This window comes from Ornithorhynchus anatinus, chromosome 2, assembly GCF_004115215.2.
Source record: "Ornithorhynchus anatinus isolate Pmale09 chromosome 2, mOrnAna1.pri.v4, whole genome shotgun sequence".
NCBI lineage: Eukaryota > Metazoa > Chordata > Mammalia > Monotremata > Ornithorhynchidae > Ornithorhynchus > Ornithorhynchus anatinus.
Genome location: NC_041729.1, coordinates 171,195,736 through 171,337,732, shown reverse-complemented (window position 1 = coordinate 171,337,732; position 141,997 = coordinate 171,195,736). Strand labels below are relative to the sequence as shown.

The window sequence follows — 141,997 nt, the reverse complement described above, 5'->3', positions numbered from 1 at the left end:
CCATTTGTCTGTTGTGTGACAATGGATAAGTCACTTAGTCAGTTATTTTTATTGAGCACTTACTGTGTGCAGAGTACTGTACTAAGTGCTTGGGAGAGTACAACATAACAATAAACAGACACATTAACTGCCCACAACAAGCTTACATTCTAGAGGATACAACAGGGGAGTTGAGAGCTATGGTGCAGGTGGAGTCTGGGATATTTCTGGGGTTGGGGAGAATGGCAGGGAGAGGGAGAAGGATAAGACCATGCCATCTCTGGTCTATGTGGTTCCTGGCAAACGTTTCTGGAACTTGTAGCTACCTAATGCTACTGTTTCAGAGCCCCAGAAACCAGGATCATTGGTTATGGGACAGAGAGGGCCACCTGCTTCAATGACACAATGGCAGGCAGGTGAACGAATAGTAGTAATAGTACACAGCACTGTATTAAGTGGCCCTAAAGAATACACAGGTGGAAATTGGAAATGGTCCCTGGCCCTCGGGGAGCTCACAATCTAAAAATGTAAGGTTGGGGGTAAAGAGACTGGAGATGGATACACAAGGAGAGAGAATGTCATCAGGGACTACTGCCCCAGAGATCAAGTTTTAGGCTTTGCTACCAGTTTCCTGGGAGTGAAAGGTCACTCTGGAAATTAAAAAGACACCAGATAACTTTGCAGAAAGAACCAACTGTCCCACGGTGGCAGTCAGGCCAGCCAAACTCCCTTAGTGGTGATCAGTAGTGGCCTGCCATGCGTTCTCCCTGCTACCAGCTGTGTCTTATCTGTCTCTCAGTTTCTTCAACTGTAAAAAGTGGATTCAATACTTGTTCTCTCTCCTCTGTAGACAGTGAGCCTCCTGTGGGACAGGAATTGGGTCCAACCTGATTTACCTGTATCTACCCCAGTGCACAAAACAGGATTTGGCACACAGTAAGCACTTAAATACCACGACTACTATTACTATATCCTTATACTGGTTGGCATCCCTTACCTGTAATTTTCAGTCTCCCCACTAGACTGTAAACTCATTTAGAGCAACCATCATATCTACCAATGCACTGTTCTCTTGCAAGCACTTAGTACAATCCTCTGATAATAATACTTATGGCATTTGTTAAGCACTTACTATGCAACAGGCACTGTATTAAGCACTGGGGTGGATACTAGCAAATGGGGTTGGGCACAGTCCCTGTCCCATGAGGGGCTCACTATCTCAATTGGGAAGCAGCATGGCTCAGTGGACAGAGCACAGGCTTGAGAGTCAGAGGTCATGGGTTCAAATCCCAGCTCTGCCACTTGTCAGCTGTGTGACTGTGGGCAAGTCACTTAACTGCTCGATGCCTCAGTGACCTCATCTGTAAAATGGGGATTAAGACTGTGAGCCTCACATGGGACAACCTGATTACCTTGTATCTACCCCAGTGCTTAGAACAATGCTCTGCACATAGTAAGCGCTTAACAAATACCAACATTATTATTATTATTATTATCATTTTCCAGATGAGGTAACCGAGGCACAGAGAAGGAAAGTGCCCAAGGTCACTCAGCTGACAAGGGGTTGAGCAGGGATTACAACCCATGACTTTCTGACTCCCAGGTCTGTGGTCTAATCACTATGTAATAGGTGCTCAATAAATACCACTGATTGAGTAATCAATTGAAGTACAAAATAATTTATAGGAGAGGGAAACAAGGAGGATTGGATAGAGTAGGGTTTGTTAGGTTTGGCAATAAGGAAGTCATCTGTGACTCTGGGGAGAGCTGTCTCAGAGGAGTGAAGGAAGCCCAAGCCAGATTGTAGAAGGCCGAGGAGGGGGTGGGAGGAGAGGTAGTGGAGGCAGCCGGTGTAATCATCATCATGTTGGTATTTGTTAAGCACTTACTATGTACCAAGCGCTGCTCTAAGCGCTGGGGTAGATGCAGCGTAATCAGGATGTCCCACATGAGGCTCACAGTCTTCATCCTCATTTTACAGATGAGGTAACTGAGGCACCGAGAAGTTAAGTGACTTGCCCAAAGTCACAGAGCCGACAGGTGGTGGAGGCGGAATTAGAACCCATGACCTCTGACTCCTAAGCCCATGCTCTTTTCACTGAGCCATGCTACTTTTCCACCCAGTTGAGAAGTTTGGACTGGAATGGCAGGAGGGAGGTGGGGCGATAGCTTGATGATGCCATGGAATCAAGGGAGGGCTTTTTAGGATAGGGAGAGAGGGGAGAAATTGTCTTATGGCAGAGGGAATGGGCAGTAAGAGAGAGAGAGAGAGAAGTTGAAGATAGTGGACAGTGAGGGAAGAAAGGAGGGGCAAGTGTTTTTAGCAGGTGTGAAGGGATGGTGGGGTCGGAGGCGCAAGGGGGTGTCGAATTCATTCCAAGGCCCCATGGGACACTTTCTCTGGGGGCTGATCCAGAGGCCCTGCTGTTCAGAATGCAGGGTTCAGTGGGTCTGACTTCCTTATGCCGATACACGGTAGATTGTAAGCTCCTTGTGGCCAGGAAACATGTCTACCAACTCTGTTGTACCATACTCTCCCAAGCCCTCGGTACTGTGTTCTGCACACAGTAAGAAGCGGTGTGGCTCAGTGGAAAGAGCACGGGCTTAGGAGTCAGAGGTCAGGGGTTCGAATTCCAGCTCTGCCACCTGTCTGCTGTGTGACTGTGGGCAAGTCACAACTTCTCTGGGCCTCAGTTACCTTGTCTCTAAAATGAGGATGAAGAACTGTGAGCCTCATGTGGGACAATCTGATTACCTTGTATCTACCCAGCGCTTAGAACAGTGGTCTGCACATAGTAAGTGCTTAACAAATACCAACATTTAAGAACTCGGTAACACCGATCGCTACACACTCTCTCAAACCAGTTTCCGGGAGGCTCCGTTGGGTTCGGCCACTCCCTCGGTGTGGAAAGTTTCGCCCCAGGACTTGAGAGCTGATTGTCACTCTGGGGAGGGACTAAAGAGAGGGGCATTAAGAGGAGCACAACCCCCTCCCCCTGCAAAGAAGCCTGAGGCCTGGACCCACGGAGGCTCCCTCAACGGAGCGGAGAAAGAACCGCATGGACAACACTCCCTCTACTGGGTTACCGAGCACTGCAACATTACACCAAATGGCAAAAACGTTTTAGTCATTCGATCAAAATCAGCGGTATTTATTGAGCGCTTATTTTGTGCGGAGCACTGTACTAAGCGCTTGGGGTAATACAATATAACAGACTTGACAGAAGCCTCAGGAGCAATTCTTTAAGAATTTACTATCCATCAATCAATCCTATTTACTGGAGCATACTGTGTGCAGGGCACTGTGCTAAATGCTTCGAATGCTTGCCTGACTACTTGTTTTGTTTTGCTGTCTGTCTCCCCCTTTTAGACTGTGAGCCCTTTTGGGGGCAGGGATTGTCTCTGTTGCCGAATTGTACATTCCTAGCGCTTGGTACAGTGCTCTGCACAGAGTAAGTGCTCAATAAATACAATTGAATAAATGAATGAGTGAATGAATGAATGAAAGAGCACGACACAGCAGTATAAAGACACATTCCCTGCTCACAACGAGTTTGCAGTCTAGGTGCAAAGGGACTAAAACCCTTAGATTACACATCTCTCCCTGTCTCTCTCTCCCTCTCCATCTTTCTCTCTGTCCTTCACTCCTTAACCACCTTAAACCCTAAAGTGACTTTGGCACCTTCCTCCCTATCCCAAGCATACAGAACTCCAGCAATGGTGTTCTCTGGACAGTGGCAGTTATCACCTGCCTTCCCCACCCGCTCCAGATCGCCCTCTCCTTTCCCACCCCTTGTCCTGTCAGATGGAAAGTCTCAGCTGCTCACATCCTTTTTCTATATTCACCCCACCATAGGCTCCACAGTATTAATGTCCATATCTGTAACTCATTTTAATGTCCATCTCCTAATAATAATAACAATGACATTTATTAAGCACTTACTGTGTGCCACGGACTGTATTAAGTGCTGGGGTAGATTCAAGATAATCAGATTGGACAAGTGCCTCACAGTCTAAGCAGGAGGGAGTAGGATTTAATTCCATTATACAGACAAGGAAACTGAGGTACAGAAAAGATAAGTGACTTGCCCAAGGTCACTCAGCAGACAAGTGGAAGAGCCAGGATTAGAATCTAGGTCCTTGACCCCCCAGGCCTATGCTCTTTCCACCAGAACTCTGCTTCCCTCTTTAAAATATAAGTTCCTTGAGAGCAGGGATCACATCTACCAGAACTGAGTCTTGAGTGACACCCACACTTAGGGTGGGAAACAGAGGAGTATCCCATGAAAGAGACTGAGAATGAACAGCCAAAGAGATAGGAGGAGAACCAGGAGAGGACAGTGTCAGTGCAGCCGAGGCTGGCCAACGGTTCCAGGAGAAGGGGGTGAACAGTGTTGAAGGCAGCTAGAGGTCAAGGAGGATTAGGATGGAGGGGAGGTCTTTGGATTTGGCAAGATGGAGATCACTGGAAACCTGTGAGGGGGGAGTTTCGGTGGTGCGAAGGGACTGTAAGCCATATTGGAGGGGATCAAGGAGAGAATTGGCGGGGAGGAAGTAGAGGAAGTGGAGACGGGGTGATTGTAACTCGTTCAAGGAGTTTGGAGAGGAACGGTAGGAGGGAGATAGGGTGATAACTTGAGATAGCAGTGGGGTCAAGGGAGGGGTTTTTTTTTAAGGTAGAAAGACATGAACATATTTGGAAGCACTGTGGAAGAAGCCACTGGAAAGCTAGTAGTTGAAGATGGTGTTGAGGGAGAAAAGAATGGAGGGGACAAATAGTTTGATGATAAGATTAATGGGATGGGTCAAAGTGGCAGGTGAATGGGTGGATTTTGAGAGGAGGAGGAAGATCTCCTCTTGAGATACTACTTGGAAAGATGGGAGCCTCAAAGAAGGGGAAGAAAGAGGGGCCAACTGGAGATGTTGGGGAGGTTTTGTAGCATGGAGAGGAGGATACACTAGGGGTGGCTGCTTCCCAAATTAAGATGGAGCATAATTGACCCGGTAACCATGAGCACACCATGTGGCTTTTATGATGATTGTCACCTCACCTCAATACTCTAGCCCAGCCTGTACACTTCGCTCCTCTGGTGCTAACCTTCACTCTTAGCCCAAGTCCTGCCACTGGCCTGGAATGCCTTCCCTCCTCAAATCTGACAGACAATTACTCTCCCACCCTTCAAAGCCTTATTGAAGCCACATCTCTTCCAAGAGGCCTTCCCAGACTAAGCCCCTCCTTTCCTTTTCGACCACTCCTTTCCTTGTTGCCCTGACTTGCTCCCTTTGTTCTTCTCCTCTCCCAGCCCCACAGCTGTCATTTATGTATTTGTATTAATGCCTGGCTCCCCCCTCCTCTAGACTGTAAGCTCATTGTGGCAGGGAATGTGTCTGTTTATAGTTGTATTGTACCCTCCCAAGCGCTTAGTACAGTGCTTTGCACACAATAAGAGCTCAATAAATATGAATGAATGAATGAATTGTCCACAGTGGGAGCCTAGTATGGTCGGTATGTGGAGTGGCCCTTCCTGGTGGAGGCTAAAAGGGCAAAAAACTGGGCAGTTGGAGCCCTTGCTGTGGCTCTCTGAAGGATTATGGGGTCAAAATGGAATCGAGGTCAGTGTTATGGCACTAGGGCAGAAATGGACATATGCTGACCTTTGACTTGGACACAGGAAGCTATGAAGCCCACAGCTGCTATTTCAATGCAACCTGTGCCCCATCGAGTTGGCCTTCTGACTCTACTTGGGGCCGAGCAGGTGGCCGGGGTGGTGGATGATCCCATGCTTGGATGTAATCAGACAAAGTGTCTGGCTCATGCCTCCTGGCAGAAGTGCATTGTGAACTTGGGCAGGGATGGCCCGAAGCTACAGCTGAGATCCCAGCACACCACACGACCATTTGGGTCTTAAAGGAATCGGCCTGGGGCACAGCTGGCAAAGCAGCACTGTGAGCCAGACCCAGAGTGATGGGTTCCATGAGGGCCCCTAAAAGTACCAGACTTTTCCTGTGCCATTGGACAGGGGGTGGCCAGATGGGAATGGTTGCTTCTGCTCTCACCAAACCTAAAGTGGAGGAACTTGCTGCGGCCTTGACCTGCCCTTCTCAGAACAAACACTTGCTCCAGAAAATCAGGAAGTGCGGAGAACAGACACCCGACGAAACACAAGGCGATCCTTGCCAGCAGCACCATGCCAGTTTTGACTTTAAACAATGTGTAAGGTAAGGTATTCAGGACCTGTTAGAGGGGAGTTTCCGAGTTCACCTGCTTTGAGAGGGCTCCCACCTGGTGATGTGCTGGGCTGCCCGGCCCAGGAATCAGTGAGTGCCAGGGAGCTGAGGGGAAAACCTGCCTTGCAAGTTTATCACAATTTAAAGGGGAACCATGAGAGGAAATTAAACTGACCATACATGCCCAACTATTTATCAGAATAAAAGGTGAAAGTTAGTAATAATAATAATAATAATAATAATAATGGTATTTGTTAAGCGCTATGTGCAAAGCACTGTTCTAAGCGCTGGAGGGATAACAAGGTGATCAGGTTATCCCACATGGGGCTCACAGTTTTAATCCCCACTTTACAGATGAGGGCACTGAGGCACAGAGAAGTGAAGTGATTTGCCCAAAGTCACACAGTTGGCAAGTGGTGGAGCTGGGATTAGAACCCATGACCTCTGACTCCCAAGACCAGGCTCTTTCCACTGAGCCATGCTGCCTGGGTAACCCCCTTGTCCAATATTGAGGGGGGTGGGGGCCACCTACCTGAGCCATGCTGGGCAGAGCCCACAGTCCCAACTGGGACCATGCCTGCGGTCTGAGCGGGGTGTTTTGGCATTCCTGGGATGTGGATGAGCGGGGTCAGTGAATAGCATGGGACTGTCTCTATCTGTTGCCTAATTGTACTTCCCAAGTGCTTAGTACAGTGCTCAGCACACAGTAAGTGCTCAATAAAGATTGAATGAATGAATGAATGACTGGAGTGCAGACTGGAGCGGGGTTAGGGAGGTGGTCCTGGGGCACAGGCAGGAGAGAGTTGGGGAGGTGACCCTGGTGCGCGGGTAGGAACTGGGTGGGGGAGGTGACCATGGGGAGGTGACCTTGAGACTTGTGTGTGGGCAGGAGAAAGGACAAGTGCAGGCACTGTGCTGAGCACTCAAGCTGCTGTGGGTATCTTCCCCCTGCAATCTGGAGTCCGGGGGAGTTCGACCCTTCCTGGAGCCTCCTTCCCCTCCCATACCTCAGTGCTCCAACTCCACAACGGGGGACCCAGGCTCTGTCCCCTGAAATCTGGAATCCGGTGGGGGTCTGACCTTCCCCAGTGCCTCCTTCCCCTCCTGTTCCCCAGCACTCCCACTGTTGGGGGACCTGGGCTCTAGACTGTAAGCTCACTGTGGACAGGGAATGTGTCTGTTATATTGTACTCTCCCAAGCACTTAGTACAGTAAGTGCACTCAGTAAGACTCAAGAAGTATGGTTGACTGTCTGACTACCCCATCCTCTAGAGTACAGCAGGGTCCTACCCTCTATGGAGCCTCTTTCCTTTCCCACCCTCCAGCCCTCAGTCCCCAAACAGGGCGACCTGGGTTCTGTCCCCTACAGTCTGGAATCTGACAGGAGTCCGAACTTTGTTGGCACCTCCATCCCCTCCTGCTCCCCAGCATTATGCCCTGTGGCGGAGGGACCCAGGCACCGCCCCATGCTCTAGAATTGGGCAGGGGTCCAAACCCAGTGCCCCCTCTATGCCCAGAGCTCAAGTCCCAGACCCCTACCATATATTAGCAGAGAAACCAGGCTGGCAGGTCCCAGCCTGCCCTACCAGGAGGAGTGAATGAACACTGATGCGATCATCATTGATTGGCATAGTCCAGCAACCAATGGAAGAACAGGAGGATTTGGGGCAGCGTGACTGGCTGGGGGAAGGATTGGGTAAATGGAGAAAAGCCATTAAATAACAGGTTTGTAGCAACATGTGGTAAGCGCCTGGAACCGCGAACACATACTCGGACCTCCTGGGAGAGGTGGAAGTTAAGGTGCTTGGACTGGAATGAGCTGCTGTTCAGGTGTTTTCTATGCTATGCTTCTCTGGGAAGTAGGAGTAGCAATGAGTAAAAAAGTATTCTTTAAGTGCTTACTATATGCCAGGCACTGTACTAAGTGCTGAGGTGGATACAAGTAAATCGGGTTGGATGCAGTCCCTGTCCCACTTGAAACTGAGGAACAGAGAAGTTAAGTGACTTGCCTAGGGTCACACAGCAGACAAGTGGCAGAGCCAGGATTAGAACCCTTGACGTTCTGACGCTCAGGCTTATGCTCTATCCACTACACCATACTGTAGTAGTAGCAGTAATAGTATTTATTGAGCACCCACTGGGTGAAATGCACTGTGGTAAAAACTTGGAAGAGTACACCAGAAGCACAGAGGCACATTCCCTGCCCACGATGAAGACATAGAGATACTTACAAGTAGTGGCATGGGACTTAATAATGGAGCATCCCGCTGATGATGCCTATGTACACCGGGGGTAGAAGCAGGGCTAAAGTCAACAGTCCACAAGTGCTGACGCTGGCTGCTTGGTTGGTGCAGGGACCTGGAGGAGGTATCTCTCAGTCTCAGAGGTTGAGGTCGGATGGATTTCAGGGACATGGTTGCTGCTCTCACACTCCAGTCTTCCTTTCTTCCCTCCTTCAAGCCTCAAAACAGCCCTGGAGCTGGAGGTTCAACCCTGCCAGGACCCCAGCCTGGACCCCAGCCCTCCCCCCTCAGCCTGGACCCCAGCCCATAACACAGCCTGGACATGACTCACTTGGACCTCAGCCCGGGCCCTGAGTCAGGGTCACTGGGAAGTCCTGACACAGATCCAGCGTGTGGTGGATGTGCAGTCCAACGCCACAATCTTCCCATCCTTCAGGCTGCCACAGTCTAGCCCTTGAGGATCGTCATCTCCATCCATCTCTGGGAGGCTGGGAGGGAGGGAGACAATGAGGGAGGGGGACAGAGAGGAAAGGAGAGAGACAAGGAAGGAGGGAGGCAGACAAGGAGGACCCCTCCCCCACCATCTCACACCTACACCTGAGCTGGCCAACTCCTTTCCCCATCTCTGCTGGGGGCAGGTCTGAGGAAGGCCACCATCTGGGGGATGCTACTGTGGGCAGGGCAAAGGACAGACAGGGGGATGGCTGGACAGGGGGAGGCTGACTAGGGCTCTGGGGTGGTGACGGCACCCATGGCAATTAAAGGTCACAAGTGAAGACCCACCCACCATCACAGTATTTTCCCAAGCACTTAGTTGGTGCTGTCTTCTAATATGAAGAGCATATATATCATTATATGTACCTCACTCTTCACACAACGGGCTCTTGGCACAGAACTCTGCACACAGCAGGTGCCTAGTACATCACTTTCCACACAACAGGCGCCCAGCTCCCTCCCCCCAAGGACTAAGGTGAGGCAGAGCAGGAACAATCGGTTTACTCACAGGTCAGGAGGCAGCGGGGAACCATCCACCCATCGCCACCGCCGCGGGGGCTGCGTCTGAGCCCCACCCAATAGGGCCCCCCAAAGGCCTGGGTCTGCCCGAGAATTCCTGAGAGAGGAAATGCACACTCTGCAGCATCCCGGGGCTGAGGAGTCAGTGTCTCTGCCCCATGCAGGAAAGGTGAACGGCAAGAGGAGGGGGCAGAGAAGAAAGACCAAGGCCCCTCTGCTCCTAGCACTTCCTCCCCAGTGACACAGGGAGAATATGGAGGGCCAGGGACCAGGCAGGCCAAGGAGGGGAAGCTGTCCACACAGTGCCCTTCTACCCCAGAGTACCCCATTCCGTGACCAGCCAGGTCAGGGAAGGGAAGCTGGCAGCACAAAGAGACCCCAGCCCAGAATCAGCCAAGATATGGAGGGAAAACTGGCCACACAGGACCCCCCTTCTGTCACCAGGTCACCCTCGAGACCCTTTTGTGGAAGCCAACTCAAAGTAGTTGGGAATTTGGGTGGAAAATTCTCAGTCTTCTTTGCAGGCTCCTCCTTTTCCTCCCACCCCCTGTGGGGGTCCCTCAAGATTCAGGTCTGGGTCCCCTCCTATTCCTCATCTACATCAAACTCCCTTGAAGAACCCATTCGTTACCATGGCTTCAACTACCATCCCCATGCAGATGATACCCTAATCTACATCTCCAGCCCTGATCTATCTCCCTCACTCCAGTCTCGCATTTCCTCCTGCCTTGGAGACATCTCTACTTGGATGTCCTCCTGTTATCTCCAACTTAACAGGTCCAAAACAGAACTCCTTATCTTCCCACCCAAACCCTGTCCTCCCCCTGACTTTATCATCGCTGTAGACCATACCACCATCCTTCCTGTCTCATAAGTTCATAACCTTGGCATTATCCTTGACTCCTCTCTCTCATTCAACCCACATACTCACTCTGTCACTCAATCCTGTCGGTCCCACCTTCACAACATAGCTAAAGTCCGCCTTTACCTCTGTATCCAAGCTACCACAATACAATCAGCCACTTGTCAGCTGTGTGACTTTGGGCAAGTCACTTAACTTCTCGGTGCCTCAGTTACCTCATCTGTAAAATGGGGATTAAGACTGTGAGCCCCATGTGGGACAACCTGATTCCCCTGTGTCTACCCCAGCGCTTAGAACAGTGCTCGGCACATAGTAAGCACTTAACAAATACCAACATTATTATTATTAATCACCCATCCTACCCTGCCTGGATTACTTTATCAGCCTCCTTGCTGACCTCCCAGCCACCTGTCTCTCCCAGTCCACACTTCACTCTGTTGCCCAGATCATTTTACTACAAAATCATTCAGAACATATCACCCTGCTCCTCAAAAACCTCCAAGTGTTGCCATCCACCTCCACATCAAACACAAAATCTCCATCACTGGTTTTAAAACAGTCCATCACCTTGCCGCTTCCTACCTCCCCTTGCTGCTCTCCTTCTACAACCCAGCTTGCACACTTTGCTCCTCTAGTGCTAACCTTCTCACAGTACTTGAGTCTCATCACCTAGCTCACATCCTGCCTCTGGCCTGGAATGCCCTTACTTCTCAAATCTGACATTTACTCTCCCCTCCCACACCCACCCAAAGCCTTACTGAAGGCACAACTCCTCCAAGAGGCCTTCCCAGGCTAAGGCCCCCCTTTCCTCTTCTCCCACTCCCTTCTGTATCACCCTGACTTGCTCCTTTTTCTCTTAACCCCTCCCAGCCCCACAGCACTTATATTCATATCTAATTTATTTGTATTGATGGCTATCTCCCCCACTCTAGACAGTAAGCTCGTTGTGGGCAGGGAATGTGTCTGTTTATTGCTGTATTGTACTCTCCCAAGCGCTTAGTACAGTGCTCTGCTCACAGTAAGTGCTCAATAAATAGGATTGAATGAAAGGATGAATGAAATCCTTGGCCCTGCCCTCCCCCACCTGCCGCTTTCCCCTCCAGCAGGGTCAGGATGGGGTTGGGGCTACAGACTTGAGACTGCACGTGGATCTGCGTCCTTTAAGCATTTGGTGCTGACCCCACCCTTAGCCCCATAGCACTCATGTGCACATCCGTAAATTGTTTCATGTAATAATAATAATAATAATGTTGGTATTTGTTAAGCGCTTACTATGTGCAGAGCACTGTTCTAAGCGCTGGGGTAAACAGAGGGGAATGAGGTTGTCCCACGTGGGGCTCACAATCTTAATCCCCATTTTACAGATGAGGGAACTGAGGCACAGAGAAGTTAAGTGACTTGCCCACAGTCACACAGCTGACAAGTGGCAGAGCTGGGATTCGAACTCATGAGCCCTGACTCCAAAGCCCGTGCTCTTTCCACTGCGCCAGGCTGCTTCTCTAGAAGCAGTGTCTGTCTCCCTCTCTAGACCGCAAATTAGTCATTGGCAGGGAACACATCAGTATGGCTTAGTGGAAAGAGCATGGACTTGGGAATCAGAGGTCCGGGGTTCTAATCCCAGCTCCGCCACTTGTCAACTGTGTGACTTTGAGCAAGTCACTTAGCTTCTCTGTGCCTCAGCTACCTCATCTGTAAAATGGAGATTAAGACTGTGAGCCCCAGGTGAGACAACCTGCTAATCCCGTATCTACGCCAGCACCTAGAACAGTGCTTGGCTCATAGTAAGCACTTAAATACCATGATTATTATTAACTCTGTTGTATTGTTCTCTCCCCTTCACTAATTATGGTGCTCTGCAAACAATAGATACTATTGATTAATTGACTAGGCCCATTCCCTCCACCCCCATCCAGACATACCACACATCCTGCTACTCAATCAATCAATTGTACTTACTGCGTACTTACTGTGTGCAGGACTCTGTACTAAGCATTTGGGGACAGTACAACACAATAACAGACACATTCCTTGCCCATAACATGCTTACAGTCTAGAGGGGGAGACAAATATTAATATGAATAAATTACAGGTATGTCATAAGTGCTGTGGAGCTTGGGATAGTTGTGCATAAAGGGAGCGAGTCAGGATAACACAGAAGGGAGTAGAAGAAGAAGTGGAAATGAAGGGCTTACTCAGAGAAGGCTTCTTGAAGGAGATGTGCCATCAATAAGGCTTTGAAGATGGGGAGAATAATTGTCCATCAGATACGGGCCCAGGAGTCAGAAGGACCCGAGTTCTACATTCCAATCCCAGCTTTGCCACTTGTCTGCTGTGTGACCTTGGCAAATTCATTCAATAATATTTATTGAGTGCTTACTATGTGCAGAGCACTGTACTAAGCGCTTGGAATGTACAAATTGGTAACAGATAGAGACAGTCCCTGCCCTTTGACAGGCTTACAGTCTAATCGGGGGAGACAGACAAGAACAATAGCAATAAATAGAATCAAGGTGATATACATCTCATTAACAAAATAAATAGGGCAATGAAAATATATACAGTTGAGCGGATGAGTACAGTGCTGAGGGGATGGGAAGGGAGAGGGGGAGGAGCAGAGGGAAAGGGGGGAAAAAGAGGGCTTAGCTGAAAAGAGGTGAAGGGGGAGCAGAGGGAAAAGGGGAGTTCAGTCTGGGAAGGCCTCTTGGAGGAGGTGAGCTTTAAATAGGGTTTTGAAGAGGGGAAGAGAATTAGTTTGGCAGAGGTGAGGGGGGAGGGCATTCCAGGACCGCGGGAGGACGTGGCCCAGGGGTCGATGGCGGGATAGGGGAGAACAGGGGACGGTGAGGAGGTAGGCGGCAGAGGAGCGGAGCGTGCGGGGTGGGCAGTGGAAAGAGAGAAGAGAGGAGAGGTAGGAGGGGGCAAGGTGATGGAGAGCCTTGAAGCCTAGAGTGAGAAGTTTTTGTTTTGTGTGGAGGTTGATAGGCAACCACTGGAGGTTGATAGGCAACCACTGAAGTGGCAAATCACTTCACTGTGGCTCAGTTACCTCATCTGTAAAATGGGGTTTAAGACTGCGAGCCTCCTGTGTCCAACCTAATTAGCTTGTATCCACCCCAGCGCTTAGTAAGTTGGTATTTGTTAAGCGCTTACTATGTGCAGAGCACTGTTCTAAGTGCTGGGGTAGACATAGGGGAATCAGGTTGTCCCACATGGGGCTCACAGTCTTAATTCCCATTTTACAGATGAGGTAACTGAGGCCCAGAGTAGTTAAGTGACTTGCCCACAGTCACACAGCTGACAAGTGGCAGAGCTGGGATTCAAACTCATGACCTCTGTCTCCAAAGCCCGTGCTCTTTCCACTGAGCCACGCTGCTTCTCTAAGTAAGTGCCCAGCACATAGAGAATGTTCAATACCATAAAAAAAAAGGACGTGCTTGAGAGTGAAAGGACCTGGATGTTAATCCCCCCACCACTTGTGTGCTGTGACCTTGGGCAAGTTACTTAATTTATCCGGGTCTCAGTTTAAAATGGGGATTCGATACCGGATCAGGGCCTGTATCCAATATGATTATTATTTTGTTCCTACTACAGCGTTTGGCACAGAGTAAATGCTTAAATACTACAATTATTATTATTATTAACTGGGGATGTTTCTCCCCCACCCACCCCACCCTCACTCCTCCCTTCCCCCTAACCAGCCACTTCCATCTTCTTCAGGGGGCAGCTGGATCTGATCTCTCTATGCTTCTCAACATGAGGTAGATTGTGTGTCCTGTCCCTGCCTCTCAGGTGTGAAGGCAAACTGGATCTGGAAGGGAAAGGGCTCAAGAGACCGGACACCAAGGCACAGCCGGCAGCTCTGTCTGGGTCCTGAGTCTCTTGGGAAAAGAAGCTGTTGGTTCGGTGACTCACCTCTCCTTCCGTCCCCAGGCCTCCCTTACCAGTTCTACCTTCTGGACCAACTGCAGGTACAGCCTACTTGCCAGCCGTCAACTCGCCTGGTCCCCAGCCTCCGGCCCCACCCATGGCAGTGTCGGTCAGTCATCCCCTTCTTCTCCAGTGGCCCTGGGCCTGGCTGGCACTGAGCACCCCTGCTCAGGTCTGCCTGGGAGTCCCACTGCCCATTCTGTCTCATCCATCTGCCCACGGCACCCTGCACGCCGCATGTCACCTGATGGCCTGAACTCTCCAGGTAATGGGGAGAGAGGACTGGTGCAGTAGCAGCCAAGTGCTGCACGTGTATGTGTGCTAGACATGAGGGGGAAAAGAGTGAATATAGGGAGAGACCCTCCCCCACCCCTGTCACCTGACCTCCTCGCCGCTGCATCTGAACTAGTTCATCCAACTGTTTGTCCGTCCGAGCACCCGATGTGGTTTTCCGAGCCTCCCGCTTCCCCTGGGGCTGAGAACTGGGCGCCGGTGCTGCCAGCTGTGGCCCCAGGGAACCCGGTTCCAGGCTCTTTTCTTCCTTCTCTGCTCAAACCCACAGTCCCCATTCATGACCTCATTCTGTGGCTCTGGGAAGCTCCCACTCCCACGGCAGCAAGAACAGGAGATTAGGTTGGGGTTGTCACAGGGGGCTGGGATTGTAGGGTGAAGGGGGCCAGGGCCGGGTGAGGGGTCTAGCTGGGGCATATATAAAAGTGGATGGTAGGTTTGGATGCTGGACCCCAGCTGGCAGCAGTGAACACCTCTCCCCCTGCCCCAAGCCCCCTGATAGTCTAGGTAGGCAGTCTGCGGCGACTGGTCAACCCACCCCCAGGGCTCAGGGAGAGCAGAGGGCCAAGTGGGGATCCAGCAGTGAGACCACATGCCCCTCTGCACCCCTGGCAGCCTGGGGGACTGGTCACCCCGGCTCCGGGGCAAGCAGAGGGCTGGATGATGACCCAGCAGAGGGGCCCAAAACCCTCTCTACACCCCTGGAAGTCTGGGGGGCATCTTGGGGGGACTGGTCGCCCCAGACCTGGGGAGAAGGGAGAGCAGAGGGCTGGGTAGGGACCCAGCAGTGGAACCCACGCCCTCTGCACCCCTGGCAGTTTGGGCAGGGCAGCCTGGGTCTACTGGTTGCCCCAACTCTGGGGCCCAGAGAGAGCACAGAGGGCTGGGCGAGGACCCAGCGGTGAAGGGAGCAGGTGTAGGCAGGGAAAGCCCCACCCCGTGCTGCCCGCTCACCTTCGGCCGGGTCAGAACCACCAGGGCTGAGCCGTGGGCAGAGCAAAATTCATGGCTGGCTGCCCAGTCCCGGGCATCGCTGGAGTAGAAGTAGCACCGGTCCTCCGCCCACAGCCAGCCGTCCGAGCATGACCTGCAACCCTTCCCTGCAGGGCACAGAGACACAGAGACCACGGTCACCCGTCAGCTCAGTTCAGGTGCCACCCAGAGGAAACTCCAAGGGTGTGGGAGGGTGTTGCGGGGGGGCGGAGAGCTGGGGAAGGGAGAAGAAGAGGGATGGGGAAGGGGACGAGGTGGAAGAGAGGGAGGAATGGGGCATCTACCTGATTGGGGGCCTCGGGAGGCCAGGGCGGTGATGGTGATCACAGCCACAGCAAAGAGCAGAGCCATGAGGGCCAGAGCCCAGCGGAGGGACTTCATGTACATGGGCAGCCCTAATGGGAGAGGCCAGAATGAGGTGGTGGAGAGTGGAGCCTTCACGGGAGGGGCAGGGCAGGGTGAGCCCCCCTCCAGAGCCTCAGCCCATCCCAACCTGCCCCACGATGGCTGAACCCAAACGTTTGGGGAATCACATCACTGGAAGTGATGCCCCCGGATCACACCCCCATCCCACCCCACAGCTCCAAGAGGCCTGGAAACTTTGTTCTTCAAACCCTGGGACCCTCCCCCGAGGAGTCCCAGATGGCACTGGGAGAGGTGGATGGCCACGAGCCCCCGACAAATACCATAATTAATATTATTATAACTTCCAGCCGATCTGACCTTCGCTATCCAGACCCCCGATCCCAATGCCATACTGGCTCAGAGGAGCAAGAGGGGTAGACTGAGGCCCCGACAAGCCTCGGAGGACACTCCTCCCAGGGTGGCTTCCTGTGGATGGGGGAGTCCCATGGAAAGAACCAAACTCAGAGAATCCTAAACCGATCTTGAGAGATCATGTAGTCCCTGCTGGCCTCCAGACAGGGCTAGGGGCAGCTGCGGGCCAGCCCTGAAGTTCGGGATGTGAGAAGGTTTCACATCAGAAGTGCCCATGGGGGAAGGGCAGGCCTCCCCCTCCCAGCCCATCACGCTTCCCCTTTGGAAGCAGCATAGTTTAGTGGAAAGAACACGGAATTGGGAGGAGTTGAGTTCTCATCCTGACTCTTCTACTTAATAATGATGATGATGGCATTTGTTAAGCACTTACTATGTGTAAAGCACCGTTCTAAGCACTAGGGAGGATACATGGTGATCAGGTTATCCCACGTGGGGCTCACAGTCTTAATCCCCATCTTACAGATGAGGTAACTGAGACCCAGAGTAGTTAAGTGACTTGCCCAAAGTCACACAGCTGACAAACGACGGAGCTGGGATTAGAACCCATGACCTCTGACTCCCAAGCCCGTGCTCTTTCCACTGAGCCATGCTGTTTCTCTGTCTGCTACTTGTCTGCTATTTGACCTTGGACAAGACATGCCACTTCACCATGCCTCTGTTTCCTCATCCGTAAAATGGGGATTGAAGGCCTTTGCTCCTTCCAAGATGCCGTGCTTACTACAGCGCGTGGCGTGGAATAAGAGTTTAACAGATACCATGATTACTACTGTACTCATCATTATGATAATAATGTTGGTATTTGTTAAGCACTTCCCATGTGCACAGCACTGTTCTAAGCATTGGGGTAGATACAGGGTAATCAGGTTGTCCCACGTCGGGCTCACAGTTTTAATCCCCATTTTACAGATGAGGGAACCGAGGCCCAGAAAAGTGAAGTGACTTGCCCACCGTCACCCAGCTGACAAACGGCGCAGCCGGGATTCAAACCCATGAAACTCTGACTCCCCAGCCCGTGCTCTTTCCACTGAGCCACGCTGCTTCTCTGTCTGCTACATGACCTCAGGCAAGACACGTCATTTCGCCGGGCCGGGCCTCCCTTTACTCATCCGTAAAATGGGGATCGAAGGCCTTTGCTCCTTCCAAGATGCCGTGCTTCCTACAGAGCGTGGCGTGGAATAACGGTTCAACTGACACGACGATTACTACCGTCCCATCATCTTCCCCGTCACCGGCCGTGCCCCTGGGCCGTGCCCCTGGGCCTTACCTATGAGCGCAATGGCTTTGCTCAGTTTCTCCTCGTTGGCCCAGGCGGGCGGTAGGGCCTTCGCCCTCTCCTTGTCCTCCAGCCCCAGCCCCAGCTCCCGGCACCGGCATCGGCACCCTCCCGGGCCCGCCCGGTCGCCCCCCGGCCCCTCGGCCCCGGCCAGGGGGTGCGGGCCGCGGCTCCACGTGCTGCCCGGGGAAGGCGTGGGCGTCCAGGCGGCCCGGGAGAACGACGGGTGTCGGGAGAAGGAGGGCGAGTCCGGGCCCGGGACGGGCCCCGGCACCGGCACCGAGAAGAAGCGGGTGGTGGGGGACGGGGGCGGCCCGGGGCCGGACCCGCCCGCCGGCCTGACCCGCACGTCGACCCGCAGCTCCAGCGGCCCGCCGGCCCCGGGCCCGGGCTCGGACAGCTCCCGCAGGAGTCCGGGGGACAGGGGCAGGACCAGCTCCCCGCCCGGGGCCTCCCTGTCCCTGCGGGCCCGCTCGGCCGCGGGGGCCGCGTCCCCGTCGCGCTCGGCGCGGGGCTGCAGCGGGTCCGGGCTGGGGGAGCGGCGGCAGCGGAACGAGCCGTAGCCCAGGCCGGCCTGGGGCACCCGCAGCAGGGGGAGGCGAGGCGGGACCGGCTTCGTCGTCGTCGTCGCCGCCGCCGCCGCCGCAGGGACCGGTCCCGGCCCCGGCCCCGGCCCCGGCCCCGGCCCCGGCTCCGGGGGCTGGGGCGGAGAGGGGGGCTCCGGCTGCCCCTGCCCCTCTGCCAGCCCCGGCCCCTCTGCCAGTCCCTGCCTCTCTCCCTGCCCCTGCCCCTCTGCCAGTCCCTGCCTCTCTCCCTGCCCGTCTGCCAGTCCCTGCCCCTCTGCCAGCCGCTGCCTGTCTACCGGTCCCTGTCCCTGTCCCTGTCCCTCTGCCAGCCGCTGCCTGTCTACCGGTCCCTGTCCCTTTCCCTGCCCCTCTGCCGGTCCCTGTCCCTTTCCCTGCCCCTCTGCCAGCCCCTGCCCCTGGACCGCCTCCGGGGACTGCGGAGCCTGCAGAGCCCCCTCCGGCCGCTCCATCTGGGCCTGGGCCTCCTCCTCCTCCTCCTCCCGCTGGCCCTCTGGCCTGCCGGCCCGCTTCCACCCGATGGTCCCGTCGAGCTCCGCGTGGGCCGAGCGAGCCCCAGCCGCCAACCCCCGGCCCTGGGCCCTGGGTCCTGGGCCCTGGGTCCTGGGTCCTGAGCCCTGGGTCCTGGGTCCTGGGTCCTGAGCCCTGGGTCCTGGGTCCTGGGTCCTGGGTCCTGGGTCCTGGGCCCTGGGCCCTGGGTCCTGGGTCCTGGGCCCTGGGTCCCGGGCCCTCCTCCCTCCGTCCCCTGGGCCCGGGGCCCCGCCCCGCCTGCCGCGCTCTGATTGGATGGCTCCCTCGGCCCGGCGCCCTTCTCCACTCCTGATTGGCTGGGACCACACCCCCCTGGTTGGCCCACTGCGCCGGGGCAGGGAGCGGGGGCGGCGGGGGAGGAGGAGAGGACGGCGCGCCTCCTCCAAGAGGCCTTCCCGGACCAAGCCTCGCTTAAGCAGGGTGCCTCAGTGGAAAGAGCACGGGCTTGGAAGTCAGAGGTCATGGGTTCAAATCCCAGCTCCACCACGTCAGCTGTGTGACTTGGGGCAAGTCACTTCATAATAATAATAATGTTGGTATTTGTTAAGCGCTTACTATGTGCAGAGCACCCTTCTAAGCGCTGGGGGAGATACAGGGTCATCAGGTTGTTCCACGTGAGGCTTACAGCCTTAATCCCCATTTCACAGATGAGGTAACTGAGGCACAGAGAAGTTAAGTGACTTGCCCACAGTCAAACGGCTGACAAGCGGTAGAGCTGGGATTCGAACCCATGACCTCTGACTCCCAAGCCCAGGCTCTTTCCACTGAGCTCGCTGCTTCCCCTCTCTGGGCCTCAGTTCCCTCATCTGGAAAATGGGGATGAAGACTGTGAGCCCCACGTGGGACAACCTGATCACCTTGTAATCCTTCCTATCGCTTAGAACAGTGCTCTGCACATAGTAAGTGCTTAACAAATGCCATCATTATTATTATTTTCCTCAGCTTCCCCTTTCATTCATTCAATCGATCATATTTATTGAGCGCTTACTGTGTGCAGGGCACTGTACTAAGCGCTTGGAATGTACAATTCGGCAACAGATAGAGACAATCCCTGCCCAATAGCGGGCTCACAGTCTACACGGGGGAGACAGACAGCAGAACAAAACAGTACGAAACAAAGCAAGAAGTCCAGCCTAAATATCATCAAGATTAAGAGAATCATAGATATATACACATCATTAACAAAATTAATAGAGTAATAAATATATACAAATATGCACAGTGCTGTGGGGAGGGGAAGAGCAGAGGGCAGGAGAAGGGGGAATGGGGAGAGAAGGAGAGCAGAGGGAAAAGGGGAGCTCAGTCTGGGAAGGCCTCCTGGAGGAGGTGAGCTCTGCATCATCACAATTCACTCCCTGTGCTCTCCCCTGCCTCCCCTCCACACAGCACTTATGTGTAAGTGGTAAGTAAGCACTTATGGGGAAGCAGCATGGCTCAGTGGAAAGAGCACGGGCTTGGGAGTTAGAGGTCATGGGTTCGAGTTCCAGCTCCACCACTTGTCAGCTGTATGACTGTGGGCAAGTCACTTCACTTCTCTAGGCCTCAGTTACCTCATCTGTAAAATGGGGATGAAAACTGTGAGCCCCACATGGGACAACCTGATTACCCTGTATCTACCCCAGTGCTTAGAACAGTGCTCTACATATAGTAAGTGCTTAACAAATGCCAACATTATTATTATTATTATTATTATTATGTGTATATGTACATATCTGTAACTCTATTTACATTGATGCCTGTTTGTGTGAACCAGCGTGGCTTAGTGGAAAGAGCACAGGTTTGGGAGTCAGAGGACGTGGGTTCTCGTCCTGGCTCCACCACTTGTCTTCTGTGTGACCTTGGGCAAGCCACTTAAATTCTTGGGCCTCAGTGACCTCATTTGTAAAATGGGGATTAAATAAATAAATAAATAAATAAATTGTGGTATTTGTTAAGTGCTTACTATGTGCAAAGCACTGTTCTAAGCGCTGGGGGATACCAGATGATCAGGTTGTCCCACGTTGGGCTCACAGTTTTAATCCCCATTTGACAGATGACGTAACTGAGGCACAGAGAAGTTAAGTGACTTGCCCAAGATCACACAGCTGACTAGCGGTGGACCGGGATTAGAACCCGTGACCTCTGACTCCCAAGCCCGCGCTCTATCCACTGAGCCATGCTGCTTAAGGCTGTGAGCCCCACGTGGGACAACCTGATTATCTGGTATCTACCTCACTGCTTAGAACAGTGTGTGGTACATGGTAAGCGCATAACAAATGCCATAATTATTATTATTATATGTCTGTCTCCCCTCCTCTACACTTTGAGCCCACTGTGGGCAGGGATTGTTTCTCTTTATTGCTATATTCTACTTTCCAAGAGCTTATTGCAAGTGCTGTGCACACAGTAAGCACTCAATAAATACGATCGAATGAACGAATGAGTGAATGACGGGATTCCGAAGAGGGACACGCAGTCCCCGGACTCCGTCGGCCCCCTCCACAGGAGGGGAACCATCTGTGCTGGGTCGGGGGGAAGGGAGGAGAGGAGGAAGAAGGAGGAAGGAGAGAGGGAAGGGCCCGCAGACAATGGGCCCCGGAAGCACCATGACCTTTTGCAGAAAGCAGAGCATGACCTAGAGGCCTTCCCCAAATAGGCCCTCATTTCCTCTGCTCTCACTTCCTTCTGCGTCCTACTTCCTTCGGTATCGCCCTTGCAATTGGATTCACCACTGTCTCAGCCCCACAACACTTATGTCTATATTCATAATTTATTCATATTAATGTCTGTCTCCCCCTCTAGACTGTTAGCTTTCTGTGGGCAAGGAACGTGTTTACCAACACTGTTGCACTGTACTCTCCCAAGAGTTTAGTACAATGCTCTGCACACAGTAAGCACTTGATAAATACACTCGATTGATTGATGACAGTAAGTAAGCACACACCGTGGCTCAGGTCTTCGACGAAACCGGGTGGCAGGGTAAAGGAACTGGAATATGCCCTGCCCCTCCTTTCTAGTACTTATCCTATCCTGCCTTAGTTACTGTATCAGCCTCTTTGCCCTCTCCTACCTCACTGCACACTAGATCTTGTTGGTTCGACTGCCACAACATCGCTAAAATCCACCCTTTCCTCTCCATCCAAACTGCAACTATGTTAATCCAATTATTTATCCTATCCCACCTTGATTGCTGCATCAACCTTCTTGCTGAACTCCCTGCCTCTGGTCTCATCCCACTCCAATCCATACTTCACTCTGCTGCCTGGATCATTTTTCTACCAAAACAATCAGACTATGTTTCCCTACTCCTCAAGAATCTCCAGTGGTTGCCCATTCACATCAGCATCAAACAGAAACTCCTTACCATCTGTTTCACAGCGCTAAATCACCTTCTCCTCTTCTACCTCACCTGGCTACTCTCCTACCACAACTCAGCCCACACACTTCGCTCACTGTTACTTCTCACTGTACCTCGATCTTGTCTAATTCACGGCCGACCTCTCGCCCACGTCCTGCTTCTGGCCTGGAATGCCCTCCCTCTTCATATCTGACAAACAATTGCTCTCACCACCTTCAAAGCCTTATTGAAGGCATATCTCTTCCAAGAGGCCTTTCCTGGCCAAGCCCTCCTTTCCTTCTCTCCCACTCCCTTCTGAGTTACCCTGACTTGCTTCCTTTATTTACCCACCTTCCCTAGCTTCACAGCACTTATGTCCATATCTGTAATTTATTTATGTATATTAATGTCTTTCCCTCTAGACTGTGAGCTCATTGTGGGCAGGGAATGTGTCTGTTGTTATACTGTACTCTCCCGAGTGCTTAGTACAGTGCTTTGCACTCAGTAAGCGCTCGATAAATACGATTGATTGAATGAATTAATTATTTACATATCTGTGATTTATTTATGTATATTAATATCTGACTCCCTCTCTAGACCGTAAGTTTGTTGCAAGCAGGGACTGTGTTATATTGTACTTTCCCAAGCACTTAGTATTTTGATGTTATTGATGCCTGTCTACTTGTTTTGTTTTGTTGTCTGTCTCCCCCTTCTAGACTGTGAGCCCGTTGTTGGGTAGGGATTGTCTCGATCTGTTGCCGAATTGTACTTTCCAAATACTTAGTACAGTGCTCTGCACACAGTAAGTGCTCAATAAACACGATTGAATGAATGAATGCTTAATATTGTGCTCTGTGTACAGTAAGTGCTCAATAAATGCAATTAATAACAATAATAATAATAATTATGGTATTTAAGTGCTTACTATGTGCCAAGCACTGTTCTAAGCACTGGGGTAGATACAAGGTAAACAGGTTGTCCCAAATGGGGCTCACAGTCTTAATCCCCATTTTACAGATGAGACAGCTGAGGCACAGAGAAGTGACTTGCCCAGAGTCACACAGCAAAGAAGTGGCAGAGCCGGGATTAGAAACCGCAACGTCTGACTCCCAAGCCCAGACTCTTTCCACTATGCCACGCTGCTTTGTGGCTTAGTATATTTCTCTGCACAGAGTAAGTGCTCAATAAATACAATTGATTGATTGATACTTTCGAATGTCTGGTTGGGCGGTTCAGGACCCACCCGTGCAGGCAGAGTGTGCGGAGGCTGGCAGGGCAGGCCCCGGGGCGGGGAGCTGGGCCAGGTAGCCCTGTCGCCTAATGGTTTTGGGAGCGCTCTGCAATGACGCCATTTGGGGTAAGCAAGCATTTAGGGATTAGGGTGAAGATGTGGGCAGCACCGCCTTAGCCCTGGGTGCCAACTTCCTTCCCCCTCCCCTCAAGACCCAGGGCCCTCAGACTCCTTCCCCTCCAACCCATCCCACTCTCCAAGCCCCGGGCCCAGGGTCATTCCAGGTCTGGGTCCAGGGCCAGTCCAGGTCAGGGCCGAGGGACAGTCCAGGTCCTGGCCCAGGGCCAGGCAGAGGCCGCAGCTAATCCGGTGGGGGGCGGTGAGGCCACCGTCTGGGCCGGGTCCGGCCGGGCTGGGCCGAGCCGGTGCTCTCCCGGAGTGTGCATGACAGACAGCTATTAAGGAATGTTTAGTCACAGAAGATCCGGAAAGTTCCCGGTGAATAAAGACCTGAGACTGCGGCTGCCAGGCCTGGGGGTGGGGAGGGACGGGGAGGGCTTGGGCTGCACGCAGGGCCTGCCCGTGCTCGCCCGCCTGCCCCCTGCCAAGAATCACTCTACCCTCGGCTCCCCTCCCTGCACCCGGTTGGCCCCCGGGGATAGACTCCATGTGCCTTTCTCCATCAATCAAAGGAACTTATTGAGTGTTTACTGTGTTCAGAGCACTGTAGTAACCATCCTTCCTACCGACTAGACAGCAGAGAAACAGCATGTCCTAATGGCAAGATCACAGGTTTGGAGTCAGAGGCCATGGGTTCTAATATGAGCTCCGCACTTGCCTCTTGTGTGACCTTGGGCAAATCACTTAACTTCTTCGTTCCTCAGCTGCCTCATCTGTAAAATGGGGATTAAAATTGTGAGTGCCATGTGGGACAGGGACTGTGTGGGACTGTGTCCAATCAGATTACTCCAGGGTTTAGAACAGTGTTTGGCACAGAGTAAGCGCTTAGCAAATACATCATTATTAGTAGGAGGAGGAGAGGCCAGGCTGTCCCAGGAAGATGGGGGCCGGAGCGATTGACTGCTTCCTTATCCGTCAATCATTACTTTTTATGGGGCACTTACTCTGTGCAGAGCACTGTACTAAGTGACTGGGAAAGTACAAAAGAGTTTGTAGTCACAACCCGTGGCCTCAAGGAGCTTACTGTCTAGCCAGGGAGACAAGCTGAAAATTAAATTACAGGTAGGAGAAAGAACTGAGAATAAGCTTCTGTATCTAAGTGCTATGGGGATGAGTATCAAAGTGCTTAGGGTACCTAAGCGAGACTGAAGAAATGAGAGGTTAGAAAGGGAAGGCTTCTTGGAGTAGGTGTGATTTTAATAGGGCTTTGAAAGTGAGGAGAGTGGTAGTCTGTTGGATATGAAGCGGGGAGGGGGTGGGAGGATGTGGGCAAGGGGACAGCATGGCTGGGAGAAGCAGTGTGGCTGGGAGAAGCAGCGTGGCGCAGTGGAAAGAGCACGGGCTTTGGAGTCAGGGCTCATGAGTTCGAATCCCAGCTCTGCCACTTGTCGGCTGTGTGACTGTGGGCAAGTCACTTAACTTCTCTGTGCCTCAGTTCCCTCATCTGTAAAATGGGGATGAAGACTGTGAGCCCCACGTGGGACAACCTGATTCCCCTATGTCTACCCCAGCGCTTAGAACAGTGCTCGGCACATAGTAAGCGCTTAACAAATACCAACATTATTATTATTATTATTACAACAACAAGGAGAAGAGATTAAGGCGCAATGAGTAGGTGTACATTAGAAGAGTCAAGTGGCAGGCTGGATTGTAGTGGGGGAAGAGTGAGAATAAGTGGGAGAGAGAGAGCTGATTGAGCACTTTAAAATCAATGAGTGAGGAGTTTCTGTTTGCAGAGATGGTTGGGCAACATTGGAGGCTTTTGGGAAGTAGCGTGGCCTAGTGTAGAACAGAGGACCATGATTCTACTCCTGGCTCTGCCACTTACCTGCTGAGTGATCTTGGGCTCTTAACTTCTCTGTCCCTTAGTTACCTCATCTCTAATATAGGGAGTAAGACTAAGACTGTGAGTCCAATCTAGGACATGGACTGCCTCCAATGGGGTTACCTTGTATCTACTCTAGCATTTAGTACAGAGCCTGGCCCATAGAAAGCACTTAACAAATGCCATAAAAAAAGAGTTGTTAGACATGTTTTCTGTCTACAACAGGTTTACAGTCTAGAAGGGGAGACATACGTTAATATAAATTATGGATATGTTCATAGGTGCTGTGGGACTGAGGGAGGGATGAATAAAGGATACTAATCCAAGTGCAAGGTTGAAGCAGAAAGGAGTGGGAGAGGAGGAAATGAGGGTCTAGTCAGGGAAGGCTTTCTGGAGGAGATGTACTTTCAATAAGGCTCCAGGCAGCAGAACGGAGTGTGGCCTTGAGTGGGGAGAAACAGGAGGCGGGGAGGTCAGCAAGGAGGCTGATGCAGTAATCAAGGCGGGATAGGATAAGTGCTTGGATTAGCATGGTAGCAGTTTGAATGGAGAGGAAAGGGTGGATTTCAGGGATGTTGTGAAAGTTGAACTGAGAGGATGTGGTGACAGACTGAATATGTGGGTTGAATGAGAGAGATGAGTTGAGTATAACCCCAAGATTAAGGGTTTGTGAGACAGAAATGATAGTTTTGCCATCTACAGTGACAGGAAAGTCTTGGGGAGGACAGGGCTTGGATGGGAACATGAGGAGTTCCATTTTGAACATGTTAAGTTTGAGGTATCAGCGGGACATCCACCAAGTAGAGATATCCTGAAGGCAGGAGGAAATGCAAGACTACAGAGAAGGAGAGAGATCAGGACTGGAGAGATAGATTTGAGAATCATGAGCATAGACATGGTAGTTGAAGCCAAAGAATCGAATGAGTTCTCCAAGGGAATGGTGTAGATGGACCCAGAACTAAACTTGAGGGATTCCCCCAGTTAGAGGGTGGGAGGCAGAGGAGCCCTCGAAAGAGACTGAGAAGGAGCAGCCAGATAGGTAACCTCGAGAGGACAATATCAGTGAAGTTTAAGTTGGAAAACGTTTCCAGAAGAAGGTGGTGGTTGACAGTGTCAAAGGCAGCTAAGAGGTTGAGAGAGATTAGGATGGAGTAGAGGTCAATGGATTTGGCAAGAAGGAAATCTGTGACCTTTGAGGGGGAAATTTCTGTGGGGTAAAGGGGGCAAAAATCAGAGTGGAGGTCAAAGTCAAGGAGAGAACTAGAGGAGAGAAACTGGAGATCTTGAGAAGTGATGTGGCCTAGTGAGTAGAGCAAGGGCCTGGGGACCAGAAGGACTTGCGTTCTAATCCCAGCTCTACCACTTGTCTGCTGTGTGACCTTGGGAATGTCACCTCACTTCTCTGTGCCTCAGTTATCTCATCTGTAAAATGGGGATTAAGACTGTGAGGCTTGTGCGGGACATGGACTGTGTCCAAACTGATTAGCTTGTATATACCCAAGCACTTAGTACAATGCCTGACACATAGTAGATGCTAAACATATATCATTTTAAAAAACAAAACAAAAACCAACTGAAGACAAAAGATGTAGATAACTTGCTCAAGGAGTTTGGAGACAATTGGTAGGAGGGAGATGAGGCAATAACTGGTGGGAGCCAACAGGTCAAGAGAAGATTTTTTGAAGGATGAGGGAGATAAGATCAAGTTTGAAAAAAGCCATTGGAGAGCAAACAGTTGAAGATGGTGGTCAGGGAGGGAAAAAGGGAGGGGACAAGTGCTTTGATAAGGGATGTAGTCAGAGGTTCAGTGGAGGTGGCAGAATTTGAGAGAAGGTAAGAGTTGGCTTCTTGAGATACTGTTGGGGAAAATGGGAGAGTTGAAGAAGGGGCAGGAGGAGGGATAATAATAATAACAGTAATGGTATTTGTTAAGCACTTACTATGAGTCAGGCACTGTTCTAAGCACTGGGGTAGATGCAAGATAATTGGGTTGGACATAGTCCCTGTCTCACATAGGGCTCACAGTCTTAATTCCCTATTTACAGAAGAGGGAACTAAGGCACAAAGCAGTTAAGTAACTTGCTCAAGTTCACACAGCCGACAAGTGGTGGAGCTGAGATTAGAATTCAGGTCCTTTTGACTCCCAGGCCCATGTTCTATCCACTAGACCACCCTGAGGAATGCACTGGAGAGGAGCAGGGGAGATTTTAGGGAAATCACACCTGATGGTTTCAATTTTCCCAATTAAGTATGTGGCCAGGTCAATAGGGGCAAAAGATGGGGAACCCCAGGAGGGGATTTTCAGGAGATTAGTCAATCTTATTTATTGAGTGCTTACTGTGCGCAGAGCACTGTACTAAGTGCTTGGGAAAATACAAGATGACCAAGTCGGTAGACATGTTCCCTGCCCAAAAAGAGCTTACAATCTAGAGGAGACAAAGGCAGTGGCCCAGCCATTTGGCCCCTTGCCTGGTCTATGTAACCCCAACAGGGCTGTCCCTGCCCCCAGGGGCACCTTTCCCCCTACCAGAAGTAGACCCCTCCTACCTAGGGGCTCCTCATCAATATGTCCTACCCACCTCCCCCTGGGGTATCACCATTTCTCAGGGATCATGGGGTCAGTACCCTAATGAATCAATGGGAGAAGCAGTGTGGGCTAGGGGAGAGAGCACAGGACTGGGAGTCAGGAGACCTGAATCTGCCATTTGACTGCTCTGTGACCTTTGGCAAGTCACTTCATATCCTTCTGCCTCAGTTTCCTCATCTTTAAATGAGGATTAAATACCTGTTGTCCCTCCCCATTAAACTGTGAACCCCACGTGAGACAGGGAATGTGTCCGTTCTGATTATCTTGTTCCTGCGCCAGCACTTAGCACAATGTCTGGCATCCAGTAAGCCTTTAACCAATACCACAATTCTAATTTTATCAACACAACAGGAAGCGCCCTAGGGAACTGGTCCCTTTGGCCTCTGACTCTGCCTGTGGCTGCTCCGGGTTCCGCCAGCTCCTACCTGGGAATGCCAGAGGCTCCAAGCAGCTCCAAGCAGCTCCGTCACTGAGCCCTGCTGAGCCTGGGGTGGGCTTGAGCCACTGGGCACTGCTCACTGGCCAGGCAGATGAGGCCGTCGGTGGGGCCCCGGGGAGCTTTCTGAGATGGGCTTGTCTTCACTTGCCCCAGGAGCACCGGCCTCCACTCTGCGGGGTCTGCTGGGGATCGGGGCTCAATTCACCCAGAGTGGATCTGGTCATGGGAAAATACGGCCTCATGCACACCCGCCTGGGACTCAGACACCCCCTTCTGTCCCCTGGGAGCAGCCGGCCTGTCCATGTGGCCTGGTCAGTATCCGGGGCCTCAGTGTGGGGAACACAGGCAGGACCCATTCTGGGGCTCGGGTTGGGTTTGGGTCCCCCTAAGGAGGGACTCCTGACATTTCAGCATTTCGATTAGACTGTACGCCCGTCAATGGGTGGGGACTGTCTCTATCTGTTGCCGATTTGTACATTCCAAATGCTTAGTACAGTGCTCTGCACATAGTAAGCGCTCATTAAATACTATTGAATAAATTTCAGCACCCCCCACAGGATCATCCTGGCCATGGAGAGAGGCCCACCCCTGTAGCTGCCTGGGGTCGAGTCTGAATCAGGAGAGTCTGGCTGGGATGATCCTTCCCACCAAGTAGACCCTGCACTTTGCACCTGGTCCTGGATCCCCTGCTGCCTGGAGCATCCTGTCACCTCCCACCACCAGGCAACTGGTATGCCCTTGGGAAGGGGAAGGCCAGGACAACTTGTGGTAGGATCAGGTCTCGGGGGCTGGGTTGAGGCTGCTCCTGGGGCCAGCACTGGGGGTGCAGTTCCTGTCTGCTTGTCCCATTTAGAGCTCACAACCCAAGAAGGAGAGGAGGCACTTTATTCCCATTTTACAGATGAGGAAATGGAGGCTCAGAGAGGTTATGGGGATTCCCCAAGGTCACAGAGCAGGCCGGAAGCAGAGCTGGGATTAGGATATAGTCCCTTGACTCCAAGTCCCGTGTCCACTAAGCCACACTGTCACCCAAGTATTTTCCTGTTCTGGGTCACCTATACTGTGGCTCTTATGTTTTTCAATATAATAATTTTGGTATTTGTATTTGTTAAGCGCTTACTATGTGCCGAGCACTGTTCTAAGCACTGGGGTAGACACAGGGGAATCAGGTTGTCCCACGTGGGGGTCACAGTCTTAATCCCCATTTTACAGATGAGGTAACTGAGGCACCGAGAAATTAAGTGACTCGCCCAAAGTCACACAGCTGACAAGTGGCCGAGCAGGGATTCGAACCCATAATCTCTGACTCCAAAGCCCGTGCTCATTCCACTGAGCCACGCTGCTTCTTTAGCCACGCTGCTTCTTTATGATTTGATTCTTTATGATATGATTTTGCTGCCCCTTCTCTTTATACTTCTTCAGCATTCCTGGCAGGGAAGTGGGGAGGAGGGGGAGAGGGGGGCGAGGAGGGGCTGCTGGGAGGAATCATTGGCCCCATTTTCCAGACAGGAAAATCGAGGCCCTGAGTCTAGATGTGGCTTACCCATAGTTGCCATGAGAAGCAGTGAGGATCCAAATGTCTCCCTCAGAGCACAGGCCTGGCCCTCTCCCCTTGACTTCCCCACATACCACCTCTGCCCTGGTTTCCTTTGGTGGAGATGAGCCAGTGGATATGAGCCAGTCCTGCTTCCCAGCCCCATGCCCTTTCCACTAGGCTCCACTGGAAGTGAGAGGGAAGACCCAAGGCTGCCCATGGCAGCTGAGGAGAAAGGCTGTATCTGAGAGCAAGCCAGCGTTCTCCAAGTGTTTCGCCAAAATCACCCAACCCTATGACCTACTTAGACCTCGTGGAGCTCAGGAGGAAGAAGTAAGGTCTACGTCAACTCTGTCTCGACTCCATCAGCGTTTCTGGGGACACCAGATGGATGGGCCAATCTCCCAAATGGCCCTGCCCTGGAGGTCAGCAGTGGGTGGGATCAGACAGGCCAGAGACTGTGTATGGCTCAGTGCAGACCATCACCACTCCTTCAGGACGACTCTGCCCATGTCTCGAGGCAGGAGGCAGACCTTTCCCCTCTTTACCGCTGCTGCCTGAACACGGCTTCCCCGAATAACAACGGATCTGAAAAGGTGCCCAGCTGTATCTCTGGGGGCAGGGAAGGCGGGGAGGGTTGCAAGGGGTCATCTGTCAGAGATACTCACATCACAGGTGCAGTCTCACCAGTGGCAGCACCATCTCCAAGCTGAAGGAGAACATTCAGACCCTTTGGGGAAATCCACAGAATCCGGAACCCAACCCAGAGGTGGCCCTGACCCCCGGCTCGCTCTGGGGCTGTGGTCATGCTCCAGGGTTATCATCACACTCCAGGGCTGACACATTCCACAGGCATCACACTCCTGGGCTGACACGCAAGCACCGCTTCTGAACCTCCAGGCTAGGACAGGGACTGGGCTTTGGTCATCAGAGTACCACATAGACGGGTATTTGTCCAGGACCTTATCCGGACTGGCCGAGAGACAGAATGACCAATACCAGGCTGAGTCTGGGGCCTTCTTTGGACTGGCTGAGGGGCATGAGAGCAGACCAGTGGTCTCTCTGGATGTGGAGAGGGGAAATGAAGTTTGGGGCCCAGGAACCCACGAGGTTCAGCCCTGAACAAGGCAGGTGGGGCGGGTGGGGGCCGGTGGAGCTGGGGAGCAAAGAGGGGGGTTGAGAGTGTGGGAGGTAATGGGAGGAAATGAAAGGGAAGGGGAAATGGGGAGAAGTAGAGGGGAACAGGCAACAGGGGAATGGGGAAAAATGGGGGAAATAAAGAAAAGTGGGCATGGAGGGAGGTGGGGAAATGGGATGGCGGGAAGGGAGCTGTGAGGATGGTTGGGGAAAGCCAGAAGGGGAGGGGGGAATGCCTCTCTTCCAGGAGCTGAGGAATTTTCTCCCTCTGATGGCCCCTCTTTCCCCTCCCCTCCTAATTACCAGCAGTGTGGGCTGTGACCGGTGCCCGGCAGAGGTGGGTGGGGTGGGCGGGGCTAGAGGGCCCCGATAATGGCCCCTTTGTCAACTGTGCGGTGGCTGTGACTCAGGCCCAGGCCTGCTCCCCACCAGCCTTTTGCCGCGTGCCCTGTGCAGTTGGCTAGCTTGGTTAGCCGAATCTGTGCTCCAGGGCCTGCTACATCCAGATGGGAAAGGCAATTTTAAATCTCAGGAGAAAAGGCTAATTAGATGACTTGGATTCACTGGGCTCCAAACCTGACCAATTCCAGAGTCAACAATCAGTCACATTTACTAAGCGCTTACGCTGTGCAAAGCAGCGAACGTGGAGATGAATGCCTGGTCATTACCGCAGGCCCATTCAGAAGAGTCTCTGCACCCCACCAAGGGTACAGCTTAAATTGGGTGCTTGGAGAACATCAAGGCAGGGGAGAACCCCAGTCCCTCTTTTCCAGGACCTGGCAGTCCTGCTTGTATCCACCCCAGTGCTTAGTACAGTGTCTGGCACATAGTGCTTAACAAATTCCACATTATCATTATTATTACTATAGCCAGGATAAGCCCATAGATGTACATGGACACACAGACATACATGGCAAATAAAGAAGTTTAGAGCATGAAAGACCCACAAGTAGACCCCTGCCCCCTCAGAACCATAAAGGCCCCCCTCCCTGCTGAGCAGCAGTGTGGCCTAATGGAAAGAGCCCAGGCCTGGAGGTCAGAGGATCTGGGTTCTAATCCCACTCCACTACTTGCCTGCTGTGTGAGCAACTCACATCTTTGCTGGGCCTCAGTTTTCACATCTATTAAATGGGCATTATTACCCATTCTCCTACTGAGAATGGGAGCATCTTGTGGGAAAGGGACTGTATCTGATACGATTATCTTGTATCTCCCCAAGCAATTAGTACAGTGCTTGGCACATAGTAATTGCTTAACAAATACTGCTATTGTGATTATGATTGCTGGGGGTCAGGCCAGAGTCCAGTGAGGTGGGCACACAGCCCCGTGGCCACAGAGTGGACAGAGGTGTCCACTATGTGGAGGCCCACTTGGCCAATGGCCGGAGCCAATGAGCCAAGCATACGGCAGGGGGAAGGGCCCTGGCAGAGGTGTGCGGGCCGAGGCTGTGACGCGCCATATCCCGGGAGGAAAATCATTAAATTAAACAGAGTTAAATGGAAAGTTCATTCAGCATGGGGTAATGGGCCAGCTGACAGCTCACAGCTCAGTGGGCGGGTCAGAGGGAGTGTCCGCTCCGTCACCAGGGATGATATCCGGGGCCCGGAGACACTCGCCGGACAGGAGCGTACCGCGCCACAGGAGAGCGAGGAGTCAGAGGGACCGGACGACTGCTGCCAGTGTCCAGCCGCAAACCCCAGCCTCACAGCAGACCCCACAGGAACCTCCCCAACACTTCACAGGACTGCAAGCGGCCAGGAAGCCTGAAATCGGCTGCCGGCCATGGCGGCATGGACAGACATGGCGTTGCTGGTTGTGATCGTGGCGGTGGCCGCTGGGAGACCCTTAGAACCGTAAGAGAGTTTCCCTGGGAAACCCAGAGAGGCCTTCTGGACCTACCCACCCTGGCCAAGGCGGGGGCTACTGGCAGCCAGGAGGGCTAAGATGGCCAGTGTGGCATCAGCTGCGGAGGAGGAGCGGGAGGAGGAAGAGGAGGAAGAGGGCAGATAAGTCAGTCAGTCATTCAATCCTATTTATTGAGCGCTTACCATGTGTAGAGCACTCTACTAAGAGCTTGGGAGAATGCAACATAATAACAGGCACATTCACTGCTTGCAGTGAGCTTACAGTCTGGAGGGAGAGACAGACATTCATATAAATAAATAAATTATGGATATGTATATAAGTGCTGAGGGGCTGTAAGAGGGGAATTAATAAAGACAGCAAGTTAGGGTGACGTAGAAGGGAGTTGAAGAAAAGGAAAAGAGGGCTTAGTCGGGGAAGGCCTCTTGGAGGAGATGTGCCCTCAATAAGGCTTTGAAGTAGGGGAGAGTAATTGTCTGTTGGCTATGAGGAGGGAGGGCATTCCAGGCCAGAGGCAGGATGTGGGCGAGAGGTGGGTGGTGAGATAGACAAGATCAAGGTAGAGTGAGTAGGTTGGCATTAGAGGATTGAGGTGTGCTGGCTGGGATGCAGTAAGAGAGTATCAAGGTGAGGTAAGAGGGGTAAGATGATTGAGTGATTTAAAGCCAATAGTGAGGAGTTTCTGTTTGATGCAGAGATGGATGGGCAGCCACTGGAGATTCTTGAGGAGTGGGGAAACATGTCCTGAACATTAAAGACTGGGAGATAAGGACTGGGAGATAGAGGCGGGGAGACTAGGAGGTGGTGATGGTGACAGTAATGAGGGCTGTGAGATGAGATGTGACAGTGTGCCAAGCACTGTGCTGACTGCTGGATGGGTGCCGGACAAAGCCCCTGCCCCTCAGAATGGGGGCCAGGGGGCATGGGGCAGCAGATGGGATTGAGGCAGCTAGAGAGGTGTGAGGGGACCTTGGGAAAGGGAAATAAGGGGGACCAGAGGGGAGGTGGAAGTGAGAGACGGAGGTTCCACTGGGGGTCCACAGGCAGGGGTTTGGTCCCTGCTCTGCAAATGTCCTGCCAGGTCTCCTGGGCCTAGCCACCTCTCTCCCTGGGCCTCAGTGTCCTAACCTGAAAATGGAGATAAAATAGCTATTCTCCCCTCCTCCTAAACTGTGTGGTAACTGGATCTGGGTCCAATCTGTCTATCTTGTACTTGCCCCTGCGCTTAGTTTCGTGCTCGATACACTGATGATATAATTAATGTCATTATCATTATTAGTATTATTATGGGGGAGGTAGGGAGCCTGAGGGTGGTAAAGGTCAGAGATGTGGAGTCAGAGGGTTGAAGATGTGCGGGGCTGGGGATGTTTGAGGTGTCAGGAAGGGGGCGGGGAGCCCAAGGAGTGGTTGGCAGTGAGGGGAGCAAGGAGTGAGACCTTCACAGATCTTTCCTCTCATGTCTCCCTCCCCAGTACTATCCTCAGAGGTGGGTCAGAGGGAGTGTCCGCTCCGTCACCAGGGATGATATCCGGGGCCCGGAGACACTCGCCGGACAGGAGCGTACCATGCCACAGGAGAGCCAGGAGTCAGGCTTGGGGGGGGGGGGGTGGTCGGGAGGGCCCCTTGGGTCACAGACTCAGGCTCCCTGCTGGAGGAAGAGAAAGCTCAGGTCCGCTGGGGTCTTGCTGCGACAGCTCATCAGCTGAAGGTGGCGGGTCGGTCATCCCTTCCAACTCCCCTGCCCCGCAATCTTCTGCTGACACCCCCAGCCTCTTCCTGGGCTTCCGCCCTCAGAGCCTCCCACGCCCCCTTCAGCTCCCCACTCGGTCCGCAGACACTTCATGGTGCTGATGCCGGCCCAGCTGTCGTACCCCTCGGCCGAGACCTTCTGCGTGCAGGCTCGCGGGCTGGACCAGCCCTGGCAGCTGAGCATCACCCTGCAGGCCCGCAACGGGAGCCTCAGGCTCTGGGAGAAAGCCTTCTCCGGTTCGTACAGCTTCTTCCACTGCCAGGCTTTCTGGGTGAGTGAGTCACGGGAAGCGGGGTGAAGGGGTGCAGGTGCCCCAGCCCTCCCTCCCTCCAGCTGCCGATCCATTCCCTGCACCCTCCAGCCCTCCATCATTCACCCCGCTCCAGAGCTCCCTCCCCGGCTCTGCTGTGTCAGCACTTGCAGTCAGCAGGCCTGGGGAATCCTCACCTTGATCCTTTCAGCCCAGAACTCCTGTCCAGCCCTGCTCCTCTCCAAGCACCCCAAAGTTCCAGCCACACCACCCCATCCCCCCACTCCATCTCTCTAACCTTCCCACCCCTCTGATCCATCCACCACAACCCCCTGACCCCCCAACTCTTCCCCCACTCTACCACTCAAGCTTCCAGTCCTAATCCCCAGCCCTTCATGCCTCCAACCCTCTGATCACCACATCTCTGACCCTCTGACCCCCAGCCCCTCACACCTCTGACCCTCAGGCCCCCAGTCCCTCACCCCTTTGACCCTCTGACCCCCAGCCCCTCACATCTTCAACCCTCTGACTCTTCACCTCTGACCCTGCAGCCTTACACATCTTCCAACCTCTGACCCACAGCCCCTCACACCTCTGACCCTCTGACCTTCGTGCCTCTGACCTTTTGCCCCCAGCCCTGCACCTTTCTGAACCTCCCACCCCCAACCATCACACACTGTAATCCTCTGCTCCCCAACCCACAATCTTCTGATTCCCTGACTTCCACCCCTTTGACCCAAACATTCCATATCTCTGACTGTGATCCCCCCATCCCTCTGACTCCCCCTACTCTTCTGACCCTCCATTCCCCCTCATCCCTTCAACTCTCACCTCTCCACCCCTCAAAGGCCCTTCCCCCAACTCCTCATCCAAACAAGACTGTAAGTCCTTTGTGGGCAGGGATTGTCTCTATTGCTGAATTGTACTTTCCAAGTGCTTAGTACAGTGTTCTGCACACAGTAAGGCTCAATAAATACGATTTAATTGAATAAATGAAAAGAATCAAGGAAGGCTTCCTGGAAGAGATGGGATAGAAGGGCTTTGAAGAAGGGGAGAGCAGTGATCTGTAGGATAGGAAGTGGGAGGGATTTCTGGGCAGGGTTAGGGTGTGAGGGAGGAGTCAGAGGAAGGATAGCAGAGAGCAAGGCCCAGAGAGAAAGGGGCATGGGAGGAGGTGTATTCGGTGAGGTGGATTTTCTATACCAGACATAGAGACATGGAGACACAGGTCCCAGAGATACAGAGACCCAGAGAGAGTCAGACCTCCCGAGGCATAGAAACACAGACCCCCAGAAATACAGAGAAAGAGAGTCAGATCCCCAGAGACCCAAACCACCCTGAGAGAAGCAGACATCTCTCTGGAAACAGAGATTCAGATCCCCAGATACCCAGAGAGAGGCAGACCTCCAGAGACAAGGAGACACAGACCCAAGAAACACAGAGACACTGAGAGAGGCACGCTTCGAGAGACCCAGACACTCAGATCCCCAGAAACACAGAAATCCAGATAGAGATGCTTGCTCACACTCAGAAATGGGCATATGTAGACAAGCAGAATCAAGGGTGAAGAAACATGTTTTCTCTCCCTGCCCGTGACCACTGCTTATTCACAAGGTCCCTCAGACACCCCATCTTCCTCCCTTCTTCTCTCTTCCAGCCTCTCCCATGGACCACTTGTTCTCCACCCCCTCTGCCCCTTCCTTTGCTTCCCCCCAAGACTTTCAGGGTCCAGAATGGGGCTCTCTGAAAAGACCTTGGGTTCTCTGGGAAGACTTTCCCTGAGGGTTGAAGGGTCTTTTCCTCACAGCTTGTCCCCCGAGGCACTGGTCAGCTGTGGTGCACAGCCTGTGGTCAGCTGTGGAAGCTGATTCAGAGACCTTCTGGGTGCTTCCCAGTGTCCCACTGCTTCTCCCCCTACTCCCCAGCCCTCTGGTCTCCCACCCCATTCTCCTTGGCCCCCTGCTCCCTGGCCCCCTGCTCCCCTGTCCCCCTCTTCCCAGACCCCCCACTCCCTGGTCTCACTCTCCCTTGCCTCCCACTCCCAGACCCAACTCTCACCAGTCTTCTACTCCCCAGGCCCCAACTCAGATGTCTCAGTGGAAGCTCTCGTGGACAGGGGCACATGTTGGGTTCTAACTCATTTGGTGTGATTGCCTGAATGGGAGTGGGTGCAGGGTCCAGACCACCCCCCTTTTTTTGCCCCAGAACCTATCCAAGGTCATGCAGTAGGAGAGGACCAGGATTTCACAGATTCCCTGGGAATAGTTGTGGCAAGACAGACTCACTTCTGTTCCTCTATCAGAGACACTGACCTGACGGGTCACCCCATTTCCTGTTACCGAGGGCCAAATCCGAATCTTTTACCCATGCTCTTACCCACTGCCTGGAAGGGGTTTCAACACCTCATCCTCTTGAAGGTGCTTATTCCCAGGGCAGGACGTCATTCCCAGTTCCCGGTTGTCGTTCCCAGCCCTGTAGTCATTCCTAGTCCCGTTTGTTGTTCCCAGTTCCCAGTGGTCATTCCCAAGCCTAGTTTCCTTCCTGGGCCTGGTTGTAATTCCCAACTTTAGATTGTCATTTCCAGTTCCCATTTTTTATTCCCATTTCTCAGTTGTCATTCCTGACTCCTGTTTTGTTTTGGTTTTTTTTAATGGCATTTGTTTAGTGCTTACTATGTGCCAAGCACTGTACTAAATGCTGGGGTATATACAAGCTAATCAAGTTGGATACAGCCCATGTCCTACATGGAGCTCACAGATGTAATCCTCATTTTACAGGAGAGGTAACAGGCATAGAGAAGTTAAATGGGTCACCCAAAATCATGCAGTAGAGAAGTGGTGGAGCTGGGATTAGAACCCAGGTCCTTCTTACTCCCAGGCCTGGGCTCTTTCCAATAAGCTATACTGCTTCTTGTTGTCACTGTCAGTGTTGTTGTCATTCCGCAGAGCTCAGTTGTCGTTCCCAGTTTCTGGTTGTCATTCCTGGTCCCATCCCAGTTGTCATTCCCAGGTCCGGTTGATGTTTCAGACCCAATAGTAGTTCCCAGTTGCCAATTGTCGTTCCCAGGTCTGATTGTGGTTCCTGGGCTCAGTTGTGATTCTTGGGTCTGACGGGATTTTCTCTTCTTATTCCTGGAATAACCTCGGTTTTGTTGAGGAGGTTAACTCCTTCCTTTCCAGAAGGAATCACAGACTGGGTGACCCTAGCACCAAGCCTGGGGTCCTCTATCTCCATCCCTCTTTACCTGTCCCATCCCACTCTCAACGTGCCCTGCCTTACTCTTGGCCTGTTCCTGGCCTAGTTCTGCTCTGTCCCAACCTGCCCCCCCAACTTCTGCTCTGTCCCAGATTGCACCCAACCTGCCCCAGCCTGCCCCCCAGCTTGTCACAGTCCTGATAAGAGACTGATTAGTTGGGCAGGGGCCTGGACCAATGGGGAAGGGAGCATACTTGATGTGTCCACTGCTGCTCTCATCTAGGGGAATCCTGGCCAGGGACAGTGCACTGAGTAATTCTGAGGCTCTCCTGGCACCCGGGGTTCAGACAGCAGACAGACTACCACGTGGGCAACCCCAAGACTTGAACTCCTCACCCATGGATCATCAGGCAGCAACTGCTGATTGCGAGCATCCCACTGGCAATTATCCCTGCTTAGAAGGGTTAAATATGAGTGGTTAATTAGTGCCACAGATTACCCAAAATCATTATTTTAGGCCATTGTTTCACCCTCCTCTTCCAGGATCCTGAGCAGAGCCACTAAGGAAGACGACTGTCTGCCCAAGTCTCCTTTTTATTCCTTTCTCAGACTGGAGGGCTGGTAAGCTGGGCCTTGGCAGAGTAGTGTTCCTGGGCACAGAGGAGCAGCCCAGAGACATCTCCTCTCTCAGGCCAGAGGGCCAGTGAGCTGGGACATACCAGGATGCACAGGCACAGAGGAGGAAGCAGTGTGAAGCAGCATGATCTGGTGGAAGGAGCACAGGCCTGGGTTCTAATCCCAGCTCCACCACTGGTGTCTACTGTGTGACTTTGGGCAAGTCACTTAACTTCTCTGTGCCTCAGTTATCTCATCTGTAAAATGGGAATTAAATCCTACTTCCTCCAATTTAGACTGTGAGTCCTGTGTGAAACGGGGACTGTGTCCAACCTGATTACTTTGTATCTACCCCAGTACTTATGACAGTGCGTGGCACATAGCAAGTGCTTTAATAAGTACCGTCATTATGATTATTATAATAGGAGCCCAACCCATGATCAGGCCTGGGGAGGCCAGAGCTGCTGGCACATCCCTCTGGACTCTGAGATGATCCTGCAGACCTGCCCTCTCCCCATCCTTCCCCTCCCCCGGCACCTCGGGGGTCACATCAGCATCTGACTCTTCCCAGGTCCCAGCTCCGTCCAGTGGCCAGGAGGAAGTCGCCCACGTTTGGGTCAAGCGTCTGGGTGCCACATACTCCCACGAGGAAAGCCAGCAGGTGCTGATCCGACGGGCTCAGACAGGAACCTTCATCGAGCTGGAAAAGCCGGTGTATAAGCCCGGTCAGACAGGTAAGAGTTGGGTGTGGTGCTCCTAGCTGGACGGACACACACACACACTTTACAACAAACAGGACAGCAAGCAGACAGATAAGCAAACAAGTAGTCAGACAGACAGACAGGCTGGTCTGTTCTCAGCAACTAACTCTCTGTTTTCATTTGGGGACGTACCGTTGTTTGACATTTTGTTTTCCCGGGTCCTTCCTCTGCTATCCTGGTTTTCGGTTTCCCAATCTCAGCTCTCCAAGCAGCTGCTGTTTGGGTCTCTGGCTGTTGCCCATTCTCCTCACCTGTCCCACCCAGGAGAGCTGTTTTAACATGAACAGAGCTTCCGATGCTAGGAGACTGACAATTTAACAGCACTTCATTGTTCATGATCTTGTTTTGCTGTTTGACATTGAATCTGGCCGGTCAGGGATGCCCATGGAAATGGTGGATAAGGCTTCAGTGTGGGGTCTAGGTCACCCAGACAGAGAGAAGGTCAGATAGCACTACAACTCTGGAGACCTTAGTGTGGTCTGGAGCCTGATACGACTGCTGCCACACTCTGTTTGACCATTTCTGCAAGGATATGCTGGCCTTTTTGATTCTGTTGTCTGTTTCCTTGCCTATCACTGCATCATTGGCCATTGAGCTGCCTCAGTAACAGAATTCCATCACTGTTTTTCACTCTATATTGCCAATATGAATTTTTGGTTGTGCATGTGGCTTTATCGGTGCAGGCTGATCCATCACCTAGGTTTTCTGTAGACACACCAGGCCTTACTGACTGCCTGGCTGTTTTAGTCAAGCTTGTCCAATCATTTGCCTGTCTTCTGGGTGTACACGCCTTTAGGGCACAGTCCCTGCAAACAGTAACTCTTGGTTGACTCTATTACTCAGGATGATGCTCCAAGTCTGTTGATTTGGAAGAGTTTCCCTGAGGCCCAGAAAGGTATTCTAAAGCCTGTGTACATGTTTCCTCTACATTTGCACTCACACATGTGTACACAAATGTATGCATACACACATTCACACACATAAACACCACATATACAGCCAACACACATGCATACAAAAACAATGATACCCACACACTCCTAAGCAGAACCTCATGGAAGAGGGGGGGTGCTGACTGTGGCTACACATAGGCCCACACCCAAACCTGCACACACACCTATGCACATACACACAGGTTTTCCACAGCTTATGGAAAGAAGTGGGCATGTCCAGAGTATGGGAAGGGTCACATTTATTCATACAGTTGCATGCTAACACATGAGCCTAGCTGCACAGCCTCACACACACTCATGTTCCTGTATTGATGTGCCCAGACACAGACAATCAATCAATCAGGGGCATATATTGAGTGCTTACTGCATACAGAGCACTGAACTAAGAGTTTGGAAGAGGATGATAGGAAACGTACAATAGAATACTGCAAACAAAAACCCTGTTTCCTGAAGAGATCTGATTCTGCCCAGGCTTGGGGGCATGAGTCTTCTCCTGTCAGAGGTGGCCACAGAACCAAACAAGAACACACACAAATGAGGACACACAACTCAGCATCCCCAGCAATGCTACTCCATGGCCGTTGGATTCCGGGGACTCCCAGGCCAGAATGTGTTCCCTCTCAGGGAAGTGCCAGGGAGCCTCCCAAGCCCCTTCCCTAGCTGCTCGGGTCATTTTTGGATCTGGGAAGTGGTGTGTGTGTGTTGGGGGGTGGTGCTGTTTGATTGAGTGCCGTGAGTACCCCCTTTAGACTGTGAGCTTGTTTTGTTGGGCAGGGATTGCCTCTATCTTTTGCTGAACTATACATTCCAAGCACCTAGTACACTGCTCTGCACATAGTAAGCACTCAATAAATACAATTGAATGAATGATTGAATGAACCCCCTGTTTCCACAGCTGCTCTGATGGCCTGGTGTGATAGGGTCCTTATCTACCTAGTTACTGCGGTTTTGTCATGACTCTCTTAGGGAAGCAGCATGGCGTAGTGGATAGAGCATGGGCCTGGGAGTCAGAAGTTCAGGGCTTCTAATCCCGGCTCTGCCACTTGTCTGCTGTGTGACCTTGGGCAAGTCACTTCATTTCTCTGGGCGTCAGTTACCTCATCCATAAAATGGGGATTAAGACTGTGAGCCCCACGTGGGACAACCTGACTACCATGTATCTACTCCAGCGCTTAGAACAGTGCCTGGCACATAGTAAGTGCTTAACAAATACCATAATTATTATTAGTATTGTATTGTACTCTGCCAAACACTTAGCAGAGTGCTCTGTACACAGTAATGCAAGGATTGATTGATTAACTGATTGTTGGCCAGTCACCACATGACTTCCCAGAGCCCAGTCCCGAGCCAGTCCAGGTGGCCCAGCTCTCAGCCAATCAATCATCGAAGACTTTCACTGTTTGTGGGTGACAGTCCCTGGTAGGAGTCACCCAACAAGACAGGCAAAAGTAGACAGGTCCTCTGCCCCTGAGGGAAGATGGGTGGCAGAACCCTCAAAGGACAGGACAAAGGACAGAGCCCAGTGGTCAGCAGGGGGGCTCCGAGACTCAGAGGGCAGGAAGAGAAGCAGGGTGGCCTAGTGGATAGAGCTTGGGAGTCAGAAGAACGTGGGTTCTAATCCTGACCACCATTTGTCTGCTTGGTGACCTTGGGCAAGTCGTTTAATTTCTCTGTGCCTCAGTTATCTTGTCTGTAAAATGGGGTCATTGATCACATTAGTTTGTATCTAACCCAGTGCTGAGTACAGTGCTTGACACATAATCAGTGCATAACAAATATCATTTTAAAAAAAGATAGTGAGCTGAGATAAGCTCCAGAGAGCAGGGGGTTAGCAAGCTGAGTCCCAGAGAGCCAGTGGACTGATCCAATCAATTAATCAGTGGCATTTAATGAGTGCTCAGTGTGTGCAGAGCACTGGACTAAGCACTTGGGAGAATACACTACAATAGAGTAGGTAGATTGCACGTAATTGGAGCTAACAGTTGGTATTTGTTAAAATGCTTACTATCTGCAGAGCACTGTTCTAAGCGCTGGGTAGATACAGGGTAATCAGGTTGTCCCTCGTGAGGCTCACAGTCTTCAACCCCATTTTACAGATGAGGGAACTGAGGCACAGAGAAGTTAAGTGACTTGCCCACAGTCACAGAGCTGACAAGTGGCAGAGTCAGGATTCACACCCATGACCTCTGACTCCCAAGCCCTGGCTCTTTCCACTGAGCCACACTGGAGGAAGCAGTCTAGATTGGAAGACAGACATGAAGATAAATTATTGATAGGGAAAATGAGAGACTATAAGGATATGGACATAAATGCTGTGAGGCTGGGGGTGGGCTGAGCATCAAGTGCTTAAGGGGTGTAGCTCCATCTGCATAGGTGACGCAGGGGCGGCAGGGGTGGGCAGCGTGGGCAGGGGACACGAGGTCCTGGTCAGGGGCTTAGTCAGAGTTGAGTCTGCAGAGAAAGGCCTGTGGCTGGGGCTCTATCGAGTCGCTTCTTGTTCTGACTTAGACGCCGAGTCTTCTATCGCCAGTTTCCATTTCTCTACCAAAGACAAGTTATCTCGAGCTCAACAACACCAGCCCCCCATCCTCCCACCCTCCTCCCGGGACAGAAGGGGTTGCCAGGCTGGACTGGGCGGAGGCGGAGTGGGAGGGTGGCAGGGTTGGCTCTCGGGGGGTGAGCCGTGGTCAGGTTCGGGGCCTGGTGCAATCAGTCAGGGAGTCCAGTCTCAGTGGGTCTTGGGCTCCTCCAACCTGGATGTCTTCAATCACAGACCTTCTTCTTTCCTCCACAGTCAGGTTCCGGGTCCTAACCCTGGCCAGGAACTTCAGCGCCCACAGCCAGCCGGTAAATGGCGGGAGAGACGTTTCCCATTGGGGGTCCAGATGGGAGGGACACTTCCGGGAACCCCTGATTTTTACTTCTCCATCTCAGAATCTCCGGGGCTCCTGGAGCTGGCCCATCAGGGGGAGCCTGGGAAGGGGCTGGGACTCAGGCAGGGGCTGACTAGCCCTGCTCTCTCTCTCTCTCTCTCTCTCTCTCTCTCTCTCTCTCTCTCTCTCTCTCTCTCTCCTCTAGATCTTAAGGCTTGTTGTGGGCAGGGGATGTGTTTACCAACTCTGTTGTACTGTAACCTCCCAACTGCTTACTACAGTGCTCTACATACAGTAAGCCCTCAATAAATACCATTGATTGATTGATCCTGGACCCCCAGCTGAGCCTGGACAAGCAGAATGTCAAACTTCAAACAAGCAGCTCTACTCTCCATTTGTTGGATGGTGCAGCTCTGTTTAATGGATGTTTTGAGAGGAAAACCCTCCCTAAAATAGACTTGTCAACAGGCATGTCCAGTTATGGCCCTCCTCATCCCGGGTGTTTCAGGAATTTGGGAAGATTGGGGAGCTCATGGAGGGAAATGATCTTGACATTCTAAATAAAATGAATTTTCTATGTTTCTCTACAGTACCAGCTGGTGGAAGTCCAGGTGAGGAGTTTATTCATGTACGGGGTGGTCTCTGTCACTGCACAGTTAGTGTCACTGTCTGGTCCCTGTCATTGTACAATCATTGCCACTGCATGGCCACTCCCACTACACTTTCGCTATCACTCTGCTGTCACTATCACTGCTACTTAATAATGGTGGTATTTGTTAAGCCCTTACTATGCGCAAAGCACTGTTCTAAGCACTGGGGGGATACAAGGTGAACAGGTTGTCCCACGTGAGGCTCACAGTTTTAATCCCCATTTTACAGATGAGGGAACTGAGGTACAGAGAAGTTAAGTGACTGGCCCAAAGTCATACAGCTGGCAAGCGGCAGAGGAGGGATTCTAACCCACGATCTCTGACTCCCAAGCCCAGGCTCTTTCCACTGAGCCATGCTACTTCACAATCATTGCCACTGCAGAGACTCTGTCACTATGCTGCCAGTTCCACTATGCTCTCCCTATCACCACCACTGCAGTCACTGTCACCATGCTGACACTGCACAGTCGCCGGCCCTACACAATCAGTGGCATTGCGCAGCCCCTGAAACTGCACTGTCTCTATTATTATTCCATCACTGCCACTTCACACAGTCATTGCCATTGCATCATCACTCTCACTATACTTTCATTGTCAGTATGCTGTCCCTGCTACTACACAGTTACTGCCACTTTGTCATCACTTCCACTGGATGATCGCGCTACGGTCAGCATCACCAGGCTGGCACTGTCACTGCCACAACCCAGTCACTGTTACTGCAAGGTTGCTGTCACTTCGTGGTCAGTGTCACTATGCTGTCACAGTCACTGCTGTCCATACCACTACTCCTATGCTACTATGCCATTACTGTCGCTGCTCAGCCACTGTCGTTATACAGAGAAGCAGTGTGGCAGAGGGGTCCTGGGAAACAGAAGGTCATGGGTTCTAATCCCAGCTCTGTCACTTGTCTGTTATGTGACCTTAGGCGAGTCGCTTCACTTCTCTGTGCCTCAGTTACCTCATCTGTAAAATGGGGATTAAGACTGTGAGCCTCACCTGTGACAACCTGACCACTTTGTAACCCCCCCAGTGCTTAGAACAGTGCTTTGCACATAGTAAGCGCTTAACAAATACCATCATTATTATTTATTATTCTCTGGCCTTTAGTTACCTCAGCTGGAAAATGGGGATTGAAGCTGGGAGCCCCATGTGGGACTGTTTCCAACCTGATAAGCTCTATCTCCCCCAGCACATAGAACAGTGCCCGGCACATAGTAAGTGCTTAACAAATACCATCATTATTATTATTACAGTCAGTAGCACTATGCAGTTACTTGCACAGCACAGTCACAGCCACTGCCCCATCACTGTCAGTATGTAGTCTCTGTGACAGCGAGTAGGATTTTCTGCTTTCTAACTCTTCCAACCTCAACCCCTTTCTCTCACAGCACTTAGTGCAATGTTCTGTACTCAGTAAGCCCTTAATAAACACTATAATACTACTACTAATATTGCTATTATTATCTACTATTAGTATTAATAAACTCCATTATTACTTCTACTATTATTACTACTATGACAACTACTACTTTATTGCCCTCTGGTTTGAGTACTGGGATCGCTGCCCAGAAATTGGAGGCCCAGAGAGACTTAAACAAGTCACAGAGCAAGTCAAATTGGGAACTCCAACAAGAACCCATCACTCCCACATCCCGGACTTGGGAAAATCATTTCCTTACCTAAGTAGAATCCTGGCTCCTAGGTCCAGGGCATGTTGGGATTGTGGATATCTCGGCCCCATTCTTGGGGGACAACCACAACTCTGTCCCTGGGTCTGCCTCATCTACCAGGATTCCTTAGGGAACAAAGTTTCTTCGATGAGGAATGTGGCTCCCCAGCACGGCATAGCTGATTTGTCAGTCCCATTGGCTGCCAACGCCTCACAGGGGACCTACACCATCAGCATCCCGAGTCTCAGTGCCAAGAAGTACTTCCAGGTGGACAGCTCAGGTAAGTCCGGCTACCAGGGTCCTCGGGCTGATGGCAGCTGGGTGGGATGGGGCAGGACAAGGCCCCACAGTGAAGTGAATCAATCATATTTATTGATAATAATAATAATGATGGTATTTGTTAAGCGCTTACTGTGTGCAGAGCACTGTTCTAAGCGATGGGGTTGATACAGGGTAATCAGGTCCATTCCTTCAATAGTATTTATTGAGCGCTTACTATGTGCAGAACACTGTACTAAGTGCTTGGAATGGACAAATCGGCAACAGATAGAGACAGTCCCTGCCCTTTGACGGGCTTACAGTCTAATCGGGGTAGACAGACCGACAAGAACAATGGCAATAAATAGAGTCGAGGGGAAGAACATCTCATTAAAACAATAGCAAATAAATAGAATCAGGATGATGTACATCTCATTAAACAAAATAAATAGGGTGATGAAGATATATACAGCTGAGTGGACGAGTACAGTGCTGAGGGGATGGGACGGGAGAGGGGGAGGAGCAGAGGGAAAGGGGGGAGAAGAGGGTTTAGCTGCGGAGAGGTGAAGGGGGGTAGAGGGAGCAGAGGGAAAAGGGGAGCTCAGTCTGGGAAGGCCTCTTGGAGGAGGTGAGATTTAAGTAGGGTTTTGAAGAGGGGAAGAGAATTAGTTTGTCAGAGGTGAGGAGGAAGGGCATTCCAGGACTGCGGGAGGACGTGGCCCAGGGGTCGATGGCAGGATAGGCGAGACCGAGGAACGGTGAGGAGGTGGGCGGCAGAGGAGCGGAGTGTGCGGGGTGGGCAGTAGAAAGAGAGAAGGGAGGAGAGGTAGGAAGGAGTAAGGTGATGGAGAGCCTTGAAGCCTAGAGTGAGAGGTTGTCCCACGTGAGGCTCACAGTCTTAATCCCCATTTTTCAAATAAGATAACTGAGGCACAGAGAAGTTAAGTGACTTGCCCACAGTCACACAGCTGACAAGTGGCAGAGCTGGGATTTGAACCCATGACATCTGACTCCCAAGCCCATGCTCTTTCCACTGAGCCACGCTGCTTCTCTGGTCACTTTGATCATTAGGTGCTTGGGAAAGTACAATACAACTGAGTTGGTAGACACGTTCCCTGTCCATAACAAGCGTTCAGTCTACAGGGAGAGACGGGCATTAATATAAATAAATACATTACAGATATGTATGGAAGTGCTATGGGGCCGAGGGAGGAGTGAATACAGAGTACAAATCCAAGTGCCGGGGGATGCAGAAGGGAGTGGGAGAAGAGGAAATGAGGGCTTAGGCAGGGAAGGATTCTTGGAGGAGATGTGCCTTCAATTAGGCTTTGAAGGTGGGGAGAGTGATCGTAGGTCAAATCTGAAGAGGGAAGGGTGTTCCAGACTAGAGGAAGGATGTGGGCGAGAGATTTGTGGCGAGATAGTTGAGATCGAGTTACAGTGAGTAGGTTAGCATTAGAGGAGCAAAGTGTGTGGGCTGGGACATCTCCAAGGGACTATGGGGCATAGGGATATCGGGCTGTGGCAGCAACGGCAGCCCCTCATCCTGGATGGGTCAGGGCACCCCTGTTGCACCATGATGCCCCTGACCACCAAGAGGCAAGTTTGGGTTGAGCAGATGGAGAAGGGAAGAGAGACCCCCTAGGGCGGTAGTGGGGGAAATAGAGTCACATCCTGTGCTCTAGATCTCATCTGTCTTGCCGCTGACCCTTCACCCACATCCTGCCTCTGGGCTGTAATGCCCTCCCTCCTCAGTTCTATCAGAATATTACTCTCCCTAGTTTCAGAGCCTTACTGAAGGCACATCTCCAAGAGGCCTTCCCTGACTAAGCCCTCCTTTTCTCTTCTCCCATTCCCTTCTGCATCACTCTGACTTGCTCCTTTTATTCATTCCCCTGCCCAGCCCCACAGCACTTAAAAACATATCCGTAAATTTTTAATTTATATTAATGTCTATATCCCCCTCTAGACGGTCATTATGGGCAGGGAATGTTTCTGTTTATTGTTGTTTTGTACTCTCCCAAGAACTTAGTACAGTACTCTGCACACACTAAGTGCTCAATAAATGCGATTGAATGAAGGAATTAATGCCTTCCCTGTCCTGTTCCTTAGAGTTCCAGAGATTCAGGGCTCACATCCAGGTACCTTCCACCATCTCCCCGCAGGCGAAGAACTTGGTTTTCACCACATGTGGCAGGTAGGACTTGGGAGGGAATGGTCTTGGGGGTCTCTGTGGACTGGGGGCTGGAGAAAATGACAAGGAGTAGATCCTAACCACCGTGGTCTGGGATTCAACTTAGGAAACTGGATCTCCATAGCTTGAGCTTCCTGGTATTTTTTTAAGTGATATTTGTTAAGTGCTTACTATGTACCAGGCACTGTACTAAGCACAGGGGCAGATATAAGGTAATCAGGTTGGGCACAGTCCATGTCCCATATGGTGATCACGGTCTTTTACAAATGAGGTAACTGAGGCCCAGAGAAGTTAAGTGACTTGATTTGCCCAAGTGAAGTGAAGTGATTTGCCTAAATTCACAGAGAAGACAAGTGGCAGAGCCAGGATTAGAACCCAGGTCTACCCTGGTTTCCCAGTGTGCCTCATATACCTGACATGCCCAGCAAACCTAAGGGACCCCAGTGACCCAGTTTACCTAACCATACTTGATGTACCTGGTTCTACTCAGCAAAACTTGACAATTACTTGACATGCTACTTTTTCTACTCAGCAAAACCCAATTACTTGACATGCCCAATTTCCAGACAGAAACTTGGACTCTGAACCCCATGTGGGACAGAACCTCTGTCTGCCCAATCTGATTGTCTTCAGTCTACCCAGTACTTAGTTTTGTGCTAAGCATTTAACAGTTACCACAGTTCTTCTTCTAATTGTTGCTATTAACCTGGCAAACCCAGTGTGGCTCAATGGAAAGAGCACGGGCTTGGGAGTCAGAGGTCATGGGTTCTAACCCCAACTCTGCACTTGTCTGCTGTGTGACTTTGGGCAAATCACTTAACTTCTCTATGCTTCAATTCCCTCACCTGTAAAGTGGGGATTAAGATTATGAGCCCCACTTTGGACAACCTGATGACCTTGTATCTCCCCCAGTGTTTAGAACAGTGCTTGGCACATAGTAAGTGCTGGCCACATCTAGCATACCAGGCCAAAACTGGCTTACCTGCTCATATCTGGAGACTTGGCTCTACCCAGCTTTCCCAAAGTGCCAGGGTTTTCCAGGGTACTTAGTGCATCTGGCTGTTCCTGGAGGACCTGGCTGTACCTGGCCAAACCTGCCATGCCCAGCATCCACAGCGTATCTCGTATTCCCAGCAGACCTGGAAGGAGGGGAGACCTTTCTCTGGCCTCCCCTATGGGTGTGCTGCTGATGAGGTCCAGCTGGGGCCAAAGGGCAGAATCCCCTCTGGTCATCCACCATGTTCACACTTCAGTTTCAGACTGATTCTCCAGACTCTCTTCAGCACAAAGACTGCTCTGCCCTGTCTTCTGCTGCTGAGTCGACCCTGCTTGGGGGAAAGGGAGGACTCCAGCGGGAATGCAGGGAGACACACACACACACACACACACACACACACAGGGACTCAGGGCACTTGTTTCCCCACCAGCCAGTTTCTTGCAGAGAAAGAAACCTTCTATTCCACAGTGACCAACCCCTGCTCCCACCCCCTGGCCCCAACTCCTTGTTCCTAGACATTCCTGAAGCACTATAGTGGTTAATCAATAATAATGGTGGTATTTATTAAGGGCTTACTATTTGACAGGCACTGTATTAAGCACTGGGATCAATACAAGCAAATCATGTTCGACACAGTCTCTGTCCCACATGGGTCTCATAGTCTAAATCCCCATATGACAGGTAACTGAGACACAGAGAAGTGAAATGATTTGCCCAAAGTCACACACAACAGACAAGTGGCAGAGCTGGGATTAGAACCCACATCCTTCTGCCTCCCAGGCCTATGATCTATCCATCAGGCCACGCTGCTTCTCCATCAATCAATTAATCACATTTATTGAGCACTACCTGTGTGCAGAACTCTATACTAAGTGCTTGGGCAAGTACAATATAACAGAGTTGTAGACATGTTTCCTGCCAGCATTGAGAGGCTAGACCCGTGGAAGGACACAGAGGAATAATTGTGCAACCTTCCCCTCGACACCCAGATCTCCCTTGTTAACTAGAACCACCCCTTCCAAAGTCCCCCAGTGCTGCTTGGTTATCTCCAGAGGCTCTGACCCTGAGCCCCCTCACCTGGCACAGCCAGGGCAGCCCCACTCCCACAGTCTCTCTCCTCTGTCTCTCTCCCACAGGCACCTGAATGGGAATCCAGTCCAGGGAAAGGTTATGGCCACCGTGTGTCAGCAAGCACCAGCAGGACTGGACATGTGCAAACACTTCTCTGGCAAGGTATCAGAACCCAGGGTGGGAAAAGAGTCCAGCATTGACAGAACAGTCTGGGGACAAATGAGAGGGAGACCCTGGAGAGGAACTGAAAGGGGAAGGGAGGGAGTTGTGAGGGGTAAAATAGAGATCTGAGGGTGGGAGGGCAGTGCAGGGAGGAACTCAGACTATTTTGGCAGTCCAAAGGCAAGGGCATAATGTCCTGAGGCTCAAATCATTTTGGCAGTCCAGAGGCAGGGGGATACCACCTTGGAGCTCAGACGATTTTGGTAGTCCAGAGGTGCTGAGACCTGGGCACAGAAGGTTTTGAGCTCAGTTCCTCTGATTCGAGAGGAGGTGGTAAGAGGAGAAAGGGGACAGTGACCTGCCAACCCTGTTCCCCATAGCAACTTGTCTTACCACACAGTGACAACAAACAATAGTTTATAGAATTGGGGAGCCTTGGTAAGGAAGGGTCAGGCAAGGTGAGGGTAAATTTATAGGCTAAAGGTTAAAAGGGTAAGGTTAAAGGTCAAGGTGGTCAGGTTAAAAGATTAAAGGGTTAAATTGAAGGTTAAAACTAAGAGAATCTTTAGCTGGGAGAAGCATGGGATTAGGGGAAGGAGGAGGAGGAGTGGGGAAGTGGCAAGTTTAAGAAGTTCCTACGAGAGCCTCATCCCATCATCCCTTACCTCCCTGGCTATGGCTGAAGCCCAGACAGTTCGGGGTCCATTGTCATTGTGAGCACCAGGCTGGACCAGCCCTGAGGGACACCTGGGACACCAGTCCAGATCTTGCCATCTCTGCCATGCAGGGCTTTGGGCTCTCCGGCCCTGGCCTTATCCCTGGCTCATCACTCTCATTCTACCCACATATTCAGTCTGTTACCAAATCCTACCGGTTCAACCTCCACATCTCTAAAATCTGTCCTTTCCTCTCCATCCAAACTGCTAGCATGTTAATCCAAGCACTTATTCTATCCCACCTTGATTACTGCATTGGTCTCCTTGCTGGCCTCCTTGGGTCCGGTCTCTCCCAACTTCAGTTTATATTTTGCTCTACTGCCTGAATCATTTTTCTACAAAAGCATTCAGTTCATGTTTACCCAGTGCTCATGAGCCTCTAGTGGTTGCCCATCCACACCACATCAAACCATTGGCTTTAAAGCACTCAATCACCTAGCCCCCTACTTAACCTCATTGATCTTCCCTTTTACAAACTCCTGTTCACATTGTGTTCTTCCCTTCCTCAAATTTCTGTTCTGGCCTTAGTCTTCCCAATCATTCAACAAATGGATGGTATTTATTGCATGCTTGCTGTATGTAGACCACTGTACTAAGCACTTGGGAATGTACAATACAGTTGGTAGACATGATCCCTATGCACAAAGAGCTTACAATCTTATCTCCAAATTTAGGTTGAGGCTCTGTTCTTCCTCTCTCCAAATTCCCATTCAGGCTATCCCTTGCCCTCTCCAAGTCCCCATTCAGGCCATTTCCCCACATCCCTTCCCACCCTGCAGTCTACAAGGCCCCAGGTCTTGCTTGAGAAGCCCTGTGAGTTCTGTGGTTGGCAAACTCTAACAACAGTCTCCCACTCCCCATGTTCAGACAGGTGAGAATGGATGCTTCACAGCCCAGGTGAATACCTCAGCTTTTGTGCTGGCACCATCTAGCCAGTTCAGCCCATACCTCCAAGTGCGAGCCATTGTGACTGAAAACAACACAGGTACCATCCCCCAGCCTGGGTCTCACTCACCCTATGGGTCCCCACATGGCTCTGGCCAACCCCACCCTGCCCTCTGGGCAGCCACTTCTCCCAGGCCAGAGCCACCCCTGCCCTGATGGCCTCCTGATGACCATGCCAGCCCCAGGCCAAATTGTCTGGGGTGGGGTCGGGACCCCCAACGTGGCCCAAGGTGCTTTCTGAGTGTGGGCTGGCTGGACTGCAGGGGGGTGGGAGGGGGTCTGACCCTCTCTGGGTTCCTGCTCAACTCTTTTTGGGAACAAACTGGAGACTGTAACATTGGAGGATGCAGCTCTGAGCTGACATCAGCTTTAACTCCTCTATTTCCCAGAGTCAATGGGTGCCATCAATTACCCTAGCAACCACACTGGACTCTGTGTGAACTGGGGTCATGGGGCCCCCACAGACTTTAGGTACTGCATGTCAGCCCTCCTACCCCATACACATAGTCCCTGGGAGGTTTGGAAAGTTCTTCCTGGTTGTGACTGTTCAATTCTCTACCTGTGTTGTAGCAAGATATGCTAAAGTGTCCCAAAACTGCTGGATAGCTGAGGACCTCATCACTGTGCGATTCCCCAATGCCAAGAGATACTACCACCCCGGAGCCCCCTACTCTGGAAAAGTGAGTTTGGGAGAACCAGGGTGCTGGGTTGGAGGTGTTGGAGCTGTCCATGATCCTGCCTGAACCTGCTGGGGTCTCTCTAGACCCCAGGAGTGGCTGCCTTTAGTTTCCACTGCAGAGGAAGTGAATTGTGATCTACACACTGAAAAGGGGGCAAGCTGGGGTTGAATGCTAGGCAGTTAATAATGGGGAACTGGCTTTGGGGTAAGGAAGGGTGGTTCATACAGGAAGAGCACGGAATCTAGTGGAGGGTGTGGGGTCCAGAGAATGGGTGTGGAGGCCCAGAAGAAGAGCATGGGGTACAGAGGCGGGTCATGGGGAGAAGAGGAGTTGGTCTCCAGTGTGCAGAGGAGTGGTGTGAGGTCCATAGGAGGTCTTTCCTAGCCCTGAGGCTTTAGGGAAAAGCTAGAGCCTGAATCAATCTATTAATGGGATTTATTGAGCACATACTGCATACAGCCCAACGGACTAAGTGCTTGGAAAGCTCAATAAAGTTGGTAGACATGATCTCTGCCCTTGAGGAGCTTATGGTCTAGTAGTGGTAGTAGAAGTTGTAGTGATAATATTTATTAACTGCTCACTATGTACAAAGCAGCAAGCACCAGGAAAGAATACGCAGTTGGGAATAAATCAGGACCCTGTCCCTCATGGAGGGCTCACAATCAGACAGTGAAAAAGCAGGGAGGAAACAGCTGAAAAACAGTAGGGGAGGTAGACATTAAACTAAAGGACAGGTAGAGAGGAAGCAGCAGAATATAAGGATCTGTCTGTCCCCAAGTTCCTTCATCCAAGTTCCACATCCCAGTGTGGGCCAATCCCTGCACTCTGTGGCTTGACTCAGCTGGGCATCAGAGTCGCCCTTGAGTCTGTGAGGTCCATTCTTATGGAGCAGAGAGGAGGCCTGAGGGAGGCGTGGAGCTGCTGGCCGGTTTTCCCAGAATCCTGGGTTCTAGGCCTGGTTTGCTTGGAAGGTTGGGCTGGAGCCTGATGTGGGATGCTGGGAGGGACAGGGAAGAGCTGGTGGCCAGAGCCTCTGTTTTAGAGCCAAGGGCTTCATTCTCAGTTGCCTACTCCAGCCCTATGGCTTTCCCCTGGACCTCTGCTAGCCCTCTGCTGGCCTTCCTCTGACTCTCCACTAGCTCTTTTTGTGCTCCACTAGCTCTCTGCTGTCCCCATGTGGCTGCTGTTCCCTAGCGCTAATTGTGACGAGGGCTTACTGCGTGAATTAGGTACGGTCCCTGGCCCCCAAGGGCTCTCAGTTTTAGAACAGGCGACAGAGTGAAAGATGAGATGACAAAACATAAAAACTGCATATATTAAAAACTAAGTGCCAAGCACTGTTCTAAGCACTTGGAGAAAAAACAAGGTCATCATGTTGTCCCTCGTGGGGCTCACTCTTAATTCCAATTTTACAGGTGAGGGAACTGAGGCACAAAGAAGTTAAGTCAGAGAAGCAGCGTGGCTCAGTGGAAAGAGCCCGGGCTTGGGAGTCAGAGGTCATGGGTTCGAATCCCGGCTCTGCCACTTGTCAGCTGTGTGACTATGGGCAAGTCACCTAACTTCTCTGTGTCTCAGTTACCTCATCTGTAAAATGGGGATTCACTGTGAGCCTCACATGGGACAACCTGATTACCCTGTATCTACCCCAGCACTTAGAACAGTGCTCTGCACATAGTAAGCACTTAACAAATACCAACATTATTATTATTATTATTGACTTGCCCAAGGTTACACAACAGACAAGTGGCAAACTCACATCCTCTGACTCCCAAGCCCATGCTCTTTCTATGAAACCATGCTGCCTCTCTGTATAGGACAGTTGGTCCTGAAGGACTTCCTATACTGTCTTTCTCTTGGGGAAGGAGAGTTCAGTAGAGGTGGGGCAAGCCGAGGCTATCACCTTGAGTCTCCAACCCCAAGGCAAGGCAAGCCCTGCCCCCAACCCTTAGAGCAGGGGTCAAGAGGGCAAACTTCAACTGAGGAAGGGAAAGGTCTCCCTCCATAACCACCTTTTGTCTTTGCTGTGTCAGATGAAATTTCAAAGCGTCATGGGGAAGGTCCAGGGCGATGAGCCTGTCTACCTGGTTATCCAGTACCAGGGGAAAAGGGAGGTGAAGACCTACCGCACGGATGACAAGGGAGAGGTCGCCTTCACCCTGGACACATCCGCCTGGGGGAAGACTGGCCCTGTCACTCTGCAGGTGAGGAAGAGGGGTTTGGCCCTTTGGGTGGGATCACCAGGCAAGTTGGGGATTGTTGCAACCCCAGCCCCTTCCTGCCCTGTGCAGAGGACGGGTCTCTGCCCTCACTCTCTAGGGTTGGGCTGACTTTCCTCAGGACTTTATTCATTTAGTCAGAGGAAGGGAGAGGGTGAGGTGTGGAGGGAGGTAGAGAGGAGTCATGGCAAGGTGGTAGTGCCTGCTCTGGGTCCCGGGGGCTGTATTGAGTGGCCCAGGGACTTAGGCCTGGCCCCGGGCCCAAAAGAAAGAGAGGTGGTGATGGCTACAGAAGTTGAAGTAGGTGGGGTTGTGCAGTTGTAGGGGAGGAGGAGGAGGAAGAGGAGGAGAGTCTCAGCTTCCCCTCCCTGATACCGTGATGGGCTCTGGCCTCCTGCCCAGAGGAAAGAGAACCCCAAGTCTCACAGGAGTGGACCCATCCAGCTGCAGGTGCTGATGGTGGTCCTGTCCCATGCCTGAGCCTGACACCTGCTTCATCCCCTAGTGGAGGTGCCCATGGGGCAGAACCGCAACTGGCTAGGGGGCTCCAGTCCAGGGGGCCAGGAGTGCAGGGGCAAGGGGGGGCCTGTGATCTGGTCTGGAAACATCCATTTTAGATGGGCCCCCAGTGACCAGTAATTCTTGGGCTTCCCGAACCTGTCATTAAGGGGACGAACAAGAAAGAAACCTCTGAGGATTCTCCAGGGAACACACCTCCATGTCATAGTGGCAGCTACACCCTGAAGCTGGATGCCTTGGATGCCTCCAGCGGCAGCCTGGTGGTGATCAGACCAGAGCAGGGGGTCCACCCCTGCGGGAAAGACCTCCGGATCCAAGTGGGCTACGTCATCAGACCCGAGGAGTTGGAGTTCAAGGCTACCCATCTGAATGTCTACTATCTGGTGAGAGACAGTGGGAGGGAAGCACAGTTGGGGCCACTGCCCAGAGACCACCCCACCTTGTTTATAATTAATAATAATTATGGTCTTTGGAAGTTCAAATGACCCAACTTAGATTAACATATTTTGGACACATAATCAGGAGGATTAATTTTCTATAGAAGACACTCATGCTAGGAGAAGTCCAGAGAAAACATGGAAGAGGCAGACCAGCAGCTAGGTGGATATAGACCCTAACAACAATAATGAAAAAACCATTAGAAAACTTATGGATTATGGCAGAGGTCAGGACGTTCTGGAGAAAGTATATCCATGGAGTTGCTAAGAATCAGAAACGACTCGACAGCACTTAATAATAACAATAATAATGGCACTCGTTAAGCACTTAGGGTGTGTCAAGCACTGTTCTAAAAGCTGGAGTAGATACAAATGAACCTCATGGGCTCACACTCAATCCCCATTTTACAGATCAGGTAATTGAGGCCCAGAGAGGTTAAGTGACTTGCCCAAGGTCACCCAGCAGACACATGGTGGAGCTGGGATTAGAACCCAGGTCCTTCTGACTCCCAGGCCTGTGCTCTATCTATTAAGCCACGCTGCTTCTTCTTGTTGGCTGGGGGCCTGAGCCAACTCAATTCCCTCAGGCTGCAGCCCAAGCCCTCAGTCCTCATGGGCCCTCAGTGACCAATACCAGTCCATGGATAAAATTCCCTTCTAATTGCCTGCAGGGGCAGCATTCCCCAAGCAGAGCAGGATGGGGAGGGGGCTCCAGGATGCATGGTTAGATGGGAAGGAGGGATCTGTGGTGGGTGGTTGGAAGGGAGGGAGTTCTTTGTAGGGCACAGATGGAAAAGGGGTCCGTAGGGATTTGGGAAATCAATCTTGCTGTCAGCAGCTGCAACCCAGAGTCATCCCCAAATGATCCCTCTGACCACTGGCTCCACTGGCCACAGAAAGGCCAGTAAAGGGCTGAACCCCACCTAGAGGGCAGAAAAGAAAAATAGAATCTTGGCACAGTCCACCCCCTCTTGGGTGACTGGTGCAGTCCTGACCACCACCATGTCATAGAAAGGACGTGATGGAGCAGGAGGATGCGGGATGCTGGGAGGAGGCCCAACCAAGGCCTGGGGATGGAGGGGCTCATGTAAGGAGAAGGACTGAGGAGGATTAGGGCTGATTAAGCCCAGACTGGAGAAAGTTGGAGGCCAGGATGGGGCATAGTAGGAGTTTAGAGAACAAGGAAGGGGTGGACAGGGCAAACACAATACAAGGCTGAGGCCCCCAGGGAGCCTCAAAGTGAAAGGTCAAAGTGGGGAAGTCACCTCTCCCAGTGGTAGCAGATGCACAATCCTGTTACCTGTCAGCACTGTGCTAGCCCAGAAGAGCCAGAGTGCAGGAGGAGCTTGGGTCATCTCCAAGGTGGACAGTCCATAGTGGTCTGAGAGAGAAGGTGAGGCCTGTGAGGGTCCAACTAGGTTGTTAGAAATCCCATCCTTCACCATTAGGTTGGAAGGTCAAGGAAGGTCACCGGCATTTCCCATCGCCGCAGAATTTGTCGAGGGGCTAATGGGCACTGAGCTAGGCTCTAGGGGAGCATACAACAGAGGGAAAAATGAAATTCCTGCCCTCAACAAGCTTGCACTCTAACTGGAAAGAACATAGACCCAAAGAGGTCAAGATACCTTAAGAGGAAAAGAAAAAGAAGAATCACAAATGACATAAGTATCCAAGGGAATAAACCAATAGCAAACAAGTAAATAAAACATTGTACTGGCCCTCTAAACATGTCTGCTCTGTCCACTGTGGGCAGAGAGGGTTGGACTGGTTGGGTCCTGGCCTGACCAAGAAATGGTGTTTCTTTATGTTTCTCTGATGAGAAGTTTTGTTCTGTATAACTGACTACTGTCTGTGGAGAATAACCTCCCCATCGCCCCGATTCACTCCCTTTGCTCTCCCTCGCCTCCCCGCCCCACAGCACTTATGTATATATGTACACATTATAATTCTATTTATTTATATTAATGAAATGAATATACCTATAATTCCATTTATTTATATTGATGCTATTGATGCCTGTTTACTTGTTTTGATGTCTGTCTCCCCACTTCTAGACTGTGAATCTGTTATGGGCAGGGATTGTCTCTGTTGCTGAAGTGTACTTTCCAAGGGCTTAGTACAGTGCTCTACACACAGTAAGCGCTGAATAAATACAATTGAACGAATGAATCAATAAATGAATGAATTAACCTCCGCTGTGCTCTCATGTTCTTAGGTCTCAGCCAGAGGCACCTTTGTACAGTATGGCCAAAAGTCCATCTCGTTAAGACAGCCGGCTGGTAAGTGCTGTGGGAGAGAGTCTGCAGGCCTGAGCCAGAGCTGGGGGATGGCCTTAGGCCCAGAGACATCGCAAAGCCAGATGTGAGGGACGGAGGGGACCAAGGGTCCTAGAGCTCAGGAGCCTTTCTGACCAGGCAGGATCATGAGGGGTGATGGGCTGACCCCTATCCATTGAGCTGATGGGATTCATATTTCACTCTCTGACCACCAGGTACACCCCCAACATGGAAGGAGAGCCAGCGGAGGCCAGCCAAGGGTCACGGGGCTTGGGGTTGTAATCTGAGGGAAAGGATGGGGGTCAGCTGGGGTCCAAAGCAAAGTTCAAGGAGGGGTCATCTGAGGGTAAAGGTCAAGACCACTGGACCTGGCAAGAGACACTTGAGGACACTTCTGGGACATCAGAGCAGGCTGAACAAGGGTCATGACTGTGTCCGTCTGGGGGATCTCTCTCCCTCTGCAGAGATGAATGGCTCATTCTCGGTGGCCCTGCCCACTGAAAATCTCTTCCCTGTTGCCACCGTGGTGGTGTACACAGTCTTCCGCAATGGTCAAGTCGCCGCTGACAGTGCCCAGTTCCACATCTCCTCTTGCTACCGGAACAATGTGAGTCCTGGGGAGAGGGAGGGCAAGCACATAGACACATAGGCTGGGCACATAGGCTGACTGTGGGCAGTCATCCTCCCTCCTTCCTTCCTCCTCTACCTCTCTCCCTCTCCCTTCTTTCTCTTTTTTTTAAAAATGCTGTTTGTTAGGCAGTTAGGTACTTACTATACACTTACTGTGTATCAGCCACTGTACTAAATGCTGGGGTACATACAAAACAATCAGGTTTAACACAGTCCCTTTCCCACATAGTGCTCACAGCCTTAATCCCCATTTTACAGATGAGGTAACTGAGGCAGAGAAAACTTAAAGGACTTGCCCAAGGTTGTACAACAGACAAGTGGAGGAGCCAAGATTAGAACCCTCCCTTTGCCCATCCTTTCTTTACCTCCTTCCTCCTTTCCCCCCTGCTACTGGGAGAATAATAGTAATAAAAATAATAATTGTGGTATTTGTTAAACGCTTACTATGTGCCAATCAATGTAGTAAGAACTGGGGTAGATACAAAGTAATCAGGTTGGATACCATCCCTGTCCTTCACTAGACTTACAGTCTAAGCAGGAGAGAGAAGAGGTAATGAATTTCCAATTTTACAGATGAGGAAACTGAAGTACAAGGAAGTTAAGTCACTTGCCCAAGGCCACACAGCAGCCAAGTGGCAGATCCAGGATCAGAACCCTGGCCCTCTGATTTTCAGGTTTCTTCCACTAAGGTAGACTGTGAGCCCGTTGTGATCAGGGATTGTTTCCATTTGTTGCTGACTTGTACTTTCCAAGGGCTTGATACAGTACTCTGCACACAGTAAGTGCTAAATAAATACGATTGAATGAATGAATGAATGAAAGTACTTCAGTAATGTAAAATAGCACACACAATTGCAATGGGAAATGGTGAGCAGAGAAATATTAAGGAGATGTTAAAGGGCTGAGATATTAGCAGGGAAGGAGAAATATTGATGAGGGAAGGCTTCCTGGTGAAGGTGGGATTCCAGAGGGACTGTAAAAATGGGGAGAAGCGTTGTCTGATGGACTGGAAGCAGGAGGGGGCTTCAGTCAGAAGGGAGGGCAGGAACCACGGGTCAGAGGAGGGAAAGATGAGAAGTTGAGAAAGTTGAGAAGGCATAGTGAGAGGGTGAGCTTGGGCAGAATGGAGGATGCAAGCTGAGGTGTAGTAGGATGAGAGAGTGTTTAGATAATAATAATAATAATAATAATTGTGGTATTTGTTAAGCACATACTGTATGCCAGGCACTGTACTGAATGCTGGGGTGGATACAAGAAAATTGGGTTGGACACAGTTCCTGTCCTGCATACAGCTCAGTGTCTTAATCCTCATTTCCCAGATGATGTAATTAGGCAAAGAGAAGTGAAGTGACTTGCCCAAGGCCACACAGCAAACAAATGGAGATGAGGGGAGCTGATGGAGTGTCCTAAAGATGACGGTCAGGAGTTTCTGCTTGACGTGGAGATGGACGAGCAAGCTTTGAGGGGTTTTGAGGAGTGGAGAGATGTGCACAGAACAGTGTTTCAAAAATGTGGTTTGACAGCAGAGAGAAGAAGGGACTAGAGAGGAGAGACACTGGATGCTGGAAGCCTGTGAGGAAGCTGATGCAGTAGTTGAAATGGGATATGACCCGAGCTTGGATCAGTGTGATGAGAGCTTGGATGGAGAAGAGGGGATGGATTCTGGAGATGTTAAACAAAAAATTCCTCCCCCCCGGTCTTTCTTCCCTTCCTTCTCTCCTGCATTTCTCCTTTCCTTCCTTTTTCCACTCTGTCCTCCTCATCTTCTTTTTCTTCCACCGTGTACACTTCTTTCTCTTTTTTTCCCCTCAAATCTTAGTTCTCTCATTCTTTCTCTTTTCTCTTTTTTCCTCGACTGCCTCCCACCCCCCTTTATGGTATTTGTTGTGCCAGGTACTGTACTAAGCACTGGGTTGGATACAAGATAATCGGTTGGACACAGTCCATGTCCCACATGGGGCTCACAGTCTTAGTATCCATTTTACATATGAGGTAACTGAGGCACAGAGAAGTGAACTGAAATGACTTCCCTAAGATCACTCAGCAGATAAGTGGTGGAGCTGGGATGAGAACCCAGGTCCTTCTGACTCTCAGGCCCATGCTCTATCCACTAGACTATGCTGCTTCTTAAATGTTTCTCAATGTACCTGACAAATGTTTGACATGCCCAAGGCTCGGCAGCGACAACATGGGGTTGGACACTGTCCATGACTCCTGTCCCTGGGCAGTTTATTGCCCAGTGTTCAGTGATGCTCTGAGAGACAAGGAGGTAGAAACTAATTTATAAAAGCTACTGTGTCCATGTAAGGGGTGTTCCCAAGGGCTGGCTGTCATTATGGTTGTTATTCTCTTGTGAAATCCCAGGTGAAGCTTGTATTTGAGAAGAATGAAGTCCTTCCTGGTTCGGAGGTCAAAGTTCAAGTCCAAGCTGCTCCTGGCTCCATATGCACCCTCCACACCCTGAACCCAAACAGGCCTAGGGACCTCGGGCCACAGGTGAGTTCCTCCAGCACCATGCCTGCATGGACCTCTTGGGCTGGGAATGAGGGGAGCACAACAAAACAGCTGCTCCTCACTGTGAGACTGAAGCTTCCTGTGGGTGTCCTGATGGGCCCAGGAACCAAATGATTGACAGCAACTGCCTGGGGTACAGGTGCTTCTGACTGTCTAGTGGCAGTAATGATACTTTCTGAGCACCTGCTGTATGCAGAGCACTGTCATGAGAATGTCCAGAGAAGAGGATTAGATTCGGATTCTGGCCATCAGGGACTCACCCTCTAGTCTGTAAATTCCTTGTGAGCCAGGAGGGATCATGTCCACCAACTCTGTTATAGTGTACTCTTCTAAGTGCTTAGTACAATATCCTGCCCACAGGAAGTGCTCAGTAAATACTACTGATTGATAGATTAATAAGAATAAGGCTGAAAAGGTGGTGGCAGGTATGCAAGGAAAGGGAACAACAAAAAACAAAAACATAATGTGAAAGAAAAGATGAGGATCAACTTCCCAGGAGTTCTGGTTTCTGGCTTCTCGGTGCCCCAAGCAGAGCTGTTCAGAGTCCCGGGCCCCAACGTTCTCTAAGTGGGGAAAGATTCAGGCTGCTGCCTACCCTGGCATCGTTAAAGAGAAGGAGGAAGGAAAGGGCCGATGACCAGGGGACTGGCAGTGCAGGTCTTTGGGGCACTGAGGCTGGCACTCTGGTACCAGAGGAGCAAGAAGGTCTGTGTTGCTGCCTATTTGGCCCCACTGTGGCAGAGGGGGCAAGGAGCTGATGACCGGGGGACAGTGGCTGTGCCCATGCCTGGAGACCCTGGTCTCCATAAACAGGGTGTGGGAGGTTGGCATGGGGGACAAAGTGTCAGCCTGGTGACTGTACTCAGGGCTGGTGTCACCCAGTGATTCAGCAAGGCGGCTCCTCAGGGCAGCCCACCAAGGGAGTGGCAGTGGAAGAGGTGGGCAGTGCAGAGGGGAACATTGCCTGGCAGAAGTGGCATCTGTGTATCAGGCCCTGGGCGGGCCCTTGGCAGTCCTGAGCAAGGAGAGGCTGAGTCAGCCTGGAGAAATGCTCTGGCCTTGGGGTTTTGGGGCTTTGGGCCAATTTCTTCTGGGCTTTAGCTCACTGTGCAGCACAGGACAGAATGCTGCACCCACGTGCTTCAGGGCAGACACAGGTGTGAAACCAGCCCTGCACATGCTTGTATGTGAAACCAGCCCTGTACATGCTTGTGTGCAAAACCAAAACCAGCCCTGCACATGCTCGTGTATGAAACCAGCTCTGCACATGCTCAAGTGTGAAACTACCCTTTATGGAACTATGTCTCCTTCTCCCTCCACAGGCAGCCACCTTGTTCCAGCAAGTGTCTGGATATCCCGCGGCTGTGGAAGACCCCAGCCCCTGCCCAGGTGCTGGGGGGTCCCTCAGAGACTTCTCTGCCAAGTGGAATGCCTACAGGTTTTTCAAAGTATGAAACTGAGTGCTCTCCACCTCGAACCCACCCCACTGCCCCCGGGGATCAGTCAAGGGGAATGTCCAGGGGGAGAAGGTCATGGAGGAAATAACTAGAAGCTGGAGAAGGGAGGGATGGAAGGAGGAGACCAGAATGGAAATTTCCAGGGAGAGGAGGAGAAACTCATTTAAAGAAAGGCAGGGTGAAGATGAAGAAGAAGAAGCAGGGGACAGAGAATCAGCAGGAGAAAGACCAGGCCAAAGTGTCCAAAGAGGGAGTAGGAGTGGGAGGAAAGACCTTGAGGAAGGGCAGCACAGACATGGTAGCCCATAGTCATGGAGTGAATCCTTCCAGAGATCAAGGGAGTCAGTCATGGAGTGAATCCTTCTGGGAACCAAGGGTCATGGAAATCTTAGCCCCAAGATTCTAGACTTTTATTTTCTAGAACAGAAAAACATAAGTGAACATCCATTTAAACTCTTTTCTTTTGTTTCCCTTTACTAGCAAATAGGATTCAAAGTTTTCACCAACACGAAAATGAAATCCCCAGCTGACTGTAGAAATAAAGACGGTAAATCTAGTGGATCATTTCCTAAAATAGTTTAACTCCATGAGGGGTGGTGAGGGATGGGGCAGAGTAGGAGGGTGTGGGGGGGGGGGTGCAAGATGGCTGGGTGGGTGCAGAGAGGCAGGGTCTAGGGAGCATCCACAGATCTAATCCGTAAAGTGACACTGCCCTCATATCCAGAATGACAATTAAGAACTTTCCTTGCAACCCTCTCAGTCCTGAGAATCTGGACAGGACTAACTGTCCCTCTTCTTGTCTAAAATGAATCCTGGCCCTGAAGCCCCTCCCCATTTTCTTTCCAGGGCAGCAGACTCCTGCTCCCCTTCCCAGGAACCCAGCTGAGGCCCAGAGCAAGTGTGACTGGAATAGTTAGTCTGAGGGAGTCAAGCCAAAAGTGCTGTAACTTCTGTAGCAGGCTTCTCCCCTGTCATCATTCAGAATCAATCCCCCTGGCTGGTCTAGGGCTCATGGGGACAACCTGGGATCCCACCCACCCCCGAGTGCAGTCTTGCAACTGAGCCTTGAGGAACTTCCACAGTTAGAGAATGGGAGGCAGATGAGGACTGACAATGAGCAGCCGGAGAGATAGGAGAAGAACCTCAATGGATTGTTTGATTGATTGATTAAGAGGACAGTGTCATTGAAGCCAAAGTTATTAATGTTTGGATCAATCAATCAATTGTATTTATTGAATACTTACTTTGTTCAGAGCACTGTGCTCAGTACTTGAGAGAGCAATGTGACAGAGTTGGTAGACACATTCCCTGCACTTGAGCTTACAGCCAGGAGAAGAGGGTGGTCAACAGTATCAATGGCACAGATGTTGAAGAATATTAGGTTGGAGGAGAGGCCATTGGATTAGCAAGAACGTCATTGGTGACTGTAGAGAGGACAGTTTCCGTGGAGTGAAGGGGGCTGAAAAACGGATTGGTGGGGGTCAAGGAAAGAAGTGGTTGAGAGGAAGTGGAGTCAGCGAGCTTGAACAAGTCACACAAGGAGTTTGGAGAGGAATGGTACAAGGGAGATGGGGCAATAACTGGAGGGAGCTATGGGGTCAAGGGAGGGCTGGGCATGTTTTTAGGATGGGGAGAATTGGGCATGTTTGAAACCAGTGAGGTAGAAGCAGTTGGAAAATGGATAGTTGAAGATGGAAGTCAGGGAGGGTGGAAGAGAGGGGGCAAGTGTTTTAATAAGGTGCAAGGGGATGGAGTCAGAGGTTCAGGTGAATGGGCTAGATTTTTGAGAGGAACAGGGGAGATTTTAAGGACATCAGCCTGATGGTTTCCAATTTATCAGTGAAGTAGGTGGCCAGGTCATTAGGGGAAAGAGATGGTGGGGATGAGGAAAAGGGGGTTTGAGGAAGGAATTAGAAGTTGGAAAGAGCTGGAGTGGGCAATGAACATGGGTGTCAATAAAGATGAAGAATTATTGTTGCTGGGCAGAGGAGAGGGCAAAGCTGTAGTAAGTGAGGATTAATTTGAGGTGGACAATATTGGCTTGGTATCTGGATTTCCACTAGAAGTGCTTCGCAGCTGGAGCACAAGGGTGGAGGAAGATACTTGGAGGGGGCCCAAGGCTGTGGGTTGGCTATAGAGGTGGTCCAGAACTGTGGGTTTGTTATGGAGTTGGTCCAAGGCTACAGGTTAGTTGTGGAGGTGATCCAGGGTTTTGGGCTGGTTATGCAGGTGATCCAGGACCGTGGGTTGGTTGTGGAGGTGGTCCAGGGCGGTGGGTTGGTGGTGGGGCTGGTCCATGGTTGTGGATTGGTTGTAGAGGTGATCCAGGGCTACAGGTTGGTTGTATAAGATTGATGGAGGGACAGGAGAGTGAGGGAGTTGAGTTTAGAGGAGAGGACAGTGTTAAGCATGGACTGAAGAGGGAGAAACATGAGGCAGGGAGGTAAGCGAGTAGGTTGATGCAGTAGTCAAGGCAGGATATAAGGACTTGGATCAGAGTGGTAGCAGTTTGGATGGAGAGGAAAGGGAGATTCTAGAGATGTGAGTATATAACTGTCAAGATTGGTAACAGATTGAATCTATGGTTGAGTGAGAGAAATAAGTCCATTTAATCATATTTATTGACAGCTTACTGTGTGCACAGTTGAGGTTAACCTCAAGGTTACGAGACTTGTGAAACAGGGAGGATGGTGGTGTTTTCTACAGTGATGGGGAAGTCAGGGAAGAAAAGGATTTGGGTGGGAAGATGAAGCATTCTGTTTTGGACATAAGTTTGAGGTATAAGTAAGACATCCCAATGAAGATGTCATCAAAGTAAAAGGAATGCTGGAATACAGAGAAGACAGGTCAGGGTTGGAGAGAAAGATTTGGGAATCATCTATGTAGATTCGGCAGTTGAAGCCACGGGAGCAAATGAGTTCTCTAAGGGAGTGGGTGTACATGATGAATAGAAGAGGACCCAGAACTGAGCCATGAGGGACCCCCACAGTTAAAGGGTGGGAGGCAGAGGAGGAGCCCACAAAAGACTGAGAAGGAGCAGTCAGAGGGATGGAACAACCAGGAGAGGACAACGTCAGTGAAGCCAAGTTTAGGTAAGGTTTCCACAAGAAGAGGTTGTTCCACAGTGACAAAAGCAGCAGAGACATGGAGGAAGATTAACATGGAGTAAAGGCTGTTGGATTTAGCTAGAGAGGATGTTTGAAGCAGTACAGAAATTGGCATTTCCTCCCTGCCCAAATTCCTTTTTGTGCTGTCCCAGGACTGAGTTTCCGCTGAATCATCTCTCCTAGGATGTGAAGCAGGACTGGTGAGGGATGGGGAATTGGGGGGGGGTTGGGGAGGGGGGAGGACATCAGGTATCCTTAGTGCAGGCTCAAGCTCCCAGGGAATGGGGCCAGATTGGGGGTATCAGTTTCCCTTCCCCTTGAAGAGTTGACGTGGTTTTCTCATTTGTTCCCCCAACAGGTCCAAAAATATCTAACCCAATGCCTGTCATCCCAGTACCCGGAGCTGGTCTCCAGGGCAACACTTTGGCATACTGGGGAGCTGAAAACTGGTTGTGGAGCCTGGTTTCTACTGGGTCAGTTTCCTGTACTCTCTTAGTTCTCCTTGTTAGCTTTTATTTCTCTTTAAAATTCCTCTTGAAATAGATTCTCACCCACCTATCACTAGGCTTTGAGACTGGGCACCAACAGAGCAGCATCCAAAAGATGATTAATTCTGTGGGTATAAGAATGATAATTACAGTATTGATTTAGCACTTACTATGAGCTAATTGCTGGGGTAGATGCATTATAGTTGGATACCGTCCCTGTGTCACACATGGCTCACAGTCTAAGAGAGAGGGAGAGCAGGAAATGCATCCACATAGTACAGTTGAGGAAAGGCAGGTTTGGAGAGGTTAAGTGGCTTGTCCAAAGCCACCCAGCCTGTCAGAGGCAGAGCTGAGGCTTGTACCTGGGTATACTGCTTCCCAGGGCCAGGTTCTTTCCATGTCACCTTCATACGTTAACAGAGGTTCTCACAAATGGGAAGAGTTTTCCTCTTCCTATTGTGTTGGCTAGATTCCTGGCCTGAACCAACTGAGTCCTTTCAGTCAATCATCCGAGATCCTCATTTGAGAAACAGCATGGCCCTAGTGGAAAGAGCCTGGGCTTGGGAGTCAGAAGACCTGGGTTCTAATCTCAGTTGTGCCAATTGCTTTCCATGCAACCTTGGGTAAGTCCCTTAACTTCTCTGTTCTTCAGTTTCCTCCACTGTAAAATGGGGATGCTCCCTCCTACTTAAACTGTGAGTCCCATGTGGGACAGTTTAGATTAGCTTGTATCTACTTCAGCCCTTAGAACATAATAAGTGCTTAACAAATACCACACAAACACACACACAAAACTCAGAAAATGCTGCCCTGCAGATCTAGCATACAGCAAAGAGGCCAAATGAGACAGCTACCAGCTCAGCCATTGAGCATAAGGACCCATACCTGTAAGCACAAGACACATGCCCAGAGTGAGCACAGGACACATATCTTCAGTGAGCACTGGACACAAGTACACAGTGAGCATAGATTATAAATATGCACTGAGCACAAGCGCATATATAGCTAATGAGTACAAATTACACCTGTACAATGAGCAGAGAACACACCTACACAGTAAGCACAAGGACAAACTTACAGAGTCACAAGGACACACATCCACATCTATAGAGAGAACAGGACACAAGTCCATGGTGACCACTGAACAACCATCTTCAGTAAGCACAGGACATGTGTCACAGTGAGCACAGGGATGCAAATCTACAGTGGGCACAGAGCACCCATCTGTGATTATCGTCATTATCATCATCAGTGGTATTTATTGAGCACTTTCTATGTGCAGAGCATTGTATTAAGTGCTTGGGAGAGTACAATATGACCTGCCTATAGTGAGCTTACAGTTTAGAGAGATGGAGAACAGACTGCATGGACACGGTCAGAACAAGGATGTATGTACACATTAAGCACAGGACACACATACATAGTGAGCACAGGAACACACAACCACAGTGAGCACAGGACCAGGTCCACTCTGAACACAGGACATATGTACACATTGCCCATCCCAATGTGGCAATGGTAGGGTCAGTGACAGGGGCAGCCCTGGGATGTCACTGAGTCCCAAAGGCCATGGCTCGCTGATACCTCTGGGCAGGAGCTAAATGGGGCAGCATGTGTTTTCTGCCCAGAAAATGGGCTGGTGCACGGCTGACCTCAGAAACCAGTGCTGGTTCCATTCCTGGTAGACGGACCCAGCTGCTTTGATGGACATAAAATTCTGGAAGGCCTCAAGTCAGTTTCCCCTGCTCTTCTCTGCCCTACCCTCTCCTAGATCTCAGGTTAGAGAGGCTGCTTTCCCCTCCCCTGCCATCTCCTCCAAGCTGCTCTTCCCTCCATTGAGAGGGTTGAGAGGCTGCTCTTCCCTCCATTCCTCTACCCTTTGCTGCCCTTCCCTGCTCTCTCCAAGCTCTCAGGATTGAGAGACTGCTCTCCTCTCCCCTTGCCTGCTCTTCCCTACCCCCTCCCAGCCCTCAGGCTGGGAGGCTGTTTCTCTCTGCCCCAGTCAGATCACCCTGGGCTGGACACCAAATGGGCTCTGCAGCCTCCCATTGCAAGTCACTTTCTTGAGAATTCTGTCTGGATTGAAAGGAGTGTCCGGCCTGCAGGTCAGATGCCCTCACGGGTCAGCTGGGTCTTCACCATTCCTTTTACCCGCAGGAAGACTGGCATGGCGGATATGACTTTCATGGCCCCCAGGGCGGAAGCAGAGTGGAAGGCCCTGGCATTTTGTTCCTCCGACTTGGGCACTGGGCTTTCCCCTCCGGTTCATCTCAACAGCCGGGGGTCCCCCGTCCTGGCCGGCCCCACACACACACCGGTGGCCCTAGGCCCTCACTCAGAGCCTTTCTCTGTGGAGCTGACAGTGCCCAGGACGGCTGCTATGGGCGAAGAGTTCCCGCTGCAAGTCAAAGTGACCAACAACATCCGGGCCTGCCTGCTGGTAGGTGCCAGGCCATCCCAGGCAGCATGGGTTCCGGTTAGGCTCAGACAGGTGCCCAGCTCTCAGTTGCTGGGACTGAGGATTAGCCTCTTCAGAGCCAGCAATTCTGGGAGAGCACAAACACATCCAAACCCAGAGAAATACCATCATTACTATTATCATTATTATTATTATTAATGGCAGAAAGGATGTGGAGGTGGGCTCCTCGCAACATGGGGCTCCCCTTGGACAAAGTGGAGCCCAGTGACTGGCAGGCAGGGAAGCCAGTTCCTGGAGAGGCTGTACCCAAAGGTGTCAAGGGTCTTATCCTCACCATGGGCTCACTGCTCCTGGGCCAGGCCCTACCTACAATTCTTCCACAGGGCACTGTCCCATACTGAAGTAATATGGTCCCTGCCTCTCCCGGTTGGCCTCATCCCCCCAGCACTGGACTTATCCCTCCCTTTCTGTCATCATCCCTTCTGCACTGGCTTCACTCCCCTGCCCCCACTGGCCTCATCCCTGCCTTCACTGGCTGCATCCTTCCTGCACTGGTTTTGTCCCCCTTTCACTGGTCTCATCTCTCCCACTTGCCTCAATCAGCATTAGCCTCATCCTTCCCTACCCATTCTGGTCCTCCCAGCACTGGTCTCATTCCCCACTGCTCTGGCCTAGTCCCCATTGCCCCCCAAGCCAGCTGCCTCTGATTTGGTTCCAGCAGATCCAGTGGGCTCATGTTCTTAGGTCTCGCAGTCCACCTTCAGTGGGCCACGGCACGACTTTGGGCACCCCCGGTGGGTATGTGGGGAGCCGTCTGTGTTCCAGGTCTCCCTCCAGGACCGGGCTGCTCCTGCCTCCCGCCTCCACCATCCACCATACTCCCTGCCAGAACCAGCCTCCAACCCATCAATGATCACATCCATACCCCGGGAGACCCTTCTCAGGAGGAGTTTCAGGCCTCCACCCTCCTCTGGAGAGCCTATGCTAGGGACAATCCAATCTCCACCTTCCCAGCAGCCAGCTGGAAGAAGCCCCACATCTCAGCCAAACTTCTTTCCACCTTGCAGATCCAGACCGCAATGGCCAAAACAGATGGGATAGAGTTTCCCAGTGGAAATTCCAAATTCATTACCTGTCTGTGTGGCACGGAGAATTTCTCATGGAAAGTGAGGCCTTCCAGATCAGGTGAGTCCAAGGACAACAAGGACAATGGGTTACAACCTACATCCCATATTACACTAAGCTGTCAGGACTTTAGAGTCACTGATGGGAACAAAGACCAGTTGTTACCTCTGACCTCTGCCTAAAGATCTGGGTTCAAGCAACTGTCCAACTCATTCAGTGTTATTTATTGAGCACTTTCTGTGTGCAGAGCACTGTACTAAGTGCTTGGGAGAGTACAATATGTTATATCCCGGCCCATAGTAAGTTTACAGACTAGAGGGGGAGGATAAGTGGCAGAGCTGAGATCAGAACTCAGATCCTTCTGATTTCATTCATTCATTCATTCAATAGTATTTATTGAGCGCTTACTATGTGCAGAGCACTGTACTAAGCGCTTGGAATGAACAAGTCGGCAACAGATAGAGACAGTCCCTGCCCTTTGACGGGCTTACAGTCTAATAGGGGGAGACGGACAGACAAGAACAAGGGCAATAAATAGAGTCAAGGGGAAGAACATCTCGTAAAATCAATGGCAACTAAATAGAATCAAGGCGATGTACATTTCATTAACAAAATAAATAGGGTAATGAAAATATATACAGTTGAGCAGACGAGTACAGTGCTGAGGGATCCGGGATCTAGACACTAGGGGTCACTGCTTCTCAGCAGGCCACTTGTCTGCTGTGTGACCTTGGACAATTAACCCAGAGGGCCTGCTGTCCCAGAGGCTCGTGATTGAAGCCAGATGGCTGCTCAGAGCCCATCTTTCCCTGCTTCCCTGTGGCAGTGCCCCTGGATGTGTGACAGAGGGAGATGCTGACCATCCAAAAGGAGATGGGAATGAAGGGAGAGAGGAAGGAAGGCAAGGAAGGAGAGAGGAAGTGAGGGAGGAAGGGAGAGGCACAGAGTTCCAGAGAGGTAGGGAGAGTTAGTCTGAGCCCAAGAACTGGCCCAGTGTTAAAACCTCTGAGATTGGTGGGAGCAGGGTGAAGCTGGATGACCCGACTAGTACAATGTATTATGGGAGGAGGGGTTGGGTTGGAGAGAAGAAGGAAGAAAAAAGGAGAAAAGGACTGTAGAGCTTCTCCCTTCAGCTCTGCAGCTTCTCTCCTTCCTGGGGGTGTGGGCGGGCTAGACTGGACTGTGCAGGGTGGAAGGGGAGAGGATTTGGACCAGACCATTTGGGGGATGGCCCAGACTGGACCATGCAGGGAGAGAGGAAGGGCCCCCTGACTGAACTGTGTGGGGTTGGGGGTGAGGACTTGGATTGAACTGTGCAGTGAGGGAAGTTGGAATCTGGACTGGACTGGACTGGGCTGGGAAATGGGGACCATGTAGAGGCCCCAGAGTCGGGCATCCAGGAATTGAAAGGAAATGAGGATGGTGCAGAGGCCCTGGAGTAGGAGATCCAAGGGTTAGGGGAAATGGATACTGTGGAGAAGCCCCAGAGTGCGGCATGCAAGGGATGGAGGGAAATAAGGATGGTCTAGAGGCCCCGGAGTTGGGGATCAGGGGTTGGGGGAGATGGGGTCCCGGAATGGGGGCTCCAGGTGAGAGCTGACTGGGAATTGGCATTTCTCTCCTGCCCATCCTCTAGGCCAAGTGGTTTTGAACGTGACTGCCGAGGCCCTGGATAACAGGAATCTTTGCCATGTGGACACTGTGGTGCCCAAGACAGGGAAGATGGTGATGGTGACTAAGACTGTCTCTGTGGAGACCCCTGAAGGCTTCCCCCGTGGCCCCCGGACCACTCTGAGCTCCCTGCCTGGCATGAAACAGTTCTCCTTGCATCTGGATGTGCCACTGTTTGTCACCCAGGGCTCGACCTTTGGGGCCAAAGCCACAGTCTCCAGCCCCCACCAGTGGCAGGCGTGCCTTGTGGTGAGTGGGGGCCTGCACCTGGCCAGGGTCTGGGGTTCTGGAAATCCACTCATGACCTTTGGGAGCCAGAGCCTCCGGGTTTGGGTGCAGCAGCCCTGCTCTGGGTCCCCCACCCCTGGACCCTCAGCCTGGTCATCTGGACTCTGAATTCCCAATACCCCCGCCAGTTCCCCGGCCACACCCCAGAGCCAACGGTCACACAGCTCTCAGACAGCCTCCCCACCCCAGCACCGGAGGGTGGGGTCACTGACAGTTCTGACCGACCTAATGTCCGTCCTTAAAGAAGGCTTTGCCCAGGCCTGCAGGCTGGCACCCCAAGCTGAGATGGGCAAGGCATCCCACAAAGTGGGCTCTGGGGGAATAACACCCATGAGAGCAGTTCCGTGGGGGAGGGATGGGGGAGGGGAGGACTCTGGAGCACAAGAACAAGACCGCTCCAGCCGGGAGCATGAGGCCATCCCAGAATCTCCACCCTTGGAGTCCCTGTGTGTCCCGAGCCACCAGGCCACAAGGTAACTCCAGGGTGAGTCCACCATCCAGTGGGGATCACAGCTCCCACTCTATGATCTTCCAGTCTTCCTGTTATGGAACAACTGCAGCCCCCACAACAGAGGGGTTACGGCCCTGGAGGTTATAGCAAAGGCCCGAGGAGTGAGCCCTATCCCCCCACCCCAATGCAACCCCAACCTTGCTCCAGCCTCAAGGGTGAAGAAGGACTAGGAAGGTGGGTCGGGTCAGGCCAGTCCAGGCCAGGAGCATCAAGGGTCAGCATGGGCTTTGCTTCCCTGCCCCTACCCTACACCGCACACCTTGGGAGAGGGAGGCTGGAACCCGGACCTGCGCACACTTCTCGCACCTCACTTGGTGGTCTTCTCTGTGCCCAGGTCAAAATCAGCATGGAGGACACTAAGGAGTTCGACTTTCCAGAAGGGAATTTCAAGTACACCACCTGCCTGTGCCCAGGGGAATCCAAGAGCTTCTTCTGGGACGTGCGGGCCACTGGCTTGGGTGAGATGCTGGGGCTGTTGTTCATGCTATAGTTACTGCCCTTGTGGTTGCTGTTTTGTCATCACTACTATTCATTAAGCACTCACTCTGTGCCAATCACAGTGCCCAGCATACTGGGTAGGTAAGAGAAGGTGAGATCCGCCAGAAAACTTCGGGTGACTATTCTGGGATTCTAAGAGTTGGGCCTGATCATGTGGGTCACCCATCAAGAACAGCAGATGAACCTCGGTCTGAGATGTCAGGATGGAGTCCTCACATGGAGGAGTTGATTCTAGTGCCAGTGGCCTGCTCAGAACCAGTTCTCCGGACCATGCCCGTCAAGTCCCCTCTACTGCCAGAGCACAATGAGTGGGCAGGCAGGGAGGGACACAGTGCATGGCAAAGTCCCTGTGGAGTGGTTTGATGCTCAGGCCCCACTGACGGCTGCAGTGACCATGACAAAGGTCGACGCCGGGCCGGAGCATTATGATCTAGTAGGTGGTGGCCTAGGTCGCCACTGTGATCATTACCACCTGATCAATCAGTCATTCATCAGTATTAATGAGAACTTTTTGTGTGCCGAGCACAGTTCCAAGTATGATACAATAGAACTGGTAGACACGATCCCTTGCCTTGAGGAAATTACCGTCCAGAGGGGGAGAAACAGACTTTAAAATAAGTTCCAGGCCAGGGAAGCCATGGGAGTGCAGGAGGGATTTGTCAAAATTTCTGCTGGGCCTCTCCACCCTTGGGAAACCATAGGCCGTTTGTTGTTCAGAAACCTTTCCCCGATGGCCCAGCCCCAGCAGGCTGGACCAGAACTACAGGACTGGGCTCCTGATTCCAGGGCCGGGTTCTTTCCGTTGCACCTTCAGAGTAGCTGTTAATATTAGTTAAGTGCTTACTATGTGCCAAACACTGGAGTAAGTGCTGTGGTAAAGATGATGCAATCAGGCAGTTTCCAGGTGCACCGGGGCATGGCGGTCAATGATCAGGGTCCAGTGTGGGACTCTTGGCTCCACTAGAATCAGGGCTCCATTCCCGGTGGACCGGGGTGATGGAAAACCTGCACTACAGCACACAGACCCCCAAAAGTGGTAGCTCATTGTCAGCAGGGAACATGTCTCCCAAATCTGTTCTATTGTACTCTTCCAAGCACTTCATACAATACTCTGCACACAGTAAGTGTTCAGTAAATATGATTAATTGATTGACAGGCCCAGATCCTCACCACACATGGGCATAGCTGTATCCTCCAACTATGCAGTGTGATCAGGTCCCTAGACTGGGAACCCCGGTTGGGACAGAGACTCTGTCTGATCTGTTTGGATTGGATCTCCCCAGTGCTTGGCACAGTGCCTGGCCTATAGTAAACACAAAGCAGACATGCATTTCTATCATTTGTCCTTCACATTGGAAGAAGACCTCCCTGATGGTGAGCGTCACCTATGAAAAAGGTTAATGCAGGACCCACAGTCCCGGTCCCAGTATGCACCCAGAAATGTTGTCCCTTGGGAAATCCAGATGGACATAGGTTTTTGGAGGGATAGTCCCCAATTCTTCAGCCACATTCTGTCGAAAACATAGGGTACAGATTCACTGCAGGAAGACTGGGTGTTTATGAACACCCTCTGTGTGCCACACCCTGCTCTAAACACTTGGGAAAGGGCAGCACTAGGAAATAGCAGCTGGGAATGACCACTGGCTCACCCTCACCCTTTCCTCTGGCTCTTGCTCCTTATAGCTCTCTATTCCTCAGTTTCCTCATCTGTTCTCCTTCCTACGTGCCCCGTATAGCACAAGGACTGTGTCCAACCCGATTCTCCTGGATCTGTCCCTGTACTGAGAACAATGTTTGGTACATAGAAAGTGCTTAAGAAATAAGAGCATCATCACCATTTATAGGATTTATGGGTTACACCCGACATTCAGTGGCAAAATAGAATCATGGCAAACTTCTAAAACAAAGACCATCTCCAAACATTAAAGTCTGCTCACCTCAGCACAGCTGCTCTGGGAGAGACCAGTGAGGAGAATGGACGACAGCAGGAAACCCAAACAGCTGCTTTGGGGAGAGCTGAGATTGGGAAACAAAGCCAGAAGGGCAGAGGAAGGACACGGGAAAACAAAACCTAAGACAATGATACGTCCCAACTGAAAACCGAGAGTCAGTTTCTGAGGACAGACCAGCATGGCATTCCGCCATTAAGAAGGCAAACCCTGTTCTCAAGCAGAAGCCTTCTAAGGAATGAGAGACAATGAGTCAAAAGAGAATACAGCGCCAGGGGTTGCAAGCACACCACGTGGTGTAGTGGATAGAGCATGGGCCTGGGAGTCAGAAGGTCATGGATTATAATCCCGGCTCTGCAACTTGTCTGCCGTGTGGCCTTGGGTGAGTCACTTCACCGCTCTGTGCCTGTTACCTCATCTGTAAAATAGGGATTAAGACTGTTATCCCCATGCAGGATAGCGACTGTGTCCAACCTGATTTGCTTTATCTACCTCAGAGCTTAGTACAGTGCCTATAAGTGCTTAACAAATACCACACTATTATTATTATTTAAAAGGAACAATCTTGTTTTGGGCATAATGTGACTGGGACTATGGGCCCACAAAGGTCTTTTCAGCCACATACAGATCAGTAATAATAATAATAATAATTGAGGTATTTATTAAGTGCTTGCTATGTGCCAAGCATTATACTAAGCACTATAATTTCACTGTCAGTGAATCTTTTAGAGTAAGAGGACAACTATATATAAATTCTATCCATCGATTAACGCTGCTAACTGGATCCATGAAAATGTTAAGCAAATGGGTGCTAGGTAAATAATAATAATTATGGTATTTGTTAAGCACTTACCAAGTGCTAAGCACTGTAAGTTTCCCACAGGGAACTGGTAAAGTGCCTGAATGTCTTCCCAAGGTCTAAGACACTGAACAAAACAAGATGTATGAAAAAAGGCGATAAAACCTCAGTGTATATAAAGATCCAGTCAAACACAAATGTAATTATGTAAGATTTTTATGGTTTTCTTTTTTAAGAAAAATGTTCAGATTTCTTTCACATCCAAGACAGCCAAAATGCACCTTGTGTGAATAGATCTGAATAATTTATGCTAAATAGGTAGGTGTCCACAGCTAATGGGAAACTGAACTGAGTTTTAGTCAAAATCCTTCCAAGAGAAAGGGATGGAAGTGCTGAAGCTAAGGTAAACTGGGCAAACTTTTATATCTGGGGGACAGAATTCCACTGCCAGGAATACCGTCAATTAAGTCCAAGAGGAACCATCATGAAAGAGCACTAGAAGAGGAACATGAAAGGAGAGCATTATAATAATAATAATGATGGTATTTGTTAAGTGCTTACTATGTGTGAAGCACTATTCTAAGCACTGGGGGGGAGGGGGATACAAGGTGATCAGGTTGTCCCAAGTGGAGCTCACATTCTTCATCCCTATTTTACAGATGAGTTAACTGAGGCACAAAGAAATTAAGTGACTTGCCCAAAGTCACACAGCTGACAAGCGGTGGAGCTGGGATTAGAACCAAGCCCTAGCCCGGGCTCTTTCCACTGAGCCACACTGCTTCTCTATAATGGGGTGGCTGTGTCTGGTTTCTTGAAAGGTGGTCTGTTACCTCCCCTCTGGGACTGTAAGCTCCTTGAGGCCAGAGAACTGGGGCAGGAGCTGGGGGCACAGGAGGAGGAGGAGGAGGAAGAAAATGACAGGCAGTTACCTCTTACCTGCCGCTAATCTACCTCTGGATAGACTTGATTTTTAATCGGCCAGTTGGTCGGTCAGTTGGTCAGTCTGTCAGCGGGTCAATAGGCCAACCAGATGTGTGGAAATTGAGTTTACTGGTGATGTGTCCATCCACCTGTCTGTATCCCTAGGTCCTGCTCCTTGCACTGCCTCAGCGGAGGTTTTACAGAATAAGGACATCTGTCAGGCGGAGACGGTGGATCCAGAGACTGAAATGAAGGAATCGATCACCAAGACCGTACTCATCAAACCAGCAACCCGTAGTGTGGCCTTGGGTGAGGCCTTGGGGGCCGTTTTGGGTGCGGCCTTGGCCCCCCAATCCTCTCAGACAGACAGCCCCAAGCCATTCTCCATCTACTTGGATGTACCTGACTCAGCCAGTCCGGGAGAACTGTTCCCCCTCGAAGCCAGGGTCTCCAACAACCTCAAGGAGTGCATTGTGGTGAGTGATCCCAGCAGGCCACCCGCTCTCCTGGGCATGAGCAGTGCCAGGGATTCTTCATTATCATTGTCATCCTCATCTGCCCAGTCCCCACTCCCTGCACTATGCTTCATGCCCCCCAGTCCCCAGTTCCCGCTCCTTGCTCCCTGCTCTGAAACCAGCCCCAGATCTTTCCCTCAAGGACTCTCTTCATCCCACCCAGTATGTCAATGCAGTGAGCCTTCATCAGAGCCCCAAAGAGGTCTCAAGGGGCCATCCTGTGTCCAGGACATGCCTCAGCTGAACAATGGAAACCTTTATTCCTTCACCTCATCTTCTGATAGAAGAGGGCCTTCTTCTCCCCTCCTGTCCCCTCCCATTCTCTCCTGTCTCCTGCCCTGCCCTACCTCACCCCGCCCTGCCTCTCCTTTCCCCAGCAGCAGCAGCAGCAGCAGCTGAGCTGATCACATAGTCCCTCCCTCTTCCCTCCAGCTGCAGGTGAGCATAGCAGAGGCTGAAGGTCTGGAGTTCCCCGATGGAAATGCCAAGCACATCGGCTGCCTGTGCTCTGGCCAGAACCGATCATACGTGTGGGAGGCAAAGACATCCAAATTAGGTGAGGCCCTGGGGGTGGGGGTTGGAGCCCAGGGTCGGGGGTGGGGGCTTTAGGAAGGACAACTGCAGGAACAGTGGGACTGCAGGCAGGGTACCAGACTATGGCACCAACCAGTGACTGTGGGGAGACCCAGATGGGACCCACAGTGGGGGGTAGGGAACCAGTGCCTGAGTTCTGGAGGACAGAAGACATCCACGGGGCCCCTGCAGGGAGCTGACCAAGGGCTACAGAGGAGATGGAAGGGAGGTAACCACAGGGTCGGGTCCTGACCCGGGCCAAGGAAAGGACAAGGCAAGACAGGAAAGAGGGCCCCCAGCAGCTTGAGGTGTTCAAGTGTTCAAGTTCAAGGTGTTTTTAGTGCCATTGTTCTTGTCTGTCCGTCTCCCCCGATTAGACTGTAAGCCCGTCAAACGGCAGGGACTGTCTCTATCTGTTGCCGACTTGTTCATCCCAAGCGCTTAGTACAGTGCTCTGCACATAGTAAGCGCTCAATAAATACTATTGAATGAATGAATGAATGAATGAAAGTCACCAGGGGGAGGAGAGGAGAAAAAGAAGTAGCAGTGATTGGAAGAAGCAGGATTGATTGGGGGGGGGGGGGGGTGTGTGTGTGGGGGGTGTGTGTTTGTGTGTGTGGTTGTGGGGGTGTGTGTGGGTGTGTGGGTGTGTGTGTATGTGTGTGTGGTGTGTGTTTGTGTGTTTGTGTGTGTGTTTAAGAGAGAGAGAGAGAGCACTATGGCCTAGTGAAAAGAGCATGGTACTAGGAGTCAGAGGACTTGGGTTCTAACCCCATCTCTGCCACTTGCCTGCTTTGTGACCCTGGGCAAGTCACTTCACTGCTCTGGAAGCTGAGGAGGGAAGCAGAGGGGAGGTCAGATCCCTCTCCTTGGGCCCCGTGGGGCCACTGTGATATGGGTGGGGGGCCGGGCAGGGTCTCTCTCCACCATGCCCGGCCCGGCATCCCCAACCAGCCCCGCCATCATCTGCAGGTCAGACCATGGTCGGAGCCTACGCTGAGGTCCTCGACCGGCAGAAAATCTGCTTCGTCAAAACCGTGGTGCCAGAGCAGGGCCGGATGGACCAGATCTCCAAGCCCATGCTCATCCGGGTCCCTGGATCTCCCGAGGTCCACCTGCCTGCCTCCCCACACCCTGCTGTGGCCAACCAGGGACCCTACTCTATGCAGCTGGACATGCCTAGCTCCGTGATCAGAGGGGAGCCCTTCACCCTGAAAGCCAAGGTGACAGACCACCTGGACGACTGTATTGTGGTAGGTGTCACAACATGAAATGACTCTGACCCTGCCCCCACCCCAACCACACACTGAGCCTCTCACCGAGTTCTCCCCCCACCCTCCACCATCTCCAGCCGGGGCCCGGGAGAGAGAAGGGCTGCACCCAAGGGAAGGTGGTCCCTGGGGGCAGAGGTGGCACGAGGGCTGTCTGAAGGCTGTCCGATGACTACCTGGCTCTGCAGAGGGTGGTTGGAACCGGAATGGGCGGCGGGTCCCTTGAGAGTCAGGCCTTGCTCCCTGAGGGCAAGGCTCACCATGGTCTTCTCAGGGGCACAGTCAGCTGGTGACCACCTCATCCTGGAAATGTCCTTCCTCCTTCCCTCCCTCCTGCCAAGACCGCAAGCCCCATCCCACGGGGACAGGGACAGTATCTCATCTAATTGCACCCTATCTACCCCAGCACTTAGCATAGTGTTTGTTGCATTGTGCATGCTCAACAAACACCACGATCATCATTATCATTATTGTACCACTATTGCACTCTCCCAAGGCAGCACTCCGCACACTGTAGGCACCCAGTCCAGTGCTCTGCATACAGTGGACCCCGGTTCTGCACTCTGCACACAGTGGGTGCCCAGTCCAGGGCTCTGCAAAGTGGGCACTCTGTAAATATCAATGACTGATGAGAAATCATTGTCCATGCCTATGGAGTAAGGAATGAGAGGGAAGGGATCAGGTTGAATTCCCAAACAGGAAGGGACTTTCCCAGACAGGAAAGTGGGGACATGCTGGAGAGGTGTACCCAGAAGCGTTGTTCATCTCTGTCAATGGAGATTTTTTCTTCCAAAATCCTGGAGGGTCTCCTGGGAGTATTCCCGCTAGTTGCCTCTGGAGCATCGACAGGGACAGAGCCCTGGGTGAGCGGGTTGAGGACTGAAGCCGGTTCAGGCTGCAGTTGGACATGACCATTACATCCAGAGTCATCCGCGAGTGGAATTCTGTTTCAGTCCTCCTCCACCTAAGCCTCTGCCTCTCCTGAGGCGGGTCCAACTCAGCCCAGCCTCCACACCCTGGCCACTGCCCTCCAGCCCACCCTGGGCTGCATGATGACACTAGGAGTGGGTGGTGACCCTGGGAGTGGGCAGTGACACTCGGGTGCTGACCACTGACCTGCTGTACCTTGGCCAGGTCGAGAGCAGCATTGAGGAAGTCGACGGGGTGGTGTTTGACTATGGGAACTACCGGTACACATCCTGCCTCTGCCCAGACAGCCCCAAGAACTTCTTCTGGGATGTGAAGGTGGTGAAGCTGGGTGAGTAGGAGGGGGCTGGCCAGGCCCACTGCCCCTGCCCCCCGCCACAACCCTTCAGTCAGTCCTCTGGGGTGGGACTCTACGGGAAGTGGGCAGCAAGAGGCACTGGGGGCAGGGGACCCTTCTTGTCAGTCCTCTGGGGAGGGACTCTGGGAGTGGGGCAGTGGAGGAAACTAATAATAATAATGATAATAATAACAATAATAATGGTATTTGTTAAGCACTTTCATGAGCCAGTCATTGTTTTAAATGCTGGGGGAGTTACAAGATAAATGGGTTGGAAACAGAGTCCCTGTCACACATAGGGCTCACAGTCTTCATCACCATTTACAGATGAAGTAACTGGGGTATTGAGAAGTTAAGTGACTTGCCTAAGGTCACACAGCAGACAAGTGGCTGAGCCAGGATTAAAACCAAGGCACTGTGGGTCATGAGCTGGCTGGGGGACTCCAGTCAGCCCTCTCGGGAAAGGGGTCACTGTGGGCCAGAGGCCAGGAAAGTTGAGAGGAGAGGGCAAGCAATCTGAGAGGCAAATGTAGTCACCCCGTGGCCTATCCAGCCACGCTCATGTTGGGTCAATTTCATGGCCCATCTGGCCATGCCCATGTTGGGTCAGTTTCACAGTCCTTCAGCCATGCCTGAGTTGAGTCAATTTCATGGCTTGTCTAACCGTGCCAATGTTGGGTTAGTTCTGTGGCCCATCCAAGCTGCTTCTAGCTATGGCCTGGGACACTTGTAGGGATTGTGTAACCACTGCCTTAGTGGACATATCATTGGATGCTAAGGTTGAACCATTTCCCATTCCTGCCTTTTCCTCTCTCCATCCCTAACTTCCCCTCCTTGGACCCAGCAAGGACCACTCAGCCACATATCTGCCCAAACCCTCTTTAACCACCTGTTGGTCCTTTCTGCCCAGTGTCCCAGGGGACACAGCCTGTGCAGAATTCCCCTGCACCTCCCACACTCCCTTGGGGATAAAGACACATGTTCCCTTGGCTTGATTTGGACTTTCTACCCTGGAGTCCCAGTGTGGGTCTCTTGTTGTGGAGGAGGGGATTGGTTGGGCCATTCTGGGCGATCCTGTCCTCAACTGCTGTGGTCCTCCAGGCATCTCTTGGGGCCCCTCCTAGCCTGCATCTGTCCAGGCCAGAGGCTCTGGACCCCTCCGTCTCCCAACAGCCACCATGGCTGCCCTCCTGGGTCTTTCCCAAAGTTCAGGGTAGGGCAGCTGTGTTTGGATCGTGTGGCTGAGCTCTGCCTCCCCCGCAGTCTGTCCCTCCTGACCAACGCCCCGCCTCAGGAAGCCTCTCTGGAGGCCACTGCCTTCCAAAGTTGACCTGATCAGGGCAGTTGGCCGTAGAGCCATCAGACCTCACTTGGCCCATGGCCAGTCAGAGGTTCCCAGACTAGCAAACCAGAGTGGAATTTCAATTCTTTATCCTAGGGCATCCCATGCCCACAGTGGAGCCCTCTGGAGGTTTTCCCATCCTTTTCTGCTTTCTGGAGGCCTTGCAGGGAGCGCTCACTGCACAGTCCCTCCTGGAGGGATTCTCCCAAGAAGTTAAAGAAGAGTAAGAAGCAGAGTGGCCTAGGGGAGAAAGCATGGGCCTGGGAGTCAAAAGGACCTGGGTTCTAGACCCGGCTCCACCACTTGTCTGCTGTGTGACCTTGGGCAAATCACTTTGCTTTTCTGGGTCTCAGTTCCCTCATCTATAAAATGGGTATTAAGACTGTCATCCCCATGTGGGACAGGGACTATATCCAAACTGATTACCTTGTATCTACTCCAGCGCTTAGAATAGTAAGCGCTTATGAAATACCACAGTTAATTAACTGGAGCAGCATGGCTCTAGTGGAAAGAGCCCGGGCTTGGGAGTCGGAGATCATGGGTTCTAATCCCAGCTCCACCACTTGTCAGCTGTGTGACTTTGGGCAAGTCACTTAACTTCTCTGTGCCTCAGTTCTCTCATCTGTAAAATGGGGATGAAGACTGTGAGCCCCATGAGGGACAACCTGATCACCTTGTATCCCCCCAGTGCTTAGAATAGTGCTTTGCACATAGTAAACGCTTAACAACTACCAACATTATTATTATTATTATTAATTAACAAATATCATAAAAAAGAGTGGCCCCAGCCCAGTCCAGGCACTCAAGCTGACACTCTCACTCTTAAAAGTGACCTTCGCTTTCCCCCTTCCCCGTTTCCCATTCTTTTCCCAGTGTCTGGGCAGAACAGAACACTCCCTCTGGATCTGGAGAACTTGGTTTTTTACAAGGCTTTTCAGTCGAGTCTGGTCAAAATCCTCTGAAAACCCAGCATCTGCTCATCGTCTCCTATTTATTGAAGGCTTTCTCTGTGTGGAGCACTGACTGTACTAAGTCCAATTTTGAGTTACTAGGCATGATGCCTCCCTTACAATCTGCATGGAGAAACAAACAATCTAGTAATAAAGTACAGGTAGAAGGAGGCAAGATAGGATAAAGATTTGCAGGAATGAGGGAGGGCTAGTATCCATGTGCTTAGGTGAGGCAGAACTGCCGAAGTTGCAGTTGAGGGGGTAAAAACAGTGGGGCGATGAGAGATTAACTGTGGAAGGCTCCTGGAAGAGGTGTGATTTTAGTAGGGCTTAGGGGAAGAATAGCAGTCTGGCAAATATGAAGGGGGTGGAGGGAGAGATCCAGGCAGAAGGCAGGGCTTGAGCAAGGGGTCAATGGTGAGAGAAGAGAACAAGGCACAATCAAACAATCAATCTGTAATCAATAGTATATATTGAGCACTTACTGTGCTCATGGCACTGTACTAAGCACTTGGGCACGTACAATACAAAGGAGAAGGTATAGGTGATCCCTACCCACAAGGAGCTAACAGACCACAGTGAGTAGGTTGACTTGAGATGCAACAAGATTGCGAGCTGGGGTGTGATGGGAGAAGAGCAAGGACTAGTAGAGGGTGTAGGGAGAGAGATGATTGAGTGCCATAAAGCCAGTGGGCAGGAGCCTGTGATTGATGCAGAGATGAATGGGCAACTAGTGGGGAGTTCTGTGGAGCAGGGAGGAAGCTGGAGAATGATGTTTTGGAAAAATGATCCAGGCTCATAGTGAAATATGGAGTGGAGGGGGTGAGGCTGGAGACAGGGAAATAGGTGAGGAGACTGATGCATGAGCCATGATGGGACATGATAGGTGTCTGGACCAGCATGGTGGCCGCTTGGATAATTCCAGTTTCCCCATACGTTTGGGTCCCCTAGTGGACTAGAGACATGATCTCCCCTCTCCTGGGGCTCTGTCCAAGCATCTCTGGTCTGATGCTTCATTGCCAGGTGTCTCACTGGCCAAGGGAGAGGTGAGCCTCTCCTGGCTCTGATTCCCACCCCCAATAGTCCTGGCACCCACGTCCCAGCCAGTGTCCCGGGGGTGATCTGACTGACCTTGGAGGCCTCCGGCTGTGATAGCCGGGAAGACCATCATCCTCAGTTTGGCATGGTCTGTTGCAGGGCAAGTGGTCTTCACAGCCACCACCAAGGCTGTGAACGAGAAAAACATCTGCGTGGACAATGTGGTGGCTCCAGCATCGGGACAGAAAGAAATGACAACCAGAGTCCTCTTTGTCAGTGACGCTTAGGTGAGATGCCCTTGTCCAGAGCTGGGGGCCATGAACCCAGTGAGGGAGAAGCATCACTGCTGAAAAACATGAGTCAAGGACCCGCCTTCCCCACTCCCCCCAACCAACACACACAGCTCTCCTCTGCCCTTTTCTCCCCATCCTCCTCTCCTGCCACATGCACACAACTATCCATGCCCCATACACACAGAAACACACAGACCCGCAAATCCACAGGGCTCTCCACACACTCCACTCTTCATTTGCTGTGCTATTCTCCTCAGGACTGGCTGCTGGTCAGGGGAAGCAGGAGAATCCAGAACCTGTGCTGTGACCATATCGTGACTACCCACCTGCACATGCAGCATCCAAGGACTCAGTCCTGTCCCTACTCCCAGGGCTCCGGGGTAACTCCTGGAGAGAGCAGGATGAAGCAGCTGATTGCCACCAGGGAGGCTCAGACCCTGCCATTCTCAGAGAGTGATGCCCACCTGCCTGCCTGCCCCTCTGTCTGGGACCCTTCCTTCCAGATCAATAAAACCCTCACAATTCTATTCTGAGCAGCTTTCATCTCATGGCCCAATGGTAAAGACAAACCTTAAGCTTTGGGAGCAGAGAGATGGAGGAAGGGAGGCTGAGGGATGGGGGAAAGAGGGATTGGGAGGCAGAGACAGAGAAGGATGGTATACGGCCAGTACAAGCCAGTAGGCAGCCTATGTAAGTGTGTGTTTGTGGATCACATCTAATGTTGGTTGAGTCACCTTTGAATCCACAAGATAGTTCTGTGCACTGATGATGATAATGATGATGATACAGCAGTGGCCAGGAGAGAGGAGGCAAGTGTATGTGTGTGCGTGCATGTGTGCGTGCATGCACTACTGATGAAGTTGTTGATGGCGGTGGCTCTGTGCCCAGTGCAGAGGTACCCTCTGAGCTGCCCTCAGCAGCTGTTGGCTGAGCACGTTCCATTGGATAATGGCTGGTCATTCTCTCTAGGTCCCATGCCAGGCTCCTCTCCAGTTCCCTCTGACCAATGGCCTCAGCCAGACTGCTTGGGGAGGCTACTCCGGCCACCTCCCCACAAAGTGTCTGATGGGTTCGAGGGCAGAGGTTCTCTCTGTAAGCAGCCTCCACTGGGCCTGACTCTTCCAAACCCATGATTTCCCCCCTTGCAAGTCCAGATGAATCCTGTAAATGAATCCCAGAGAGTGGGAAGGGGCAAGGGCAGAGGGGCTGCTGTGAGAAAGAGAAAAGGTCTGCACCCCACCCCCCACCACAGCCCACTGAGAGGGCAATCAAGGGGGAGTGAGAGCTGGGGCTCTGCCACACAGAGGGGATTAAGAGGTGAGAAATATTGGGTGGGGAGCCAGGACTGAGGGGAGAAAAGTGTGCAGTGAGGAGATGGGATGGAGGGATGAGGGAAGAGGAATGTGCAGTGGTAGGGGGTGTGAGGGGAGGGAAATGTGTAGTGGGGGGTGGGCTGAGGCAAGGGCAGTATGCAGTGAGGACAGGGGGCTAAGGGGGGAGAAATGCACGGTGAGGAGTTGGGGCTGAGGAGAGGGCAATGTGTAATGGAAAGTTGGGACTGAGGGGGGAGGAGTGTGCAGTGAGCAGTGGGGATGAGGGGAGGGAAATAAGCATTAAGGAATGGGGGCTGAAGGGAAAGAAATGTGCAGTGAAGAGTGGCGTCTGGGAATATTGCAAGGTCAAAAGATCACAGATCACTGGGGGGAAACAGGACTGATTTGTGAGGAGGTAGTGGGAGAAAAGGCAGGTGAGGAGTGTCCCAAGCCCCCAGCTCCTACCAACCAGGACTTCCCTGGATCGGGTAGCCTCTCCATTCATTCAATCCTATTTATTGAGCACTTGCTAGGTACAGAGCACTGTACTAAGCACTTAGTACCATAGAGTCAAACCAAGCCACCAAAGTTACTAAGGACAATTTTATTTAGTCTTTTTTTTAACCAACATTCACACCACTCTATCAAGGGTCCAGTACCAGTCTGCTGGTCAAGGGAGCCCATACTGTCGATCCTGCATCGGAAGGTTGGGAGGTTCTTGGCTTCATGGACTGCTGAGGTTGCAAGCCTCCTCCTCAAACTGCTTCCCCCGAACAGTGCTTCCTCCAAACGCTGCTTTCCTGGCCAGCTGCTCCCCCTGAGTGCTGTTTCCTTCATGAACACTTCTCCCTGAAGGTGGCTTCCTCTGAGTGCTGCTGTCTTTAAGTGCTGCTTCCCCTCTGAATGCTGCTTCCTCATGATTATTGTGTGCCTGGCACTGTACTAAATAAACTCTGAGGTACATAGCTCACAGTCTTTGTCAGGTTTTTCCTAAGCTCTCACTTCCTTTTCTTCCACTCCCTTCTGCTTCTCCCTGACTTGCTCCCTTAATTCATCCCTTCACCCATTCTCACAGCACTTATGTACATAACTAATTTATTTATTTATATTAATGTCCATCTCCTCCTCTAGACTGTAAGGTCATTGTGGGCAAGGAATGTGTCTTTTATGTTATTATACTGTACTCTCCCAGTGCTTAATACAGTGCTCTGCACACAGTAAGTCCTAAATAAATACAAATAACTGATTTTGTAGATGAGGTAACTGAGGCACAGAGAAGTTAAGTGGCTTGCCCAAGGTCACACAGCAAAGAAGTGGTATAGCCAGAATTAGAACCCAGGTCCTTCTCCATGGCCCATGTTCTATCCATTAGGTCATACTGCTTTTCCAATATCAAAATTAATATCCTCTAATATTAATGCCTACTATTAATGTCTGCCTCCCCTCTAAACTGTAAGTTTAATGTGGGCAGGGAACATGGCTACCAATTCTGGTATACTGTACTCTCCCAAAAGCTTAGTACAGTTCTCTGCACACAGTAAACGCTCAATAAATATGACTGATCGATTTGACTGCAGCCCGCTCTCCAGGGGAGACAGTGCCTTGGGTGATGTTGGGTCCTGCAATAATAATATATAATAAAAATACAATAATATAATATAAATACAATGATATAATAATTTTATAAATGTGTAACTATTATAGTTCCTGGCTAGACACTATCACAGTGCATCCAAAAGGACAACAGAGACAACAGAGACAGACCACCAAGAAAGGAAAGGTCACATGTCCTTATATGGCTAAGGACATAAGTGCTGTGTGGTAAAGATGGGGTGAATACCAAGTGTCCAAAAGAGATGGATCGCAGTGCACAGGCTTGGCAAGTCGCCTGCTTTCTACAGCAAAGTAGACAAGCTTTCAGCTCCCCTGAGGCTTCACCCGCTTCAGCTCCCATTGGCCTCTTCAATTACGACAGCACACACTAATTTACAAATTTAAAAACACTTCATAAAATATTTCATATGATTAGTTCATAAAACATTTTAATAGTATCAAATATATATTACATCTTCTAATAACTTAAAAGTGTGGTCAGGGCTCCCGTCATGTGGTTCTGGGCCTCTTGCAGATAAATGAACGAGTCAATGAGCACGAAGAGGTGGAGAACACAGTAGGATCGGTGTAGGCGCACTCTCCCAATCCTGCCACCGGGAACCTGGGGAGAAGGACACATTAGTGGTCCCGCAAACAGGCAGGTTGTGGGTTGGGGGCAGAAGACCAAAGGCAGGCCGTGGAGGGGACCCTTCCTCAGGTTCTCCCTATTCTTTCAGGATGGGGTTGCTGGGATCAGGCAAGCCACATGGGGTCTGGTGGAGAGGGCACAGGCCAGGCCAGGAACCAAAGTCTCGTCCCTGCTCTGCTCTTGGCCTCCTGTGTGACCTGGGGCAAGCCACTTCGCCTCTCTGGGCCTCGGTTTCCTTATTTTCATTCATTCATTTGATCATATTTATTGAGTGCCTACTGTATGGGAGCACTGTACTAAAGGCTTGGAAGAGTATAGTATAACAATAAACACATACATTCCCTGCCCACAACAAGGGAGACAGACATTAATATAAATAAATTAATAATAATAATGTTGGTATTTATTAAGCTCTATGTGCAGAGCACTGTTCTAAGTGCTGGGGTAGACACAAGGGAGTCAGTTTGTCTCACATGGGGCTCACAGTCTTAATCCCCATATTATAGATGAGGTAACTGAGGCACAGAGAAGTGAAGTGACTTGCCCACAGTCACACAGTTGACAAGCGGCAGAGCCGGGATTCGAACCCATGACCTCTGACTCCAAAGCCCATGCTCTTTCCACTGAGCCATGCTGTTTCTCTAATTACAGATTACAGATATGGGCATAAGTGCTGTAGGGCTGGGAAGGTGGATGAATAAAAGAAGCAGGTGAGGGAGATGAAGAAGAGAGTGGGAGAAGAGGAAAGGAGAAGGGGATGAGATCCCTCCTCTCCCCACCTTATACCATGCGCCTAGAGTGGAACAAGGATGGTGTCTGATTCAATTATTGTGGATCTACCCTGGAGAGGAATAATAATTGCAGTATCTGTTATGTGCTTACTATGTGCTCAGCACTGGGATAGAAACAAGATCATCAAGTTCCACATGGGGCTCACAGTCTAAGTAGGAGGGAAAATAGACATTGTATTCCTATTTTGCTAGTGAAGACACTGAGGCCCAGAGTTAAGTGACTTGCTCAAGGTCTCACATAGCAGGTAAGTGATGAAGCTGGGATTCTAATCCAGGTCTTCTGATCCCCAGGCCCATGCTCTTTCCTCTAGGCAACATTATTTTAAGCATTTAGTAAACACTATCCTCATAATAATAATGGTTATTACTTTTATTAAGGAACAGGAGACTCAGACTCCAACTACACAAATCACCCTGCCTCCATGGGCTGGTTGCTTGCCCTTGCTTCTCCTCTGTGTCTCCCTCGTGGCCCCCTCCCCTTTCCCTAGAGGTCCCCCACTTCTCCCCCAAGGGCAACTCCCCCTCTGCTCCCTCCACTCTGTCCAGACTCCCTGCACTTCCTGGGATGAGGACTCCTGAGGCCTCTCGGCCTGTCCCCGAGGGCTCCTTTTACCCAGGCTCCACATGATCCCGGCCCAAATCCTGGGCTTCTGAGGGCCAGAGGGCCTCAGGTGTCTGAAAACTGGCAGCCTAATCATCTGCAGGGGTTATGGAGACCTGCACAGAGGCTGAATGCCCTAGGCTCCCGGAACCCCAGGAGAGGGGACGGACCACTCCCCTGCCCACCCGAGGGGCTTTCCATCCACCTCCTTCCTAGAATGGAACGCTTCCTCCCCAAAGAGCCCAGGAGCAGGATGGAATGACTTAGAGCAACTTACACCGTTGGATCCAGTTTTGTCCCGTTGACCCAGTACAGGTCCTCTCCTCTTCGACGAAGCCCAATCCAGAGCTCTCCTTTTGTGTGTTTCCTAATAAACACCTGCAAGGGACAAAGGTATAGCAGCACAAAATGCCTGTCTGCTCACCACCCACCCGACTGCAGGCTCCAGACCCTGGCTCGCCCTGGTTCGGAACATGGGGCAGGAGTCTCCGGCCCCCAATTCCGCGGGGTGCATCCTGGTTCCTGGGAGACGGTCCCAGAGGCATATGCAGGGACCCAAGGCCTCGGAGCCGGCGGGAGAAGAGGAGAAGGCCCAAGGGCAAGCTGCAAGGAGACTATAAGCAACAAGTGTGCAGCAGCTGGGCAGAGCTGGAACATGAGCATAGAGGTCCTGGGACTGAAGGGCTGGAGGGGCAGACAGAGGGGTGGCCAGGGGGTGGAGGCCCAGTGGCTGCTGCCTGGGTCCATTGATCACTCTCTGGCTGCCCTGACTGTGCTCCTTCCAGGCCCCTCCTCTCCAACCTTACTGCGAGAACCTCATCCACCCAGGTCCGTCTGTCCTCTAGATGCGCAGCCCCTCCTCCTCCTCATTGCTCCCAGCAGTTTGTTCATCCAATCACTAACTCCTACCTTTCTCTCATGCTCTCCCCACCACCAGCACCCCTGATCCTCCCTGGCCCCACCTTCTCTCCAGGGCGGGTCATTCAATAGTATTTATTGAGCGCTTACTATGTGCAGAGCACTGTACTAAGCGCTTGGAATGAACAAGTCGGCAACAGATACAGTCCCTGCCGTTTGACGGGCTTACGGTCTAATCGGGGGAGACGGACAGACAAGAACAATGGCAATAAATAGAGTCAAGGGGAAGAACATCTCATAAAAGCAATGGCAACTAAGTAGAATCAAGGCAATGTACAATTCATTAACAAAATAAATAGGGTAATGGAAATATATACAGTTGAGCGGACGAGTACAGTGCTGAGGGGATGGGAAGGGAGAGGGGGAGGAGCAGAGGGAAAGGGGGAAAAGAGGGTTTAGCTGCAGAGAGGTGAAGGGGGGATGGCAGAGGGAGTAGAGGGAGAAGCTCAGTCTGGGAAGGCCTCTTGGAGGAGGTGAGTTTTAAGTAGGGTTTTGAAGAGGGAAAGAGAATCAGTTTAGCGGAGGTGAGGAGGGAGGGCGTTCCAGGACCGCGGGAGGACGTGGCCCAGGGGTCGATGGCGGGATAGGCGAGACCGAGGGACGGTGAGGAGGTGGGCGGCGGAGGAGCGGGGTGGGCGGTAGAAAGAGAGAAGGGAGGAGAGGTAGGAAGGGGCAAGGTGATGGAGAGCCTTGAAGCCTAGAGTGAGGAGTTTTTGTTTGGAGCGGAGGTTGATAGGCAACCACTGGAGTTGTTTAAGAAGGGGAGTGACATGCCCAGATCGTTTCTGCAGGAAGATGAGCCGGGCAGCGCAGTGAAGAATAGACCGGAGCGGGGCGAGAGAGGAGGAAGGGAGGTCAGAGAGAAGGCTGACACAGTAGTCTAGCCGGGATATAACGAGAGCCCGTAGCAGTAAGGTAGCCATCTGGGTGGAGAGGAAAGGGCGGATCTTGGCGATATTGTAGAGGTGAAACCGGCAGGTCTTGGTAACGGATAGGATGTGTGGGGTGAACGAGAGAGACGAGTCAAGGATGACACCAATATTGCGGGCCCGAGAGACGGGAAGGATGGTCGTGCCATCCACGGTGATAGAGAAGTCTGGGAGAGGACCAGGTTTGGGAGGGAAGGTGAGGAGCTCAGTCTTGCTCATGTTGAGTTTTAGATGGCGGGCCGACATCCAGGTGGAGACGTCCCAGAGGTAGGAGGAGATGCGAGCCTGAAGGGAGGGGGAGAGGACAGGGGCACAGATGTAGATCTGCGTGTCATCTGCGTAGAGATGGTAGTCAAAGCCGTGAGAGTGAATGAGTTCACCGAGGGAGTGAGTGTAAATGGAGAACAGAAGAGGTCCAAGAACTGACCCTTGAGGAACTCCAACAGTTAAAGGATGGGAGGGGGAGGAGGCGCCAGCGAAGGAGACCGAGAATGACCGACCAGAGAGGTAAGAGGAGAACCAGGAGAGGACGGAGTCCGTGAAGCCAAGGTGAGATAAGGTATGGAGGAGGAGGGGATGGTCGACAGTGTCAAAGGCAGCAGAGAGGTCAAGGAGGATCAGAATGGAGTAGGAACCATTGGATTTGGCAAGAAGGTGGTCATGGGTGACCTTAGAGAGAGCAATCTTGGTAGAGTGGAGGGGACGGAAGCCAGATTGGAGGGGGTCTAGGAGAGAATGGGAGTTAAGGAATTCTAAGCATCGATTGTAGACGACTCGTTCTAGGATTTTGGAAAGGAAGGGTAGTAGGGAGATAGGGCGATAACTGGAGGGGTAAGTGGGGTTGAGAGCGGGTTTTTTTAGGATGGGGGAGACGTGGGCATGTTTGAAGGCAGCGGGGAAGGAGCCATTGGAGATTGAGTGGTTAAAAATAGAAGTTAAGGAAGGGAGGAGGGCAGGGGCGATGGTTTTAATAAAGTGAGAGGGAATGGGGTCCGAGGCGCAGGTGGAGGGGGTGGCACTTGCGAGGAGGGAGGAGATCTCCTCTGAGGATACTGCAGGAAAGGATGGGAAAGTAGGGGAGAGGGTTGGTGGGGGGGAGGGGAGAGGCGGAGGGGTGACTTTGGGGAGCTCAGACCTGATTGTGTTGATTTTCGTGAGGAAATAGGTGGCCAGATCATTGGGGGTGAGAGAAGGGGGAGGGGAACAGGGGGCCTAAGGAGAGAGTTAAAGGTCCGGAACAATCGGTGACGGGCATGGGTGTCGATGAGGGAGGAGAAGAAGTTTTGCCTGGTGGAAGAGAGGGCAGAGTTAAGGCAGGAAAGGATAAATTTGAAGTGTGTGAGGTCGGCTTGGTGCTTGGACCTTCGCCAGCAGCGCTCAGCAGCTCGAGCATAGGAGCGTAGGAGGCGGACGGAGGAGGTGATCCAGGGCTGTGGATTAGTGGAGCGAGAGCGGCGGAGGGAAAGGGGGGCGAGAGAGTTGAGATGAGTAGAGAGGGTGGAGTTGAGAGCGGAGACCTGATCGTCGAGAGTGGGAAGTGAGGACAGGGCGGCAAGGTGAGGAGAGATGCTTTTGGAAAGACGGATGGGGTCGAGAGAGTGGAGGTCTCTGTGGGGTAGTAGCGAAGATTTGCAGGGTGGGAGTGTGAGAGATGAGGCAGGTGAGAAGGTTATGGTCAGAGAGAGGGATTTCAGAGTTGGTGAGGGAGGAGATAGTGCAGCGGTAGGAGATGAAGAGATCGAGGGTGTGATCGAGTCGGTGAGTGGGCGCGGTATGGTGGAGGAGCAAGTCGGCAGAGTCGAGGAGGGATAGCAGACGGGCGGCAGAGGAGTCGTCGGGTACATCCATATGGATGTTGAAGTCTCTGAGGATCAGAGTGGGCAGAGAGAAGGAGAGAAGGAAGGTGAGAAAGGGGTTAAGGTGGTTGAAGAAGTCGGAGGTGGGACCGGGAGGGCGGTAGATGACAGCGACAAGTATCTGGAGGGGGTGGTAGAGGCGAATGATATGGGCTTCGAAGGAGGGAAGGAGAGGGAGGGGGGAGGAGGGATAGTGCTGAAGCGGCAACGGGGTGAGAGGAGGAAGCCGACGCCTCCTCCCTTACCGGTAAGTCCGGGGGAGTGGGAGAAGGAGCGGCCTCCGCTGGAGAGAGCAGCGGCGGAGACCGTGTCTTCGGGAGAGAGCCACGTTTCCAAAAGGGTGAGGAGGAGGAGAGAGCAGGAGAGGAAAAGGTCATGGACGAAAGGTAGCTTACCTGTAATAGAGCGGGGGTTCCAGAGGCCCAGGGGGATTTCTGGGCCTGAGCTGTGCTCCAAGCTGCCCCCTCCTTCACCTCAATCTCCCGACCTGCCCAGCAACCTCTGCCCAGGACAATAAAAGGTGGCCCAACCCAAGGGCTCCCTGTCCCCGTGACACCTATGTACCAGCTCCTGCAGGTCTTCGAGCACAGCTAAGAAGGAGCCATTCACGTAGCACAAGCCAGTGCTCACATCCCAAGTTCTTCCATCAGTGGAGAAGAAGTAGCAGCTTTGCCGGAAAGGTGTCCAGTCAACAGGGCAAAAAGCTGGAGATGGGGCGGGGGCATCTGGAGGCAAGGAACAGGATGGACAGTAAAAAAACAATTTGTGCTGAGGTGCAGCCAGGGCCAGAGGGGCACCGAGAGCTTCCTTACCCCAATTCATCTTGTTTGTTTATTTGTTTATGGTATTTGTTAAGTGCTTTCTATGTACCAAGCACTGTTCTGAGTGCTGGGGTAAATGCAAGTTACTTGGATTGGGCAGAATCCCCATCCCATATGGTGCTCACAGTCTAAATAAATACCATCATTATTATTAAATCCCTATTTTGCAGATTAATAACAGTCACAGAGAAGTGAAGAGACTTGTCCAAGGTCACACAGCAGACAAGATGCAGAGCTCCTATCCTGCCTGGATTACTCTATCAGCCTCCTTGCCTCCTGTCTCTTCCCACTCTAGTCCATGCTTCACTCTGCTGAGGGGGGATTAGAAACCAGGTCCTTCTGAGTCCCAAGCCCATGCTCTATCCTCTAAGCCACATGTCCTGACCTCCCCTGCCACAGTGGAGGAGGGCTGGGGTCGCAGCCTGAGCCAGGGAGGGGGAGGACTGGAGATGATGAGGCCAGAGCCAGTGTGGAGAAGGGCTGGGGATGAGGTGAGAGCTAGCCAGTAGGGAGGGCTGGGGATGACCTACTTAGATGTCCTCCCGTCACCTCAAGTTTAACATGTCCAAAACAGAACTCCTTATCCTCCCATCCACACCCTGTCGTCCCCATGCCTTTCCCATCTCTGTAGATGGCACCACAATCCTTCTTGTCTCACAAGCCCATAACCTTGGCATTATCCTTGACTCCTCTCTCATTCAAAACAAATATTCAATCCATCACTAGATCGTGTTGGTTCCACCTTCATAACATCACTAAAATCTGCCTATTCCTCTCCATCTAAACTGCTACCACAGAAATACAATCACTTAACCTATCCTGCCTGGTTTACTGTTATCAGCCTCCTTGCTGACCACTCTGCCTCCTGTCTCTCCCCACTCTAGTCCATGCTTCACTCTGCTGCTTGGATCATTTTTCTACAGAAATCTTCAGGATCTGTTTCCCCACTCCCCAAGAAACGCCAGTGGTTGCCCATCCATCTCTGCATCAGACAAAAACTCCTCACCACACTCCATCACCTTGCCCCCTCCTACCTCCCTTAGCAGCTCTCCTACTACAACCCAGGCCGCACACTTTGTTCCTCTAATGTTGTCCTTCACATTGTGCCTTGATCTCATCTAACTTGCAGCCGACTCCTTGCCCACATCCTGCCTCTGGCCTGGAATGCCCTCACTCCTCAAATCTGACAATGACTCTCCCCCGATTCAAAGTCTTATTGAAGGCACTTCTCCTCCAAGAGGCCTTCCCAGACTAAGTCCCCCATTTCCTCTTCTCCCACTCCCTTCTGCATCGCCCTGACTTGCTTCCGGGTTCATCCCCCCTCCCAGCCTAACAGCACTTATGTATGTATGTAACTGCAAGAGGACCTTAACTTACTGACCTTGAACCCTTGGGAGGTGAAGTGGTTGGTGTCTAGATCTGGTCTGTCTCTGTCTCTCTCTCCCCATAGACTGTAAGCTCATTGTGGGCAGGGAATGTGTCTGTTTATTGTTCTATTGTACTCTCTCAAGCACTTAGTACAGTGCTCTGCAACACTCAAAAAATATGACAGTGAAAATCCGTAATTTATTTATATTAATGTCTGCCTCCCCCTCTCTGGACTGTAAGCTCAATGTGGGCAAGGAACATGTCTGTTTATTGTTAGATTGTGCTCTCCCAAGTGCTTAGTACAGTGCTGTGCACACAGTAAACGCTCAGTAAATACTACTGAATGAATGAATGAGTGAATGAATGAATGAGGAGGAGGGCTGGGGATGAGGCCAGAGCCAATGGGAAGGAGAGCTGGGGATTATTATTATTAATAATGATAATGATGGTATTTGTTAAGCGCTTACTATGTGCCAAGCACTGTTCTAAGCGCTGGTATTTGTGTTTCTAGGTGGTGGTGTTTTTTTTTTTTTTAACCAAAGTGCCTTACATTATTTATTTACTCCTTGCAACACTCCTGCAAGGGAGATTACAGGTATTATTACCCCCAATTTACAGCTGGGGAAACTGAGGCATCGGGAGGTGAAGTGACTTGCCCAAAGCCACACAGGGATCGGGTGTGAGAGCCGAAATTCAAAGCTGGGACCTCGGCTTTCAGCACCACGGCTCTCCCATCGTGCCACGTGGTATTTGTTAAGCGCTTACTATGTGCCAGACACTGTACTAAACGATGGGGTGGATACAAGCAAATTGGGTTGGACACAGTCCCTGTCCTGCAAAGGGCTCACAGTCTCATTCCCCATTTTAAAGATGAGGTAAAGATGAGATGAGGTAACTGAGGCACAGAGAAGTGATGTGACTTGCCTACGGTGAGGCAATATGGTGAGCATACGGTGTATGCTTGCCTACAGCAGACAAGTGGCGGAGCCAGGATTAGTACCCGAGGCTTAAGGACAGTGATGAGGAGGGCTGGGGATGAGGCCTAAGGCATGAGACAGTGGGGAAAAAGGCTGGGGATGAGGCCTAAGGCATGAGACAGTGGGGAAAAGGGCTGGGGATGAGGCCTAAGGCATGAGACAGTGGGGAAAAGGGCTGGGGATGAGGCCTGAGGCAGTGGAGAGGAGGGCTGAGGACAAAGCCTGAGTCAGTGGGGAGGAGTACCAGGGAAGAAGCCTGAACAGGGCAGAGGAGAGCTGGGGATGAAGCCTAAGGCCTTAGCTAGCGAGGAGGAGGGCTGGGGTTGAGGTCTGGGTCTGAGCCCATGGGGAAAAGGGTTTGGGATGAGGCCTGAGAAAGCAGGGAGGAGGCCTGACAGCTGAGCAAATGGGGAGGAGACCTGAGCCAGAGGAGAGCAGGCTGGGGATGGGGCCTGAGTGGAGGGGTGGGGGTGAGGGGGGCGGGGGGGGGGGGGGCGGGAGGAACTACGACTACTACCCTCAAGGCTTGAGGGCAGCCTGAGGGGAAGAAGGCTGGGGATGAGGCCTAAGTCATCACAGAAGTAGCATGGCATAGTGGTAGTGGATCAGCTGTGTGACCTTGGGCAAGTCGCTTAACTTCTCTGTGCCTTAGTTCCCTCCTCTGTCAAATGGGGATTAAAACTGTGAGCCCCACATGGGACAACCTGATCACCTTGTATCGCCCAGTGCTTAGAACAGTGCTTTGCACATAGTAAGCGCTTAACAAATACAACAAATTATTTTTTTGAGCACAGGCCTGGGAGTCAGAAGGTCACAAGTTCTAATTCAGGCTCTGCCATTTGTCTGCTGTGTGATCTTAGGCAAGTCACTTTACTTTTCTGTGCCTCAGTTACCTCATCTGTAAAATGGGGATTGAGATTGTGAGCCCCATGTAGGATAGGGACTGTGTCCAACCCGATTTGCTTGTATCCACCCCAACACTTAGTACAGTGCCTGGCATATAGTAAGCACTTCACAAATACTATCATTTATTAATTATTATCAAGGAGAAGGATTGGGGATTGAGGCCTAGGGCCTGAGCCAGCAGGGAGGAAGTCTAGGGATGAGGCCTAAGGCCTGAGCCAGTGAGGAGGAGGCGTGGGCATCAGGCCTGAGCCAGTGGGGCGGAGGGCTGGGGTTCTCAACCTCTCCCACCTCAGACACTCACAACACAAGGGGAGGGGGCTGTGGGAGGAAAATCTCAGGTGTCTGTTGACGGGGAGGGTAACCAAGCAGACAAGGCCGAGGACCCGTGGAGAAGGCCATCAGCTAACCAATCAAGAGTATTCACTGAGCACCAGTGAATGCTCATCGAAGCAAGCACTTTGGGAAACAACATACATAGCCAAGCATATTCCCTGCCCTCCAGAACCTTACAGTCAAAAGGAGGAATAATAATGGTGTTTGTTAAGTGCTTACTATGAGCCTACTCTAGCACTGTACTAAGCACTGGGGGAGATACAAAATAATCTGGTTGGATACAGTCTCTGTCTCAGGAAGCAGAACAGGTCCTGAATCCCCATTTAATTCATGAGAAAACAGGCCCAAAGAAGTTAAGTGACTTGCCCTTTGTCAAAGAGCAGGCAAGAGTTTCCCATCACTGTAGACAGCACCACCATTCTTCCTGTCTCACAAGCCTGTAACCTTGGCATTACCCTGACCCCTCTCTCTCATTCAACCCACATATTCAATCCATCACAAAATCCAGTCTGTTTCACCTTCACAACATCACTAAAATTCACCCTTTCCTCTCCATCCAAACTACTACCAAGTTAATGCAATCTCTCCTCCTACCCTGTCTGGATTTCTGCATTAACCTCATTGCTGACCTCCCTGCCTCCTGTCACTCCCCACTCCAGTCCATACTTCATTCTGCTGCCTGGATCATTTTTCGATAGAAGCAGCATGGTTTAGTGGGAAGAGTACGGGCTTGGGAGTCAGAGATCGTGGGTTCTAATTCATTCATTCATTCATTCATTCAATAGTATTTACTGAGCGCTTACTATGTGCAGAGCACTGTACTAAGCGCTTGAATGAACAAGTTGGCAACAGATAGAGACAGTCCCTGCTGTTTGACGGGCTTACAGCCTAATCGGGGGAGACAGACAGACAAGAACAATGGCAATAAACAGAGTCGAGGGGAAGAACATCTCGTAAAAACAATGGCAACTAAATAGAATCGAGGCGATGTACATTTCATTAACAAAAGAAATAGGATAATGAAAATATATACAGTTGAGCAGACGAGTACAGTGCCGAGGGGATGGGAAGGGAGAGGGGGAGGAGCAGAAGGAGATGGGGGGAAAAGAGGGTTAAGCTGCGGAGAGGTGAAGGGGAGGCGGCAGAGGGAGTAGAGGGAGAAGGGGAGCTCAGTCTGGGAAGGCCTCTTGGAGGAGGTGAGTTTTAAGTACGGTTTTGAAGAGGGGAAGAGAATTAGTATGGCGGAGGTGAGGAGGGAGGGCATTCCGGGACCGCGGGAGGACGTGGCCCGGGGGTCGACGGCGGGATAGGCGAGACTGAGGGACGGTGAGGAGGTGGGCAGCAAAGGGGTGGAGTGTGCGGGGTGGGCAGTAGAAAGAGAGAAGGGAGGAGAGGTAGGAAGGGGCAAGGTGATGTAGAGCCTTGAAGCCTAAAGTGAGGAGTTCTAATCCCAACTCTGCACTCGTCTGCTGTGTGACCTTGGGCAAGTCACTTAAACTTCTCTGTGCCTCAGTTCCCTCATCTGTAAAATGGGGATTAAGACTGTGAGCCCCACATGGGACAACTTGATTACCTTGTACCTACCCCAGCACTTAGAACTGTGCTTGGCACATAGTAAGCACTTAACAAGTACCATCATTATTATTACAAAAACTTTCAAAGCATGTCACCCCACTCCTCAAAAAACAGCAGTGGTTGCCCATCCACCTACATATCAAACAAAAACTCCTCACCATTGGCTTTAAAGCAGTCCATCACCTTGAGCCCTCCTACTTCAACTCACTACTCTCCTACAACAACCCAGCCTGCACACTTCGCTCCTCTAATGCTAACCTTCTCACTGAGCCTCGATCTCACCTATCTCAACGCCAACCCCTGGCCCACGTCCTGCCTCTGTCCTGGAACGCCCTTCCTCCTCAAATCCGAGTGACAATTACTCTCCTCCTCTTCAACCCCTTATTGAAGACATCTCCTCCAAGAGGCCTTCCCTGACTAAGCACCCCTTTTCCTCTTCTCCCACTCCCTTCTGCATTGCTCTGACCTGCTCCATTTATTCTCCTCCCCATTCCAGCCCCACAGCACTTATGTACATATCTGTAATGTATTTATTCACTTATATTAATGTCTGCTTCCCCTGCTCCAGATTGTAAGCTTACTGTAGGCAGGGAATTCATTCAATTGCATTCACTGCGCACTTACTGTATGCAGAGCACTATACTAAGCACTTGGGAGAGTACAACAATCAACAAATACATTCCCTAGCCACAATGAGCTTACAGTCTAAGGAAGAATAGACATATTAACATAAATAACAGTAAGCAGACACATTCCCTGCTCACAATGGGCTTCCAGGCTGGAGGACAAGTTTAATAATGTTGGTATTTGCTAAGCGCTTACTATGTGCTGAGCACTGTTCTAAGCGCTGGGGTAGACACAGGGGAATCAGGACGTCCCACGTGGGGCTCATAGTCTTAATCCCCATTTTACAGATGAGGGAACTGAGGCACAAATAAGTGAAGTGACTGGCCCACAGTCACACAGCTGACAAGTGGCAGAGCTGGGATTTGAACTCATGACCTCTGACTCCAAAGACCGTGCTCTTTCCACTGAGCCACACTGCTTCTGTACTAAAGTCTCAGCCGCTTCACTTAATCGATTAAAGAATTCGTCTGAGGTCTCTATGTCCTTCTGCCTCAGCCCATTAAAGGAATCCCAATCAGGAGGTTTCCTACCTATCTCCTGAGTGGCGATTAATAGGGTCTAATGAGCCTGTGTGAGGCGCTGCCAGTCTCCTTCTACATTCAAGTTCCAATTAGGATCCGCAACTGGCCAAGCCACATGGGGCTGGCCTTCACCTTCTAATTTTACAGTCTGGGCGCGTATACGCTGCCTCTCATCTCTAGTAAGAAAAAGGTTCCAACAGCTCCTCTACATCTGCCCAGGTTGGAGAATGGGTCCTAAAGATGCCCAAAACTCGTCTGTGGACCTCCATAGGATTTTGGATGAAGGGAGGAGTATTCTGTTGCCACAACAACAGAGTTTGGGGCTGGAATGGGATATGGGAGCGAAGGGAAGTAACGATTAACTGTCCACCCTCAACAGGGATCTGTTGATGAGATACCTGCACCAGGGCCATGACTGTAGGAGGTGGCTGCACCGGTGGGAGATAGGTCAGTGTTTAATACATTGTTTATTTATAAACAAAGTTTATTTCATTGGACTCACAATCTTAATCCCCATTTTACAGGTGAGGGAACCTAGGCCCAGACAAGTGAAGTGACCTGCCCAAGGACACCCAACAGACACGTGGCAGAACCGAGATTAAAACCCAGGGCCTTCTGAATCCCAGGCTTGGGCTCCATCCATTAGGCGATGTGCTAATGCCCAAGCCCCGACTCGCGTCCCAAGTACCCCAGTCCACACCTCACGGGCCTCAGAACCTGTAATCTGGCCAGAGTGGGGAGTGTCCCAGGACCACCCACGGGCTGGACTCGGGTTTACATTGGGCGCCAACACCAGTTGTCACATGCCAACAATCCAGCCACTCCGGAAAGCATTGGCAGGAGGAACAGCTATATAACAGCATTTGACATGGGCTCAACTGACCGTCAGAAGAGTACTCTGCACGTAGTAAGCGCTTAATGCCAACATTATTATTATTATAATCCAGCCAGCTGGTCTCCCCGGTCCAGCATCTGATGCCAGTTCAAACCTGACACCAGTTCAACTGACAGGACCCGATCAAAGACACAGATTTACTGCTGCCATAAAACACCCACCTGACTCGGAAAGTGCTTTATATAGTAACTTTATATAGTAACTCGCTCCTTCAAAAGTGTAAACTTTCTCCCAGCCGGTGGGCAAACCTGGGGTACTCTCCCAAGTGCTTAGTACAGTGCTCTGCACACAGTAAGTGCTCAATAAATACTATTGAATTAATGAAGAGTTAGAGCCGAGATTAGAACCCAGGCCAATCATCAGTATTTATCAGTCAGTGATGTTTACTGAATGTGTACTGTACTGTGCAGCGTATGAGTGCTTGTTTTGTTTTGTTCTGTTTTGCTTTGCTTTGCTGTCAATCTCCCCCGTTTAGACTGTGAGCCCGTTATTGGGCAGGGATTGTCTCTATCTGTTGCCGAATTGTACATTCCAAGCGCTTAGTACAGTGCTCTGCACATAGTAAGTGCTCAATAAACCTGATTGAATGAATGAATGAGTGGCTTTGTGCACTAAGCACTGCACTAAGAATACAATATAATAAAGTAGATAGACATGATCCCTGCCAACATGGAGCTTACACTCTAGAGGGGTCATGGACATTAAACCAAATCACAGATGGAGATCAATCAATAGTATTTACTGAGTGTTTACTATGTGCAGAGCACTATACTAAGCACTTGAGAAACAACCACATTGAGTGGTAGACAAGTTCCCTGCCCACCAAGAGGGTACAGACTAGAGGACAGGTAATTAAGTGCTGGTGGAGACGGGGGAGGGGTGAGTACCAAAGTACTCAAGGGGTACATAGCCAAGTGCAGAGGGAATGCAAAAGTGAGGCTATATGAGGAAATAGTCAGGGAAGGCTTCTTGGAGATGTGATTTTAGGAGGGCTTTAAAGATAGGGAGAGTGGTAGACTATCTTCTGATTCCCAGGCCACGTTTTATACATGACTGTGATGAGAAGCTGAGGAGGAGTCGGGAGGGAGGAACTATTCTTTCTAACGGTGTTTGTTAAGTCCTTATTATGTGCCAGGCACCATATCAAGTGCTGGGGTAGATATGAGATAGGTTAGACACAGCCCATGTCCTACATGGGGCTCACAGTCTTAATCCCTATTTTAAAGATGAGATTACAGGAATGGATAAGTGAAGTGACTTGCCTCAGGTCAACCAGCAGATAAGTGTCAGAGTTGGCATGAAAACCCATGTCCTCGTGACACCCAGGCCTGTGCTGTACTAGGCCACACTGTTTCTCAAGAGTCAGAGAAGATGATTGATTGGAAAAACGCTGCTGGAGGAAGTCAGGGTCAGGGTTTCAGGATTTCAGGAGCACTGTGGAGATGTGGAAGCAGCATGGTCTAATGGTAAAAACAAGGGCTTGAGAGTCAGAAGAACTTGGGCTCTAATCCTGGCTCTGCTGTGTAACCCTGGGCAAGTAATTTTATTTCTCTGTGCCTCAGTTCCTCATCTATAATATGGGGATTAAGACTTTGAGCCCCTTGTGGGACAGGGACTGTGTCCAACCTGATTAATTTGTATCTACCCCAGCTCTTAGTACAGTGCCTGGCACATAGTAAGCACGTAATAAATAACACATACATACTCAGGATCCAGACTGAAGTGTCATTAGAAGCAGAGCTTGGGGAGGGTGATGGGGAGAGAGGGCCCCTGAACTGTAGAGAATGATGTTTTCAGAATGAGCATTAAATTCTCCCCCCTCCAACTCAGACTAAGAGCCCCACTTGGGACAGGGACTGTGTCCCACCTGATAATCTTGTATCTAACTCAGCATTTAGTACAGTGCCTGACACATAGTAAGCACTTAACAAATACCACTAAAAATACCGACAGGATGGGCTTCACACCTTCGGGGGTGAGAAGCAGCATGGCTAAGTGGAAGGAGCACAGGCTTGGGAGTCAGACTATGTAGGTTCTAATCCCCACTCCTCCACTTAGCTATGTGACCTTGGGCAAGTCACAACTTCTCTGTGCCTCAGAGAAGGGATGAAGAGTGTGAGACCCACGTGGGACAACCTGATTACCTTGTATCTACCCCAGCACATAGTAAGCACTTAACAAATACCATTATTATTATTATTATAATAATATGGATCAGAGCCTCCCACTTCCACACCTGAGGGACCACTTATTCATTTCTAGTGGAAATTCTTTGGTTTAAAGTGGGTTGTGGCTGAGGGGGAGGGGGTTCCATCCCCCAGGCAAAAAACTACCCCCAGTTATTCCCCCTCCCAGCCTCCCACTCGCCTGACCACCCTCTCCCCATCTTCCAGATCCTCCCTCATCGGCTCCAGGCTCCCCGAACCCTGAGACCCCACTCTTCTCCCCCTCCCAGCACACTCTCCCCCAGATAATTGTATCTGAGAAGCAAGTTGCCAATGTCATTGATTGAAATGTGCATATGGTGGGCGAAGGGGGTAGGGGGGTAAGGGCAGCTATCGCTTGGGTATTGTTGTCCATAAGAACCGATAGACCAGCAGCCGGACCTATGGAACAGAACTGAGAGGACAGGAGTGACTCCATTTTAGTGACTCCAGGACTTCCCTCCATTTTATGATCCCCTCCAGTTTGTGAAACTGTAGACTCCCTCCCCCCCCCCATAAGAAAGATAACCAAACAAGGAAAAACCTGACACATTGACCCCAGAGGTTGGCCACTCAAGTTGAACAAAGAAGGGGGGGGGGGAGTCTACAGTTTCCCACGGGAACTAATGAATGTAACCTGGAGGCATGGAGTCACGGCTCAATAAAAGCAGCAGCAATTCAGGGGTTCGGGGTTGGCACCCCACTCATATCTCACCGGGATGAACAGACGTGTAGCCACTTTCCTCCGTTGGTGTGCTACCGGCTCATGTCTCTGAGTCTTTCCATCTATATCACCACCTGGGGTAATGGAACCCTATGATCGGAATTGCGGATCTTCACTCTGACACTTTTTGGTTATGACTATTTTTTCAAGAACAGTATAAATGTAACTTAAAAAGTGTTTTTTGGGGGGGGGGTGTCTTAGACTCATCACCTCCCGAGGTATGGTAATTGACCATTCTACAAAATAAAATTTGGGGTTCAGCACTCACCATTTCTCCATAGCTGCGAAGTCATGATGATGGTGAGGAACAAAATCCCGAACCCGACCAGCAAGATCCATGTCTTCTTGTCTGCGGCCGAGGGTTAAGTAAAGATCAACCCACTGTCGGCCCTCCAGGCCCGGCTCACCCTGGCGCTGCCCTCTGACCCACTCCGTCCCACTGGCACGCCCCGCCCCCGAACTTTCGATCGTACTTACTGCGCGCTTACTGCGTGCGGCACATGGTACTAAGCGCTCGGGACGGGACAAAAGAACAATAAACCGACACTCTCCTCGCCCAAAACGAGCCCCCCCGCCCCCCGGGGCCGATTCTGGAAGGAGGGGAGCCTCTACCCCGCCCAGCTTGGTGCTGCCGGCCGGGGCCAGTGTGGGGGGCGGAGCCGAGCACGGGCCGAGCGGGAAAAAGTACCGACTGTCCAGGCCCGGCGCCAACTCAAGTGCCCGTGGCCTCCTGGGCTTGGACCCTCCACCCAACCCGCCGTTATTTCCTCCTCTCCTCCCCGCCTCAGAGTTTCGGGTCCCGGGACGGCCCCCGACCTCCAGCTCCCGGCCCTCAGGCCCAGCCCCCGGCTCCTGGACCCCAGCCCCCAGGCCCAGCTCCCGGACCCCCACCCCCGCCCCTAGCCTCCGGCTCCCGGCTCCCAGGCCCAGCCCCCGGACACCGGGTCCCAGTCTCCTGGCCCAGGCCCCGCCCCCAGCCCCCGGCCCCCGGCCCCCAGCCCCCCGGCCCCCGGCCCCCCGTCACCTCGCAGGGCGGCAGTCCAAGAATCCGGCTGTTGATTAGGCCCGCGCAGGGCCCAGGGCTCCGGCAGCGGCGACCCCTCGTCCGGCGTCCCGGAGGGGACCTTGTCCGGGGATCCCGCCGCCCCCGGGATCAGCTGCACCGACGAGGCCTGCATCCCCGGACCCTCCGGGGGCTCCGGGACCCCCGCATCCCCGGGACCCCCGCACCGCCCGGTCTCCTCCACCGACAAGAGCACCCCGGCCGGTCCTGAGCCTGGACTTCGGCCTGGACTTCGTCCTCGGCCTCGTCGTGAGCCGCCCCGCCGCGCCATCCGCTCTCAATCCTTCTTCTGTCCCGGGACGGCCGCTCCCAAAGCCGCGCACACCGGCACGCTCAACTACTTTTCGGAGGGCGGGGCAGGACGGGCGGAACTTCCCGGCGTCGGGCCCCGCCCCCCTGCTCCGTCGTCTCGGACAATAATAATAATAATAATAATAATAACTTGGTATTTGTTAAGCGCTTACTATGTACCAAGCACTCATTCTAAGCCCTGGGTAAATCCAAGGTAATCAGGTTGTCCCACCTGGGGCGCTCAGTCCTAATCCCCATTTTCCAGATGGGGTAACTGAGGTACAGAGAGGTTAAGTGACTTGCCCAAGGTCACACAGCTGATAAGTGGCGGAGTCGCGATTAGAACCCATGACCTCTGACTCCCAAGCACGCGCTCTTTCCACTGAGCCACCCTGCTTCTCTATGATAATGATGATGGTATTTGTCACTTAACTTCTGAGCCTCAGTGACCTCATCTGTAAAATGGGGATTAAGACTGTGAGCCTCACGTGGGACAACCTGATTACCCTTTATCTACCCCAGCACTTAGAACAGTGCTCTGCACATAGTAAGCGCTTAACAAATACTAACATTATTATTATTATTATTACTCTCCCAAGTTCTTAGTACAGTGGTCTGCACACAGTAATTGCTCAAAAAATATGATTGATTGTGTGGTTGACTTGAAAAGCTGAGACTGCAGGTACCTTTTTCCCCATTGTACAGCTGATGAAACTGAAGCCCCGAGAGGTGAAGTGACCAAGGAAGGTCATTGCACTAGATGAGACTGTAAGCCCGACAAAGGGCAGGGACTGTCTCTGTTACCAATTTGTACATTCCAAGCACTTAGTACAGTGCTCTGCACATAGTAAGCGCTCAATAAATAATAGGGAAGCAGTGTGGCTCAGTGGAAAGAGCACGGGCTTCGGAGTCAGAGGTCATGGGTTCGACTCCCGGCTCTGCCACTTGTCAGCTGTGTGACCGTGGGCAAGTCACTTCACTTCTCTGTGCCTCAGTTACCTCATCTGTAAAATGGGGATTAACTGTGAGCCTCACGTGGGACGACCTGATTACCCTGTATCTCCCCCAGCACTTAGAACAGTGCTCTGCACATAGTAAGCGCTTAACAAATACCAATATTATTATTATTATAAATACTATTAAATAAATACTATTGAATTGCACTAGTTCCATGCAGCCCTGCAATCATGACACTTGCCCTATGGAGAACCATAGGTTAACAGAAATTTTGCTGGGAGACTGTGGTGGTGATCACACTTCCTCTAGCAGGGTCAGGGAAGGCCCTAAGTTTGAAATAACTCCTCCTCAGCTGCTGCAGCTCTATGCTAACCTGGAAATCAAGCAGCTCCCATCAGCAAGGCCCAGCACTTAAATTCCAACATTATTATTATTAATAATAGTGACGATGGTATCCGTTAAACACCGAGATAATACTAATGATATAGACAAGAGGCAGAGCTGGGATGAGAACTCACCACCTTCTGCCTCCCAGGCCCCTTCTCTATCCACTAAGCCATGCTGCTTCTTGAGACCTGAGTCCTCTAGAACAGGACCCGAATCATCTTGAGTGACAGGACCTGCATCATCCTGATAAACAGGACTCGGATCATCTTGGACAGGACCGGGGATGTCTTGATGAACAGGACTAGTAACATCTGCAACACGTTAATCCAATCACTTATCCTATTCCGCCTTGATAACTGTATAAATCTCCTTGCTGAACTCCCTGCCTCCTGTATCTCCCCACTCCAGTCCATACTTAACGATTTGTGTTACCGATTTGTACATTCCAAGTGCTAAGTACAGTGCTCTGCACATAGTAAGCGCTCAATAAATACTATTGAATGAATGAACTTCATTCTGCTGACCGGATCATTTTTCTACAAAAACGTTCAGGACATTTTAAAAGTCATTACTTTGCCCCCTCCTACCTCACCTGGCCACTCTCCTACTGCAACCTAGGCTGTTGTCATGCTAACCTTCTCACTGTACTTCAATCTTGTCTGTCTCATCACCAACCTCTGCCTCTGGCCTAGAAATGCCCTCCCTCCTCATATCTAGTCATCTCCTCCAAGAGGGTTTTCCTAAATCCTCCTTTCCTCTTCTCTCACTCCCTTCTGCACCTCCTTGACTTGCTCCTGTCTTGTCTTGTCTTGTTTCTGTCCATCTGTCTCCCCTGATTAGACTGTGAGCCCGTCACTGGGCAGGGATTGTCTCTATCTGTTGCCAAATTGTACATTCCATGCCCTTAGTATGGTGCTCTGCATATAGTAAGCGCTCAATAAATACTATTGAATGAATGAATTCATTCCCCCTCCCAGCTCCACAGCACTTATGTCCATATCTTTCATTTATTTATTTATATTGATGTCTGTTTCCCCCTTTAGATTGTAAGATAGATTGTGGGCAGGAAATGCATGTTACAGTGTACTCTCCCAAGCACTTAGTATATAGTGTACTCTCCCAAGTACATAGTATAGTGCTCCATACACAGTTAGCACTCAATAAATACAATGGACTGAGAGAAAGAGGAAGTATTTATCGCCACTTTTCTGAAAAGTGAGGAGATAGGCCACACAGCAGGTATAATAGGCTCTCCTAACTTCCTGACTTCCTTCTAGACTCTGAACTCCCTCTAGACTATATACTCATTGTGGGCAGGTAATGTGTCTGTTTATTGTTGTATATACTCTCCCAAGCATTTAGCATGGAGCTTTGCCCACAGTAAGTGCTCAATAAATATGAATGAATGAATGAATGAATGAATGAATGAATGAACTTACTCAAGGTCACATAGCTGACAAGTGGCAGAATCGGATTTAGAACCCAAGCCCTTTGACTCCTAGGCTCACACCCTTTTCACTAATAATTATGGAACTTGTTAAGCGCTTACTATGTGCCAAGCACTGTTCTAAGCACTGGAATACATACAAATTAAGCAGATTGGACACAGTCCCTGGCCCACATGGCGCTCACACTCTTTATCCCCATTTTACAGATGAGGGAACTGAGGCCCAGAGAAGTTAAGTGACTTGCCTAAGATCACACAGGAGACATGCGGTGGAACCACAATTAGTACAGTGCTCAATAAATAAAATTGAATGAATGAATGAATTATTTATATTAATGCCTATTTACTTGTTCTGATATGTGTAGATATATATAGATCTATAATTGTATTTATTTATATTGATGATATTGAGGCCTGTTTACTTGTTTTGATGTCTGTCCTCCCTGCCCTTCCAAACTGTGATCCCGCTGTGGGCAGGGATTGTCTCTCTTTGTTGCTTTGTTGCTAATTTGCACTTTCCAAGCACTTAGTACAGTTCTCTGCACACAGTAAACACTCAATAAATATGATTGAATGAATGAACAAACCCAGGTTCTTCTGACTTCCAGGCCCTTCTGACTTCCAGGCCCATACTTTATCCACTAAATCAAGCTGCTTCTCATTAGGCCACACTGCTTCCTGAATTTATGCCAGTACTTGATCTCCTCATCTTCCCTCCCAAACCCAGTCCTCTCCCAGACTTCTCTATCACCATGAATGGCACGACCATCCTTCCCGTCTCTCGGGCCCGCAATCTCGGTGTCATCCTTGACTCGTCTCTCTCGTTCACCCCACGCATCCTATCCGTTACCAAGACCTGCCGGTTTCACCTTTACAATATCGCCAAGATCCGCCCTTTCCTCTCCACCCAAACGGCTACCTTACTGCTACAGGCTCTCGTTATATCCCGGCTAGACTACTGTGTCAGCCTTCTCTCTGACCTCCCTTCCTCCTCTCTCGCCCCCCTCCGGTCTATTCTTCACTCCGCTGCCCGGCTCATCTTCCTGCAGAAACGATCTGGGCATGTCACTCCCCTTCTTAAACAACTCCAGTGGTTGCCTATCAACCTCCGCTCCAAACAAAAACTCCTCACTCTAGGCTTCGAGGCTCTCCATCACCTTACCCCTTCCTACCTCTCCTCCCTTCTCTCTTTTTACCGCCCACCCCGCACGCTCCGCTCCTCTGCCGCCCACCTCCTCACCATCCCTCGGTCTCGCCTATCCTGCCGTCGACCCCTGGGCCACGTCCTCCCGTGGTCCCGGAACGCCCTCCCTCTTCACCTCCGCCAAACTGATTCTCTTCCCCTCTTCAAAACCTTACTTAAAACTCACCTCCTCCAAGAGGCCTTCCCAGACTGAGCTCCTCTTCTCCCTCTACTCCCTCTACCACCCCCCCTTCACCTCTCCACAGCTAAACCCTCTTTTCCCCCTTTCCCTCTGCTCCTCCCCCTCTCCCTTCCCATCCCCTCAGCACTGTACTCGTCCACTCAACTGTATATATTTCCATTACCCTATTTATTTTGTTAATGAATTGTACATTGCCTTGATTCTACTTAGTTGCCATCGCTTTTACGAGATGTTCTTCCCCTTGACTCTATTTATTGCCATTGTTCTTGTCTGTCCGTCTCCCCCGATTAGACTGTAAGCCCGTCAAACGGCAGGGACTGTCTCTATCTGTTGCCGACTTGTTCATTCCAAGCGCTTAGTACAGTGCTCTGCACATAGTAAGCGCTCAATAAATACTATTGAATGAATGAATGAACTTGATACAGTGCTTGGCACAGTGTAAGCACTTAACAAATACCACAATTATTATTTATAAAAATAATAAGAACAACAACAATTAGCATGGTCTAGTGGAAAGAGCACAAGCCTGCAAGTCGGAGGGCCTGGGTTGTAGTCCCAGTTCTGCCATTTCTGGGCAAGTCACTTTACTTTTCTGTGCTTTAGTTCTCTTATCAGAATAATAATAATAACAATAATGATTGCTACCATTCCCAATGAGGGGTAGCATAGAGATGACAAACACCACAGCTCCAAGTCAGGCATTTTTAATTTCACTCCATCCCAGGAGGGCTCAACACATAACCACCATTCCACGCACAGAGCAAACATCGAACGAGCGGCCTCCATACTGAGCATGGGCCGCTTCCACAGGCGGAGTTTTAATACATCCTTTAAGCCCACCCCTGGCTGACCCAGGCAGCTCCCCTTGGCCTTCCCGAAGACGGTCCCACAGGAGCAAACCTTCATTAGTCCCCCTGTTCAGGTTCATGGGGTCTCTCATTGGTGGTCGAGCATGAAGTTGGCATCCCTTGTTCTCTAGTGGTGTCCGTTCATCGCTCTTCCTCCTGCCTCCAAAGGTCCATTGATCTCCGCCTCGTGGCCTAATCCACCACCTTAGAGCCATGTGGCCTTGGGGCTGGGGGAGCCCCCTCTCTGGGCTATAGGGCCACATTGGATGGCAGGGGGGACAAGGCAGCTAGAATCCCCCTCCCCTCATGTGCAGAGCCCAAACCAGACCCAGGTTTGGAGCCAGGGAGGGGAAGGAACAATGAGGAAAAACAGCCTTTAGGTGGGGCTCCGCATTAGAAGGGCCTGGGGATGCCCTGAGCCAGCAAAAGCTCTATGTGTGGGGCTCTGGGTTGGAGACAAGGTGGCGCTCATCTCTCTGACCCAGGGCACAAGCCTGAGGAGGGGAAGGATAACAATGGTATTTGTTAAGGGCTTACTGTGCTTACTATGTTCCAAGCACACTTCTAAGAGCTGGGGTAGATACAAGATACTTGGGTTGCACATTGTTCCAGTCCCCCATAGGGCTCCCAGTCTTGATCCCCATTTTACAGATCAGGGAACTGAGGCACAGAGGATTCAATAGCTGTTCTCCCTCCTACTTAGACTGTGAGCCTCAGGTGGAACCTGATTATTTTGTATCTATCAACATTTAATACAGTGCTAGGCAATATTGTTATCGTTATTATTATCATTCTCATCATGCTTATTATACCAGTGAACAGAAGATTTTGCCTGAGGTAAAGAGGAATGTCTGTACTCAACTCCCTCCCCCTACTGTGTCACCGTTGCACTTGGATCTGTTCCCTTTAAGCACTTGATATTCACCCCACTCTCAGACTCACAGCACTTACATCTATACCCATAATTTTTCATTTATATCAATGACTATCTCTTCCTCTAGATTGTAAGCTCCTTGTGGGCAGAGAATGTGTCTACCAACTCTCTTATTTATACAATAAATACGCTCAATAAATATGATTGAATGAATGAATGCTCTCCCAAGCACTCAGTACAGTGCTTTGCAGACAGGAAGTGCTCAATAAATACCATTAATTGATTGATTGATCCCTTCAGCCAACCCCAACACTTATTAGCTTATTTACACCCTCCTTACTCTGGAGCACATTGAGGAAAATGGGCATGCCAGACCATTTAATTGCATTAATACGGAACCTGTATGGTGAACAGGAGGCTACAATAAGAGCAGAATATGGAGGAACTGGCTGGTTTCCCATTAATAAGGGTGTAAGACAAGAATGTATCTTACTGCCTTATCTGTCCATCCTTTACACTGAATACTTAATGAAAGAAGCCAGATTGATTATTGGGGAGTAAAAATTGGAGGAAGGAATATAAACAACCTTCGTTATGCTGATGATACTATCCTACTAACAGAAAGTGAAGAAGATTTGAAGGCTTATTACTAAAATTTAAGGAACAGGAAAAAAAAAGATGTCCTACATTTGAATGTTAAGAAAACAAAGATAATGACAACTGGAAGTTTTAACACATTTGTAGTGGATGGAGAGAAGATTGAAAGAGCTGACAATTTTTCTCTCCTGGGGTCGATAATCAATAATAAAGGAACTAGAAGTCAAGAAATACACTGAAAATTAATGTTAGGAAGACTTACTACAAAGAGCCTGGAAAAAGTCCATAAAACATGCTGATGTACAGTTGCCACAAAACCACAGCTGTCAATCCTATGGTGTTTCCAGTGACAACGCATGGATCCGAAAGCTGGACAGTGAAAAAACAGGATGGAAAAAACATCGATTCTTTTGAAATGTGGTGTTCGAGAAAACTTTTGTGAATACCATGGACTGCCCGAAGAACAAACAAATGGACTTTAAAGCAAATTAAGCCAAAGTGGTCTTTGGAAGGCAAAAAACTCGACTTACATTAGCATACTTTGGACACATAATCAGGAGGACTAATTCTCTGGAGAAGACAATAATGCTAAGACACTAATGAGAGAAGCAGCGTGGCGCAGTGGAAAGAGCACGGGCTTTGGAGTCAGGGCTCATGAGTTCGAATCCCAGCTCTGCCACTTGTCAGCTGTGTGACTGTGGGCAAGTCACTTAACTTCTCTGTGCCTCAGTTCCCTCATCTGTAAAATGAGGATTAAGACTGTGAGCCCCACGTGGGACAACCTGATTCCCCTGTGTCTACCCCAGCGCTTAGAACAGTGCTCTGCACATAGTAAGCGCTTAACAAATACCAACATTATTAAGCAGTGTGGCTCAGTGGAAAGAGAAGGGGTTTGGGAGTCAGAGGTCTAGCGTTCTAATCCCGGCTCCGTCACCTGTCTGCTGTGTGACTTTGGGCAAGTCACTTAACTTCTCTGTGTCTCAGTTATCTCATCTGCAAAATGGGGATTAAGACTATGAGCCCCACATGGGAGAACCTGATTACCTTGTTATCTCCCCAGTGCTTAGAACAGTACTTGGCATATAGTAAGCACTTAACAAATACCATCATTATCATTAATACTAGAAAAAGTCCATGGAAAATGAGGAAGAGGCTGACCATCAGCTAGATAATAATAATAATATGATGGCAGCTAGATAATAATAATAATAATAATGGTATTTGTTAATTGCTTACTAAGTGCCAAACAATGTTCTAAGGGACATAACGATAATGAAAGAACCATTAAAAAGGGTGTGGATTTTGTCAGAGGACAGGACATTCTGAAGAAAGAAGAATAAAGTCACTATGAATCGGAAATGACTTGATGGCCCTTAATAATAATAACAACACTCGTGTATATGTATCTGCTTTATTTTTGGATTTTGACCCCTCTAATGGTAAATATTTTTGTCTTTCCTGAAGCCAACACCCCCTTAACTCCCATTCTCTCCTGGACCCCCTCCAATCTGGCTTCCGTCCCCTCCACTTTACCGAGACTGCTCTCTCTAAGGTCACCCATGACCTCCTTCTTGCCAAATCCAAAGGCTCCTACTCCATTCTAATCCTCCTTGACCTCTCTGCTGCCTTTGACACTGTTGACCATCCCCTCCTCCTCCATACCTTATCTCACCTTGGCTTCACAGACTCCGTCCTCTCCTGGTTCTCCTCTAATCTCTCTGGCCGGTCATTCTCAGTCTCCTTCGCAGGCGCCTCCTCCCCCTCCCATCCTTTAACTGTTGGAGTTCCTCAAGGGTCAGTTCTTGGCCCTCTTCTGTTCTCCATTTACACTCACTCCCTCGGTGAACTCATTCGCTCTCACGGCTTTGACTACTATCTCTACGCAGATGACACACAGATCTACATATCCGCCCCTGTCCTCTCCCCCTCCCTTCAGGCTCGCATCTCCTCCCGCCTCCGGGATGTCTCCACCTGGATGTCGGCCCACCACCTAAAACTCAACATGAGCAAGACTGAGCTCCTCATCTTCCCTCCCAAGTCCGGTCCTCTCCCAGACTTCCCTATCACCGTGGATGGTACGACCCTCCTTCCCATCTTTCAGGCCCGCAATCTCGGTGTCATCCTTGACTCGTCTCTCTCGTTCACCCCACACAACCGATCCGTTACCAAGACCTGCCGGCCTCACCTTTATAATATCACCAAGATCCGCCCTTTCCTCTCCACCCAAATGGCTACCTTACTGCTACAGGCTCTTGTAATATCCCGGCTAGACGTCACTGATAAAATCACTAAAAGATCAGTGAGATCAAACTAGAAGCATCACCGATTTCTTCCACGTGTTGACTTCCTCCTAAAATAGATTGATTAATGCCCACAAATAGCATTATAAAAGCTAGTTTGACTTAGAGAAGCAGCATGGCTCAGTGGAAAGAGCCCAGGCTTGGGAGTCAGAGGTCATGGGTTCTAATCCCGGCTCCGCCGCTTGCCAGCTGTGTGACTTTGGGCAAGTCACTTCACTTCTCAGTGCCTCAGTTACCTCATCTGTAAAATGGGGATTAAAACTGTGAGCCCCACATGGGATGACCTGATCACCTTGTATCCCCCCCCAGCACTTAGAACAGTGCTTTGCACATAGTAAGCGCTTAACAAACACCAAATGACAAATGACTACTGTGTCCGCCTTCTCTCTGATCTCCCTTCCTCCTCTCTCTTCCCGCTCCAGTCTATTCTTCACTCCACTGCCTGGCTCATCTTCCTGCAGACACGCTCTGGGCATGTCACTCCCTTTCTTAAACACCTCCAGTGGTTGCCTATCGACCTCTGCTCCAAACAAAAACTCCTCTCTCTAGGCTTCAAGGCTCTCCATCACCTTGCCCCTTCCTACCTCTCCTCCCTTCTCTCTTTCTACTGCCCATCCGGCACGCTCCAATCCTCTGCCACCCACCTCCTCACCGTCCCTCAGTCTCGCCTATCCCGCTGTCGACCCCTGGGTCACGTCCTCCCGCGGTCCTGGAATGCCCTCCCTCCTCACCTCCGCTAAACTAATTCTCTTCCCCTCTTCAAAACCCTATTTAAAGCTCACCTCCTCCAAGAGGCCTTCCCAGACTGAGCTCCCCCTTTTCCCTCTGCTCCCTCTACTCCCCCTTCTCCTCTCCGCAGCTAAACCCTCTTCTCCCCCCTTTCCCTCTGCTCCTCCCCCTCTCCCGTCCCATCCCCTCAGCACTGTACTCATCTGCTCAACTGCATATATCTTCATCACCCTATTTATTTTGTTTGTTTAATGAGATGTACATCACCCTGATTCTATATATTTGCTATTGTTTTATGAGATGTTCTTCCCCTTGACTCTATTTATTGCCATTGTTCTTGTCTGTCTCCCCCGATTAGACTGTAAGCCCGTCAAAGGGCAGGGACTGTCTCTATCTGTTGCTGATTTGTACATTCCAAGCACTTAATACAGTGCTCTGCACATAGTAAGCACTCAGTAAATACTATTGAATGAATGAATCCCCATTTTAATAATGTTGGTATTTGTTAAGCACTTACTATGTGCAGAGCACTGTTCTAAGTGCTGGGGTAGATACAGGGTAATCAGGTTGTCCCACGTGAGGCTCACAGATGAGGTAACTGAGGCACAGAGAAGTGAAGTGACTCGCCCACAGTCACACAGCTGCCAAGTGGCAGAGCCGGAAGTCGAACCCATGACCTCTGACTCCGAAGCCTGGGCTCTTTCCACTAAAGCCACGCTGCTTCCCTTTTAGAAGTTGGTATTTGTTAAGCGTTTACTATGTGCAGAGCACTGTTCTAGGCGCTGTGGTAGATACAGGGTAATCAGGTTGTCCTACATAAGGCTCACAGTCTTCATCCCCATTTTACAGATGAGGCACAGAGAGGTTAAGTGACTTGCCCACAGTCACACAGCTGACAAGTGGCAGAGCCTGAATTCGAACCCATGACATCTGACTCCCAAGCCTGGGCTCTTTCCACTGAGCCACGCTGCTTCTCTACAGATAAGGTAGCTGAGGCACAGAGAAGTTTAGTGACTTGTTCAAAGTCACACAGCTGACAAGCAGTACTAGTAGAAGTAGTACTAGTGGCAATATTTATTGAGCACCCACTGTACTAGGTGCTTGGGAAGTGCAGAATAAAAAGAAACACATTCCCTGCCTACAAGGAGCTTACACTTTAACAGGGGAACCAAACATAAATGTATTACAACTAGACTGAGCAAAATAAATAATTGAATTTGCATATGCAAATGAGTGCTAAAGAGAGTATAAATAAGGTCATAGAGCTAGAGTTGGCTTAAGGGATGATATGGTACTGTTAAACACTGACTATGTGCCAAGCCCTGTACTAAGCGTACACACAAGGGTACACACAAGATAATGAGGTCCCACGTGGGGTTCACAGTCTAAGGAGGCGGGAGAACAGGTATTGGGTCTCCATTTTGTAAATGAAGGAATGGAGACCTAGAAAAATGAAGTGACTTGGGCCAGGTCACGCAGCAGACAAGTGGCAGAGCCATGATTAGAACACAGATTCTCTGGCTTCCAGGTCCGTGTTGTTTCCACTGGGAGGGCTATGGATGTGGGGAGAGTTGAGGGCTGACTGATGCAGGGAGGGAGGGAGGTTCAAGCTGGGGGAACACAAATATGAGTGAGGGGATGGATGTGAAAGAGTTGAGAATGAGGAGAAACAAAGATAGCAAGTTAGGGAATAGGGGTTGAAGAGAGAGGATATGTGAGGTGTGGCTGGAAGGCGGACAATAATAATAATAATAATAATGTTGGTATTTGTTAAGCGCTTACTTCCAGAGGCCAATTTTGAGGAGTTTGAGTTTGAAATTATCTGAATCGGGTGACCTGGGCTCCGATCAGTCTATCAATCCAAAGTATTTATTGAGTCCCTGCCGGGTGCAGAGCATTGTACTAAGCCAATTGTGAGGAGTTAGAGTTCAGAGCTCTCTGAATTGGTCAATCTGGAGTCTGATCATTTAATCAGTCAATAGGACTTCCTGAGTCCCTGCTGGGTACAGAGCACTGTACTAAGGGCTTGGGAGAGGGCAACAAAATTAATCTAAATGACCTCCATTAATCAATCAATCAATCATAATTATTGAGTGGTTACAGTATGCAAAGCGCTGTACTAAGTGCTTGAGAGAGTAGAGGGTATAATGGATAGAGCACGGGCCTAGGAATCAGAAGGTCATGGGTTCTAATCCTGGCTCCACCATTTGTCTGCTGTGTGACCTTGGGCAAGTTACTTCACTTCTCTTTGCCTCAGTTACCTCATCTGTAAAATGGAGATTGAGACCATGAACCCTAAGTGGGGCTGGGGCTGTGTTCCAACCCAATTTGCTTGCATCCACCCCAGCACTTACTAAGTACAGTGCCTGGCACATAGTAATCACTTAATAAATACCACAATTGCTACCTTTATTATTACAATATAACAGAGTTGGCAGACATGTTCCCCGCCCACAATGAGCTTACAGTCTAGAGGGGGAAACAGACATTAATATGAATAAATTATGGCTATGGACATAAGCGCTGTGGGGCTGAGGTAGGAGTGAATAAAAGATGCAAATCCAAATGCAAGGGCAGCATAGGAGGGAGTGGAAGAAGGGGAAATGAGGGCTTAGTTAAGGAAAGACTCTTGGAGAAGATGTGCTTTAAATAAGGCTTTGAAAGTGGGGAGAGTGATTGTCTGTCATATATGAAGAGGGAGGGAGTTCCAGGCCAGAGGCAGGATGTGGTTAAGAGGTTGGTGGCAAGATAGATGAGATGGAGGTACACTGAGCAGGTTGACATTAGAGGAGCAAAGTGTGCACCCTGGGTTGTAGTAGGAAAACAGCAAGGAAAGATAGGAGGGGGCAAGATGATTGACTGCTTTAAAGCCAATGGTAAGGAGTCCTCAAAGAGGTTAGAGCAACAATAATTTGAATAATAATAATAATAATAACACTAGTGGCGTTTGTTAAGCACTTACTATATATCAAGCACTGTTCTAAGCCCTGGAGAAGATACAAGGTAACCAGGTCAGACATAGTCCCCATCCCATACAGGGCCCACAATCTAAGTAGGAGGGAATACAGGCCTTGAATCCTCATTTTATAGTTGATGGAACTGAGGCACAGAGAAGTTAAGCAACTTGACCAAGGTCACACAGTAGGCACATGGCAGAGCTGATTCCCAGGCCTAAACTCTTTTCACTAGACCACACTCTTCCTAACAAGGGGACAGAGATGCTAAAATACATTTCTGCAAGGAGGAAGAAGAAAAAGGGGAGATGGCCTTGCGCTGGGGACTAAGTAATAGGGAATGTGAGAGTTGTGCGTAAGTAATGTTCATATTTGTCAAGCGCTTACTATGTGCAGAGCACTGTTCTAAGCACTGGGGTAGATACAGGGTAATCAGGTTGTCCCACGTGAGGCTCACAGTTAATCCCCATTTTACAGATGAGGTAACTGAGGCACAGAGAAGTGAAGTGACTTGCCCACAGTCACACAGCTGACAAGTGGCAGAGCTGGGATTCGAACTCATGACCTCTGACTCCCAAGCCTGGGCTCTTTCCACTGAGCCACACTGCTTCTCTGTAAATGCAGTAGGAGAGTGTGAGTATGTTAAATGCTTAGGAGGCAAAGGAGGACTACAGTGGCAGAAGTTGAGGGAGCTATCAACTGGGGAGTTAGAAGGCTTCCTGGAGGAGTTGGAATTTCAGAAGAGTCTAGACAGTGGGAACACTGAAGTCTGCTGGATTGGAACCAGGAGGGTGTTCCAGGCAGGCGGAAGGGACTTTACAGTAGTAGAACGAGGAGTAAGGCAGGGTGAGAAGGTGGGCCTCAGAGGATTGAAGAGTGCAAACTGGTGTGTAGTGGAAGAGAGGCAAGGATAAGGAGCACAGAGAGAGAGAGCTGACTGAGTGCCTTAGATGAGATGCAGTGTGGCCTAGTGGGAAGAGCCCAGGCCTGGGAGTCCGAGGGTCTGTGTTCTAATCCCAACTCTGCCCCCGTCTGCTGTATGGCCTTAGATGAGTCATTTCACTTCTCTGTGCCTCAGTTACCTCATCTGTAAAATACCCCTCCCTCTGCTCTACCCCCTCCCCACCCCACAGCACTTGTGTATATTTTTACACATTTATTATTCTATTTATTTTATTAATGATGTGTATGTATCTATAATGCTATTTATCTATTTTGATGCTATTGATCCTTCTCTACTTGTTTTGTTTTGTTATCTGTCTCCCCCCTTCTAGACTGTGAGCTTGTTGTTGGGTAGGGATTGTTTCTATCTGTTGCCTAATTGTACTTTCCAAGTGCTAAATACAGAGCTCTGCACACAGTAAGTGCACAATAAATACGATTCAATGACTGACTGAATGAATGAATGAATAAAATGGGGATTAAGATGTGAGCCCTTTGAGGGACGGGCTGTGTCCAATCAGATTTGCTTGTATCCACCCCAGCGCTTAGGAGAGTGCCTGGCACGTAGTAAGCGCTTACCATCGTGGCTCAGTGGAAAGAGCAAGGGCTTAGGAGACTGAGGTCATGGGTTCTAATCCCACCTCTGCCACCTGTCAGCTGTGTGACTTTGGGGAAGTCACTTAATTTCTCGGCCCCTCAGTTACCTCATTTGTAAAATGGGGATTAAAACTGTGAGCCTCACGTGGGACAACCTGATTACCCTGTATCTACCCCACCGCTTAGAACAGTGCTTGGCACATAGTAAGCACTTAACAAATACCAACATTATTATTATTATTATTATTAACAAAGACCATTATTATTATTGTTATTAACTTTTCTGGGCCTTATTCATTCAATAGTATTTATTGAGCCCTTACTATGTGCAGAGCACTGTACTAAGCACTTGGTTCCCTCATCCATCAAATTGGGATTCAATGCCAGTTCTCCCTTCTATTTAGAATGTGATGCCCATGTAGGACAGGCACTGTGTTCAATCTGATTATTTTGTACCTATCCCAGCACTTAGTGCTTGTCACAGCTTAAGCACTTTACAAATATCATCATCATTATTATTATTATTATACTGATGTGCTTGATGTGGAAAAGAATGGGCAACTATTGGTGCTTTTTGAGGAGTAGGGCAGTGTGTGCAGAACCACATTTTAGGAAAATGATCCAGGGAGCAGAATGAAGTCAGGTCTGAAGAGAGGAGAGGCTAGAGACAGGGAGGTCAGAGAGGAGGCTGATGCAGGAGTCGAAGCAGGAAATGATGAGTGTGCTCGCAGTTTGGATGGAGAGGGAGGGGATGCACCATCCTGGAAACATGTAACATTGAGAGCACCTATGTATGGGTCGCCTTCGGTAAAACGATGATGATTTTGGTTCTTGTTAAGCACTTACTATGTGCCAAACACTGTTCTAAGCGCTGGGGTAGATACAAATGAATCAATTTGGACACAGTCCCTGTCCCACGTGGGGCTCACTCTCTCCATCCCCATTTTACAGATGAAGTAACTGAGGCCCAGAGAAATTCATTCATTCATTCAATAGTATTTATTAAGCGTTTACTATGTGCAGAACACTGTACTAAGCATTTGGAATGTACAATTCGGTAACAGATAGAGACAACCCCTGCCCATTAATGGGCTCAGGGTCTAAACAGGGGAGACAGACAGCAAAGCAAAACAGAGCAAAACATAACAAGAAATCTGGAGCAGACATCATCAAGATAAATTCATTCATTCAATAGTATTTATTGAGCGCTTACTATGTGCAGAGCACTGTACTAAGCGCTTGGGATGAACAAGTCGGCAACAGATAGAGACAGTCCCTGCCGTTTGACGGGCTTACGGTCTAATCGGGGGAGACGGACAGACAAGAACAATGGCACTAAACAGCGTCAAGGGGAAGAACATCTCGTAAAAACAATGGCAAGTAAATAGAATCAAGGCGATGTACAATTCATTAACAAAATAAATAGGGTAACGAAAATATATACAGTTGAGCAGACAAGTACAGTGCTGTGGGGATGGGAAGGGAGAGGTGGAGGAGCAGAGGGAAAAGGGGAAAATGAGGCTTTAGCTGCGGAGACGTAAATAGAATCATAGAGATATACACATCATTAACAAAATCAATAGAGAAATAAATAATATATACAAATATGCATAGTGCTGAGGGGAGGGGAAGGGGGAAAAGCAGAGGGTGGAGAAGGGGGAATGCCGAATTGTACTTTCCAAGTGCTTAGCACAGTGCTGTGCACACAGTAAGCGCACAATAAATACCACTAAATGACTGACGGAATGAATGAATAAAATGGGGATTAAGACTGTGAGCCCTTTGAGGGATAGGGGCTGTGTCCAACCAGATTTGCTTGTATCCACCCCAGCGCTTAGTAGAATGCCTGGCACATAGTAAGAGCTTGACTGGCCCAAGGTCACAAAGCAGACAAAAGGCAGTGTCGGCATTAGGACCCAGGTCCTGGTGACTCCGCCCACACTCTGCTCTTCCCCCTTCCCGTCCCCTCAGCACTGTGCTCGTTTGTATATATTATTTATTACCCTATTTGTTTTGATAATGAGGTGTATATCTCCTTGATTCTCCTTATCTTGATGATGTTGTCTTGTTTTTGTTTTGTTCTGTATTGCTTTACTGTCTCCCCCGTTTAGACTGTGAGCCCGTCATTGGGCAGGGATTGTCTCTATCTGTTGCCGAACTGGACATTCCAAGCGCTTAGTACAGTGCTCTGCACATAGTAAGCGCTCAATAAATACTATTGAATGAATGAATGCTCTGCACATAGTAAGCGCTCAATAAATACTACTGAATGAATGACTCCCAGGCCCGGGCTCTATGCACTTCTCTTTGCAGAACCCCGTGCTGTGCTGGACACCTCCTGGGTCCAGTACACGGAAAAGAGGCCGATTTCCAGAGGAGTGGAAGAACAGGTAAGGACTCCTTCCAGAGGCCCACTCCCCCTGAGGACAGAGTAAGGAGAGGAAGAAGCAGGGTCTCCGCCGCCGCCGCCCACGGTCGCCCCGCCCCCGCCCAGCGTCGCCCCGCCCAGGTGAGAGCTGCCGGGACCTGCCCGGACTGGGCGCTCCGACTGCCCCTCCGCCGCCACCCCATCCCCGGCGTCCCGACCTCCATCCATCCCTTCCTCCCTGCCTCAATCCCTCCCTCCCTCCCTCCCTCCCTCCGGCCATTCATCCCTCCATTCCTCTATCCCTCCTTCCCTCCCTTCATCACTCCCTCCCTTCTTCCCTCCGTCCCTCTCTCCATCTCTCCATTCCTCTGTCCATCCTTCCCTCCCTCCATTCCTCCGTCCATCCCTCTGTCCCTCCTTCCCTCCCTCCCTCTCTCCTTCCCTCCCTTCGTCCATCCCTCCATCTCTCCCTCCATCCCTCTGTCCATCCTTCCCTCCCTGCCTCCCTCCCTCCCTCCCTCCCTCCCTCCAATCCTCCGTCCCTCTCTCCGTCCAGCCCTCCATCTCTCCCTCCATCTCTCCCTTCGCCCCTCCATCCCTCCCTGCATCCCCGCCGGGACCTTTGGAAGGCCCAGCCGAGGCTGCGCCTAGGGCGGGCAAGGCCCCGGCCTCCCGCGGCCCCCGATGTGCCCTGCCCAATCTCCGCTGGCCCCGCGGCAGTAGCGGAGGCGGGGGTCGCGCTGCGGGCGCGGGGGGATGGATCCCGGCGTGTCGGGCCCCGGGCGGAGCCGCCCCCCGCAGACGGGAGCGGGAGCGGGAGCGGGAGCGGGAGCGCTGTCCCCCGGGGAGGTGAGCGTCAGCATCCGCAGCCCGGCCGGCCGCGGGCCCCCGGCCCAGGACGCGCTGCTCCGGAGGTCCGGCTCCGGCTACGAGGGCAGCACCAGCTGGAAGGCGGCGTTGGAGGGTAAGGGGATGCGGGGGACGCGGGCCCCGCCCCGGACCGACCCGCAGGCCGGACCCCTTCCCCCCTCCCCCGCACCCCTGCGCCCCGCCTTTCTGGCCCAGCTCTCGGGCCCGGATTCCTGGGCTCCGTCCGGCGGGCCCGGGGTCACCTTGAACCGCACCCTGCCCCGGGGCGGGCGGGCTGCCCTTGCGGGTGGGGGGAGGGGGTCGGTGCGGGATGGGGTCACCACTGCGGATGGAAACGCCGCTGCGGTGCCCAGGGAGTCGGGAGGGACAGACAGACACATCTCCACCTCCCTTATGCCCGGTCTCACCGCCAAGGCCGGAGGGGCAGCTCGGTCTGACCACCGCTCCGCAGAACACTCTACCCTCCTCAGGACCCTCTGGGACCCCTCTCCCAACCCATCCTCGTCACGACCATAACGATAATAATAATTAGCAGAAGTAGTAATACAGGCACTGTATTAAGCACTGGGGTGGTTACAAGCAAATAGGGTTGGACGCAATCCTGGAACCATGTGGGGCTCACAATCTCAATCCCCATTTTGCAGATGAGGGAACTCAAAGCACAGAGAAATGAAATAACTTGCCTAAGGTCACATGGCAGACAAGTGGCAGAGGTGGGATTAGAGACCGTGACCTTCTGACTCCCGAGCCTGCGCTCTATCCACTACACCGTGCCGCTTCTCTGACGCCATGCTGCTTCTCTATAATCTCTGCGTGGGCTCTCCTGCCCAGGACCCTCTGGATCCCTGGTCTCTCCCCATTCACTCCAGGACCATCACTGAGTGGGCTCCCTTCCCAGGGACCCTCTGAGGCCCCACTCCCTTCCCACCCTCCACAGATCTACCCCCAAGTGGACTCCTCTCTCCAGGAACTTCTGGGCCCCCACTCCCTCCCCACTCTCCCCAGGGCCATCCTTGAATGGACTTCCCTCCCCAGGACCCTCTGGGTTCCCCACCCCAAGACCATCCCTGAGTGGAATCCCCTCCCCAGAACCCTCTGGGCCACTGCTCTCTCCCCAAGACCCTCTGGGCTCCCCACTCTCCCAGGATCATCCCTGAGTGGGCTCCCCTCCGAGGGACCCACTGAGACCCCACTCCCTTCCCACCCTCCCCAGGACCACCCCTGAGTGGACTCATCTCCCCAAAACCTTCTGCGCTCCCCACCTCAAGACCATCCCTGAGTGGAATCCCCTCCCCAGGACCCTCTGGGACTCCACTCTCCACCCCCTCCCCAGGACCATCCCTGAATGGGTTCCCCTTCCCAGGACTCTCTGGGCCCCCACTTCCTCCAAACCCTCCTTAGGGTCATTCCTGAGTGGGTTTCACCCCCCAGGACCCTCCAGGCCCCTGCTCTCTCCCCAGGACCATCTCTGAGTGGGCTTCCCTCCCCAGGAGCTGCTGGGCTCCTCACCTCCTCAAGACCCTCTAGATCCCTGCCTCTTCTCCCTCACAAGATCACAATTATCTGCAAAGCAGCATGGCTTAGTGGAAAGAGCACGTGCCTAGGAGTCAGAGGACCTGAGTTCTAAATCTGGCTCTGCCAATAGCTTGCTGTGTGATCTTGGGCAAGTCACTTAACTTCTTTGTACCCCAGTTTCCTCAACTATAAAATGGGGATTAAATATCTGTTTTCCCTCCCACTTGGACCGTGAGCCCATGCACATAACAAATATCTTCGTGTTATTATTCTTGACAATGCTCTGCACACAGTAAGCGCTCAATATGTATGACTGAATGAATATTACTAATAATAATAATCTGCTGACAATCAGCCCTGTTTTACATAACCCAGGTTTCAGCCCAGTAATCATTCAATTATATTTACTGAGCACATACTGTGTGCAGAGCACTGTCCTAAGCTCCTGGGAGAGTACAGTATGACAGAGTTCATAGACAAATTTCCTGCCCACGAGCTTCCCCTTTTCCCTCTGCTGCCTCTCTGCCGCCACCTTCACCTCCTCTCAGCTAAGCCCCCTTTCCACCCCTTTCCCTCTGCTCCTCCCCCTCTCCCTTCCCCTCCCCTCAGCACTGTGCTCGTCTGCTCATTTGTATATATTTTTATTACCCTATTTATTTTGTTAATGAGATTATTTTGTTAATAATCCCTTTGATTCTATTTATTACTATTGTTTTTGTCTGTCTCCCCTGATTAGACTGTAAGCCCATCAGTGGGCAGGGATTGTCTCTATCTGTTGCCGAATTGTACATTCCAAGCGCTTAGTACAGTGCTCTGCACATAGCGCTCAATAAATACTAATGAATGAATGAATAAGCTTGCAGTCTGGAAAGGAAGACTGACAATATAAATAAATGACTGATATGTACATAAGTGCTGGGGGACTGAGGGAGGGGTGAATTAAGAGTGTAAATCCAAGTGCAAAGGCATTGCAGAAGAGAGAGAGAGAAAAGGAAATGAGGGCTTAGTCAGGGAAGGCCTTTTGGAGGAAATATGCTTTTAATAAGATTTTGAAGGTGGGAAGAGTGATCATCTAATAGCTATGAAGAGGGAGGGTGATCCAGGCCAAGGGCAAAACGTGACTGAGAGGTTGGTGGTGAGATAAATGAGATCAAGGTAAAGTGAGAGGTTGGAATTAGAGGAGCAAAGTGTGCAGGCTGGTTTGTAGTCAGAGAGTAGCGAGTGAAGGTAGGAGGGGGCAAAGTGATGGAGTGTTTTAATACCTATGGTAAGCAGTTTCTCATTGATGTAGAGGTAGATGGGCAACCACTGGAGGTACTTGAGGGGTGGGGAAATATGGACTGAAAGTTTTTGTAGAAATGTGATCCAGGCAGCAGAGTGAAGTATGGAATGGAATGGAGTAGGGAGAGACAGCAGGTAGGGAGGTCAGCCAAGAGACTGATGCAGTAATCAAAGCGGGATAGGATAAGTACTTGGATTCACATGGTAGCAGTTTGAATGGAGAGAAAAGGATGAATTTTACCCTTATTATGAAGGTTGACCCAATAGAGTTTGGTGAAAGATTGAATATGTGGGCTTAATGAGAGAGATAATAATGTTGGTATTTGTTAAGCGCTTACTATGTGCCGAGCACTGTTCTAAGCACTGGGGTAGATACAGGGTAATCAGGTTGTCCCACGTGAGGCTCACAGTTAATCCCCATTTTACAGATGAGGTAACTGAGGCACAGATGATTTGAGGATAACACCAAGATGGGACAGGGTGAATGGTGGTGCTGTCCATAGTAATGGGAAAGATAGGAGGAGGACAGGATTTGAGTGGGAAGAGGAGGAGTTCTGTTTTGTACATGTTAACTCTGAGATGTCAGTGGGACATCACAAGTAGCAATGACCCAAAGGAGAAAATAGGAGACTTCAGAGAGGGAGAGAGCTGGAGATGTAGACTTGGAAATGATAAGCATAGAGATGGTAATTGAAACCTTGGGAGCGAATAAGTTCTCCAAGGGAGTGGGTGTAAATGGAGAATAGAAGGGGACCTAGAACTGAAACTTGAGGGAGACAGTTAAGAGATGGGAGTCAGAGTAGGAGCCTATAAAAGAGACTGAGAATGAGCCATCAGAGAGATAGGAAAACCAGGACAGGACAGTGTCAGTAAAGCCAAGGTTGAATAATGTCTTCAGGAGAAGGGGGTGGTTGACAAGTGTAGAAGGTTGAAGAGGATTAGGATGGAGTAGAGGCTGTTGGATTTGGCAAGGAGATCATTGGTGACCTTTGAGAGGGGAATTTCTAGGGAGTGAAGGGAGCAGAAGCCAGATTGGAGTTCGTGGTAAAGGCGAGAATTGGAGGAGAGGAACTGGAGACAGCAGGTGTAGACAACTCATTCAAGGAGGTTAGAGAGATGGGCGATGGGGAAATAAATGGAGGGAGCCATGGGGTCAAGGGAGAGTTTTGTTTTTTTTAGGATAGACAGACATGAGGATGTTTGAAACAGTGGAGAAGAAGCCATTGGAGGGTGAACAGATGAAACGCTCTGGGCATGTCACTCCCCTTCTTAAAAACCTCCAGTGGCTGCCTATCAACTTCCACACGAAACAAAAACTTCTCACTTAAGGCTTCAAGGCTCTCCATCACCTTGCCCCCTCCTACCTCTCCTCCCTTCTCTCTTTCTACTGCCCACACCTCACGCTCCGCTCCTCTGCCACCCACCTCCTCACCGTGCCCCATTCTCGCCTATCCCGCCATCGACCCCTGGGCCACGTCCTCCCGCAGTCCTGGAATGCCCTCCCTCCTCACCTCCACCAAACTAATTCTCTTCCCCTCTTCAAAACCCTACTTAAAGCTCACCTCCTCCCAGAGGCCTTCCCAGACTGAGCTCCCCTTTTCCCTCTGTTCCCTCTGCTCCCCCTCTACCCCCCTTCACCTGTCCTCAGCTAAGCCCTCTTTTCCTACCTTTCCCTCTGCTCCTCCCCCTCTCCCTTCCCCTCCCCCTCTCCCTTCCCCTCCCCCTCTCCCTTCCCCTCCCCCTCTCCCTTCCCCTCCCCTCAGCACTGTACTCTTCTGTTCAACTGTATATATTTTCATTACCCTGTTTATTTTGTTAATGAGATGTACATCACCTTGATTCTATTTATTTGCTATTGTTTTAATGAGATGTTCATCCCCCCTCGATTCTATTTATTGCTATTGTTTTTGTCTGTCTGTCTCCCCCGATTAGAATGTAAGCCCGTCAAAGGGCACTGACTGTCTCTATCTGTTACCAATTTGCACATTCCAAGCACTTAGTACAGTGCTTTGCACATAGTAAGCGCTCAATAAATACTATTGAATGAATGAATGAAGATGACATCAGGGAGGGAAGAAGGGAAGAGACAAGTGTTATGATGAGGAGTGAAAGGATGAGGTTGGATGCGCAGTTGGAGAGGGTAAATTTTGAGAGAAGTCAGGAGGTCTCCTGTTGAGATACTGCTGGGAAAGAAGGGAGGGTCAAAGAAGGACAGGAGGTGGGAGGGATTAGAAGGGAGGAAAGGAGCTTTTAGGGAAACCTAAGAGCGTAATGATTTCAAGTTTCTCAATAAAGAATGTGGCCAGGTCATTAGAGGCAAAAGACAGGGAAAGATGGGGGACAGGGGTTTTTGAGGATGGAGTTAAAACGTTGAAACAACTGAGTTTGGGCCTGGAAGTCAGAGGATCTGGGTTCTAATCCTGACTCTGCTAATTGTCTGCTGTGTGACCTTGGTCAAGTCACTTAACTTCTCTATGACTCAGCTGCCTCATATGTAAAAATGGGGATTAATCAAGTTACAGTATTTACTGAGCGCTTACTATGTATAGAACACTGCACTAAGCATTTGAGAGAGTACAATACAACAGAATTAGCAGACCCGTTCCATGACCTTAATGACCTTACAGTCTAGAGGAGGAGACAGACATTAATATGAATAAGTAATTTACAATGAATAATTTAAAGATATGTACATAAGTGCTTTGGGGTGGTGGGTGAGGCAAATATCAAATGTCCAAAGGTCACAGATCCAAGTGCATAGTCAATGCAGAAGGGAGAGCTAGCTGAGAAAAACAGGGCTTTAGATTGTGAACCCCACTTGGGACATGGATTGTGTCCAACCCATTACCCTGTATCTACCCCAGGGCTTAGTACAGTGTCTGGCACATAGTATGCTCTTAATAAAGATTATTTAAAAAAAATAACTAGTGAGGGCACTGGGCAAGGGAGTCAGGAAGGATAGAGGAAATAATGGAGGATCCTGGGCAGAGGAAATTATAGAGTTAAAGCAGGCAAGTATGAAATTAGTTGGATGAGGTCTGCCTGTTATCTGAATTTCCCCAGCAGCGCTCTGCAGCTCATGCACCGAAGCTAAAGAAGGGGACTGTGGACGTGATCGAGGTCTGTGGGTGGAGTGGTATGGGATCGGCAAAGGGATAGGGAAGTGAGTTGAGTTTAGTGGAGATGGTGGTGGTGAAGGTGTTAATTTGCTTGTCAAAGGAAGGTAGTTTTGGGCATGGAGACTAAATTGGGGCATAATGACTTGGGAAAGTTGGTGTGGGTCAAAGATTGAAGGCCTCTGGGGGAAACAGGACAGTACTTACTAGATATTTGTTCTGACTGTGACCTGGCCAGCCAGAAACCTGTCCAGCCAGAGACCAGCAGCCCCTTCATCCTCTGTAAAATGACCATTCCTTGGGCTCAGGGACCCTATCTCCCTGGGTAGACTCCCTGTTTGTGGAGCCATCGATGGCTATTTTAACCGCTGCCTCAGCCCTCAGGGATGTCAGTGAATGTTTTCTCTCCGCCCAGCTTGAACAATCACCCTGGCTCCTGAATCTCCTCCATGGGGAAGTTGTCTTCTCTGGTTTCTGAGCCCTGCCCCTTCATCCTCCATGTTCTGAGCGCCATACCTGCTACCCCCTTTGCTCCAAGCACTGCCCCCTCCATTCCCCATCTCTGAGCGCTACCCTCCCAAGCTACCATGCTGCAAGGGCTGCCCCCTCCATCTCCCATGCCCTGAGCACTGCCCCCACCTCCATCATGCTCCGAATGCTGCCCAAGCCAGCCCTTGTGCTCCTAGTGCCACCCTCAGGATCAAGAGCTGAAGCCCTGCTCCTGCCATCCAGTCCTCAGGGACCCCCCCCCCACCCCAGTGGTCAGGAGCTGAAGCCCTTCCCCTGCCAGTCAGTCCTAAGGGACCCCCGTGGTCAGGAACCGAACCCCTGCCCATGTCATCCAGCCCTCAGGGACCCCTGGGATCAGGGGCTGAAGTCCTGCCCCTGCTAGTTCTTGGGGTCAGGAGCTGATCCCCTTTCTTTCTTCCTTCCCAGACACGACAACCCGACTCCTGCTGGGAGCCATATCTGTTCTGCTCTTCGCTATTCTGGTGGTGATGAGCATCCTGGGTGAGTGGGGGATCTTCCAATGGGCACCATCCGAGAGCTCAATACCCTCCCCTCCCAGGGGCATCACCCATAGGGACAATGACCTGGGGGTACTGTCCTGTAGGCTTTTCATGTGGGGGCATCACCCTGGGGGACCATGGTCTGGGGTACTATCCTGTGGGGGCATCATCCTTGGGGGACATGGCCTTGGGGTACCACCTGGAGGAGCTGGCCTGGAGATACCGCCTTGAGGGACATGGCCTAGGAGCCTCACGCTGGAGGATATGACCTGGGGGCACCTGCCTGGGGTCACCACCTGGAGGATGTGGCCCTGGGGGATGTGGTCTGGGACCATCAGTCTGGGGGAACAAGACCTGGGGGCAGAGCAGGATGAGATGGTAAGAGCTGGGCTGAGTCCCGATTCTTCCACTGCTTCTCTGGGAACCCTTCCTGGAGAAATGTGGTTCAACCGTGACCCCAGTGGGAGGGAAGGTCACCCTGACTGGCTTCTCTCTACAAAGAAAGATGGGGGTGGGGCAGTGCTGGGCAGGGGCAGGTGGGAAGGCTGGAGCAACCAGGGACGCTGAGGTAACTCCAGGCCAGACCTGACTACCTGGCCCTCAGGGTGCTTGGCCTGTGGCCAGACCCGACCCACATTCTCCCCTTGCAGCATCCAAGGGCTGCATCAATTGTCAGGCCCCATGCCCCGAGGATTGGCTGCTCTACGGACGGAAATGCTACTTCTTCTCGGATGATCCAAGGGACTGGAACACAGGCCGCCAGTATTGCCACACACGCGAGGCCGCCCTGGCCGTGGTCGAGAGCCAGAAGGAGCTGGTAGGTGCCGTGATGGCGGAGGCCAGTGGGCCCAGGGAAGTTGGCTGTCCTGGATGTGAGGAGGTGGGGTTTGGGGGTGGGCTTGGGGAGTGCAGGGAGGCAGGGGGTCATAGGCAAGGGGACTTGGTGCACCACCTGCCAGCACCCACTGGCACCCTGCCTTGCCCCACGCCCACCAACTTCCTGTGCCCACCAACCCTGGAAGGAGCAGCATCTCTCTGCACTGACAGAAGGATGGAGGTGGATGGCCTTAACGGGCAGCGGCCAGAGGGGCTGAGGGGGTGGAGCATCTGACCCGGAGGTGGGCCTCTTTTCCCGGGCAGGACTTCCTGTTCAAGTTCACCAGGAGGGAGCCCTGGATTGGTCTGCGGCGAGTCGGGGACGAGTTTCACTGGGTCAACGGGGCCCCCTTTGACCCAGACGCGTGAGTGCATTTCTACTCTCCCCCTTTCCCTCTCAGCAGTCCCAACTTCACTCCCCAGCTCGCTGGGCACAGTGCCAAGTGCTTGGTCAGTCTGGGGCCCCTGGCGGACGCTCGGCCGGGACAGTCCCTCCTCCTCCCCTGGCCCTTACCTTATCCTTCTGCTGCTCAGAGAAGGGAGGAGAAAGGAGAGCAGGTTGGATGGGGCCGGGGATCAGATGGCAGCAGTAGCAGCAACCACAATGGTACGGGCTGAGCGCCTCCTGCGGGTGAGGGACTGCACTAAAAGCTGGGAAAATTTCCAGCCAAGCTCAGTGGAGGAGGCCTCAGATCAGTGGAGAAGAGGCCCCAGATCAGTGGAGAGGTTCAGCTCCGAGGGAACCTAGGATGTGGGGCAGAACACTTTCAGCTCTGAAGGAGTTTGGGGAGGCCCTGAGTTAGGCCGGAAGGGTGTGGGGCAGAACATGTTCAGCTCCTAGGGAGCCTGAGGAGACCCTGAGGGAGAAACCAAAGGATGTGGGGCAGAACACGGCTCCCCTGGGCCATGCTGAGACCCGCTGCCCCAGGACACCTGCTTCTTTCAGGGTGGAGCCACCCCAGGATGACTTCTGTCTTTCTAACCAGTATCACCAGGAGGAGATTTTGCTGACCCACCCCCTCCTAACCCTGCCCTGCCACGTTCCCTAACACCACCCCCTTCCATCCCCCCCAGGTATTTAGCTTAACCCTCTCTCTGATCCATAGCCGGCAACCACTCTCCTAGCCTCCCCACCCCCCACTGCCTCAGTTACCCTATCCCCCTGCTGCCCCAGTTTCCCACATCCCCTACCCTCCTGGTCCCCCCACTCCCCACTGCCCTAGTTTTCCCACCCCCAACCTTCCTGGTCTCCCACCCCCTGCTGACCCAGTTTCCCATATACCCTATACTCACAGTTTCCCCCATGGCCCCAGTTTCCCCCTAATAATAATAATAATGATTATGGTATTTGTTAAATGCTTACTATGTGCCAGGCACTGCACTGAGTGTTGGTGTAGATACAAGGTAATCAAGTTGGACACAGTCCCTGTCCCACAGGAGGCTCACAGTCTCAATCCCCATTTTACAGATGAGGGAACTGAGGCACAGAGAAGTGAAGTGACTTGCCCAAGGTCACACAGCCGACCAGAGGTGTCGCTCGGGATTATAACCCATGATCTTCTGACTGCCAAGCTCATGTTCTATCCACTATTCCATATTGGTCTCCCCACATTCCACTATCCTGATTTTCCTCCAGTGGCAAAGTTAGGGGTGCTGGTGAGCAGGCAGTGATGGTGGTGGAGAATAGATATGGTGAGCAGGCAGTGATGGTGGTGGAGAATAGATAGGAAGGAGTGGAGAAAAAGAGTTTGGAGTTTCTCCAAACCCTCCCTTATCCTTGTCCTCATCCTTTTCCTCGTCCTTACTCTCCTCCTCCTGTTTCTCCTCCCTCACTACCTACACTGCCCACAAGCACTTGACCCAGTGCTTAGCCTAGAGTCAGTGCCCTGACCCCTATTACCAATCAAGCCCTGGCTCCCTATTATGTGGGCTGTCCTTTAGTATGGCAGGGAGGTTGGATGGAGAAGATAGTGGAGAGGCTGGGTGGAGGCTACAGGAAGGCTGGGTAGAAGCTGGGTGACTGCAGAGGCTGGGTAAAGGCTGTTTGCAGAGAAGGTAGGTGGAAACTAAAGGGAGGCTGGATAGAGGCTTTGGGGAGGCTGAGGGGAGACGGTGTGGTCCAGCAGGGCCTTTATCTGCCTACAGGTTCTCCATAGGTGGCCACGGCGAATGCGTCTTTGTGGAGCCGACCCGCCTGCTGGCATCTGGCTGCCTGTTGACGAGGCCTTGGGTGTGCAGCAAGGCCGCATACACCTGAGGGACGGCGTGGGACATATGGGTGCAGGGGCGGGGCTGACCGTACGGCTTCAGACATGGGGCTTAGTGCGCGGCTGCAGGGACAGGGCTGAATGTCCAGACTGCAAGGACAAGGCTGACCATCTGGGCCTCAGAGATGGGGCTGACCAGCGGGGACTGAGATCCAGCAAAGCAGCCTGCGGCCAACCCCATCTAATCCCCAGCCTCAGCATCGGGACCCAGGGTGTCTCGTTTCTCTCTCCGCCAGCCCCAGCTAGCCCACGTCTGGGCAGGTCACATGATCCTACCACCCCTTCCATCACCAGCCCTGTCGTTGGCCACCTAACTAGTCTGAGCCGGAGCCCGGAACACACCTGGACATGGGGTGGGGCCTGAGCCAAGCAGTGGATGAGGCTCGGTTCTGGCCTTTCTGAGGGGCGGCTCCTTTGGGGGCTGTACCTTGGCCAAACGTTTTGTTTTTCTACCTCATCGAGCCCAACTTCTTGGACTACTGAATTTTCCTTCTGAGATTTCACTTTCAATCAACCCAATCAGACCCTGCCATGATAGACAGGACTGCTCCCTGGGTGGTCCTTGGCAAGGAGGGGCCCAGCCCCTGCTGGCCTTGAGGGCAGTGAGTTCCAGGCTGGCCTCCTCCTTGCCCCTTAGGCCCAGCTGCCTCCCTGCCCTGTGGACCTCAGCCTCCTCCCTGTCCCATGGACATCAGTCCCCTCCCTGCCTTCTGGCCTGGCCTTGGTTACCAAGTGATGCTCCATGGCTACTTGGGGGCAATTCCGACCTGCACATCAAGGAATGGGGCTGTAGGTCCAGCTGCGAGGTACACTTCCACTTGCCAGGAAGGGAACACTTGGACAGACCCATGCCCTGAAGCTTCTATACCCTCCCCCTTCCGGTACTGACTCTGAGGAGCGGGGGACTGTTCTCTCTGCCTTTGGCTTGTCCTGCCCAGTGCCATGGATGGAGGGGACCAACCCCCTTGCCCTCCCTCCATGCTCCATCCATCCTCTTCCCCTTTCCCCACCCTCTTGCTACCATTTATATACCAATCTATCAATCATACTTATTGGGTGCTTACTGGGTGCAGAGCACTGTACTAAGTGCTTGGGAGAGTGTAATATAATAGAGGTAGTAGACATTCCCTGCCCACAACAAGCTTACAGTCTAGAGGGGGAGTGACATTACTATACATAAATAAATTGTGGATTATGTACATAAATGCTGTGGGACTGAGGGAGGAGTGAATAAATGGTGTAAATCAAGTGCAAGGGCAATGCAGAAGGGAATGTAAGAAGAGGAAATGAAGGCTTAGTTGGGAAAGGCCTCAGAAGGTATGTCTTCAATAAGGCTTTGAATGTGGAGAGGGTAATTGTCTAATGGATATGAAGAGGGAAAGTGTCCCAGGCCAGAGACAGGATATGAATGAGAGGTCAGTGGAAAGATAGACAAGACCGAAGTAGAGTGAGTAAATTGGGATTGAGAGAAGCTTGTGGGGTGGATTCATTCATTCATTCAATAATATTTATTGAGCGCTTACTATGTGCAGAGCACTGTACTAAGCGCTTGGGATGAACAAGTCGGCAACAGATAGAAACAGTCCCTGCCGTTTGACGGGCTTACAGTCTAATCGGGGGAGACGGACAGACAAGAACAATGGCAATAAATAGAGTCAAGGGGAAGAACATCTCGTAAAAACAATGGCAACTAAATAGAATCAAGGCGATGTACAATTCATTAACAAAATAAATAGGGTAATGGAAATATATACAGTTGAGCGGATGAGTACAGTGCTGTGGGGATGGGAAGAGAGAGGTGGAGGAGCAGAGTGAAAAGGGGAAAATGAGGGTTTAGCTGCGGAGAGGTAAAGGGGGGGGTGGCAGAGGGAGTAGAGGGAGAAGAGGAGCTCAGTCTGGGAAGGCTTCTTGGAGGAGGTGAGTTTTAAGTAGGGTTTTGAAGAGGGGAAGAGAATCAGTTTGGCGGAGGTGAGGAGGGAGGGCGTTCCGGGACCGCGGGAGGACGTGGCCCGGGGGTCGACGGGATAGGCGAGACCGAGGGACGGTGAGGAGGTGGGCGGCAGAGGAGCGGAGCGTGCGGGGTGGGTGGTAGAGAGAAGGGAGGAGAGGTAGGAAGGGGCAAGATGATGGAGAGCCTCGAAGCCTAGAGTGAGGAGTTTTTGTTTGGAGCGGAGGTTGCTAGGCAACCACTGGAGTTGTTTAAGAAGGGGAGTGACATGCCCAGATCGTTTCTGCAGGAAGATGAGCCCGGCAGCAGAGTGAAGAATAGACTGGAGCGGGGCGAGAGAGGAGGAAGGGAAGTCAGAGAGAAGGCTGACACAGTAGTCTAGCCGGGATATAACAAGAGCCTGTATCAGTAAGGTAGCCGTCTGGGTGAAGAGGAAAGGGCGGATCTTGGCGATATTTTAGAGGTGAAACCGGCAGGTCTCGGTAACGGATAGGATGTGTGGGGTGAACGAGAGAGACGAGTCAAGGATGACACCGAGATTGCGGGCCTGCGGGATGGGAAGGATGGTCATGCCATCCACGGTGATAGAGAAGTCTGGGAGAGGACCGGGTTTGGGAGGGAAGATGAGGAGCTCAGTCTTGCTCATGTTGAGTTTTAGGTGGCGGGCCGACATCCAGGTGGAGACGTCCTGGAGGCAGGAGGAGATGCGAGCCTGAAGGGAGGGGGAGAGGACAGGGGCGGAGATGTAGATCTGCGTGTCATCTGCGTAGAGATGGTAGTCAAAGCCGTGAGAGCGAATGAGTTCACCGAGGGAGTAAGTGTAAATGGAGAACAGAAGAGGGCCTTGAAGAACTCCAACAGTTAAAGGATGGGAGGGGGGGGAGGTGCCAGCGAAGGAGACCGAAAATGACCGGCCAGAGAGGTAAGAGGAGAACCAGGAGAGGACGGAGTCCGTGAAGCCCAAGGTGAGATAAGGTATGGAGGAGGGAGGGGATCGTCAAAGGCAACAGAGAGGTCAAGGAGGATCAGAATGGAGTAGGAGCCATTGGATTTGGCAAGAAGGAGGTCATGGGTGACCTTAGAGAGAGCAGTCTTGGTAGAGTGGAGGGGACAGAAGCCAGATTGGAGGGGGTCTAGGAGAGAATGGGAGTTAAGGAATTAGGAGTTAAGGATTGTAGTAGGAAGTCAGGGAGGCAGGGTGGATGGGGGGCAAGGTGATTGAGAGCTTGAAAGCTGCTGATATGGAGTTTCTCTTTGATGCAGAGATGGGTGGGCAACCACTGGAGGTTCTTGAAGAATGGGGAAATATGGACTGAATGGTTTTGAGGAAAAATCATCTGGGCAGCAGAGTGAAGTATGGACTGTAGTGGGGAGAGACAGGAGGCAGTAGGTCAGCAAGGAGGTGGTTAGAATAATCAAGTTGGGGTAGGATAAGTGCTTAGATTACCATGGTAGCAGTGTGGATGAGAGGAAAGGGTGGATTTTAGAGATGTGAAGGTTGAACCTACAAAATTTGCGACAGGATGAATATCTGGGTTGAATGAGAGGGGTAGGTTGAGGATAACACCAAGGTAATGAGCTTGTGAGACAGGGAGGATGGTGATGTTTTCTACAGTGAGGGCACGTTGGGGGAGGACAGGGTCTGGGTGGGAAGATAAGGAGTTTTGGACTCTTTTAAATGGGAGGTTTTGGCAGGACATCCAAGTAGAGATGTCCTGAAGAAAGGAGGAAATGCAAGACTGTAGAGGAGAGAGATCAGGGCTGGAGATGTAGATTGTTGAATCATCCACATAGAGATGGCAGCTGAAGCCTTGGGAGCAAATGAGTTCTCCAAGTGAGTGGGTGTAGTTGGAGAATAGAAGGGGACCCTGACCTGTACCTTGAGGGATCCCCATATGGGAGGCAGACGTTTTGTTGTCTGTCTCCCCCCTTCTAGACTGTGAGCCCGTTGTTGGGTAGGGGTTGTCTCTGTTGCCGAATTGTACTTTCCAAGCGCTCAGTACAGTGCTCTGCACACAGTAAGCGCTCAATAAATATGGTTGAATGAATGAATGACATGGAGCCTGTTAAAGAGACTGAGAATGAGCAGCCAGAGAGATAGGAAGAGAATCAGGAGGGGACAGTGTCAGTGAAACAGAGGTTGGATAATGTTTCCAGGAGAAAGATAGTGTCGAAGGCAGCTGAGAGGTTGAGGGGGATTAGGATGGATTAGAAGTTATTTGATTTGGCAAGAAGGAGATCATTGGTGACCTTTGAGAGAGCAGTTACTGTGGAGTGCTCGCCCTCCCCATGCCCCCACCCCCCTGCTTACCCTGACCCTCCCAATTCCATTATTAAATTTGTGTTTCACCCCATGTTCTAATAAAGTTTCCCAAGGAATTGCCACTGATAATGACTTACTGCTGCTGTGAATGCTGTGAACCAGCCCCTCTCCCATTTCTAGAAGCAAGTGTCCAGTTTGGTCTGGGCTGAGAGTTCAGACCCTGGAGGCAAACTCAGAACACCATAGCCCAGAGGCTGGGAGCCCCATATGGCCAGTTGGTGGACCCTAGGCTGGCATTTGGGGGTCCCCTGGATAGTAGCCCCATGGCTGGTGGTTCCATGGTAAGAGGCCTCATGGCTGGTGTTTGGCAAACCCTGTGGCTGGCAGCCCCATGGTTGGTGGCCACATGATTAGTAGCCCCATGAATGGTGGCCTGGAGGGATCAAGAAACCTATACTTCCTTGTGGTGCTGAGACCTGGAAACTAGGTACTGGGCCTGTTTAGCCACAGAATCCTCTTGTGAGTCTGAGGCCCCACCTGCAGTCTGGGTGAGTCTGTGGATGTGGCACTGGAATTGGTTGGAGAATATAGAGAAGCAGTGTTGCCTAGTGGATAGAGCCTGGGCCTGGGAGTCAGAGGACCTAGGTTCCCATCCTGGCTCCACCATATGCCTGCAGTGTAACCTTGGGCAAGTCACTTAACTTCTCTGTGACCTCTGTGACGTCATCTGTAAAATAGAGATTAAGATGCTGAGCCCCATGTGGGACATGGACTGTGTCCAACCTGATTAGGTTATATCTACCTCAGTGCCTAGTATACTGCTTGGCACATAGAAAGTGCTCAACAAATACCATTAAAAAAAGTTCACATGCTCTCACAGGCTAATGGGGTAGGCAGACAGATGCAATTAATAATAATAATAATAATAATAATAATAATAATGTTGGTATTTGTTAAGCGCTTACCATGTGCAGAGCACTGTTCTAAGTGCTGGGGTAGATACAGGGTAATCAGGTTGTCCCATGTGAGGCTCACAGTTAATCCCCATTTTACAGATGAGGTAACTGAGGCACAAAGAAGTTAAGTGACTTGCCCACAGTCACACAGCTGACAAGTGGCAGAGCTGGGATTCGAACCCATGACCTCTGACCCCCAAGCCTGGGTTCTTTCCAATGAGCCATGCTGCTTCTCTATAATAATATATAGAAATCATGGGAGCAGGAGAAAGAACAAGGAAAAACAAGTAGTAGAACAAGTGTCAGGGTGAAATCTGAAAAGAATCTGAATATGTGAATATACAACTGAATATGCTGAGGATAGATTTAATACTGTTGAGTTATAAATAGCGTCTATGATATTTGTTGAGCGCTTAATAATAATAATAATAATGTTGGTATTTGTTAAGCGCTTACTATGTGCCGAGCACTGTTCTAAGCGCTGGGGTAGACATAGGGGAATCGGGTTGTCCCACGTGGGGCTCACAGTCTTCATCCCCATTTTACAGTTGAGGGAACGGAGGCACAGAGAAGTTAAGTGACTTGCCCACAGTCACACAGCTGACAAGTGGCAGAGCTGGGATTCGAACTCATGAGCCCTGACTCCAAAGCCCGTGCTCTTTCCTAAATGCTTGGGAGAGTATAGTGCAACAGAGGTGGTAAACATATTCCCTGCCCACAATGAAGTCACAGTCTAGAGGAAGAGACAGACATCAATTTATAATTCAATCATTTATGATATATTCATTCAATCATACCTATTGAGTGCTTACTGTGTGCAGATCATTGTACTAAGCACTTGGAATGTACAATTCGGCAACAGATAGAGACAATCCCTGCCCAACAATGGGCTCACAGTTGAATTAATTAATTAATTAAAAAGTAATAGATATATACCTAAGTGATGTGGGGTTGAGGGTGGGGTGAACATCAAATGTTCAAAGGTCACAGAAACAAGTGCATAGACAAAACAGAAGGGAAAGGGAGGCTGGGGGAAGGGGAGGAGGCAGGAGGGAAGGGAAAGAGGATTTAGTTCTCCCCACAAAAGCTGCTTTGAAATGCAGCCTGCAAGAGGCACCCAGCAGCAGTGGACCCCAGAGGGGTCCATCCGGATCAGAAGACACTGCTCTGCCCTCATAAACTGGGGAAGGAAGGGAACCCCAAGCCCTTCAGGGACAGAAGTGAGGGTGGGAGATCACTCCCTCTCCTGCCCCTCTTCCCCTTCCCTTGACCTCCAAATCCCCATGCTGAGAGGGAGCTGTTGGGGGAGGGACAGGGCAGCACAGGCTACTCCTGAGGGAAGTGACTGTCCAGGACTGAAATGCCAATAGCCCCATCATTGATGACCAGTGGCCCCACCATAGCAGGCAACCAGGGATTGCTAATGGGAACACATGGCACAAGGACAAAAATGGGCAGTCCCCACTGGACTGGGTCAGTAAGGGTGGGGGTAATTAATTAATCGATGGTATTTATCGAGCACTTACTGGGCACACAGCACTGAGCAACTTGCTTAGGAGAATATAATTGAGTTAGTAATAATTGAACGAATGAACGAGAAGTAGCATGGCTTAGTAGAAAGAGCCTGGGCTTGGGAGTCAGGGGACTTGAGTTCTAATCCCAGCTCTGCCACTTGTCTGCTGTGTGACCCTGGGCAAGTCCCTTCATTTCTCTGTGCCTCAGTTCCTTCATCTGCAAAATGGGGATTAAAAGTGAGAGCCCATGTGGGACAACCTGATTACCCTCTATCTACCCCAGCGCTTAAAACAGTGCTTGGTACATAGTAAGCGCTTAACAAATACCATAATAATAATAATAATAATAGCAATAATCATAATAATAATATGGAATTTGTTAAGCACTTACTATGTGCCAGGCACTGTACCAAGTGTTGGGGTGAACACTCCTGTCCCACATGGGGCTCCCAGTTTTCAGCAGCCTGGCCTAGTGGAAAAAGCACAGGCTTTGGAGTCAGAGGACATGGGTTCTAATCCCAACTCCGCCACTTGTCTGCTGTGTGACTTTGGGCAAGCCACTTAACTTCTCTGGGCTTCAGTTAGCTCATCTGTAAAATGAGGTTTAAGACTGTGAGTCCCACATGGGACAACCTAAATACCTTGTATGTACTTCAGCACTTGAAACAGTGCTTGGCACAATAGTAAGCGTTTAACAAATACCATTATTATTATTATTATTATTCATTCCTATTTTACAGATGAGGTAGCTGAGGTGGAGAGAAGTGAAGTGACTTGCCCAAGGCCACACAAGAGACATGTGGCAGAGCCGGAATTAGAAAACATAACCTTCTGGCTCCCAGGCCCATTCTCTATCCACTATGCCATGCTGCTCCTTAGTAGATCTGAGCCCTGCTCTCAATAAGCCCTAACAGCAGAGATTACACTGTAATCTCCTAGTGTGCAGGGAATATTTCTACCAGCAGTTATAGTGTACTCTCTCAAGCAATAGACATAGTGCTTTGCACACAGTAAGTGCTCAATAAATACAACTGATTGAGAGATAGGAGACAGGAAGGTCTAGCAGGGGAAACAGACATTAAAATGAATTACTGGTAAGGGAAGTAATGGAGTATTAAAATCTACCTGAACAGAAGTGCTGTGGGGTGGTAGAGATGAAGAGTATTTATGTGCTTAGAGAGTACAGACTCAAATGCATAGAAGATGCAGTAGGGAGGGTGCATATGGAGGGGAGTTGAGAGATTAGGCAGGAAAGACATTCTAGAGGAGATGCGATTGTAGTGAGGCTATGGAAATGTGAAGAGTGGTTGTCTCTTGGATAATAATGATGATCATTTTTGTTAAGCACTTACTATGTATTCTAAGCTCTGGGATAGATACAAGATCATCGGGTTGGACACAGTCGCTGTTCCACATAGGGCTCCTAATCTTAATGCCCATTTGACAAATGAGAGAACTGAGGCACAGAGAAGTGAAGTGATTTGCCCAAGGTCACACAGCAGAAAAGTGGCAAAGCCAGGATTAGAATCCAGATCCTTCCGACTCCCAGGCCAGTGCTCTTATCCACTAAACCATGCATCAATCAATCACTTGTATTTTTTGAGTACTTACTATGTACAGAGCACTGTACTAAGCACTTGGAAGAAAACAGTACAGCAGAATTAGCAGACACATTATCTGACTGTAATGAGTTTACAGCCTAGAGAGGGAGACAGACATTAATACGAATAAATGAGTAATTTATAATAAACAATTTTAAGATATGTACGTAAGTGGTCTGGGGTTAGGGGTGGGGCAAATACCCAGTGACCAAACAACATTGATCCAAGTGCATAGTTGATGCAGAAGGCAGAGCGAACAGGGAAAAAGAAGGTTTAATCAGGGAAGGCCTCTTGGAGGAGATGTGACCTTAGTAATGATTTGAAGGTGAAGAGAGTGGTGGTCTGGCATATATCCAGTAGGAGGGAGTCCCAAGCAAGAAGGTGGATGTGGGAAAAGGGTATAGATGAGATCGGGGCATGGTGAGTAAGAGGGAATTCTAAGCCAGAGGCAGAACGTATTGCCACTGACCCACTGGGGTCACAGGACTGTCTTGCTAGGTCACCTTGACCGAAGGGATGCCACATCAGGATCGCGGCTATCCACAGGTCCTCTTTATTTACAGTGATCCACTGGCCCCACATGCCAGCAGGTACCACCCCAACACACCTTTCCAGTCAAAGAAATCCAAATAGTCCCCAAACTCCTCCACTTAGTTTCAGTCCATAAATGAGTCCTGCCTGCTGAACACCTTCCTTATTTCTTTTGCTGATAGCAATCCATTCAACTTTCAGAACTTCGCTGAAACCCACCCTTCCTCTCCATCCAAACTGCTGCCATGTTAATTCAAGCACTTATCCTATCCCACCAATTCACTCTACTGCCCAGATCATTCTTCTTCAAAAATGTTCAGTCCTTGTTTCCCCACTCCTCAAGAACCTCCAATGGTTTCCCATTCATCTCCACAGCCAACAGCAATTCCTTATCCTTGGCTTTAAAGCACTTAATTACCTTTCTCCCTCATACCTGACTTTGCTCCTCTCTCACTAAAACCCAGCCCCTACACTTCACTCTTCTAATGCTAACCTCTCTTCATATTCATTCATTCATTCAATCATATTTATTGAGCGCTTACTATGTGCAGAGCACTGTACTAAACGCTTGGAATGTGCAACTTGGCAACAGATAGAGACAATCCCTGCCCAATAATGGGTTCACAGTCCAAACGGGGGAGACAGACAACAAAGCAAAACAGAACAAAACAAAACATCTCACTGACAATTACTCTCTCCACTTTCAAAGCCTGATTGGAAGCACATCTCCTCCAAGAGGCCTTCTCTGCCTAAATCCTCATTTCTTTTTCTCCCACTCCCTTCTACGTTGCCTCGATTTGCTCCCTTTATCCACTCACCTCAGCTCCACATCACTTCTGTACATATCTGTAATTTATTTTTTTGTGTGTCTGCCTTCCTCCCAGACTCTTAGCTCATGGCCAGGGAACATGTTCGTTTGTTATATTGTACAGTCCCAAACACTTAATACAGTGCTCTGCACGCAGTAAGCACTCAATAAATTTGAATGATTGATTGATTGATCTCTTCTCAAGGAAAATTCCTCCAGGAATGTCAAAGAAAATTCCTCTCCTGATGATGTCTACAGGACTGATTCCTCCATCTTTTGTTGACGGTGTGCAGGAACACTTTCCTGGAGAGGTCTTTATTCTGATGAGAGTATGTGGGAACCTCATCCTTGAGCAGTTGCAGAGATTGACCAGATTGTCCATCCTGGACTGATGCGGGCTCAGTGCAGGTGTCTTGCTGTAATTATTCTGCAGCGGGCATGCCGTGGGCCCAGTGGCCTTCTGGACTACTGGTAAG

The 141,997-nt window shown here is 50.9% G+C and overlaps 5 protein-coding genes across 6 annotated transcripts; 3 read left to right on the top strand and 2 right to left on the bottom strand.

Moving 5' to 3' along the window:
• Positions 1-8,317: 8,317 nt before the first annotated feature.
• Positions 8,318-18,221, bottom strand: KLRG2 (killer cell lectin like receptor G2; the record flags this gene model as incomplete). The annotated part of the gene is made up of 4 exons (XM_029047522.2): positions 8,318-8,938; positions 15,499-15,644; positions 15,822-15,932; positions 17,579-18,221. Coding segments are annotated over 4 exons (924 nt in total), but the record flags the coding sequence as incomplete, so codon positions are not given.
• A 32,667-nt stretch (positions 18,222-50,888) lies between these two features.
• On the top strand, positions 50,889-56,634 carry LOC120639007 (alpha-2-macroglobulin-like protein 1). The gene is made up of 6 exons (XM_039914771.1): positions 50,889-50,906; positions 51,797-51,914; positions 52,445-52,554; positions 54,585-54,755; positions 55,439-55,672; positions 56,623-56,634. Exons 1-6 carry the CDS (start codon positions 50,889-50,891, stop codon positions 56,632-56,634), a joined length of 663 nt encoding a protein of 220 aa, XP_039770705.1.
• A 3,410-nt stretch (positions 56,635-60,044) lies between these two features.
• Positions 60,045-84,158, top strand: LOC103165447 (alpha-2-macroglobulin-like protein 1). Its single transcript, XM_039914770.1, has 15 exons — positions 60,045-60,050; positions 60,997-61,128; positions 62,469-62,594; positions 63,084-63,150; positions 66,069-66,183; positions 68,356-68,638; positions 69,685-69,802; positions 71,379-71,662; positions 72,547-72,670; positions 76,545-76,855; positions 77,327-77,450; positions 78,440-78,720; positions 79,873-79,996; positions 83,492-83,619; positions 83,883-84,158. The coding sequence occupies exons 1-14, from the start codon at positions 60,045-60,047 to the stop codon at positions 83,617-83,619; spliced, it is 2,223 nt and encodes a 740-aa protein (XP_039770704.1). The 3' UTR covers positions 83,883-84,158.
• A 2,467-nt stretch (positions 84,159-86,625) lies between these two features.
• LOC114817942 (C-type lectin domain family 2 member L-like) lies at positions 86,626-104,638 on the bottom strand. 2 transcript variants are annotated; one of them, XM_029082635.2, is made up of 6 exons: positions 104,251-104,638; positions 103,495-103,575; positions 92,840-93,000; positions 92,521-92,586; positions 88,850-88,950; positions 86,626-87,153 (listed from the first exon to the last, which is right to left on the bottom strand). In XM_029082635.2, the coding sequence occupies exons 1-6, from the start codon at positions 104,558-104,560 to the stop codon at positions 87,042-87,044; spliced, it is 831 nt and encodes a 276-aa protein (XP_028938468.1). In that variant the 5' UTR covers positions 104,561-104,638; the 3' UTR covers positions 86,626-87,041. The 2 variants fall into 2 exon arrangements, with proteins under 2 accessions (XP_028938468.1, XP_028938472.1); XM_029082639.2 differs by lacking the exon at positions 92,521-92,586.
• Positions 104,639-121,525: 16,887 nt separating this feature from the next.
• Positions 121,526-132,935, top strand: CLEC2L (C-type lectin domain family 2 member L). Its single transcript, XM_029057885.1, has 5 exons — positions 121,526-121,929; positions 128,684-128,758; positions 129,408-129,574; positions 129,898-129,998; positions 131,779-132,935. The coding sequence occupies exons 1-5, from the start codon at positions 121,722-121,724 to the stop codon at positions 131,888-131,890; spliced, it is 663 nt and encodes a 220-aa protein (XP_028913718.1). The 5' UTR covers positions 121,526-121,721; the 3' UTR covers positions 131,891-132,935.
• The last annotated feature ends 9,062 nt before the right edge of the window (positions 132,936-141,997 follow it).

Bases quoted from the DNA above. Each gene is read 5' to 3' on its own strand.
- LOC120639007 (XM_039914771.1), top strand. The intron at 51,915-52,444 runs GTACCATCCCCC...CCTGTGTTGTAG, and splicing joins TGTGACTGAAAACAACACAG to CAAGATATGCTAAAGTGTCC. The intron at 52,555-54,584 runs GTGAGTTTGGGA...TTGCTGTGTCAG, and splicing joins GAGCCCCCTACTCTGGAAAA to ATGAAATTTCAAAGCGTCAT.
- LOC103165447 (XM_039914770.1), top strand. The intron at 61,129-62,468 runs GTGAGTTCCTCC...CTCCCTCCACAG, and splicing joins CTAGGGACCTCGGGCCACAG to GCAGCCACCTTGTTCCAGCA. The intron at 76,856-77,326 runs GTGAGTGATCCC...TCTTCCCTCCAG, and splicing joins ACCTCAAGGAGTGCATTGTG to CTGCAGGTGAGCATAGCAGA.
- LOC114817942 (XM_029082635.2), bottom strand. From the start codon at position 104,560: ATGGCGCGGCGGGGCGGCTCACGACGAGGCCGAGGACGAAGTCCAGGC. The intron at 88,951-92,520 runs GTAAGGGAGGAG...TGTCCCTTGCAG, and splicing joins CCACTCCCCCGGACTTACCG to GTGTTTATTAGGAAACACAC. The intron at 87,154-88,849 runs GTAAGTTGCTCT...CCTTCTCCCCAG, and splicing joins ACAAAACTGGATCCAACGGT to GTTCCCGGTGGCAGGATTGG.
- CLEC2L (XM_029057885.1), top strand. From the start codon at position 121,722: ATGGATCCCGGCGTGTCGGGCCCCGGGCGGAGCCGCCCCCCGCAGACG. The intron at 121,930-128,683 runs GTAAGGGGATGC...CTTCCTTCCCAG, and splicing joins CTGGAAGGCGGCGTTGGAGG to ACACGACAACCCGACTCCTG. The intron at 129,575-129,897 runs GTAGGTGCCGTG...TTTCCCGGGCAG, and splicing joins TCGAGAGCCAGAAGGAGCTG to GACTTCCTGTTCAAGTTCAC.